The 131,142-nt window shown below is 31.4% G+C and overlaps 12 protein-coding genes across 14 annotated transcripts in view; 4 read left to right on the forward strand and 8 right to left on the reverse strand.

The window, feature by feature from the left end:
• Window positions 1-9,834, forward strand: part of LOC136977069 (uncharacterized short-chain type dehydrogenase/reductase y4vI-like) — a 17,312-nt gene extending 7,478 nt beyond the window's left edge. Inside the window, exons 8-15 of the mRNA XM_067272508.1 lie at window positions 3,027-3,051; window positions 3,265-3,360; window positions 4,064-4,187; window positions 5,635-5,732; window positions 5,810-5,906; window positions 5,985-6,061; window positions 6,958-7,097; window positions 9,708-9,834. Of these exons, the coding sequence (XP_067128609.1) occupies window positions 3,027-3,051; window positions 3,265-3,360; window positions 4,064-4,187; window positions 5,635-5,732; window positions 5,810-5,906; window positions 5,985-6,061; window positions 6,958-7,097; window positions 9,708-9,834 (784 nt within the window). The remainder of the gene's footprint in view (window positions 1-3,026; window positions 3,052-3,264; window positions 3,361-4,063; window positions 4,188-5,634; window positions 5,733-5,809; window positions 5,907-5,984; window positions 6,062-6,957; window positions 7,098-9,707) is intronic.
• Window positions 9,835-19,255: 9,421 nt separating this feature from the next.
• On the forward strand, window positions 19,256-21,709 carry LOC136977083 (hexokinase-4-like). The gene is made up of 12 exons (XM_067272522.1): window positions 19,256-19,363; window positions 19,629-19,791; window positions 19,860-20,002; window positions 20,073-20,148; window positions 20,235-20,374; window positions 20,456-20,555; window positions 20,628-20,707; window positions 20,769-20,881; window positions 20,957-21,112; window positions 21,183-21,319; window positions 21,398-21,531; window positions 21,601-21,709. The coding sequence occupies exons 1-12, from the start codon at window positions 19,304-19,306 to the stop codon at window positions 21,688-21,690; spliced, it is 1,392 nt and encodes a 463-aa protein (XP_067128623.1). The 5' UTR covers window positions 19,256-19,303; the 3' UTR covers window positions 21,691-21,709.
• A 2,054-nt stretch (window positions 21,710-23,763) lies between these two features.
• Window positions 23,764-26,217, reverse strand: LOC136977084 (hexokinase-4-like). Its single transcript, XM_067272524.1, has 12 exons — window positions 26,110-26,217; window positions 25,682-25,844; window positions 25,471-25,613; window positions 25,325-25,400; window positions 25,099-25,238; window positions 24,918-25,017; window positions 24,766-24,845; window positions 24,592-24,704; window positions 24,361-24,516; window positions 24,154-24,290; window positions 23,942-24,075; window positions 23,764-23,872 (listed from the first exon to the last, which is right to left on the reverse strand). Exons 1-12 carry the CDS (start codon window positions 26,167-26,169, stop codon window positions 23,783-23,785), a joined length of 1,392 nt encoding a protein of 463 aa, XP_067128625.1. The 5' UTR covers window positions 26,170-26,217; the 3' UTR covers window positions 23,764-23,782.
• Window positions 26,218-33,301: 7,084 nt separating this feature from the next.
• LOC136977085 (zinc finger protein 182-like) lies at window positions 33,302-37,833 on the reverse strand. The gene is made up of 5 exons (XM_067272525.1): window positions 37,722-37,833; window positions 36,588-36,800; window positions 35,863-36,084; window positions 35,123-35,416; window positions 33,302-33,570 (listed from the first exon to the last, which is right to left on the reverse strand). Exons 1-5 carry the CDS (start codon window positions 37,722-37,724, stop codon window positions 33,481-33,483), a joined length of 822 nt encoding a protein of 273 aa, XP_067128626.1. The 5' UTR covers window positions 37,725-37,833; the 3' UTR covers window positions 33,302-33,480.
• Window positions 37,834-39,289: 1,456 nt separating this feature from the next.
• On the reverse strand, window positions 39,290-48,691 carry LOC136977087 (15-hydroxyprostaglandin dehydrogenase [NAD(+)]-like). Of its 2 annotated transcripts, XM_067272529.1 has the most exons (8): window positions 48,345-48,691; window positions 47,884-48,007; window positions 45,225-45,322; window positions 45,045-45,141; window positions 44,883-44,959; window positions 43,184-43,329; window positions 40,121-40,259; window positions 39,290-39,539 (listed from the first exon to the last, which is right to left on the reverse strand). In XM_067272529.1, the coding sequence occupies exons 1-7, from the start codon at window positions 48,480-48,482 to the stop codon at window positions 40,133-40,135; spliced, it is 807 nt and encodes a 268-aa protein (XP_067128630.1). In that variant the 5' UTR covers window positions 48,483-48,691; the 3' UTR covers window positions 39,290-39,539; window positions 40,121-40,132. The 2 variants fall into 2 exon arrangements, with proteins under 2 accessions (XP_067128630.1, XP_067128629.1); XM_067272528.1 differs by lacking the exons at window positions 39,290-39,539; window positions 40,121-40,259 and adding an exon at window positions 42,052-42,201.
• A 2,517-nt stretch (window positions 48,692-51,208) lies between these two features.
• LOC136977086 (15-hydroxyprostaglandin dehydrogenase [NAD(+)]-like) lies at window positions 51,209-56,442 on the reverse strand. 2 transcript variants are annotated; one of them, XM_067272527.1, is made up of 7 exons: window positions 56,174-56,442; window positions 53,568-53,691; window positions 52,725-52,819; window positions 52,558-52,654; window positions 52,415-52,491; window positions 51,981-52,114; window positions 51,209-51,556 (listed from the first exon to the last, which is right to left on the reverse strand). In XM_067272527.1, exons 1-7 carry the CDS (start codon window positions 56,309-56,311, stop codon window positions 51,424-51,426), a joined length of 798 nt encoding a protein of 265 aa, XP_067128628.1. In that variant the 5' UTR covers window positions 56,312-56,442; the 3' UTR covers window positions 51,209-51,423. The 2 variants fall into 2 exon arrangements, with proteins under 2 accessions (XP_067128628.1, XP_067128627.1); XM_067272526.1 differs by having other exon boundaries at window positions 52,415-52,654.
• Window positions 56,443-70,613: 14,171 nt separating this feature from the next.
• Window positions 70,614-76,011, reverse strand: LOC136977088 (15-hydroxyprostaglandin dehydrogenase [NAD(+)]-like). The gene is made up of 7 exons (XM_067272530.1): window positions 75,811-76,011; window positions 74,984-75,107; window positions 72,963-73,060; window positions 72,789-72,885; window positions 72,633-72,709; window positions 72,202-72,341; window positions 70,614-70,807 (listed from the first exon to the last, which is right to left on the reverse strand). Exons 1-7 carry the CDS (start codon window positions 75,901-75,903, stop codon window positions 70,681-70,683), a joined length of 756 nt encoding a protein of 251 aa, XP_067128631.1. The 5' UTR covers window positions 75,904-76,011; the 3' UTR covers window positions 70,614-70,680.
• A 3,214-nt stretch (window positions 76,012-79,225) lies between these two features.
• On the reverse strand, window positions 79,226-86,471 carry LOC136976997 (15-hydroxyprostaglandin dehydrogenase [NAD(+)]-like). The gene is made up of 7 exons (XM_067272405.1): window positions 86,315-86,471; window positions 84,804-84,927; window positions 83,935-84,032; window positions 83,757-83,853; window positions 83,600-83,673; window positions 79,975-80,108; window positions 79,226-79,473 (listed from the first exon to the last, which is right to left on the reverse strand). The coding sequence occupies exons 1-7, from the start codon at window positions 86,405-86,407 to the stop codon at window positions 79,347-79,349; spliced, it is 747 nt and encodes a 248-aa protein (XP_067128506.1). The 5' UTR covers window positions 86,408-86,471; the 3' UTR covers window positions 79,226-79,346.
• A 7,361-nt stretch (window positions 86,472-93,832) lies between these two features.
• Window positions 93,833-102,248, reverse strand: LOC136976996 (15-hydroxyprostaglandin dehydrogenase [NAD(+)]-like). Its single transcript, XM_067272404.1, has 7 exons — window positions 102,092-102,248; window positions 100,583-100,706; window positions 99,713-99,810; window positions 99,535-99,631; window positions 98,656-98,729; window positions 94,491-94,624; window positions 93,833-93,984 (listed from the first exon to the last, which is right to left on the reverse strand). Exons 1-7 carry the CDS (start codon window positions 102,182-102,184, stop codon window positions 93,858-93,860), a joined length of 747 nt encoding a protein of 248 aa, XP_067128505.1. The 5' UTR covers window positions 102,185-102,248; the 3' UTR covers window positions 93,833-93,857.
• Window positions 102,249-107,456: 5,208 nt separating this feature from the next.
• On the reverse strand, window positions 107,457-120,489 carry LOC136976995 (15-hydroxyprostaglandin dehydrogenase [NAD(+)]-like). The gene is made up of 7 exons (XM_067272403.1): window positions 120,347-120,489; window positions 111,802-111,925; window positions 109,989-110,086; window positions 109,813-109,909; window positions 109,651-109,727; window positions 108,230-108,363; window positions 107,457-107,652 (listed from the first exon to the last, which is right to left on the reverse strand). The coding sequence occupies exons 1-7, from the start codon at window positions 120,437-120,439 to the stop codon at window positions 107,526-107,528; spliced, it is 750 nt and encodes a 249-aa protein (XP_067128504.1). The 5' UTR covers window positions 120,440-120,489; the 3' UTR covers window positions 107,457-107,525.
• A 3,600-nt stretch (window positions 120,490-124,089) lies between these two features.
• On the forward strand, window positions 124,090-125,950 carry LOC136977089 (testis-specific serine/threonine-protein kinase 1-like). The gene is made up of 4 exons (XM_067272531.1): window positions 124,090-124,222; window positions 125,030-125,249; window positions 125,316-125,490; window positions 125,568-125,950. Exons 1-4 carry the CDS (start codon window positions 124,104-124,106, stop codon window positions 125,912-125,914), a joined length of 861 nt encoding a protein of 286 aa, XP_067128632.1. The 5' UTR covers window positions 124,090-124,103; the 3' UTR covers window positions 125,915-125,950.
• Window positions 125,951-128,930: 2,980 nt separating this feature from the next.
• Window positions 128,931-129,911, forward strand: LOC136977070 (ectonucleotide pyrophosphatase/phosphodiesterase family member 5-like). The gene is made up of 3 exons (XM_067272509.1): window positions 128,931-129,231; window positions 129,399-129,841; window positions 129,903-129,911. The coding sequence occupies exons 1-3, from the start codon at window positions 128,931-128,933 to the stop codon at window positions 129,909-129,911; spliced, it is 753 nt and encodes a 250-aa protein (XP_067128610.1).
• The last annotated feature ends 1,231 nt before the right edge of the window (window positions 129,912-131,142 follow it).

The raw sequence follows: 131,142 nt of genomic DNA on the forward strand, positions 1-131,142 counted from the left end.
TGTACTAATAATTTGATTAAATGATTTGGATTCATTAATTTTTAATGGCCTTAAATCTGTAAATTTTAAGGCAATAAATAAATCTTAAAATGCTCTATTAAAGTACTTTTTAATAAACTTACGATTTGACAATGACAATTTGAAAATTGAGATAAAATATGTCAAGAATAATAAAGAAATATTTACAAGTTTTAATGCGTATTTTATATAAAATCACAAAAATCAATCTTTTCCAAACTTCATAACTTTTTCAATAAATCTAAATATATAAAATTACTCGTCTTGACTGACTGAATGACAGAGTGATTTATTCATCTTCGCCCAGAGCAAACCGCTAAAACTAAAGAAGAGATGAAAATTGATAGGCCGTTAGGGAACGTCATGAAAACGCACACTAAACAGGGATTTTTCGAAATTCAGGAGAGTGTTAAGGCTTTACCTCAAGAACGGCTTCTACTGTACTTTTAGATGAGATTTTTTGTTTTCAACTACGTTTAGTCTTCATTGAGTACTTATGGGTAATAAATTGATAACATTTTAGACATTATTATAAATATTTTTATAAATTTCGATTTTTTAACCAAATGTCCGAACCGTTTTAAATTCGAATTTGTTATTACATATTGGTTTGATTATAGAACGATTGTAAACATTCGAGAAAATTGATCAAATTGAAAACAGTTCGTTTGATTTTCTGCAATTCTCTTCATTCTCAGCGGTAGGTGTTATTTAACATTTATCATAGTTGTTATACTGAATTTAAATGGTATTTCCTTGAAAAATTCGCGCGGGCGAAGTCGCGAGTAACAGCTAGTAAATCAATATAAACAGTGGCTTTATAATAAGAATGAAACAATTAAATAATCCATTTGGTGAGCCCTCTATACAGGATATAAATATATATATAACGCATTTAAAACAAATTTTACTATATTATATTAAAAAAAGAGTTATTTATTATAAGAATATCTCAGAATTTTATGAAAAAATACTTTCCGTTCCATAAGAAACAAAAGTTTCTTTGTGTTAACATCAATGATGGGTTACTGCGTAATTTGCTTGATAGAGTGTATTAATAAGTTAAATGTAATGTAGGGTTGTATGAGAGAAGGCAACATAAAAAAACATAAAACACATAGGCGATCTACCAAGCCGTGGCTCCTCCCAGGAAGATTTTTTAGGAAAACTGGCCCCTATTTAGGCATTAGACACGCGAAAAAACCCTGAAAACTCCATGAGGGTAAAGCGAACCCGCGACGAACTAGTAGTAAATGTAATACTCCTATAATAACAACTGTTACATCTGTAAAATAATTAAATTTTATAATTACATACTCAAATATAAAAAGTTATTTTAACATATGAAAGCAGATTAAGGCGCATAGTGTAGTACATTTTATTTAAATATTAAATTTCATTTATTATTTAAAAGAAAAATTAAGCTCAAATGATTTAATGTTTTACATTTATTTATCCATTTTAGCTTCTGAAGAGCCAATCAGAGGTCGACTGGCTACTGAATAGAATTCTATAGAAATGTAAATAAAACGTTCATACTTAGTTTCGTTCAAACTATTTTCAGTTTAATAACTTCTGCGCTTTTTGTCGAAAATTTCTGAAATTTCGCAGTAAAATTTGTGTATTAGGCAGATTGACGCTATTAAATTTTGGAATTTTAAATCTGACTCCATCGTTTTAAATAGTTTATTTTTGAGTAAATTTTGGGTAGTTATAGATCATCGGGTGGAAATATAAAGAGGATCGTGTATTGTATCTCGAATGAGGTCAAACATAATGACGATTTTGCTTGATATTAGCATTTACAAGTTTTTATAAAACCAATTCCTATCCTCAAAATTAAATTTTTTGCCACTTTACTACCCAAGGAAGCCCAGGGTGTAATGTTTACATATTTTTGTTAAAAATTTTTAAAAATTTCCTACGCTAGATTTTGACGATTTTGGGACATAAATACTCAAGAACACTCTCCCATGTGCACAAATGATATTTTGTAAATCCTAATTAATTCTGAGAAAAGATATATTAAAAAAATAAAAGTGTCACTTCTTTGACGCTTAATAACAAAAATGTATTTTGACATTTTTGGGTGCTTTGTTTTGCAACATAAAGACAGACAGTTGCTTGAATTTCCGTCGAACTACGGAAAAGTTATCCGAGTTCTAAAAAAAAGAACTAGATTACGTTTTTAATTCCCACTAGATGATACCTAGTTCTTCAATTGCCTAGTTCTATAATAATGGAAAGCTTCTGGAACAATGCGAACTATGTCATTTTTTTTTAAAGTGTGGACTTTTTGATTTCATTTTTGTACTAAAATACAATCGATTCTGTTTGATTGGGCCACCGGTTAATTGGGGCAGCCGCTTTTTTCGGCAAATCTCAAAGAACGGAAACCAAACTAATAAACTAGTACATAATTTAAACGCTTAAGACGAATTCGAATGCGAGCTCCAATTTATCCAAGACATGCTTAAATGCCAATTTATTTTATTTTATTATTTTTTTATTTATTTTATAGTTTAGATTACTTTATTTATTTACTTTACTTTAGTTTAATTTAATTTCTTTATTACACTGTTCTTTTTTATCTGTACTTTTCGTCATATTTTTTCTTTTTTCAACAATAACTTACTTATAATCTTTCATATGTGACAAGTTACTTCTTAAACTGCTCGCCGGATTAATTACATCGATAAACATCGTCTTAAGTTTCTCGATGTCACCTATCCAGTAACAGTTAAAAGTATAAATAGTTTTTAATAAAATATGATTACAGATGGCTCCACTAAATGTGTCCGGGAAAGTTAATCAACTCCATGCTGAATTTTTTTCTAATTATTTTTATGTTTATGAATTCGAAGTTTCTATTATTCGATAAAGATTTTAAATACTTTTTAATATCTTTATCGAAAAATTCAGATGAAATTTTTATACACATAACCAACTACTGTAAAAATAAACAATAACATTTGTAGATAATATGACATAAAAATTATTATTCCCAGACAGAAAATTAGAAATAAATCGTTGGTAATAAATGGAGGCATTTAAATAAATCAATATCTATATATTCGACCGGTTATTAAACTAATTTATTGTTTGACAGCAATTTTATCATAAAATAGATCGTTTTTATCGTTCGAGTTCTTACCAATCGATAGATAAAAGTTTGATTTTTATACGGTATCTACGAGATGGCAACGTTTCTTTAGACTTTGCAACGGTTTATACAAGAGTTAAAAGAAGATGAACGTAAAAATTGGAAGAGCATTAGTAACAGGTGGTGCACAGGGAATAGGAAGAGCTGTTTGTGAAGCACTGTTAAGCAGGGGATGTAAGGTAAGATTTTTAAAATATTTTAAAACGTATAGACTCATTAAGTTTCCTGTAATGTGGCAAAGATCGTGTAAGATTCCTGTAATGTGGCAAAGATAATAAATATGTAACTATAACGATTGAAATTCGAAAAGTTTGCATAAAAATCGTTATGTTATATTAAGAGATAAATACACCACTGCACTGATAATTTTTATTACATTTAATATGTATAAAATATAAATATTTATAGAAATTATATGAAACAAATTGTAAATATTTTTCTAAGAATATAAATTGCTCTTTATCAAATTCACTAAAAAATTATTAAATAAATAAAAATTTATAGCTGTAAAATTCAAATTTCTTGCATTGTATACTTAAAGATAAAGTTGGATAATTAAATTTTTAAAAAGATGAAATTACTTAAATATAAAGGTTAATTGCGTGGATGGAAGTTCCGATAAAAGAAAAAAAAGAAACAATTTGAATAATCAATTGAGGAATATATTTACAAAATGTTGCTTTATTTTATAAAGATATTTGCTTACAATCGAAATAGAGCAAATTATTTCTGCTACTATGTAAAGATGTCCCCCAAAGAAACAAATCATTAATAAAAACAGATAAAATATAAATAATAGAAAAAAACCAAATGTTTCAAGAATATATTCAAACAAATCAATTGTTTTATGAAAATATTTGATAAAATTGTCTAAATATTTAGGTTTGCTGCGCGGATGTGAATTCTGAAAAAGGTCAACGCACAGTGGAGGAATTGCAAAACAGTTATGGAGAATCAAACTGCATTTTTGTCAAATGTGATGTGTCCTCTTCAGAAGAATTTGAAGGTACTTATTGTATTTTAGAAATTTAAGCGCTTATATCCAATTAATTTATGAATATATCGTTTATATTATAAAATATATTCGTAATAAAACCAATTTTCAAAAAGCATTCTTAATTATAACCGCACAGATGCAAAGAATATATTTTAAAGAAACGTATACTTCAGTATAATTACGAAAACAACTTAATGCAGGAATAAATATGTAAACAAATGTACATTTAATGCAGTCATTTTAAATTAAAAATCGTGGTTTAAAATAATCATCGTAGATTTATACTTCAACAAGGGTTTTGCGCTTTTCTTAAGTATAGTAAAACCTGTATAAATCGGACTAGTAAGAATGAGTTTTTCCAGGTTGGCAGGTCCGTTTTGAGCAAGTTTTTCAACACAGAAATTCGTTACGTTCCTAAGAATTATTCCTGTTTAAGCAGGATTCCGTCTTAAACAGGACTTACTGTCTAAGACGTGTATTAATTCCGCATGAAAATTAGTATAATTTGTAACGATTTTTGAAATATTGAACCTTTTCGACTTTCAAAGGAGTTATTGTAATGCATTTATTTCTCAAAAAACTTATGAATAAATAATAAAATACAATGTAACTTCGATTTAAAGATCTCGATATGCGATTTGATTACAATTAACAAACAGATTGGTTTCATGATTAAACTTGTTTTGTGTTTATCTGTTGTCTTAATTACCATTTTCTTACAATTAAATAAACATGTGTATGATAATTTATGCTCTCTGCTCTTATTTGGTTACAACAACGCAACACGTCATCGATCTGCGGACATCTTTTGTGGGAAACTGGCATTAATTCGTGTCTGGTTTAAATTTTATTAATTTGGACCGATGGCATATAGCAATGCAACATGTAGACGTTCTACCAAAAAGGAGTGCCTTCTGCTAAATCATTTATGGAAAACTGTCCTTTCAGTTACGTATTAAACACGTGAAGAAAATTTGGAAAACTCCCAAAGCCAGTTCATAGGTCAGGCGCGAACCTGTGACGAACTTCCAGTGTTCGGTTGTGTTACGCATACAGGCTCTGGTGGAATCGTTACTTTGCTTAAAGTGTCTTCGTGAAAATAGACAATTAGCGTGGGTTTATTAGTTGTTCTTTGTAAGGAGAAGTTTTAAAACTATTATTTAAAATGCACGAAAATAGTGAATATATTATCTGAAAAAGAGAGCCATACAATAAGACATATTGTAAGTTTATTCAAAAGGCATATACGGTATATCTGTTAAAATCCATCAAGTATCAATTCATCAAGTCCTTTTTTAAAAATCTGTCTTGAAGAAACTTCATGTTACATTCTAGATTAGTGTACTGTAGCAAATAATACACGAATAATTTGATGTTACGACGATAACAATTTTATAAAATTACTAATTTTATGAAACACCTTTCGTTGATTCTCATTAGATTAATTCTATTGCAGAAGCTTACTTGAAAGCCAAACAGTCATTCGGCAATTTAAATATTTTAATAAATAATGCGGGAGTTTCTCAAGGTAATAAAATTGTGGATGTTAATTTGGTAAGTTTGTGCAGTTTCCATTCTTTAAAAGTTCATTTTATTCATTCATTATAAGTTTCACAATCAAAATTTTACAGAACGGTGTGATATATGGCTGCAATATTGCATTAAAGTATATGGGGAAGGATAATGGAGGAGATGGTGGAGCTGTTGTTAATGTTTCTTCTGTAGGAGGTATTTAAAGATTCTGCAACTTTGTTCCGTGCACTTAATTAAATTCAGACACTCATTTTTTAAAAATTTATATATTAGGTCTTCAACCTTTGCCACCAAAACCTGTCTATTCAGCAACCAAAGCTGGTGTAATCATTCTTACAAGATGTTATGGAGTAAGTAAAATGATGGTAAATGCGCGAGTTTAAGTACATATCTAGATAACTTTGTACAAAATAATTGCAATTATCGATGTTTCGCCATGTTAAATTTTCGAAAATGAACTCTGTTATAATTTTTATTGTGTTATGCATTTAATTATGACTGCTCTTTAAGCTCTTCTATCTCTTAAATTATTGTAATAAATAATAAATTAACGAATGAATCGTCGTTAATAGAAAATCTAATCGGTTATTATTACAATATTTCTGATTATAAAATTATATACAGTAGAGCATCGATTATCCGACTTAATTGGGGACTGGGGTTGCTCGTATAACTGAAAAGTCGGATAACCGAAAAGTATGAAAAAATACATTATTAGCAAGGACGACGCCAGCCAATGGGTAAGGGGGGGCAAGATGATGTAAATTGATAGAGGATATGAATTGTATGTAGGTAAAATAGAAACGATTTATAAAGTTTTAATCATTTACTATGTACCGGAAAAGAAATATCTCAAATAAAACATTTTCTTTAACTTACAAGAAGCCTAAGAAAATTATTTTAATTAAAACTTAGCATTTAAATAACTTTTTTGAATTTCTAGGGGAGGGCAACTGCCCCTCTGCCCCTCCTCCTGGCGACGCCCTTGATTATTAGTATAGTGTATTAGGCCTGGTTTAAATACTAGCCTCCCTTTCATGGTCGAGCCAGTGCTGCAAGCTAAAACATGCAAAAATTTAACAAAAATAATAATAAAGTAACCAAGACATAACCAAATATTGTAGCGCCACATCACTAGCGGACATTTGAATTTGCCGATTAGAACGCGATCGGTTAACCGATAAGTCGGTTAATCGGGAGTCGGATAATCGATGCTCTACTGTATTTATATTTTTTACGTCAACAGCTCCATTATCAAAAAAGTGGAATTAAGTTCACCTGTGTATGCCCAGCGCCTGTAAACACTAAAATGTTTCAAAATGATGCTAAAGCCACGAATATCAATAAAGAGTTTATAAGAATATTAGAAAGAAATCCACCAATGGAGTAAGTATTACTTGAAGTGAAATATTAATTATAATTAATTATAAATTTGCAAAATAGAACCCTTTTAAAGAGAATCTTTTAATTCGTTTATTTGTATATTATCCATTTTAGCCATTGTAAATTAAGTAAATTCCATTAAAATCTGCTATATAAATACAGTCAAACCTGTTTTTGTGCGGTCTTTTTCTGTTCGATTTTTATTTGTGCGATTTTTTTTGTGCGGTATATGAAAATTTCAACCAAATTGGAACATAATTGACTCCTGTAAATTTTTTAAAAACTCTATTGGTCGTTTTCTATGACATCAGCAGGTTTTTTCATTTTTTATTCAGTAAAATTTTTTTCTCATACGTTTATTTCGGTCCCCTCTTATTTTGATAGCATAAAAACCATAAATATTATGTTATATTTGAACAGATGCGGTAAGTTAGCTCCCCTCCAGCTTTAGACTGCAGGTGTGAAATTTCACGCCTTGTTAAATGAAATAACACTTCCTGCAGCTATATTAATCAAATAAAATCATTATTTAACGATTATTTTTAACTTTTTAATGTTAGATTCGTATTTAAGTGGAAATAATTAATTAATATAAAAATTAAAATTCTTAGAAAATTTTTTACCCCATTAGGTGTTGCAGAAAAAGGCCCAAGGAGTTAAAAAAGCAATTCCTAGTATTTCGTACGGTTTCGAGTTATTTTCTACGTGAGACTTTTTTTATGCGGTCCCTATTCACCGCATAAAAAAATATTATTTTAATTGTGTTGCGAAAACTATTTTTTATAGCCACTCGTGAAGTTTCGCGCGATTTTTTTTTATGCATTTTCTTTTATGCGGTCCCTATCCCCCGCATAAAAACAGGTTTGCCTTAATGTAACTTATACAGAATGTGTTTTATAAAAACACTCAATTTATGCAAATATAAGAAGAGTCTATGTAGCAATCAGCTTAATAAACAAACTAATGAAACTGACTACATCATTGGTTTGCTCACTTGCTGCTTGTTACTCGTCATCCATAGCCTTTGAATAGTACAGTAGAGCGTCGATAAGTGGAACCAATTGGGGACTGGGGTCCTTCCAGTTAATGATTTGTTCCAGTTTCCGACTTTGTACGAAAAAATACATTAACCTGTCCGATGTTCAAATTTTTCTCCGTTGCGTATCGCTTCCTGGTGAATTTTTCTCCGTTGCGTGTCGCTTCGTGTTGAATTTTCGTCGATTTTAAGCCAAACGAAAATTTCTATAATAATCATCGAGGCTATCGTATCGTTAAAAATTATTTCTGCATTTTGTACAAACAAAATAAATATATTAAAGAATATAAAAAACATGAAAATTATACTTTAGAAGTAAATTTAGTATCAAAAACATTCGATTCAGCACGACACACTCCGACTGAAAATTGTTCCAGTTTCCGGCCATTCCACTTACCGACGTTCCACTTATCGACGCTCTACTGTACTAAAAACACGTAAACAGGTGTAGTGGCTGTATGAATTGACCATACGTTGCTAATTATATTACAGTTCATATGAGCAATTTAATTACTCAATACGATGTAAAACATTAAACTAGAAATAATTTATATAAATTTAGAAATTAAGGTTGATAAGAAAAAATTATGAATGTGTTTACTTAATAATTTCAATAAATTGGGAAATTCAAAGTGAAATATTTTAATAGAAAAGACAGGTATTTCTGTTATTAAAATTGATGTTTATTTGCAAAAAGTTTGTTGTTTCTTATGCATTTTTTATAAAATATTTTAAATATATTTAGAAAATATGGTTAATGTTACCTATGGTTTCAAAATGGCGGCTCGTCTTTGATTCAAGGAAACAAAAGAACGAAAACGATGAGGACGCACGTTCTAACCTAATTTAACCTATTCTAATAATTTGATTGGTAATAATTATGGTAATTTATTAGAATAAGTTAGGTTAGATTAGGTTAAAACGTGCGTTCCCACTGTTTTCTTTCTTCTGTTTCCTTGAATCAGAGACGAACCGCCATTTTAGAACCATATGAAACATTAACCAAAAATATTTATGTAATTGAAAATATTTTTCTCGAGACATCCAAGAAACGTTTAAAAATATCTAAAAGAAAAAATAAACAGTTCAAAGAGTTATAATTTGTAATTCAGAAATTTAAAACACAACCTACAGTATCGAAGAACACAGTTTAAATTTACTAACCACTAAAATAGCAACAGGGTATATGAAATTTGTGTGTACAAGTAGAAGAAAGATTTAGTGTTTTGTATGGCGTTTCGAAACAGATAGGCAAATCAACAAGAAGTTTTTATTAAATGAATTCATTTCATGAAAATCTTAGAAATTACAAATGTAAGATGCGTTGGTACGAATTTCAAATTGTAAATTAATAATTATTGACATCTGTAATGTTGATACAGAAGACGAAGCGTATAAAATGAACTAAGGTTATAATAATAATATCAAAAAGTGATCAAAGTTTATGAATCGCGCAAAAATATTCTTCTTAAAGTGAAATGAACTAATATAATTCTGAATAAAAACTTGAAATTCTTGAAGGATTTTTAATCAATTTTGAGTCGTGTCAAATTAATAATAATGTGATTAATTTTCAGATCAAGTGAAGTGGCTGAAGCAATTATTCAGCTCGTAGAAGAAGGAAATACAGGAGCAGTTATGACTGTTATTAAAGGAGAGGAAAATGAATATGTACAATTTCCAGATAAAATGTACTTAAAATAGTATTAATCTTTGTATAAATGTAAGTCAAAATATTTTCAGTTACAAACGCCAAATTTTTAAAATAATTCAACACGTTTTATTTTTATTTAGTGATTCGAGAGGATTCATTTTTTCTCAGTAATGTTAAATCTTTATAAATTATAAATTTTCAAAATCCTGTTAATTGTTCAAGTTATGACTTGATAATTTGAAAATTAAAGCAAAATTTATTGGTACATGTAATAAAACAATTAATGATTTATTATGTATATTTTGTTAAACTAAATATTTTATTAAAATTAATCTAGTTTTGAAAAATTCGTTACAATTTTTAATATATAAAACGATATAAATAGTTTTCTTTTTAATGAGATTAAACAATTAATTGAATAGACCATATTATGTGCCTGCACAGAAATACAATAAAATCGAGTTCTAGTAAAACAGAAAATAAATAAATAAACCAATAACTATTTATTGTGACATCATCATCATGCCTGGCTGCAATTTTTAATTATATTTTAAATTTATTTCATTCAAAATATATGCTTTCCACTCAAATTAGCCGTGTCTTGCCCCTGTACATTATACTTTTTCGTTAGCATTTGAGTCGTGCCTATCATCCAACTCCTTTCAAGGATAATTTTTGAATTAAAATCAAGTTAAGTAGCTCTTTGCATAAGAAGATTGTATGTAATTAATCGAGGCCTCCTGCTCCTGTGCTTTCCACACCTGGTCTCATCTTTTATCTATCTAACTCCATGCTCGAGAGTAAGAAACAACAGACGGACAGCGAACAGACAGTTGACAGTGAAAATTTATAGGTCTACAAGTTTTTGAAATTGCAGCCCAATAAAACTGTAACCTGTCAACAATGGAAACCGTGCTATTTTGATTTAAACAGATTTTACTGTACAGTGTAAATATATGGCAGTCTTAAAACTTACTCCATATAAATGTATTGGAAATTACATTAGAGTTAATTATTATAAGAGAATATTTCAAAATTTCACGAAAGGACACTTCATGATCCCTGCATAAGAAAACCAACGTACTTTTCAGTGTATAGAAAGAATGGCCTAAGACAGGGGTGGCCAACATACGGCCCGCGATTAATTTTTCAATATTATCTACTTAACTTCCAATAATTGGTCGAATAGATGATTTGCGATACTTCTTCATTTTTAGAAAAAGCTCCATTGTAGAGATTTACAACTTTTGTATTCGTCTCTTATAAATTTACACTATTTGAAGAACGAAAGACCCCACACTCACTGAAACTCATCTGCCATTCCGTCACGTCACTGTTTATGCTGACATGTGAAGCACAGCGCCGCCTGACGACCTTGTTTTTTTTTTTTTTTTTTTGCTTGTACGTTTCTTCGCATTGTAAAATGACATTGCGCATGCGTCAGGAACTTCTGTTCGAACACACCTGACCTGCCGCCCGAGTCAGCGTATCTGTATTTAACACGATTTAATTTTAATATTTTGTTCGGCCCGTGAAAAAACTTCTTTCCAATTCGGCCCGAAGGCAAAAACTGTTGGCCACTCCTGGCCTAAGAAATAGCAGATTTTTCAAGTTCCGAAGGATTTTGCAAACGTTGATTCACAACTTTTTTTGTCGAATAACATTTTTACTATTATGAATTTACAAAGATATTTTTCAACTAATAAATAAAACAATTTAAATGTAGAACAGCAGCATTTACATCTTTAAAACAATCTGATAAGCACTAAGTTTTAGTGTAGAAAAAAAACTGTAAATAATAAAAATTATTTTAACACTCGAAGGACAATTAAGAAACAGTAACGTGTATTAATTTCTATTAAGTAATAAATGAAATTTAACGTTTAAGAAACAAAACTAGGCTTTAAATGATTGAAATTTTATATTTATTTATGCATTTTTTTCTTGTTTCAAAACATCAAAAAGATATCGTAAAGAAATAAAACCTTACGTTTAGACGTTAGTAAGTTATATTGTTATAACCTAGTGTTCAACCTAAAAAAAAAAAATAAAACTTTAATATCTCCTTATATTTAATTTGTTGTGAAACCGTGTTGTATTATTCTAGAAATGTTAAACACGAGATCGTGTTCAACACATCTCCTTATATACTTTATTGGCTTTTTTATGGTGTATTATTTGCAAAGGTTCTGTCAATACTTAAAAGATATTAAACAATCAAAACCTGTCAAAACGATTATCACGTGAGAATATTTTATTTTTGAAGATTTTGGCACGCGTACTTATAAAGGTTACTTTGGACGAGACCATTAATTCTGAAGCTTCTTTGGCTAGAGGCACAGTGTAAAACGTCAACAATTTTTCTGGCGCAATTCGCCTACAAAATTTAAAATGTATTAATATATTTTAAATTATAAATAGCTGTTTACTATAATAACTGCTACCCTAACCTAATTACTACTTTATCGTGGATGAATAAATCTTTGTACCAACCTGTTACGAGGGTCTGATTTTTAAAATATATTTTCTTTAATGCCCAAGAAGCAATTAGTGCCACGAATATTGTCAAAATATCCAAATATAAAAGTAATACATTCAATAAAAATATTTTTCAGCAACTTTATGTAGAAAATCTCTGTCCGAAATGAATTTACTACGCAAGTAGGTTACATAAATTCATAGAAACTTTATAATTCAATAAATTCGTTATATTTTATTTGTAATTTCAAATATTTCTTCGATTTTAATATTTAAAATTATCGAAACAAAATGAAATAAAATACAGAATGTAGAAATGTAACAAATAGTGTTGATAGACAGTGGTATTGTTTGTTAGCGAAAAGAAGACACTACAGAAGACACGTGATAACGTCAAGTGAGAAATAATTAAAATAAAACACATATAAATCGTAAGATTATACACTGTACAAACAAATAAAACAGTGCATAAACTTCAAACGATTCTAAGTAGAGAGATAGATTCACAGATAAATTAGCTGTCTCATACACGAGATATCTACGCAAGAAGCCAAAGGAATGTAGTTTCAAAATTTTTTACTGATATTACTTTAATTTTTCTTACTGCCTGCAATTTATTTTACTTGTTTCTCCCCGTGGACACAAAGCTGCAATAAATAAAAACTAATAAAGAAACGCAACGCCACGCGACACGCCGAAGAAAAATGTTAAATCGAGATTCGTAGCCAGGTTTTTGACGAACGAATAATAACAAAACCAGTAAAATGCGGCAAATAGAGTAATGTTAAGTAGCGTTAGCCAGCCGATTTTTTATATTAGGTTTTTCATTGTGAAATAAGTAATTAACTGATTATGGCGCGCGTGACGCGCGTAGGACGCGACGCGCAACAATACTTATTATCTATTGTTGCGTTAACAATAAATGCTTCTAGTTTTGGCCATTGTCGAAGCGAGTTAAGCTATTTGTCGAAGACTATTCGATGCGATTTAATTTAATGCGAAATATTTGCTTAAATATGAATACAATAGGTAAGTTTACCTTATTCTATTATATATACTGTAATTATAATTATATTCATTAGATGACCGCAGGTAGCTAATATAAATAAAAGTACCCTATTCACCGCAATTATTAACATAACTATTAGAAAATAAATGAAAATATTCTCTTGTAAACTGCGAGGAATATCATTAGTACATTTTTTCATTTCAATGAATTGATTAAAGAAAGAAAAATGATCGACTGCTTTTAATTACATTTAATATTTTTAAGTAAATCTTCAAAATATCTTTTGTTAGTTCGCATTTGATCCGTTCATTTCGTGTAATCTATTTGTAGCTTTACTCATTCAAATTTTTATATAACGCTTGAATTCATCGTGTTTACAATTAACTGAGTGGCTTTTCTTTTATACTTTAGTTTCTGATTCTGAAACTGGTGTTGGTGATACGAACCAACCGTCTCCAATTCATTTCGAGGACATCAGCGCTGAAGATTCAGTTAAAGACACTGATACCGTAACTGTAAAATCTAAGGAACTTGAAAATATCTATAATATTACAGAGAGTGTCGACAATGCAATGTGTGAGGACGACTCAGATGATATGGAATTGTTCTCACTCGTAAGTTTAAATTCAATGAAATTGTTTGAAATCCTTATATCGCTTAAAAGCTGATTATTGTAATGCACAGATGAAAATGTTTATTTTAATTGGTTCTACGTTTTTTAATTATTATATAAATTTAGTTTAGCTTAATAAAGAGAAAACAATTGAAGTTTGTGATGGCAATCGGGTTCATTTTCTATCGCCTCTGTCTTCAATTGAACGTGTAATAAAATCTTAATTAGCATTACGTTCATTTACGATAAAACTCTTAAACATAAATTTAACTTTATTGTTTTAAGTTAACGTAATTTTCAAGAAACATTTCAATATCTTATTTCTCATAATTCTGTTCATCAGGAGGATATTTATGCTCCATTGTCCCCGAGACAAATTTCGGTAATGGAAAATGAAGATTACCGCTCATTAAAAGACGATCTGATGAGTTTACATGTTCTTTCTCATAATTTGGGGATAATTTACGAAGAAGAGGAAGAGGAGTTATCAGAAGACGAAAACCTCGATTACCCAAAGATATTATCAAGACAAAATGTCTTTTCTTCTGATCAGTTACATAAATTGGAACAGGAAAGTTTTGAATCTAATCTGTCAACATTCCCAATGACAGACGACATTGGAGGTGAAAACTGTGTTGAAGTTGCGTGTGATCCATCTGTTATTTCATGGATGACACGAGACGAACAATCCACAGAGATAATAGAATTTGCTGAAGGTAAATAAATAAATAGAATTATTAAATTTTCAAAATAATTTTTTTGAAAATTCGTTAACAAAATACAATCACATTCAGATATTTGTCACTCTGATGTGTTATTAGTACATTGTGAAGTTTAGCATTAATTTTCCATGCATAGTTTTTCAGTCGATTGATGTTTATTATTCTCACAAAAACCCAAAATAAAGAACTAATTTCCGAATATTGTTTTATTAACGGAAATATTTTATATATTCAATGAAAAATGTTTGAAAATGTTCGCGTATCTGGACAGAAACAAATGACAAGTCGCTGCGATAGCTTCTGGTTTTCGACATTACTTATTTAGTGTTAAATAATTAGAATTTATTTAGATATGAACATTCGGCATGCGCAATGGTCAATCGTTATTATTATTCACTCATTTTTTACTAATATGACAGCTTTATCCAGCATAACGTCTTTCGAGTGTTCTGGTCAGGTGGGAAACAAGACACGGCGCCGTTCTTTTCCATTTTTAAATGTTTACTTACAGTGCATATTTGACACGAACTAAATGGAGACATTATTTGATCTTGTATTTAGAATAATAAAGTCATTTTGTGCATACAACCTCGCAGCGTATTACTAATGTTTGGCATATAATTCGCGAAGTATTAATAGAACGGATTTTTTGCACATGAATTCCAACTACTGTATAGTTAAAGCAGACAATCCGTGAAATATATCAGGAAATTACTATACATTTTTATATAAATACCAAGTGAATTATACTTTTGATTTTTTAATCCGGTCACTGAGGACAGAAATCAGTGTTGTAAGTAGTTTTATAGCGGTTATGTTATAATTACACATCTGTACTGCTCTGTGATATTCTTTATAAGTTTCAAATTTTATATAATTCATTAAATCATAATTTTAGAGTTTAAATTGAATAACTCATCGAAGTTTTAATTTTTAGAGGCTAATTACTATTTGAAACACATCAATTATTTATTCTTGTATTAATTTGTGAGAGGAAATGTAATTGAATATTTATAATTCGCTATATTTTTAGTTTTTACTTGTAGTTAATGGTGTATTTATTATACTTTTTGTTAGGAAAGTAGAATTTAAATTATGAAATTATTATTTTTAGAAAACAAGAAAACTGACAAAACACAATTCTTAATTGAATTGGGCGAATCGAAAGATAAGAAAAATGATGATTACGAATGTTCATCTGGAGACCAATTCATTTCAGAATATGAAAAAGAGGTTAGAAAATATTTTATTTTTTTTCTTAGTTTAAATTTATAATATAATTGATTAATTTGTTATCAATACTAGGTGCATATACAGACACTTGGCAACAATGCACCTAGTGGTGATGGCAAATTAATCAAAGAAAAAAAGAGACGGTTTCGGATTATACAACAAATATAATTAATATTTCGTATTAAACTTTCACTCACAATCATATTCTGACGCCAAGACTTACACTTTCTATACGATGGACAAAATAATGTTTCAAATGAGTGAAATAAATTTTTAGTTTTAATGTCAATATTAATACTACAGTTGAATTTTATTTGTAAAATTACAAAGGTTTTAATATTGCTTATTCATTTTACCAAATTCACTGTGAATTTGTTGTTAGAGGTGAACGTGTTAAGGGGAATTACAGATGAAAATTTACCTCCTTTTAATCGGAAATTTTAATTTTCATTTAAATAGACCATTTCTACTCGTGCGATTCGTAAAAATATTAAATTAATACTTCCTTGATTTATGTCATTTATTATTTGTCATCATTTAAAGGTCTTTATTCCGGAAAAAATTTATTTCAAAACGAGCAAAAATTATCGCGACTTATTCACAATGTTGCCATGCCGTTTTTGATCGTATTGGAATTTATTTAATTTAAAAAATATTTTCTCTATTTCAAATTAATAGTGTCTTGACCTTGTACATTATACTTTTAATTGTAATGACGTAATCTTGCCGGTTATCTATGTAACTCCATTGTCAGGAAAATTTTAAATTGAAATCACGTTACTCCCATTTTTGATCGTAAGCTTCTGTATAGTTAATCTGGGCCATCTGTCCCCAAAAGTTGCATATTTGGCCTCGGCTTTTATCTATCTGAAGCCGTTCTCGAGGTCAATGAAGGACAGTCAGACACTTTGACGGACGACAGTGGCTATTTATAGTTCTACAATTTTTTTCAAATTGCATCCCAATTAATCATATTCCCTCATCTTTCATCTATAGATGAAAGATGAGGGAATGGAATATTCTAGAATTTATGCAGTGTTTTTATTTAATATAATGATATTTTAAAGGATGCTGTAGACGCGAACTCGAAAGACAGAGAAACGAAATTCCAGAAATCGATTCCTAAAGGGAAACACAAAACAAGTGGAAGAATGTAATTAAACAATTTCCGAAAAAAAGACTTTTTAACTTTTAGAAATATTTAAGATTAATATTGAAGATCCTTCCAAAATTCGATTTTATTGATTTTACGAGATAATAAATTCATTTTTGTACTCATCGACATAATTACTTCAATCCAAAATTTAAATGCTTTTCATTCCTATAATATTCTAAATTCTTTTCAAGTTTAATCTGTAAAATCTTAGTAAAATAAAGTACAAAATAAAATAAATTATTCCTTGATATTATAAAGTTGTTGTTTATTTGGTTATAATAATGTGACACGTGGGCGATCTGCCAAAGGGGATGTGTGACAATGCGCGAAGCGCCCCTATGCTTCGGCACCACGAGACCGAAGGATCGACATTGCTTCGGCGACGACTGCAATGACTAATTCGTCAGGACTGACACCACTGTGTCTTCTAGGTAGACACAGAAACCTAAGTGGTCGCTAAATTCGTATTTTCTCCGCCTGAGCAGTCGCATTGTAGGCTACCGGATTCGGAATGGAGGCGGAAGTAGAGAACTCGGGAAGGAGTACTCTCCACTATTTATCGCAAAATAAAATATCCATTTATTATACGAAATCAATAATTTACAGGTTGTATAAACGGACCTTACTAAGAAAAATTGGACATAGGTTACAATACGCGGCCCTTAACCACGAGAGAGTGTTTACATTGACTTTGCGAGGATAATTAGTGCGTTTTCTGACGTAGAAGTCCAGGCGACGTTAAGTCCTTTAGAGTTCGTTTATTCGGCGTTCTATACTGTTTCATTAGACTTTATTTCGGTAGATTAGTTCAGTAAGTTAGTTCAGTAGGTTGGTTCGATGCGATGGCGGTTCGACGATCGGCGACACCCACACACGACAAAAGAGAGCTGGAGGACCTCTGCTTCATTCATCGACCCCTCTTATTTATTAGGGGGACTCCCCTGGGTTCTTTCCATAGCCTGTTTTGAATGTTTTACGGTAATTGACCAATAGATAAATTTCTGCCGCAGGTTCCGGGTGACACACACGAGGAAGCTGTGTCATCTCCGAAAGGAAGTGAATCTGCCGAAAAATATGTTCCTCTCTTCTTGGTGTCCGTTTTCACCAAATTTTGTAAAATTATTACATGTACAAAATTAATACATTTATTAAAATTATACAATTAGTTTAGAACTTGTGCAAAATTTACACGGACGGATTAGATCGGGACCGTCACAGATGCATACTGGGAGGACTTTTATGGGAAAACTGGCCCATATTTAAGTGTTACAAACGTGAAGAAAGTCTGGAAAACTCCACGTGGCAAGCCTATTGGCCTGGTGCGAACCCAAGACCAGTGTTCAGCGGTTTTATGCACTCCGCCACTGGTGGGCTCCCGTTAATAGAAATTTGTACCGTATATTCGATCTCTTAAACTTTAAAAGTAGCAAACATGCTGGACGGACATCACTGGCAGTTCTTCGATCACACAGCCGCTCCATTAGGCTTTTTTTCAAATTCTTTCTGCCCTGTGGGCATTAAGAGGGCGTCTTTTAGGAACCCCATGTGAATATTACATGTGCTGTGAATGTAGCATAAATCTGCGTAAACTTTATTTTTTTCTGGGTTTTCACTTATGTAATATAAATAAACGTTCATTTTAATCTATTTTATTACGCAAAATTTATAATTGTACAAAAAAGAACCGAAGAAGTGCAAATAGCCCGAACTGCATTTCTACCACTTTGTACAGAAAAATGTGTGTTAAATAATAAAGTCTATTCTCTTCGCCACATGAGTGTTCCTACATAAGTTCGATACAGTTTTGTGCGTTTTTCCCAATGAACATCGAAAAAACAAGAGACAATCAAGTATTAAGGATATCTAGAATATAATTAGTAGTAACTTTATTCATATTATCTGTTTTTAACAATGTATCCAACGGCAAATATGTTACATTGATTTAGAAATCTCTAAAACGACTTCGTTTCATTTGTACGAATTCGCGATCGTTCTGACGTCATCGAAGTATCTGTTACACACATCACCTAAAAATAGTATTAAAGTTTATAAATTAATTAATTATCGGTAAAAATTTACAGATATAAATAGACGAAAGTCATTAAAAAATGACTAAGAAAATTACCTGCCACTTTATATTCCAAGACCAGATGAATGTATGCAAATTCAGTATGTATCTGCATTAGACGTCGCTAAGGTCTAACGATATAAAAGGATCGGTATTGCTGCGTATCAACCGACAGGTAGTAGAAGTTTTTATTTTACTTCGTAATTCGACTGTTGACCTTTTAGTCGCCACTTGTTCACAATGTTAAAGGTAGAAAAATCACCGTCTTTGACTCTGTCGAATTTAGATAAACAGAATGCGGTGAGTTAATGTAATTATTTGTTATGGCTTATTTCGACGAAACTAATTCGTAACTAACTTTATGATCATTCTTCAGATATTTAGGGTATGAAAAGTTTAAAAACCATACCTTATCAATCTGTTAAGCTACTTATTATATGTAACTCTTGGCTTTATTTTTCTGTCTTAACATTTGAGAACGGATCTAGAAACAGATTATTACATATCATATAATTTTGAAACTACTGTGCTAGATTTTTTTTTCTTTGGTTTGCTGACGTTATAGGTAGAGGAACTCGTAAAGCCGTTAATATTAAGTGACGAGACCATTAAAAGAATTAGGGATGCCTTCGAATCAGAAATGGCTATAGGACTGTCTCTCGATCCTGCCAAGAAGTCGTCTCTTCAGATGGAGAACACTTTCGTGACGGAATTACTCGACGGTACAGGTGAGAGCATTAACGCTAACAATATTCAGAGGAAACCTCCACCCTAATGCCTTTCCCTCTGTACTCAGAGAACGGCGAGTTTCTTGCTTTGGATCTTGGAGGAACGAATTTTCGAGTTCTCTTCATAGAATTGAAATCTGGAAAGCTCGAAAAGGAACTGGTACAATATTATGCAGTACCAGAGAATGTCAGAATAGGAGAAGGCGCAGCTGTGAGTAATCCAGTTAAAAATTATTCCCCTTTTTTCCACCATCAACTTCTCCTCTTTACTTCATTTCCAGTTGTTCGATTTCCTGGCAGACTGTATTCATAATTTCATGACTATCCACAACATGATGCAGAAGAGTCTTCCATTGGGTAAACCTGACAATTTCTTTTAAAATTGAAAAAGGGGGGAAAACTCTGCACTCAAAACAGTAGATTTTTTTCTTCTTAAATTTCAGGTTTCTGTTTCTCATTTCCCGTCACCCAGAACGCTCTGGATAGTGGAACGCTAGTCACTTGGACGAAGAGCTTTAATTGCCCAGATGCTGTTGGCAAGGACGCTGTTCAAATGTTGAACGACGCCATTAGAAGAAAAGGGGTAATAACGCTATATACTTCATTTTATATCTGGAGAATACTCACAAATTATTATTAAAACCTCCTTCGTTCGTATACTCAGGATATGGAGGTCGATGTCGTGGCCATCGTAAACGACACTACGGGAACCCTGGTCAAAGGAACCTTAGTGGATCGTAACTGTGCTATTGGAATGGTTTTAGGTTAGTGAACTAAGCAGTGACTCCTCCAGTGTTGGAATTACTCTTAATAACGTTCCTTCCTTCCCATTTTAGCTACCGGAAGTAACGCTTGCTACTTGGAGAGAGTTGACAGAATAGGAAAGTGGATAGGCGATCGCCCTGGAGTCGAAGAGGTAATTTTTGTTTATTTTCCTACTGCTCGAAAGATTCGCTAATTGTCCTTCGAATGCCCAGGTGGTGGTAGATACGGAATGGGGTGCTTTTGGCGATAACGGTGTCCTGGATTTTGTGAAGACCGAGTACGATCGTGCTGTGAACGAGCATTCTCTGCTCGTTAATTCTTTTACGTGAGTAATTATCAACATCCCTACTACTTTCTAGTTTAATGCATGTAGTGCTACTCTCCCCCTCTTTAATCTTAGGTTTGAGAAGCTGCTATCCGGCAAGTTTCTGGGCGAAGTGGTACGCCAAGTGATGCTGAAGTTAATTAAAGAGCGCTTGTTGTTCAACGGACGTCTTACGGAGGAACTGGAGCAGCTTAACAGTTTCACGACAACGGACGTATCTCATATTGAAGGGTGACCTTTTTTTTCAAAACTAAGCAAGATTTTATTTCTTGTAACTGAGATTTTTCTCTTTTCTTAACAGTGAAAATGGTGACTCCGAAGTCTGCACGATTTTTCGAGAACGCTTCGGATATGACGAGATCTCCAACGACGATATTAGTATAATAAAATACGTCTGCGCTATCGCCAGTCTTCGTGGAGCATGCCTTGTTTCTATATGCAAGCCGCTTTTTATTCTTAGTTGTTTGTTCTTCTTCCCAAACGATCCGGAATTCTCACTTTCTACGTTTTTTGCAGGTTTGTCCAGTTTGATCGAAAGGATGGACAAGCCAAAAGTGACCATTGCCGTAGACGGGTCGCTGTACAAGTACCATCCACGGTACGGACCATCGATGGTAGAGTTTATAACGAAAATGGCTCCGGGGAAGAAGGTATTTATTCATTACACATGTTGAGCGTGCGAAAGTATCCGAAAGTAATACGGAAATGTTTGTTTTCAGTTCGAATTTATTCTCGTTGAGGATGGAAGCGGAAAAGGAGCAGGTCTTGTTGCAGCCGTGGCGATGAGAGTTAGACAGATTAACCTGTAGTATTTAGGTTTCATGTCAACAAACTTCTACGATCTCCTTAGCGGAGTGTCCGAAGAGTGCAATATTTTTAAAATTATGATTGTATGAACACAATCATTTGTTATGAATTTGTTTTTTATGCGTTCTTCGGTCCGATTTTTAAACATCAATTTTTATCTGTTTTTTTTATATACTTGTTTAAACCAGTTCTTTTAATAAAGAGATTAACGAACCTGTTAGTTATTGACTTTTTTCTAAAAATAACGGATTCGAATGAAAGTACGAAAAATTAAGGTAGACATGAAATTCTAAGATTTTATGTAGTATTCAGATATTACATTGAAGGAAGCTAATTCAGCCTGGTACTCGCATGCGGAAACAGAAGACTGAATTCATCGACGTCATTTTGGCATTGTCATCTTTTCGTTGAAGCTGATCGACTACAAAGCGGTAGAAAACTTTGAACTTTCGCCGTCGCGGAACGGAAAAATTTTGCTAAACGGCTTTCTTATTGGTCTATGTGGTCATAAACATCACGTAGACGATAGCGTTTTAACTATGGTGGTCAGCGTAAAATGTAGATTTTTAAGGACACCACACCGAAAAAATACACTGACTGCAATTGGCCAGCGGTTCGGAATTAGTGGCTAATAATGTCAATGTTGTTAGGGAATGACGCCTAGAAAAGATGGATAACTACCGATGTAGTTAAACCCCCAACCATCCATTCGTATATTGCACGCAAGAGCCATACAAGTGGGATTTCTGAATATAAAAATTTTATATTAAAATAAAGTAGGTTCTTTTTAACTTTAAAGAGAACTAGGAACAAACGCTTTGTGTTGTATATTAGGTATTAGGTAATAATCTATTAGGTAGATCGATGGATGTCTTCTTTTAAACAAAACAAACCCCATCTGTCTACCTAATAGATGCACAAAGTTCAGCGATTCCCTGTAAATTGATTTTTCTTTTGTTCGTAAACTTTAAATTAAAGTAATATTAAAATTTGAAGTTTAAAACAAATTTAAACAATCGTAAACTGTAATATGTTTTCAATCAAACACAAAAAACAGATTAAACATAGCGCGATTTTGAAGCGAAATATTGCAATTTAAAAATTATCCAAAAAAAATGCGCCTCATGACGAATTCCACTCAAAACTGTTCTGTAGATCGCCGCCGGGAAAGGTTGGACGAGAATGGATTTTAGACCATCTGACTACTAGCTAAGACTCATGATATCCAATGGGAGATCCTGAAGTTCCTGAGAGAGCTTTGACGAACTAACAACACAAAGCGTTTGTTCCTAGTTCTCTTTAAAGTTAAAAAGAACCTACTTTATTTTAATATAAAATTTTTATATTCAGAAATCCCACTTGTATGGCTCTTGCGTGCAATATACGAATGGATGGTTGGGGGTTTAACTACATCGGTAGTTATCCATCTTTTCTAGGCGTCATTCCCTAACAACATTGACATTATTAGCCACTAATTCCGAACCGCTGGCCAATTGCAGTCAGTGTATTTTTTCGGTGTGGTGTCCTTAAAAATCTACATTTTACGCTGACCACCATAGTTAAAACGCTATCGTCTACGTGATGTTTATGACCACATAGACCAATAAGAAAGCCGTTTAGCAAAATTTTTCCGTTCCGCGACGGCGAAAGTTCAAAGTTTTCTACCGCTTTGTAGTCGATCAGCTTCAACGAAAAGATGACAATGCCAAAATGACGTCGATGAATTCAGTCTTCTGTTTCCGCATGCGAGTACCAGGCTGAATTAGCTTCCTTCAATGTAATATCTGAATACTACATAAAATCTTAGAATTTCATGTCTACCTTAATTTTTCGTACTTTCATTCGAATCCGTTATTTTTAGAAAAAAGTCAATAACTAACAGGTTCGTTAATCTCTTTATTAAAAGAACTGGTTTAAACAAGTATATAAAAAAAACAGATAAAAATTGATGTTTAAAAATCGGACCGAAGAACGCATAAAAAACAAATTCATAACAAATGATTGTGTTCATACAATCATAATTTTAAAAATATTGCACTCTTCGGACACTCCGCTAAGGAGATCGTAGAAGTTTGTTGACATGAAACCTAAATACTACAGGTTAATCTGTCTAACTCTCATCGCCACGGCTGCAACAAGACCTGCTCCTTTTCCGCTTCCATCCTCAACGAGAATAAATTCGAACTGAAAACAAACATTTCCGTATTACTTTCGGATACTTTCGCACGCTCAACATGTGTAATGAATAAATACCTTCTTCCCCGGAGCCATTTTCGTTATAAACTCTACCATCGATGGTCCGTACCGTGGATGGTACTTGTACAGCGACCCGTCTACGGCAATGGTCACTTTTGGCTTGTCCATCCTTTCGATCAAACTGGACAAACCTGCAAAAAACGTAGAAAGTGAGAATTCCGGATCGTTTGGGAAGAAGAACAAACAACTAAGAATAAAAAGCGGCTTGCATATAGAAACAAGGCATGCTCCACGAAGACTGGCGATAGCGCAGACGTATTTTATTATACTAATATCGTCGTTGGAGATCTCGTCATATCCGAAGCGTTCTCGAAAAATCGTGCAGACTTCGGAGTCACCATTTTCACTGTTAAGAAAAGAGAAAAATCTCAGTTACAAGAAATAAAATCTTGCTTAGTTTTGAAAAAAAAGGTCACCCTTCAATATGAGATACGTCCGTTGTCGTGAAACTGTTAAGCTGCTCCAGTTCCTCCGTAAGACGTCCGTTGAACAACAAGCGCTCTTTAATTAACTTCAGCATCACTTGGCGTACCACTTCGCCCAGAAACTTGCCGGATAGCAGCTTCTCAAACCTAAGATTAAAGAGGGGGAGAGTAGCACTACATGCATTAAACTAGAAAGTAGTAGGGATGTTGATAATTACTCACGTAAAAGAATTAACGAGCAGAGAATGCTCGTTCACAGCACGATCGTACTCGGTCTTCACAAAATCCAGGACACCGTTATCGCCAAAAGCACCCCATTCCGTATCTACCACCACCTGGGCATTCGAAGGACAATTAGCGAATCTTTCGAGCAGTAGGAAAATAAACAAAAATTACCTCTTCGACTCCAGGGCGATCGCCTATCCACTTTCCTATTCTGTCAACTCTCTCCAAGTAGCAAGCGTTACTTCCGGTAGCTAAAATGGGAAGGAAGGAACGTTATTAAGAGTAATTCCAACACTGGAGGAGTCACTGCTTAGTTCACTAACCTAAAACCATTCCAATAGCACAGTTACGATCCACTAAGGTTCCTTTGACCAGGGTTCCCGTAGTGTCGTTTACGATGGCCACGACATCGACCTCCATATCCTGAGTATACGAACGAAGGAGGTTTTAATAATAATTTGTGAGTATTCTCCAGATATAAAATGAAGTATATAGCGTTATTACCCCTTTTCTTCTAATGGCGTCGTTCAACATTTGAACAGCGTCCTTGCCAACAGCATCTGGGCAATTAAAGCTCTTCGTCCAAGTGACTAGCGTTCCACTATCCAGAGCGTTCTGGGTGACGGGAAATGAGAAACAGAAACCTGAAATTTAAGAAGAAAAAAATCTACTGTTTTGAGTGCAGAGTTTTCCCCCCTTTTTCAATTTTAAAAGAAATTGTCAGGTTTACCCAATGGAAGACTCTTCTGCATCATGTTGTGGATAGTCATGAAATTATGAATACAGTCTGCCAGGAAATCGAACAACTGGAAATGAAGTAAAGAGGAGAAGTTGATGGTGGAAAAAAGGGGAATAATTTTTAACTGGATTACTCACAGCTGCGCCTTCTCCTATTCTGACATTCTCTGGTACTGCATAATATTTTACCAGTTCCTTTTCGAGCTTTCCAGATTTCAATTCTATGAAGAGAACTCGAAAATTCGTTCCTCCAAGATCCAAAGCAAGAAACTCGCCGTTCTCTGAGTACAGAGGGAAAGGCATTAGGGTGGAGGTTTCCTCTGAATATTGTTAGCGTTAATGCTCTCACCTGTACCGTCGAGTAATTCCGTCACGAAAGTGTTCTCCATCTGAAGAGACGACTTCTTGGCAGGATCGAGAGACAGTCCTATAGCCATTTCTGATTCGAAGGCATCCCTAATTCTTTTAATGGTCTCGTCACTTAATATTAACGGCTTTACGAGTTCCTCTACCTATAACGTCAGCAAACCAAAGAAAAAAAAATCTAGCACAGTAGTTTCAAAATTATATGATATGTAATAATCTGTTTCTAGATCCGTTCTCAAATGTTAAGACAGAAAAATAAAGCCAAGAGTTACATATAATAAGTAGCTTAACAGATTGATAAGGTATGGTTTTTAAACTTTTCATACCCTAAATATCTGAAGAATGATCATAAAGTTAGTTACGAATTAGTTTCGTCGAAATAAGCCATAACAAATAATTACATTAACTCACCGCATTCTGTTTATCTAAATTCGACAGAGTCAAAGACGGTGATTTTTCTACCTTTAACATTGTGAACAAGTGGCGACTAAAAGGTCAACAGTCGAATTACGAAGTAAAATAAAAACTTCTACTACCTGTCGGTTGATACGCAGCAATACCGATCCTTTTATATCGTTAGACCTTAGCGACGTCTAATGCAGATACATACTGAATTTGCATACATTCATCTGGTCTTGGAATATAAAGTGGCAGGTAATTTTCTTAGTCATTTTTTAATGACTTTCGTCTATTTATATCTGTAAATTTTTACCGATAATTAATTAATTTATAAACTTTAATACTATTTTTAGGTGATGTGTGTAACAGATACTTCGATGACGTCAGAACGATCGCGAATTCGTACAAATGAAACGAAGTCGTTTTAGAGATTTCTAAATCAATGTAACATATTTGCCGTTGGATACATTGTTAAAAACAGATAATATGAATAAAGTTACTACTAATTATATTCTAGATATCCTTAATACTTGATTGTCTCTTGTTTTTTCGATGTTCATTGGGAAAAACGCACAAAACTGTATCGAACTTATGTAGGAACACTCATGTGGCGAAGAGAATAGACTTTATTATTTAACACACATTTTTCTGTACAAAGTGGTAGAAATGCAGTTCGGGCTATTTGCACTTCTTCGGTTCTTTTTTGTACAATTATAAATTTTGCGTAATAAAATAGATTAAAATGAACGTTTATTTATATTACATAAGTGAAAACCCAGAAAAAAATAAAGTTTACGCAGATTTATGCTACATTCACAGCACATGTAATATTCACATGGGGTTCCTAAAAGACGCCCTCTTAATGCCCACAGGGCAGAAAGAATTTGAAAAAAAGCCTAATGGAGCGGCTGTGTGATCGAAGAACTGCCAGTGATGTCCGTCCAGCATGTTTGCTACTTTTAAAGTTTAAGAGATCGAATATACGGTACAAATTTCTATTAACGGGAGCCCACCAGTGGCGGAGTGCATAAAACCGCTGAACACTGGTCTTGGGTTCGCACCAGGCCAATAGGCTTGCCACGTGGAGTTTTCCAGACTTTCTTCACGTTTGTAACACTTAAATATGGGCCAGTTTTCCCATAAAAGTCCTCCCAGTATGCATCTGTGACGGTCCCGATCTAATCCGTCCGTGTAAATTTTGCACAAGTTCTAAACTAATTGTATAATTTTAATAAATGTATTAATTTTGTACATGTAATAATTTTACAAAATTTGGTGAAAACGGACACCAAGAAGAGAGGAACATATTTTTCGGCAGATTCACTTCCTTTCGGAGATGACACAGCTTCCTCGTGTGTGTCACCCGGAACCTGCGGCAGAAATTTATCTATTGGTCAATTACCGTAAAACATTCAAAACAGGCTATGGAAAGAACCCAGGGGAGTCCCCCTAATAAATAAGAGGGGTCGATGAATGAAGCAGAGGTCCTCCAGCTCTCTTTTGTCGTGTGTGGGTGTCGCCGATCGTCGAACCGCCATCGCATCGAACCAACCTACTGAACTAACTTACTGAACTAATCTACCGAAATAAAGTCTAATGAAACAGTATAGAACGCCGAATAAACGAACTCTAAAGGACTTAACGTCGCCTGGACTTCTACGTCAGAAAACGCACTAATTATCCTCGCAAAGTCAATGTAAACACTCTCTCGTGGTTAAGGGCCGCGTATTGTAACCTATGTCCAATTTCTCTTAGTAAGGTCCGTTTATACAACCTGTAAATTATTGATTTCGTATAATAAATGGATATTTTATTTTGCGATAAATAGTGGAGAGTACTCCTTCCCGAGTTCTCTACTTCCGCCTCCATTCCGAATCCGGTAGCCTACAATGCGACTGCTCAGGCGGAGAAAATACGAATTTAGCGACCACTTAGGTTTCTGTGTCTACCTAGAAGACACAGTGGTGTCAGTCCTGACGAATTAGTCATTGCAGTCGTCGCCGAAGCAATGTCGATCCTTCGGTCTCGTGGTGCCGAAGCATAGGGGCGCTTCGCGCATTGTCACACATCCCCTTTGGCAGATCGCCCACGTGTCACATTATTATAACCAAATAAACAACAACTTTATAATATCAAGGAATAATTTATTTTATTTTGTACTTTATTTTACTAAGATTTTACAGATTAAACTTGAAAAGAATTTAGAATATTATAGGAATGAAAAGCATTTAAATTTTGGATTGAAGTAATTATGTCGATGAGTACAAAAATGAATTTATTATCTCGTAAAATCAATAAAATCGAATTTTGGAAGGATCTTCAATATTAATCTTAAATATTTCTAAAAGTTAAAAAGTCTTTTTTTCGGAAATTGTTTAATTACATTCTTCCACTTGTTTTGTGTTTCCCTTTAGGAATCGATTTCTGGAATTTCGTTTCTCTGTCTTTCGAGTTCGCGTCTACAGCATCCTTTAAAATATCATTATATTAAATAAAAACACTGCATAAATTCTAGAATATTCCATTCCCTCATCTTTCATCTATAGATGAAAGATGAGGGAATATGATTAATTGGGATGCAATTTGAAAAAAATTGTAGAACTATAAATAGCCACTGTCGTCCGTCAAAGTGTCTGACTGTCCTTCATTGACCTCGAGAACGGCTTCAGATAGATAAAAGCCGAGGCCAAATATGCAACTTTTGGGGACAGATGGCCCAGATTAACTATACAGAAGCTTACGATCAAAAATGGGAGTAACGTGATTTCAATTTAAAATTTTCCTGACAATGGAGTTACATAGATAACCGGCAAGATTACGTCATTACAATTAAAAGTATAATGTACAAGGTCAAGACACTATTAATTTGAAATAGAGAAAATATTTTTTAAATTAAATAAATTCCAATACGATCAAAAACGGCATGGCAACATTGTGAATAAGTCGCGATAATTTTTGCTCGTTTTGAAATAAATTTTTTCCGGAATAAAGACCTTTAAATGATGACAAATAATAAATGACATAAATCAAGGAAGTATTAATTTAATATTTTTACGAATCGCACGAGTAGAAATGGTCTATTTAAATGAAAATTAAAATTTCCGATTAAAAGGAGGTAAATTTTCATCTGTAATTCCCCTTAACACGTTCACCTCTAACAACAAATTCACAGTGAATTTGGTAAAATGAATAAGCAATATTAAAACCTTTGTAATTTTACAAATAAAATTCAACTGTAGTATTAATATTGACATTAAAACTAAAAATTTATTTCACTCATTTGAAACATTATTTTGTCCATCGTATAGAAAGTGTAAGTCTTGGCGTCAGAATATGATTGTGAGTGAAAGTTTAATACGAAATATTAATTATATTTGTTGTATAATCCGAAACCGTCTCTTTTTTTCTTTGATTAATTTGCCATCACCACTAGGTGCATTGTTGCCAAGTGTCTGTATATGCACCTAGTATTGATAACAAATTAATCAATTATATTATAAATTTAAACTAAGAAAAAAAATAAAATATTTTCTAACCTCTTTTTCATATTCTGAAATGAATTGGTCTCCAGATGAACATTCGTAATCATCATTTTTCTTATCTTTCGATTCGCCCAATTCAATTAAGAATTGTGTTTTGTCAGTTTTCTTGTTTTCTAAAAATAATAATTTCATAATTTAAATTCTACTTTCCTAACAAAAAGTATAATAAATACACCATTAACTACAAGTAAAAACTAAAAATATAGCGAATTATAAATATTCAATTACATTTCCTCTCACAAATTAATACAAGAATAAATAATTGATGTGTTTCAAATAGTAATTAGCCTCTAAAAATTAAAACTTCGATGAGTTATTCAATTTAAACTCTAAAATTATGATTTAATGAATTATATAAAATTTGAAACTTATAAAGAATATCACAGAGCAGTACAGATGTGTAATTATAACATAACCGCTATAAAACTACTTACAACACTGATTTCTGTCCTCAGTGACCGGATTAAAAAATCAAAAGTATAATTCACTTGGTATTTATATAAAAATGTATAGTAATTTCCTGATATATTTCACGGATTGTCTGCTTTAACTATACAGTAGTTGGAATTCATGTGCAAAAAATCCGTTCTATTAATACTTCGCGAATTATATGCCAAACATTAGTAATACGCTGCGAGGTTGTATGCACAAAATGACTTTATTATTCTAAATACAAGATCAAATAATGTCTCCATTTAGTTCGTGTCAAATATGCACTGTAAGTAAACATTTAAAAATGGAAAAGAACGGCGCCGTGTCTTGTTTCCCACCTGACCAGAACACTCGAAAGACGTTATGCTGGATAAAGCTGTCATATTAGTAAAAAATGAGTGAATAATAATAACGATTGACCATTGCGCATGCCGAATGTTCATATCTAAATAAATTCTAATTATTTAACACTAAATAAGTAATGTCGAAAACCAGAAGCTATCGCAGCGACTTGTCATTTGTTTCTGTCCAGATACGCGAACATTTTCAAACATTTTTCATTGAATATATAAAATATTTCCGTTAATAAAACAATATTCGGAAATTAGTTCTTTATTTTGGGTTTTTGTGAGAATAATAAACATCAATCGACTGAAAAACTATGCATGGAAAATTAATGCTAAACTTCACAATGTACTAATAACACATCAGAGTGACAAATATCTGAATGTGATTGTATTTTGTTAACGAATTTTCAAAAAAATTATTTTGAAAATTTAATAATTCTATTTATTTATTTACCTTCAGCAAATTCTATTATCTCTGTGGATTGTTCGTCTCGTGTCATCCATGAAATAACAGATGGATCACACGCAACTTCAACACAGTTTTCACCTCCAATGTCGTCTGTCATTGGGAATGTTGACAGATTAGATTCAAAACTTTCCTGTTCCAATTTATGTAACTGATCAGAAGAAAAGACATTTTGTCTTGATAATATCTTTGGGTAATCGAGGTTTTCGTCTTCTGATAACTCCTCTTCCTCTTCTTCGTAAATTATCCCCAAATTATGAGAAAGAACATGTAAACTCATCAGATCGTCTTTTAATGAGCGGTAATCTTCATTTTCCATTACCGAAATTTGTCTCGGGGACAATGGAGCATAAATATCCTCCTGATGAACAGAATTATGAGAAATAAGATATTGAAATGTTTCTTGAAAATTACGTTAACTTAAAACAATAAAGTTAAATTTATGTTTAAGAGTTTTATCGTAAATGAACGTAATGCTAATTAAGATTTTATTACATGACTTTCGTCTATTTATATCTGTAAATTTTTACCGATAATTAATTAATTTATAAACTTTAATACTATTTTTAGGTGATGTGTGTAACAGATACTTCGATGACGTCAGAACGATCGCGAATTCGTACAAATGAAACGAAGTCGTTTTAGAGATTTCTAAATCAATGTAACATATTTGCCGTTGGATACATTGTTAAAAACAGATAATATGAATAAAGTTACTACTAATTATATTCTAGATATCCTTAATACTTGATTGCCTCTTGTTTTTTCGATGTTCATTGGGAAAAACGCACAAAACTGTATCGAACTTATGTAGGAACACTCATGTGGCGAAGAGAATAGACTTTATTATTTAACACACATTTTTCTGTACAAAGTGGTAGAAATGCAGTTCGGGCTATTTGCACTTCTTCGGTTCTTTTTTGTACAATTATAAATTTTGCGTAATAAAATAGATTAAAATGAACGTTTATTTATATTACATAAGTGAAAACCCAGAAAAAAATAAAGTTTACGCAGATTTATGCTACATTCACAGCACATGTAATATTCACATGGGGTTCCTAAAAGACGCCCTCTTAATGCCCACAGGGCAGAAAGAATTTGAAAAAAAGCCTAATGGAGCGGCTGTGTGATCGAAGAACTGCCAGTGATGTCCGTCCAGCATGTTTGCTACTTTTAAAGTTTAAGAGATCGAATATACGGTACAAATTTCTATTAACGGGAGCCCACCAGTGGCGGAGTGCATAAAACCGCTGAACACTGGTCTTGGGTTCGCACCAGGCCAATAGGCTTGCCACGTGGAGTTTTCCAGACTTTCTTCACGTTTGTAACACTTAAATATGGGCCAGTTTTCCCATAAAAGTCCTCCCAGTATGCATCTGTGACGGTCCCGATCTAATCCGTCCGTGTAAATTTTGCACAAGTTCTAAACTAATTGTATAATTTTAATAAATGTATTAATTTTGTACATGTAATAATTTTACAAAATTTGGTGAAAACGGACACCAAGAAGAGAGGAACATATTTTTCGGCAGATTCACTTCCTTTCGGAGATGACACAGCTTCCTCGTGTGTGTCACCCGGAACCTGCGGCAGAAATTTATCTATTGGTCAATTACCGTAAAACATTCAAAACAGGCTATGGAAAGAACCCAGGGGAGTCCCCCTAATAAATAAGAGGGGTCGATGAATGAAGCAGAGGTCCTCCAGCTCTCTTTTGTCGTGTGTGGGTGTCGCCGATCGTCGAACCGCCATCGCATCGAACCAACCTACTGAACTAACTTACTGAACTAATCTACCGAAATAAAGTCTAATGAAACAGTATAGAACGCCGAATAAACGAACTCTAAAGGACTTAACGTCGCCTGGACTTCTACGTCAGAAAACGCACTAATTATCCTCGCAAAGTCAATGTAAACACTCTCTCGTGGTTAAGGGCCGCGTATTGTAACCTATGTCCAATTTCTCTTAGTAAGGTCCGTTTATACAACCTGTAAATTATTGATTTCGTATAATAAATGGATATTTTATTTTGCGATAAATAGTGGAGAGTACTCCTTCCCGAGTTCTCTACTTCCGCCTCCATTCCGAATCCGGTAGCCTACAATGCGACTGCTCAGGCGGAGAAAATACGAATTTAGCGACCACTTAGGTTTCTGTGTCTACCTAGAAGACACAGTGGTGTCAGTCCTGACGAATTAGTCATTGCAGTCGTCGCCGAAGCAATGTCGATCCTTCGGTCTCGTGGTGCCGAAGCATAGGGGCGCTTCGCGCATTGTCACACATCCCCTTTGGCAGATCGCCCACGTGTCACATTATTATAACCAAATAAACAACAACTTTATAATATCAAGGAATAATTTATTTTATTTTGTACTTTATTTTACTAAGATTTTACAGATTAAACTTGAAAAGAATTTAGAATATTATAGGAATGAAAAGCATTTAAATTTTGGATTGAAGTAATTATGTCGATGAGTACAAAAATGAATTTATTATCTCGTAAAATCAATAAAATCGAATTTTGGAAGGATCTTCAATATTAATCTTAAATATTTCTAAAAGTTAAAAAGTCTTTTTTTCGGAAATTGTTTAATTACATTCTTCCACTTGTTTTGTGTTTCCCTTTAGGAATCGATTTCTGGAATTTCGTTTCTCTGTCTTTCGAGTTCGCGTTTACAGCATCCTTTAAAATATCATTATATTAAATAAAAACGCTGCATAAATTCTAGAATATTCCATTCCCTCATCTTTCATCTATAGATGAAAGGTGAGGGAATATGATATAGGCACAAACATGTCCATTTATATATACAGGTATACTTCACCATTCGTCGGTAATTGGTTCCAGGAGAGGCGACGTAAGTCGAATTTTATTGTGTAGTTACGACGTAAGTCTAACTACGGTGGAAAATGCCAATAATGAGCACTTAAAGACCGCTAAATAAGACGACAACACAGAATCACAGATGTTTTTATGTTTTGTTCTCTAAGATTTATGATGATTATATGAACATTTAGTGTAAATGTACATAATTTAATATGATTTTATGTGCTTTTAATGCTTTTTTTAAGTGATATTACGACTTCAATATTTTATTTGTGGCAGACAGATGTAAAGTCGAATAAAATGACTATAACTTGATTTTTATTTTTCCATATACTTTTTTGACAAACGACGTATAATCGAGAACGACGAAACTCGAGGTATACCTGTATATATATATATATATATATATATATATATATATATATATATATATATATAGGCATGTTTGTGCCTATATTTCACTCTGCAGCCAAAACCACACATTGCACATGAATGGTGTTTGTGTGTGATAGTAGCCCCAAGTCTCCCATCGTGCACTATGGTGGTTGCGTCTCGGATAGCTATAAGAGTGAGAGATATGAGGATTGAAAGTGGTTGACTTCGAAAATGTGTCACGCTTCAATGAGAATGTTCCAGTTTTTTCTAGAAAGTTCCCGATCCTACAGGTGAAATTTAGAACACAGTTAGGGTACGTCATGAAAACGCACTCTAAGAAGGGATTTTTCGAAATTTCCCCGCGGGAGGGGAGAGAGAGCATTAACCTGAAGAACGGCTTCTACTGTACTATTTTAGATGAGATTTTTTGTTTTTAATTACGTTTAGTTTTAATTGAGTACTTAGGGGTATTAAATTGATAACATTTCAGACATTATTATAAATATTTTTTAAATACCGTATTTTACGGACTATAAGACGCTATGGACTATAAGATGCACCTGAATTTTGGAGGCAATTTTTCGAAGAAAAAAGTGCGTCTTATAGTCCGTAAAATACGGTATTTCGATTTTTTAACCAAATGTTCGAACCGTTTTAAATTCGAATTTCTATTTGCATATTGGTTGGATTATAGAACGGAGCGGATACTTGTAGCCATTCAAATACATAATTTATTGCGAAATTTAATACACTGGAACTCAGATACTCTACTTTCAAGATTGGTATAGAGAATAAAATGATTAACGTTTACCGTATTTTACGGCATATTTGGATCTTTCGTTCAAAAATAAAGGCTCAAAAATCACCCTGCATCTATATGTGAAGTAGTCTTCAACAGAGTTACAGGTAAACTATGTATTTACTAAATAAAATGGCACTCGGTGCCATTTTATTTAGAGCGTAGGGCAAATATTTAAAAACTGCTCTACACGATAGAAGATTAAGTTAAAATGTGAATGAGTAGAAAGAATACCTCTGATGTTGAAAGATTTCCACCAGAATGTCTTTGACAATGAATACGCCATTCTTGCTTCGATGTGGTTTGAAAGGGGCATTCTTTACATTTTAATGTGTTTTGTCTGCCCTGTCTTTTATCAACATTATCGTGATCATTGCTCTGTTTAATATTCTTATTATACATTTCTTCTACGACCGATTTTAAATCACTATGAATCTTCAAATGTGACTTTAAATTGTTTTCTTCTTCAAATTGTTGTTTACAAAACTTGCATCGAAAAATGTTCGCTTCATCTCCTTCTGTGTTTCTCTTAAAAGATGAAAATAATTATTATTTTCTCTGTATTATTATGATTAATTTTGGAGTGAAACTTTATTATTAAAATAACTACATGAAAATAGTTAGATAGAATAGGACAATTGGACGATCTGCCAAGGGGAGGAGAGATACCACAGGGCTTTCTATTAAGACCCTAGATATAAAAGTAACGGCCTATAAATCACAGTTCTCTGCCTTTATTTTTTCCATATATGAGCAAGTAATTGATGCAGTATAAATAAAATAAATTGTTATAAACTCTATCTGTATTTAATATCAGGTTCATCTGGTCTATTAAATTGAAAAGCAATATAAGAAATTTCTAATACTTTAATGGTCGTTTTCAAGTACTCGTCATAATAATTACATTGAAAATAATGTAAAATGAACATCTTCCTGAAATGATGATGAAAGAAAAGCAAACTTTTATATCTTACCTGAGATGAAGAACTGGTTCCTTCATTATCGATCGGATGTTGTGCTCTCAAGTGATTTTCTAAATCTGTTTTTTCTTTAAACATTTTCTGGCACATATTACACTTATAAGGATATTCTCCACTATGACTTTTCATATGAATTTTTAATTGTTTTATAGAATCAAAGATGTTTTCACATATATTGCATTGAAGTTTCTGCAAATTAATATCTTCCGGAAGGTCCTAATCAAAGATATTAAATTCTGTTACAGTTATATCTTTGTCTAAATACATGATTATAGTCAGAAGATAACTGACTATGTGTACACGTGTACTGCGCAAAAATATTTTTTTTTTTCGTAAGAAATCATTTACAGTAAAACTTCGCTATGTCAAAGTTGCTTAAAATACGAAGAATACTTACGTCATAATTATTGGTGCCGTAAAATTATAATTTACAATATTTTATGCTGCGGCTTTACATATTTTAAATATTTTAAAATTTACCTTTAATTACGACAATAAACTTTTATTAATAAAGATTAATTGATGTAATTGCGTGTAAAAATCTCTGGAAATTTTTTATGCCTATGCTGAGAACAGTACCAGCTAACTAGTATTTAAATATAAGAATGTTTTCTAAGAAAATGGACATCGCAGATTTTTTACATCATTTCGTTTTTTGTGAAACTGTATCAGAATACCATTTTATTGAAATTCGGAGTACGTAATTCATGAGAACGTACCATATTTTGACGATATTCTTTAACTACGTGAGCCCATTTATGTTGCTTCAGATCGTCTTCGTCTGTGCCTTCGAAACCACACAACTGGCATAAGAATGGCTTTGTTTCCATCACGTGTGTCTTCATATGCACTTCCAATACGGATCTGTTTTCAAAAGTTTCGTTGCAAATTTTGCATTTTTCAGTCTTCTCTTTATCACTTGTGGAGATATCCTGAAAATATTTTGTAATTTATTAACGTTTCTTGATATGTTATATATTAAAATTTGAGAAATTTGTCTCATAATTAATATTTTCTGTTTTGTACTTCTGTAATTTCTACGATTTCCATTTTTTAGATCACTTTGAAACGAAAATAAAATTAATATTTCGTTTCAAATGATCTGAAGCGAAATTTGTGAAGCCTAACGTAATTATGTTGTTACGATTTTTAAATTGCTTTGTCTAATCAGAGAGCTCTTCCCGGACGGATGGAAAGTCAAGGCCTCAGACTGTCGCTCTGGGGAACCCAAAATCGAATTGGAGGCCTGAGAATGACCCCTTATTGTCCATAGGACAAAGAGCAAATTGAAATTTGAAAGTTTTTTTTGTATACATCCTACGCAATGCAAATCACTAGTATTAGTCAAAAGCAGTGTTTTTCAACCATTTATGACTTACGGCACATCTGATGAAAATCACTGGCGTGGTGTTGCCTTACAGATAACAAGTACTTTTATCATTTATCTCTGTTTGCTTTGAAAGGGTGACCTTAAGATATTATTTCTTATCTTTATGTGCTTTTTTAACAATTATTGTGAAATAATAAAAGCTAACAGGACAATTAATTATGAAATTAAAGTACTTCAAGTTCTGTCTGAGATAACTTTCGAAGAGAACACGCAATAATCCGACTGATGATTAAGAAAAGAAAAATACGTAAGACCCAAACGTGTGATTTATAACGAAATTACTTCCATTTTTTGAAAGAAAGAATTAATAAAATTCTAATTGAAAACAAGCAGTTTATTTAAGTAAAGTTTAGATTCTATTCATTATAATTTTATAAATATATTAAATAACTGATAGTTAATGAATAAAAATTTGTAATGAGCTAAAAATTTTGCGAAGAAAATGAGCTAAATCAATACTCGCCATTTGGATTTTTGCCTGAAAATGTTTGCAGATTTCAACAAAAAAATGAAGTCTGATTAAGTGTTGCGTTACAATTCATCGTAATAATAGCAATTTTACACTTAAAATAAATAAATTTATGCCCGTTTGTTAAAAATACCGATGCTGAAATAGATTTTAAAATTTTATAGATTCGTATATCACATTTATATTGGAGCAACCTCAATTTTTTTGAAACTTATAGAATACTAGCAGGTAGGCCCGGCGTTTCTCGGGCAAAAGTAACGATAGTGAAGATTAAGATTATTACATTATAGTCACAAAAGAAAAAGAGTAATTTCATCAACAAACTAAATATTTTTAAAGAAAGGTCGAATTTGAAAATCGAATGTTCTAATATGTTCGATTTTCACGACGTGTTCTGATTATATCGTTTGATTTTCATCGAATGTTCTAAAGAAGAAAAGTCGAGAAAAACCGAACTAATCTGTTTAAATTTGAAAATCGAATACGTTCTAACATAGTACTTTTTTTTTTTCCTCCAGCGCCCGTAAATCTTGCACGTCGCTTTCTCTTGTTCTCCATTGTTATTTAACACTTTGGTACTCTTACTCTTTGGTACTCTCACTTAACTCTTTACTTCCATTGTTACTTAACACTTTGGTACTTAAATTTGGTATCGTCTTAACACTTCCATCAACAATGGAAGTGTTAAGACTTTTTTAAACTCTTTCCTCAGACTCCAACATTAGTCCCGCGATGCCTTAACCCGTGTCATAAAGAGCCTTTTTGAAAAACACGCCAAGTGACTCTATATGAACTCGTAACACGCCCGTTAGGTAGTAACTCTCTTCTTGGGCTATTGTTATTCGTTCCTATATTATTTTTATATATGTTTTAATTTATTCGTAACTTCAAAGGCGCCGCCATCAACATGTGAAATATGAAATTTTATTCTGGAATGTTTTAAAATTTTTTTGTTCTATTCGAATGCAACGACGTTTGATTTGTACTTTTTCTCGAGGAATGTCGGTAAAATACGGATGCGTATCAGTCAAAAGACTTTTTTAAACTCTTTCCGCCCTGTGGGCAAAAAGAGGGCCTCTTTTTGCAAGCTCTTTTTTTCTTTTCCTTCCTTGGACAGGGTGTTTATATGGAGTTTATGGCACAATTAGGCACTATACTCCGACGAGCTTGGTTTGATCGCTAGGCGACCGACGAGCCGGCCTTAACGTACGCGAGGGGAGATAGAATGCCTTCCGGGAGGACTTTTATGGTGAGCTGTCCCCGATTTAGGCGTTATCTGCAAAAAGAAAACCCGGAAAACTCCTAGCTGCCAGCCTGTACGACCAGGGCGCAAACCCACTAACTTCCCAGTGTTTAGGGTCTGGTTACCGCCGCTATGAGCGGCAACGGAGTCCACTCGGCCACTGGTGGGCACGTGTAAAAAACTGTCACGCCTGATCGAACTGTAAGAAAAACAAATTTTATTATTATAGTGCAATTTTTCACTGATAAAAAAGAAAAAAATACAAAACGTTAATGTGTTTGATGCTCAAGTTTTATTATTTTACATTTGTAATGCATTTATTTATTTTTTTTCAGTGAAAATGTCAAACTACACTACAGATTAAATAAGCCTATCGGATGCTGTAGTAGTAAAAATGCCATATGCATTATTATTTAATACGTATGTATTGGAATAGTGCCTGCTTTTCCAGTCAGATTCCTCAAAGATTTTCACGAGTGATCTATCTTCAATATATAAGGTTCTGTCTCTCAGCAGCGTTTGTTTATTAAGCACGGCCAAGCCCCTGATGTAAATTCCTGTCTTAATACCTACAAGATCGTTAAAACTATTTAGAGTCTATTGTGATACCATTTCTCATACTAATAAAGTAGCGCGTTACTGCTATTATTAAAAAAATTAAAATACTTTAAATAAACTGACATAAGGAAGTGTATAAACATATCTGATTATGAACTTTCTTATACTGTAGGTCTAAGAATAGCTCTCATAAGGAGAGACATTTCCTAGTATTTGTTTCGAACAGATTTCAATGAAATTAAATTAGTATGCTTATAATAATTTCTAGTTAGGTAAACAGAATGAAGAATTTAATTTGTTTTATCAGAATTAAAATATGAAATTTTATAAGAATAATAAATCTAAATAACTTCAAAAATTCTCTGTTAACGCATTTAGTTTTAGCAGGATTGGTCATAAACTGTAAATTACCTCATACTCCAGAAGTTTTGTGCTTTAATTTATTATATTTTAATTCAAGTTAAACACTTCAAATCCATATACCTATTCTTTTGTAGCATTTTTGGACATTTATTACACTGTACTGACCTTCAGTTTTATATTTTTAACATTATTCAAAAATAATTAATACAATAATACAAAAGAATCTTACATTGTGTTATCATCACTTAATGAATTTTCTGTCTAAAAATTTTATGTACGTATTTTTCTTTCCATTAATGACAGTCATAACTGCACCGTTTCTTTCTTCATTAATAAGCTGAATAATTGCATCAGCCACTTTACTGGATCTGAAAATTAAATGCATTAAATCATTATTAACTATAAATATAAGATGGCCAGACGGCCGGAAACGGATCATCAGCCTATCAATCCGAGAAATCGGGATCGAATCCAGTGAGCAATCCCGAAAATTTATCGGGACCATTCTTCATCATCTGACAATCTCCATTCTGGGCACATTATAGACATGGCCGAATCACGATGAGCAAGGAAAACGGCCCTCTTCGTGCCTACAGAGTCGAGAATGAAAATAAAGCTGTAAATACCAGGAATCATTTATAATGACATCATCACAATGCCGAACTGCACTGTTTAATCATATTTTTAATTTAAAATATATCCTTTCCGCCTAAAATTAGTAGTGGCTTGCCCCCAAACCATTTTTTTAATGATAGACATGCCGGTTAGATACATGACCGGCATTTCTAACCTTTCAGAGGAAAACATTTGAACTTAAATAACATGACTTACGGTTTTGTGTCGGAAGTTCGTATATTGTTAATTTGGGCCTCCTGCCCTAAGCTTTCCATATTTAGTCTCGTCTCGTCTTTTATCTAACTAACTCCGTTTTCGAGATTTGGGAAAGACGGACAAACGGACGTACAACGCTGGTAATTTATAGGTCTACAATTTTATTTTTTCAAATTGCAGCCCAATTACCAGTAATTTAAAAACATTTGAAATTTTAGACTTGGGGAGCAAACCTCATATATTGTTTTTATCAATTAAATTATATTATTGCATTATATTTGGTACTGGTTACGGTCGGCAGACTCAACAGCTGTAACAGAGCAAATTATGGTACTTGTTATGGAATGAATCTGCTGAATGATGAATAATGAGTTGATGCGAGTGGATTATGAAGCTTAAATAACGTTTGTTCGTTTCCAAAAACTTAGATACATTAAACAAGTAAATTGAATTCATTCTTAAAATTATGTCTATATTTTAGTTGATAAATACTCTTTATGGGAGAATTAATAATTAAGTTCACGCTTTTTATATTCATAAATAATATTCACTCATATGGGCACAGCCATCTTTGATCAGTTGTAGTTACCTATAGATAGCTATAACTGTGTCTTCCGAAGTTTTTACACTAAACGCGACGTCAATACACGTAACGTATTTAAAATAGCGTTTCTATAGTGCGTTCAACAGAAAACATTCAACTGTTCCTGAAACTGTTGAGTCCGTCAAATGCAGCCATTGTATTCGTTGCCTGGTAAAACGGCTGTAACGACAGCAAATAAGCTAATGACATAATTCGTTTCATTGAAACGACTGTGCCATTGGTTTGCTTATACAGCTATATTAAAGTCCTTTACGAGACAACGTGTCCATTACTTTTATTTACTGGGTGCTTCAAAAAACGTTAACACTAATATAGAACTTCAACTTGTTATGCCGGATTTGTAGTGGCAGGTTGTCCTCTACGTAATTCTCAATTATGTACAAGAAGTCATGACCGGATTGTGGGGTTCTCAAAAGTATGACCCTGCTGCAGTGACTGAGAATCTTCTCCATACAAGTGTTAACATTTTTCAAGCAATATGTATCCTAACACTTTCTTTTGTTAATTATAAATGATTTAATAAAAGTGTTATCAGCGACTACTTTGAATGGAGATCAAATTTACGCGGTACCGTCAACCGAGATTTACTTTTACCCCATATCTTACACTTTTATGGAAATTTGTTTTATTCAGTCTAAAATTAGCTAACTTGTTTATGTGAGCGACAAAAGATTTCTCTTTTACTTCCATAAACGCTGTTTTCTGTTACCAGGTGTTACTAAGTGTCTATTTTTTATTTTGTTTTTATTGGGTTTCTAGGCATATTATTCAAATCAGATACATTTCTTCGATTTCTCAGACCATTTTTGATGTCATATAAACATTTTTCGGGTGTCTCTTTAGTACAGTCGCAACATTTCAGAAGTTTCAGACACCTGAAACAATAGAGTTTATTACAGGTTGCTAAAATCTGTAATGGTTATTAAAGCATAGTAATGAATATATGATAATTTATGGTTCAAACCTACGTTAGGAGTAACATTAACCATAAACCAATGTTACCCAAAACAACAAAAAGTGTTTGTGTTTACATTCTTTCTAAAATAGCTTTGAATATATATGTAGGCCTAATAATAAAATGAAATTATCACATTATTTTAATAGAAGTATAAGTGTAACAAATTAATACTTACCTTAACAGTACTTTTTTATAGACTTTTTCAGGAATATAAATTTGCCGATAAAAGAAATAAACAGTTTGACACGTCAGATTTTCAACCTCCAGTACTGCCAATTACTAAAAATAAAAATGCTAAATAATTATGTATTGTTAATCCTAGTGTTTTCCTCTATATGCAGGAACAAATTATTTTTAAATGGAAATATTGAAGTTACAAAAATAAACAATTTTTCTCGTTGATGGCACAATAAAAAGTCAAAGTAAATTCGTTTTGGTTTACTTGTTTACGGTAACGTGACAAGTGGGCGATCCGACAAGGTGATACCTCCTGGAGATTATCTATGGGAAACCGGCTTTATTTTGGTGTTAATTACATGAATAAAATCCGAAAATCTTTACGTGACCAACTCGTTGGAGAGGCGCGAACACACGACTAACTACCAGTGTTCAGTTGTTTTATCCATTCGGCCGCTGCTGGGCAAGCAACCCCTGTTGACGGTACTTACTAACACTCAACCCCCGCGTAAAACAACACCTAAAATGTATATACACTTGTTGAAGTATGTTTAATTTTTTTACTGAAATAATTTGATTGTTTATTTCATTATTTATGAAGACATTTTGCACCGACGTCACACTTCGATACAGTATCATATATGGTCATTATAAATATTTAGTTAAAACATTGAATTTATTAAATATTTTTAAAATATTATTTTATCACGAGTAATACTTACTCCATTGGTAGATATTTATCAATGAATTCTTTTATATCTTGATCAATATTCATTGATTTAGTAGCACTTTGATACAGTTTGGTATTTACAGCAGCAGGACATACCACGTTGAATTTAATTCGACTTTTTTCGTAATGAAAATCTTGCTATAAACAAAATTATTTACTTCGTTATCATAAAAAATAAAACAAGTTGTAATAGAAAGTAGTGGAGATAATGAAATTAAAATATTTAGGTAATTCAAATGAAATAATAACGAAAACATAGTGATCATAATTAAAGGGTAGGTGTTGCGAGCTCTCCACAGAAAGAACTATTGGACAAATCTTAACCGGATTTGGTATACGTGCTGTCTGAGAATGCGATTTTCTATTTTCAGAATAAATTTATTTCAAACTGCAGCCGCTAGGTCGAAATTTGGCGCCGGTGTTTTCTTAATATGCATATTACGTACGTTTTCTAACGAATTTCCGATGTAAACCAACTCGCAAAAGGTTCTTCACAATTCTTTAACAGGTGTACAGTCATAGTACTCATTTCGCATGATTGTGTGTTAGTTAAACTTTTCTATCAACAAAACAGCAATACCAGTCTGGCACTTAAGAAATTTCAGACGTTTTGATCAAAATAAATTAAATTTAGTGATTTTATTTTTTTATTACTCGGTCACTGATGAACAATTACAGTGGATAGTAACAGTCCATAGTCCAGCTTCGTGGATTTAATGATGGAATCATGTTACACAAATATTTCTAATACATTGTAGCAGACTGTAATTCGTGTTTCCGATAATTTACTTAATTTTGGAACTTTTTCATTTCGGTCATTAAGTTAAAACAGCCTAATCAGAAAAGCAAAGTGATAAAATACAGTTACAAATGACAGTTTACACACAAAAAGCTACCACCGCTAATACCTAATTACAAGATTTGCTTGTGATCGCGATGTGTGCCTTTTATGCAAATTGATAGCAGAAAGAAGAATACTATTTTAGTAACTTCAGTTTCCAATTGTTGTCATATTTATAAATTAAATTCGCTTAAGATTAAATAATAGAAACATTTTTGAAATATTTAACAAGACAAAAAGATATAAACAATTATAACGTAAGGACCGTCCATAAATTACAGTTTTTCAGAGGGAGTGAGTACAGATAGAGTAAGGTCTCACAAAAGTACATTGTACAGTACACAATGGAGAAGGGGCTAAGTTATTGTCTACTTGGACTATATTTTTACAATTCCTTACTGGTCATGTGAATAAACTAATCAGTTAGAAAATATTTACAGAGGAAATCATTTCACCAATGTCAGAGGTCAGTGAATTATTGTATACGTAATTAAAGGGAAGGGAGTTTGACGAAAATACACCATTGGACGTAACAAGGAGGGAGGGATCAAAAGTGGTTCAAGATTAATACACAATTAATAGACAGTACATAATCAAACGATACAGCCGAATCGGGCTATAATGTGGATAATTAATTATTAAGATACTAAATAATTCGGACTAGAGATAGACGGTTAAGCACTAATCTCGTGCTAAATTTAACCATTATAAATAAATAAATTTAATTTAGAATATTTATTCTGGAAAAAACGCTTCGATTTTATATGCAGACTAATTAATTATAACTTAACAATTTTTTATAATGTATAGGTAGATAGAAGTAGAAATCATATTACGATAATTTACTTACTCCGTAACATCTTGTAAGAGCAATTATACCAGCATTTGTCGCTACATAGATAGGATTATGTGGCATGGCCTGTAGACCTAATATATAAATTAAAAATTATATTTTTTTAATTATTTACGTATCTCTTTACACTGCAAAATAAAATTCGTAAGAAATGAATACCTCCTACAGAAGCGACATTAACAACAGCACCGCCATCTCCTCCATTATTCTTCCCCATATACTTTAACGCAATGTTGCAACCGTATATTACACCATTCTGCAATTTTTTTTAAATAAAAAATTCAAATTGTAATTAATACAATCAAATTTAAAAAGAAAGTGGGAATTGTTTATACTTACCAAATTAGTTTCTACAATTTTGTCTCCTTCAGAAACCCCCGCATTATTTATTAAAATATTTAAATTACCTAAAGATTCTTTGGCCTTCAAGTAGGCTTCTACAATTAAATTAATTAATTAAGAATTGATGATAAATTATTCATAAAAGTTTAATTTTTAAATCTATGAGAATAATCTTCATGGTCTTATTTAGGTTATACGTTTAGTGCAGTTACATAAGTATGGAACTATACTACACTCATATTATTTGAATTTCATTTAAAAGTTATTACTCAAAGTGAGGAAAGTAGATAAATTTCACAAGATTTTTATACGTTGCTTAAATACTACGAGGCGTGTTTTTAAAGTAAGTACCGTTTTAATATAACGCCGCTGGAGCGCTGCAGTCGGCACTTAGTGCATGCGCGCTGTGTACCTACATCTGTTGGGAAGCCACAAACGCCATTACGGAGCCAGTCGACTGTGTTTACTGTTGTTTGTGTGTTACTGAAATGCCGCCGCTCATTGAGAATCCCGCCGACTGCGAAGTGCGTGCCGTTATTCGTTTTCTCAGTGCTAAAGGCTCGAAAGCGGCTGAAATTCATCGCCAAATCAGTGAAGTTTATGGTGAAAGCGTTATGAGTGATGGAATGGCACGAAAATGGGTTAGGGCCTTTAGTAATGGCCGCACAAACATTCACGAGGAGGAATGAAGTGGGCGACCTTCAGTCATTATCGATGATTTGATTGAAAAAGTGGACTGTAGAGTGAAAGAGAACAGACGTGTGAGACTTTAAAAAAACTGCGCCGTGCAGTACAAAACAAAAGGCGGGGCTTACTGAGCAAGGGTGTCATTTTGCTCCACGATAATGCTCGTCCACATACGGCAAATCAAACTCAAGACCTAATCACATCATTTGGCTGGGAACAATTAGACCACCCTCTATACAGTCTCGACCTAGCACCGAGTGACTATAATTTGTTTCTGCATTTGAAGAAGCATCTGGCAGGGCAGCGCCATAACAATCATGACAAAGTCAAAACGACCGTTCTGCAGTGGTTGTCTCATCAGGCGGCAACATTCTTTGAGGATGGAATACAAAAGCTGGTCCCACGATATGATAAGTGTCTCAATATTAATGGGAATTATGTAGAAAAGTAGTGTAAAATATGGGCTTTCACATAAATAAAAATTTTGTTAAAAATGTTTGCTTGTTTTTTTTTATATTTCAAAACGGTACTTACTTTAAAAACACGCCTCGTATGTAGTGTGATTAATCGATCACATGGCATTTCTTCATCTTTTATTTCAGTTGACTACATAGTGTTTAAGCAACAAATAAGAACAACGACACGGTTTCAGATTATCAAAAGATTTTTATATTAACTTATATTTATTAATTATAAAAATCGTCACATGAATCTTATTCTAGATTTCTTCCATCTTATTGTAACCATCGTCGACATCAGCGGTTCTATGTAGAGTATCTTTTATACCAGATCTCTTTGAGAACTAGTATTGTGAGCCCTGCCTCTGGAGATGGTGCACGCATGTAGTTAAATTTTAGATTTTGTTTACTCTTTATGTAATGTTGACCTATGATCGTTATCATGCACATTATAAATTCAGTCAAACACTGGTTCAGCCGATGGTGAAGGACATTTCTGACTGGCACCAGTGAAAAACTCTTGAGGATATAAGGCAAGGTGAAAGCATTGGCCAGTAAAAAATTGGAAAAGAAATTGTTAACGACAAAGTTAAATGTCACGCTATTGTTAATATTGTTAATGTTTAAAAAATCCGGCACTCACTGAGCGTGTATTCCCTTAGCGACGCGATTTGCACAAAGAGACACTATCGAACTGACGATAAGGTTCGTTTCAAATGAAAATGGTAATTTGGAGTAAATCCTATTTTAAATTTCATATTTGTAAAATTGATAAACTTCGATTAATGTCAAGTTTAAACAAAAACCGTACACATCTTAATTAATTGTAATAACACTGACCTCGAAACTGGCGGAATAAATTCGAGCCACAATTAGTACCTCTTCGTTTATGCCTTTTAAATAAGAAAAATACAATTACATAGCATCGCTTGGGCAGACAACTTGCATTTCGGACATAACTAAGAACCTTGTGTAACTTGTGTTATCTGATATTCTTTTGCAACGGAATCATCCATTTCGTTTCAATTACCAGAAGCGAGATACCGTGACTTAGTGAAAGCTATTGTTTTGTTTATAATGTCTGTTAAAACAGGTACAATTAGATACACATGCAATATAATCACTTGTAAACCCAAATATTCGTACTACGTCTCTCTGTATTTTTCGTAATAAACGTAGCGGCTAAACAGAAGTAAATCTTAACACTCCTCTGTCGAGGATCCTTTTCGTCAAAAAATATTTGCTAAGTACAAAACTTGATAGATCTAAATTTACTATTCAAATTTGATTCGTTAATAAATTTTGAATAATTTAAATTTCGACAAATATGTTACTTGTAGTATAAAAGTAACCGCATTGTAAACTTGTTACGAGTAATTATCTTCTTATAACACTAAAAATCATGTTTCCCCGTCTTATTAGATTGCTTAATTTAATAATATTCTTTTAAACTTATTATTCTCATATTTTATTTAGTAAACATTTATTATAAAAAAAATACATAACAATACCTTCAAAATTTTCTGACGAGGAAACATCACATTCGACAAATATGCAATTTGATTCTCCATAAGTTTTCTGCAACTCTTCCACTGTTCGTTGACCTTCTTCTAGATTCACATCCGCGCAACAAACCTAAGCATTTAAATACATTAAAAAAATAAAATAAAATACACAAATTAACAAAGAAAACGCCATTATTTAGAGGTGGCTTTTGTTGGAGGTTCCACTGTATGTATGTATGTATTTATGTATATTATATCCCAAGGTATTATAATTATGTAATTAATAACATTGTTTAAAAGATGGAGAGAAATTGCCACTGTTCAAGGTAAACCTATTAATTTTTTGTGTGTTTATATTCGATCAGCAAACAACTTAATGTATGAGTTTGCTAAATAATTTTAATTTCATATTAAATATCAGCAAGTACACAACGACTAAGAATTATGAACGAAAAAAAAAATTTTACCTTACATCCTCTGCTTAACAGTGCTTCGCAAATAGCTCTTCCTATCCCCTGTGCACCGCCTGTTACTAATGCTCTTCCATTTTCCACATCTACATATTTTTCACTTTTTTCGCAACAAGCTGCTATTATATTAAACATTGTATAGATTAATTAAGGTTTTTCTCTTTTAGACAATACGAATTACGATGAAAATATTATTCTCTGTTAAAGTTCTCTTTAAACAGAATCCACATTAATACAGAACAAGAACAAGAATAAGAGTAAGCGCTTACTAATAACCAGTTTCGGTTCTAACAGGCAAGTTTTTTCACGCAGGTGACCTCGAAAATTCGCTGTTTTTTAAGTATTTACTTTTATCTAACTTACAGAACCAGACCTTAATTATAACAGGAGTGAAGTTTATATAACTTTCTATAGATGTGTTTTATGTATTAATAAGTTAACTACTTCATAATGATTAAAGAAATAAACAAAACTGAACGTAAGAAAGTTCATACTCGTATACAAATGTATTTTTTTGAGAAAATTTCGCATATTTTACGAAATGAGAAGAAAGTTTTATCTTCGCAATTCGTACAGATTATATGCAAATTTATGTAAAGTAGACATTCACATTCAATTTATAAAAATCACGTGTTTGCGTGCTAACTTCAATTTGGTAAATATCCAAATTATAAATTATAGCAATGACAAAAGTAAAAAGGTAGAAGTAGAATATTTCAAAATCATTGCATTGGACTATTGCTATACAAATATCCTTTGTTCATTATAATTAATTTTTATTGATGACGTAAAAATGTACATTATTTAGACAAAACGAATGCGCCGTTTTATCTGCTCATTTTAGTTCAATAATTCGACTCTTTCTCAATCAAAATGTCGATGATTGTGTTACCAGTTTGTTTAGCTTTCGTAAGGTTAGAATAAAATACAATTCACTTCAATTTGTCATCTTAGATTTCCCAATCACAAAAACCTGTAGGAATGATGTCAGGTTAACGTACAACTTTTACTGTATTCTGACAAAATGCATTCACCTTTAATACCTGTGGTGTCATGTCTCGTGTTTATCAATAACTTCAGAAATATTCATTAAAATCGGTGTAATTTATTTTTCTGATTTTGTATTAAATCCTTCTTCGCTAAATTACATTCAAAAGAATTATTGTTATAATTAATATTAATAATTTCAAGTTAATAATTCCTAAGAAAGAAAACAAAAAGGCAATATAACAGGTTTTTATTTTGTAACTTAATAATCTTATATATTTAATAAAATTTATTTTATGAATTGTCTTGTATCGGCTAGTTGAGCGTGACCTTCTAGACTATATCGCCCCGTAGTAAAGTGTGACGTAATTGTCATGTAATAGTAGTTGTATGCTTTTATGACGGTCATTACGCGGGGAATAATGCCTTCCAGGAGGTCTTTTAAGAGTAAATTCCCCCCATTTAGGCGTTACAGACGTGGAGAAAACCAGGAAAACTCCACGTGGCCAGTCCGTCCGGGTGATGCGAGAACCCACAACTCCCAGTATTCAAGAGAACGGAACCGCTTGGCCAATTTTATCCCTTGAATAATAAAAGTAGGTAATGACATCTAATGGAAACATTTGCTTTTGCTTTATGATAATTGTGTTGTTTATAGAGCCACCACATTGGTTACTTAGTTCCTTCTCAATATATGCAGCAAATAGCATTATTTGTATGAAAATATAAATTTAAAAAAGCGGTAATAATTATAAAATATGCATTAAATTTCAGTTGAATTTTTCTTATTGAATATATTCAAGCAATCTTGTATGACTGATGTTCCTGATAAAGGAAAACATCAACTACAAGAAGAAAATAATTTTCTGTAGTCTTCTGAGCAAGTAATCATTACTTATTAAAACATTTATTGTTATTTTATTACAAATCTCACACAGCAGACATCTTCACAAATGATTAATAAATGAATATTTATTACGATAATATTATGTGGTTTTTCTGATAAATATTTTTTTTTATCTGAAAAAGCAATGTTTAATGTCTTAAAACCATTTTTTATTTCGATGAAATGATTATATACCAAAATTTTCATGAGATTTTTACTTAAATCCTTTCAAACTTAAGTCTTCCACATCTGTAAAAAACAAATAAATAAAGAGCAACTGAGAAACTAGCACGTTTTGTATGAAAGGGACTATATCATTGGCTCGCTTACTTAGCTGCTTGCCACCCGTATGCGACCAACATGTTCAGATTTTTCTACTAAAAGATGAAGATAGTGCTTACCATTAATGCATATCTCAGTGATATAACAAACAATTTTAGGAATTTTCGTGGGCGTGTATTCCGAATATGTCAAGCTCCTCTTATCACTCGAAGGCCTGAACGAGCCCACCATCAGTATAATTAAAAATGCTTTACCTGAATTTCGTGTAAGGCAATTATGTGTACAAGTTATGCCACGATCCGGCGAAATCGCGGTAACTACTACAATTTCTTATGAAATTTTCCGTATTCCTGAATAAGGACTATTATATATATTTTTTTATCATAAATAAAAAGTGAGTTATTTATTTTACAATAAAGAATAAAACTTCTTTTGTATCTTTGCAATCAGTCCTTTCAAACGCAGTTGAGAGATGAGTCAATTCCATAGCGGAGTCCGTGGAATTGTCTTATCCCTCAACTGCGTTTGAAAGGACTGATTGCAAAGACATATATTGTATGTATTGTCTACAAAAGAAGTTTTATTCTGTATTGTAAATTAAATCGTTCTGGCTTATTTTTAAAAAGTGAGTTATTTATGTTTGTTGATGATAAAAGTTATTGTGTTTAACGAGAAATATGTAAAATAAACTGTAGAATATTTCGCATGCAAGCGAATTTCATTTTAATTTTAACATTGTCACAATAAACTTAAGTTAAAACTCAATTAAAAGCACTTATAATGACATTTTAGTACATATCATATTTTAATAATTTCATTCTTTTAAAATTAACAAAATAAAAAGGAATCGTGATTATTTTTATGTACGATTTGCTACTTGAAAGCAAAAGTTTATCAATTATGTCTTCAATTTATTCAAAATTAATTCAATTTTAGGTATATTTTTGTCGAAAATTTTACATATTTATTTTTCTCTCCTTTAACAACAGTCATAACTGCTCCTGGTTTTCCTTCTTCCATGAGCTGAATAATTGCCTCTGCCACTTCACTTGGTCTGAAAAGTAATATATATCATCATTGGTAATTCGAATGATCTAAGAGCCTTAATCCTAAGGCTCTCTTATATAATCTGTACAATCCAATTTACTTCAAACTAATGTATACTTTGATGTTACTATTGTCGCAACATCCATTATTATGCTAAGTTTTTGTAATCACTAATAGATTCATTTTAGGAGGTTAAAAGGGTTGGTTCTTTTTTTAAACGTTTTATTAATAATTTTATTAAATTTTCTATGGTAGCTGTATTCTATGTTGATCTAGTAATAGTCTCTTTAATCCGAAAAATTGACGATAGACTGCCTCACAGTTAAGTTGTGAGGCAGAGAGCTTTTCGGATTAAAGAGACTATTACTAGATTAATAATTTTAACTAAAAATTATTTTAAAAAATAATAAAATATGTCAATTAATACTTACTCCAATGGTGGATTATTTTTTTTCATTTCTTCAATTTTTATATCCAATGTTGTATCAATATTTCGATACAGTTCGGTATTTACAGTATTAGGGCATAAACAGGTGAATTTAATTCCACTGTTTTCGTAATTTAACTGTTGACATTAAAATAAAAAATATATAATTTTATTAATTATGTATTAAAAAATAAAAAGATAGCTTCCAGAACTGGTAAGACGTTGACTGTAACTGTACAGGTGCAGGTGGAATGAAGTACAGTGTGGTGTAAGATTTTCTGTTCTTAATAAAACTTAAGCCAATTTTTTTAATATACCCTGTATATCGTCTATCATTAAAGTTTTCCTTGAGAAGATTGAAAATTACAGCTATTTTATTCTAAACTGCTTTAAATACAGTAAATATTCAGATTATCCTATTATAATGATTTTACTTACCCCGTGACATCTCGTAAGAGTAACTACTCCGGCTTTGGTTGCCGCATAAACACCATAAAATGGAAGAATTTGGAGAGCTAGACAATATATCTGAATTAATTTACATACGTTCATTACGTGAGACGAAGTAAATCTGTAAATACCTGCAATGGAACCAACATTAACAACGGAACCACCATTTCCTCCATTATTTTTCCCCATGTATTTTAATGCTATGTTGCAGCCGTTTATTACGCCCTTCTGTAATTTGTTTTCATCAGAGAATTAAAAGTAATAAAATAAGATTTTAAAATAAATCTATCGTACATACTAAGTTAACGTCCACGGCTCTATCATCCGCGACTCCAGCATTATTTATCAAAATATTTAAAGTTCCAAATGAGTGCTTGGCTTTTAAGTATGCATCTGTAATTGAATTATTGTAGTGTGAGACAAATATAATGTAACTGCAATAAAATTATTTTCATTCTACTATTCAATTATACCGGGTGATCTAATTTAAATACTCTTGTTCAGCGCTATATACAGAAATATTTATCAATTCAAATACATCCAGATTTGATATGGTGACTTTTTAAAGCACGCCGAAGACATTTCCATAAAGGAGTTTCACAACATTCATCTCCTCAGGTTTAAGTAAAACCTGAGGTGATGAATGCTGTGTGTTTGTTGACCGTAATGCTTCCTAATGGAGTGTGATATTGTTTTAAGGTTGACAAATTGGTAACATGTCTTCGATAAACCCCACGTTTCTCCACAGTCAACAATTGCACGACTTGCAGCGCCAAAAGTGCCATAACGGTGAGTTTTAGTACTAACTGTTTTTACGGAAATGTCTTCTGCACGTCTTGAAATGTCGCCATGCCATTAAATTGTTAGACATATTTCTCCACAGAGTTCAATAAGGGTACTTTAATTACGATCATCTCGCGTATTTCTATTACTGCATTCAATAATAAGTTGCAGTTGCATTTCGGCAATGACACCTTACTGTAGACATTTGAAACGTACGAGGAAAATGTTTTTTTAAATTTCGTATCTTCTACCGTTATATTCAGGATGATTTTTCAAAAATTAATATCATTACGAATATAACTCTAAGATAATATGCATATGTTAATAATTACAAAAATTTATAAAATACAATAAATACTCTCAAATTCTTCCGAAGACGAAACATCACATTTCGCAAACGTGCAGTTTGATTCTCCATAAGTCTTTTGCAACTCTTCCACAGTTTGTTGGCCTTTTTCGCCATTCACATCTACGCAACAAACCTGAATATTAAAACAATTTTTACTTCAATTTGTTGGGATATTAATTTGCATTATATATCAATTATTCTTTTATATACAATAAAACTTTTGTACAACGACCAGTAACGAAAACATAAAGAATGTCCGTTGTTGGAGGTTTGACTGTATGCTTATACCCCGTATATATATATAGATACTAACTTGAAATTTTCGAAAAATGCTTTATCCCATGCTATATTTTTTCAGAAATGTTTCTAAAATACGTAAGCACATGCACACCTAACATTATTATTTCAACTTTCATTATATCTTATTATATCTCCCATAATTAATAAACTTGTTTAAAAATTGTCAATGTCAGCTCAAGATAAACCTATTGATTGTTTTTCCTCTGATTATAGTCCAGCTATTTTAATTTAGTACATACAGACTAAGAATTATCTATAGGGGAAACCGGGAATTAGTTGTGACAGTTTTTACTTAAAATTTTTTTATGAAAATTCGACTTCGCATAGAAATCTGTAAGTCTGCTGACAGGTTAAGCATTCTCTTAGCTATATATTCCACATTTTTGTACTTTTCTATGAAGTTATTAACATTCTGAAATATTCAGTTTTCTGAAGAGTGCGACTTTGTAACAATGTACCCCTTAGTGGGGCAAGTTGTCACAGAGCCAGGGCAAGTTGTTACATTTACTTTTTTCATACCAGCAAAACAGATTAATCGTCATAAAACTGTCCAACATTGTGAGCATTAAAGCTTGTTGCCCTAGATAAACTCGTGGCCTCGGGAGTTCGAAGGGATAATTTGGGATGCCTTTTTAAGAATCCTGAAAGCCAGTCTTCTGTAGTTCGTTTTGTTTCGTCCCAATTTTTCGGATAGCTAACTTTACAGGCAACACCATATTCGTACGCAAGCATCCTTACATCAGTGGAAGATAAACCATAGTAAATTCTATTTGAATGAACAATATATTCCTCGAGTTTTGATTCTTGTTCATCTGAAAAACCTTGCCTGTGCCTAGTGTACCCAACCAAGTTGACAGATGGTGCAGAATTATCGTTATTTTTCCTCACTCTTTTGATGTAGCGTTGGAGAGTCATAAAATTAATTTTATAAATATCAGCTGCTTTTCTAAGTGATAACTTCTTTTCTTCTACATCCTTTGCTGCAGCTTCGTAGATACTCACGTCTGTAGAACCTCTAGTGGTTTTCCTTTTATGTGTTCGTGGCATTTTCTAAAATATAATAAAAAATATAAGCAAACAAATACATGGGGTAAGTTGTTACAATGTAACAACATGCCCCAATTGTTTTGTAACAACTTGCCCCGATTCCGCCATTTTGACTAAATGGCGAAATACTCTTGAGCATTTCAAGATATTTATGCAATCACAACAAAATATTACACTACCGTATACTGTTAATAAGCATGTTAAACATTGGAAACCTACCACGCAATCCTGTATTCAAAAGTAGATGGGGATCACAATACAAAAAAATTACTTTTAGTTTGGAAAATGATACAAATGAAGATATCACAACTCTAACAGCTCATCCTACCGCCAAATTTCACGTAGCGTTAGAATGACGTAAGTGTCAAATGCCACGTTAATTAATTAGTAAGTGCTGCCTCTAGCGTGTGCTCAGAAAACTTAAAATAACAACTAACCCCGGTCTCCCCTATATATAAAAACGAATGTATGTCTGTCTGTGTGTCTGTGTGTCTGTTTGTCCTTCATGCATTACCACACTATTTATCCGATTGCCATGAAACTTTGGGAAGATGTTTAATACACTCCCGCGAAGGTTTGTGGCATATGTGAAGATCACCATTTCCCCTCTTTCAAAAATATATTTATATATGGATTAAGACTTTTATGTCCAACAGATGGCGCTAACTTCTGACAATCTAAGTTGGCTTTTCTGTGAAGCATTATGCTTTTCTGTGAGAATGGACTAAAGCAGATCATTTTCTACCTATCTATATAAATAAAATATAACGTTTGTTTGTTCCTACCGATTCCTTTGAAATTTTGACACAACGTTGCATTCGAATACGCACGTGTTTTTATATAATATACATGTCGAAATTCCCCCTACTGAGGGGAGATGGACAGGATTAAGGCTTACCGTGAAGAACTCGGCTTCTATTTATACTATTTTACATGCGGTTTTTTGCGTTTTTAATTGCGTTTTAATAGGTTACATCAACAGAATATACACTAAAAAGGGATTTTTCGATATTCCCCAGCGGGGAGAGGGACAGGATTAAGGCTTACTGTGAAGAACTCGGGTTCTATTTATACTATTTTGCATGCGGTTTTTTTGCGTTTTTAATTGCGTTTTAATAGGTTACGTCAAGAGAATGTACACTAAGAACGGATTTTTTGAAATTCCCCCACGGAGGAAGTGTTATACATTTATAATAGATACATTTTGAGCCACAACAACGCGTGGCCAGGTCAGCTAGTAAATAAATAAAATCTAAATAACATCTTACCTTACATCCTCTGCTTAACAATGCTTCACAAACAGCTCTTCCTATCCCCTGTGCACCGCCTGTTACTAATGCTCTTCCATCTTCCACAAATACATTCCTTTGATTGTTTCCAAAACAAGCTACTATTAAATTGAACATTGTGCAGATTAATTAAGGTCGTATAAAACGAATTACGATGGGAAATATATTTTCTGGTAAATTTCTATGTGAAGACAGTAACAAATTTATATTGAATTGATTTTGCCAAGCAGTTTCTGATAACCTGTTTCGGTTCTATGAAGCAAAATTGCCGCGCAGGTGACCTCGAAAATTTGTTTTTTCAGTATTTACAATAGAGTTTAGAACGAGATCTGCATCATAACAGAAAAACATATATGTTATATAAACTTTTACACACGTGTGTTTCCTGTTATAATAAAGAACATGGCAGGGTTATTTGTACAGTACGTACGGGGCATTGATTATATTTTGGTAATTAAACGTTAGGTATAGAGAGATAGATGGAGGTTCGTGTTTTATATCTTTCGTGGAGTCAGACTTAATAAAAGCTGTATTTGTTATTGACATTAACAATTTGTTTTGAAAAATCCTTTCTACCCAAAAAATTTTGTCATTTGTCTTTTTATAATAATTAATAATATAAAAATTATTTTAAAATAAAATATCGTAACCGACACCACACACGACTTTTCATTTTAGGTATTGCCCTACTGTGTTTTAAATGTTTTATTTTTTCAATAAAGAAATTTATAATAATTTAATTACTCTTTTTAGCCTTATTTTTTATTATTTAAATATCATATCCTAGTTATAGTTAAAAATTATTAGGCTTCCTTTCTGGTCCTGTTAACCTTGTTGGTGTGTTTGGAAATTCAGACAAGATCCTTGTCTGTTGTTTGTATATATTAATTATTTAATGAGTCTTTCTACTTTTTAATAGTTAAAAAAATAAATAAAACTAAAAACTAAAAAGTTTATGCTAATATATATTTTTAATGTAATTTTTTTGCGTATTTTATAAATGATAAAAAAACTTTTCTCTTCGAAATTCAAATAAATTACAGTCAAACCTGTTTTTATGCAATGTTTTTTGTGCGATTTTTTATTTGTGCGATTTTTTTAATGCGATTTTTTATTTGTGCGGTATAGTTGGCGACTAGTCTCGTGCGATTTGTCATGTCTCACGTTGACTTATTATAGCTAAATAAACTTATCATAGCATAAATGAACTTATTATAGTAATATTATTGCATAAATATGCGAAAAATGAAATAATTTATTTTTTAAGTCAACAAAACACCACCTGGACAAAAATATGTAAAACAGACGATAGACGAGACGATGCAGTCAAGTGCTGACATCTGTTGTCAATAAATTCTATTTCGTACGGTTTTGAGTTATTTTCTATGTGAGACTTTTGTTTTATGCGGTCCCTATTCACCGCATAAAAAAAATATTTTTTTAATTGTGTTGCGAAAACTATTTTTTATAGCCACTCGTGAAGTTTCGTGCGATTTTTTTTATGCAATTTTTTTATGCGGTCCCTATCCACCGCATAAAAACAGGTTTGACTGTATATGCAAATTTATGTAAAATATACAAATGTAATTTACATATCAAGACTCTGCATTTATAAAAAACACGTAAAGAGATAATAAAAATATCTTCTTGCCATGTCCAATCACCAGGAACAAACTATTCTCCACAGCAGAGGCAACCCTTACAAAGAAATCTTATATTTTTAATTGTGAAGGGATTGTTACCTGTGGACATTTTAGACTGTTTTCGTAATTTGGCAGAGGCGTAGCCTCTAAAGAAAGGTCGTCTTTGCTGTGGAGAATAGTTTGTTCCTGGTGATTGGACGTGGCGTGTAAAGAAGATATTTTTATTATCTGTTTACGTGTTTTTACGTTTAATAAGGTCGAGAGTCATTGCATGCTTCAATGCTATGCAATTATCGTCTTTTACTATAATTAATTTCGATATAAATACAAATATTATGTATGTCATTTTGAAGTTGTTCGTTTATTTGGAATAGAGCACACTTCTCATCAGTTTGATGCCATTTTCCTATTTTTTATAATTGAAAAGTGTACAGTGTCGACAAATTGACGTAAAGGAGTACATAATGTAGGCTCTAGGTGCATTCGTGTTGTCAAAATAATGAACATTACATCATTTTCACATCATTCTTTACTGTACTTTCTATAAAGAGAACATGTGAAAATGATCACAATCGACTAAAGTGTACTGTACATTTTAGACAAAAATGATGCACCACTTTTTTACTCATTTCAATTCATTTCAATGTCCATAATAAAGTGACGAATTGTTTAGCATTCGTACGACGAATATACAATACAATGTTACGTCAATTTGACGTCATTTCACACTTTCCCGTTACAAAGAAAAATGTACGAACGACGTCAAACGCAAAGCGGATCTAAATTTTTCGGTGCCTAGGGCTTATTGCAGTCCAATGCAGCCCGATTTTTACCAAACCTAACCTAACCTAATAACTATTTTTTACCGTACAATAAGTACTCATTGTCGATGAAAAACTATAAAAATTCATGGTGATAATTAAATTTTCGTGGACCCTAGACACTTGGGAGCCCAGGGCTTAAACCCTATTAGCCCCTGTGTAGATCCGCTCCTGCTCAAACGTACGTAAAACTACATAATTCTGATAAAACAGAAACACCTATAATATTTGTAGTGTCTCGTCTCCTTTTTTATCAAACACTACAGAAATATTTAATTCTGTGTAACGGATTTTTCGCTTTTTGCATTAAATATTTGACAGCATTATTATTATTATAAACAATGTTAATAATTCATAATAAAGAAAGCAATTAAATAGGTTTTAAATTTTATTTTAAAAATATTAATTTACATGTCGTTATTCATTGAAGAACTACAGTAGATGGCGACATTTAACGGAAACTTCTAAACAATTATGCGGTGTTTTATTTCTTACAATAGAAATTTTGGCTGTGGTTCAAACTTCTACCCGTAATAGAAATATTCTATATATATTATTATAATTTTCTTATAAATAAATATCGAGTGTTACCCCATATTTATAGTAGTAGGCCTATAGGAGAAATTAGTTAAAACAGATTGCTGGAACGTATCAGGGCCATAAAGTAAAATTATGTATATTATTCAACTACCAGGAGTTGTGTACTTAAATAATATACATGAACATCGAATATTCATGGATTGAATATGAAGAGTGAATTGAATTTAAATAAAGCAAAACTTCTGGACAAAAACGGAAATAATTGCAAATAAATTTTAAAGGGTCATTTACAAATTTTGAAGCATAAAAAAAAATATCAATTGTATGAATGAAATTGACGGTTTACAGTTAAATAATAATAATTGGTCGTCTTTCATATGCATTAAGGGTGAAATATTCTAAATTTCCATCGTCGAAAAAGAGTTTTAGAAATGGTACGTACGTATGATTGAATTATTTTTTGGAAATCTTTAAATGTTGATTTATGTACACTATTCGTTGATATCTATTCCGTGCCATATTGTACATAAATTCTTGTTTTAAAAAAATATGGTTTATTCCTTTTATGAATAATAGAAACATTTTTTCCTCGATAGCATTTTAAACTGAAGACTAACTTTAAGTCCAAAGTGTACATTTTGAACGGAAAAAAGTAAAATAAAGAATATCGCTGTGTCAATCTACCACGTGTGATGTAATTGTACTTTAAATGTAAGAATGTTGCTATTTATATGAAGAAATCAATTACAAGACAATAACTGCAATATCATTTTTCTAGTTATATATTATTTAAAATGCTTTAATTAATATCTTACAGCGTTAAGTGGATGCAAAATTTTAAAAAATAATTTCCCAATTCGTCTGTAAATACACGCGCAATTTTTAATGTTATATATTAAAGTTTCTTAAAAACCTTTTAGCCGCTTATTTTGAGAAAATCTTAAAATCGCCGAACAAATGTCTAATCGAGAATGAATATCATTTTGTCATTATTCTTGACGGCAGATAGAATGAAATTTTTCTGAGAAAAAAACAAACACCCATGTAAAGTAAACGAAACTTTAATTTTATTAATTATGTTTAATTAATTTTGTACTTCATTAGAAGATTAATTTATATCGATTGAACAAATCATAAATTTTAAAAGAGAATAATTAAAGTTTTATAATAAATTTAAAATTAAATTAATTCATTAATTCATCAATTCCCAAATTTAAATTTCTTAATTTCTCGAAATGTCTTCGAGTGTAGATTCATTCATTCGAATCTTTTGGTGGCTTTTATTATCAACCGCGTTAGTTTGGCGGTTTCAAGCAACGAACGACCCAAAATGGCAGTCGGCGAAGAAACTTCAGGAAACTCTGCCAGCAAGTTCGTCTTTCCTAGAAAAAGTAAAAGTATTTTTATCAATGAAAAATAATATTTTTAAATATGTGTGATCAAATATTACACATAATTTCAATTTTAAAACAATAATCAAATTAGTAAAAGGTGTTCAATATAAGTTCTTAATTGGGATGCAATTTGAAAAAATTGTAGAACTATAAATAGCCACTGTCGTCCGTCAACGTGTCTGACTGCCCTTCCTCGATCTCGAGAACGGCGTCAGATAGATAAAAGCCGAGAGAGAGCAGGTATGCAACGGCAGCTGGCCCAGATTAACTATATAAAAGCTTACGGTCTAAACGGAGTAAAGTGCTTTCAATTCAAAATTTTCCCCAGAATGGAGTTACATAGAGGACCGGTATGATTACGTCATTAGAAGGAAAAGGATAGCGTACAGAGGCTAAACACCACTAATTTGAGATCGAGAAAGTATTTTTTAAATTAAATAAATTCCAATACGATCAAAAACGGCATGGCAACATTGTGAATAAGTCGCGATAATTTTTGCTCGTTTTGAAAAAAATTTCTTCCAGAATAAAGACGTATGAATGATAACCAATTATAAATGACATAAATTAAGCAAGTATTCAATTAATATTTTTACGAATCGCACGAGTAGAAATGGTGTATTTAAACGAAAATTTAAAAAATTCCGATTAAAAAGAGGTAAATTGTCATCTGCAATTGCCCTTAACACGTTCACCTCTAATAATAAATTCACAGATAATTTAATAAAATTAAAAAGCAATATTTAAAACATTTGTAATTTTACAAATAAAATTAAAATATTTACAACCTGATCAATTGTATTATTAATGTTTACATTAAAACTAAAAATTTATTTTGCTAATTTGAAACATTATTTCTTCCTTTGTACAGGTATAAAAAGTCTAAATCTTGGTGTCAGAATATGATTGTGAGTGAAGTTTAGGACGAAATATCAATTATATTATAAATCTAAACTAAGGAAAAAATATAAAATACTTTCTAACCTCTTTTTCATATTCTGTGGTGAATTCGTCTGCAGATGAACATTCGTAATCATCATTTTTCCTATCTTTCGATTCGGTCAATTCAATTAAGAATTCTGTTTTGTCTGTTTTCTTGTTTTCTAAAAATAATAATTTCATAATTTAAATTCTACATTCCTAACTAAAAGTATAATAAATACGCCATTAACTGTAAGTAAAAACTAAAAATATAGCGGGTAATAAATTTTCAATTACATTTCCTCTCACAAATTAATACAAGAATAAATAATTGATGTGTTTCAAACAGTAATTAGCCTCTAAAAATTAAAACTGCGATGAGTTATTCAATTTAAACTATACAATTATGATTTATTGCAATTATATAAAACCTGAAACTTATAAAGAATGTCACAGAGCAGTACAGATGTGTAATTATAACATAACCGCTATAAAACTACTTAGAACACTGATTTCTGTTCACAGCGACCGGATTAAAGAATCAAAAGTATAAATCACTTGGTATTAATATAAATATGTAATTTCCTGATATATTTCACGGATTGTCTGCTTTCAACCATAGTTTGAATTCAGATGCAGAAAATCCGTTCTATTAATACTTTGCGAATTATATGCCAGACATTAGTAATACGCTGCTGAGTTGTATGCACAAAGTTACTTTATTATTCTGAATACAAGATGAAATAATGTCTCCATTTAGTTCGTGTCAAATATGCACTGTAAGTAAACATTTAAAAATGAAAATTGAACGGCGCCGTGTCTTGTTTCCCACCTGACCAGAACACTCGAAAGACGTTATGCTGGAAAAAGCTGTCATATAACAAAAAAATAAGTGAATAAGAATAACGATTGACCATGGTGCATGCTGAATGTTCATATCTAAATAAATTCTAATTATTTAACACTAAATAAGTAATGTCGAAAACCAGAAGCTATCACAGTGACTTGTCAATTGTTTCTGTCCAGATACGTGAACATTTTGAAACATTTTTCACTCAATATATGAAATATTTTCATAAATAAAACAATATTCGGATATCAGTTCTTTATATTGGATTTTTATGACATAAACATCAAACCACTGAAAAACTATGCATGGAAAATTAATACTAAACTTCACAATGTACTAATAACACATCAGAGTGACAAATATCTGAATATAATTGTATTTTTTTTAACAATATTTCAATAAATTACTTTGAAAATTTAATAATTTTATTTGTAACATTACCTTCATCAAATTCTGTTATCACTGTTGATAGTTCTTCGAGCGTCATCGATGAAATAACAGACGGATCACAGTTTTCATCTTCAATATCGTCTGTCATGGAAGTTGTTGACAGATTAAATTCAAATCTTTCCTCTTCCAATTCATTTAAGTGATGAGAGGAAGAGGCGTTTTCTCCCGATAATGTCGTTGGGTAATCGAGGTTTTCGTCTTCGGATACTTCGTCTTCCTCCTCTTCGTAGATTATCCCCAAATTATGAGAAAGAACATGTAAACTCATCAGATCGTCTTTTAATGAGCGGTAATTTTCAGTTTCCATTGCCGAAATTTGTCTCGGGGACAATGGAGCATAAATATCCTCCTGGTGAACAGAATTATGAGAAATAAGATATTGAAATGTTTCTTGAAAATTACGTTAACTTAAAACAATAAAGATAAATTTATGTTTAAGAGTTTTATCATAAATGAACGTAATGCTAATTAAGATTTTATTACACGTTCAATTGAAGACAGAGGCAATAGAAAATGAACCCGATTGCCATCACAAACTTCAATTGTTTTCTCTTTATTAAGCAAGACTAAATTTATGTAATAATATAAAACATGTAGAGCAAATTTAAATAAACATTTACATCTGTGCATTACCAATAATCAGCTTTTAAGCGATGTAAGGATTAATAAGTTAGTTTCAAACAATTTAATTGAATTTAAACTTACGAGTGAGAACAATTCCGTTTCATCTGAGTCGTCCTCACACATTATATTTTCGATTGTCTTCGTAATATTAGAGATCTTTTCTTGTTCAGTATTTTTGTCTGATTCTTCTCTGCTGATGTCATTGAAATTAATTGGGGACTGTTGATTCGTATCACGAACACCAGTTTCAGAATCAAAAGCTAAAGTATAAAAGAAAAGCCATTCAGTTAATTGTTAACACAGTGAATTCAAGTGTTATATAAAAATTTGAATGAGTAAAGCTACAAATAGATTACACGAAATGAACGGATCAAATGCAAACTGACAAGAAATGTATCGAAGATTTACTTAAAAATATTGCAGTTACGTTTAATAATTTTACATTTGAATTTATTTCATATGAAATGTTCAGAAATACAATAAGTTTATGTTTACAAATTTGTTGAAAATTCATCAAGACATAAAAGCATAAATGATTTTACGGTAATTAATGTCTCGAGTGCAAATTATCAAACACATAAAGTCAACTTAAGCTATAATATTACTTTATTATTGTGTGTTGACGTGAAATGTCTGCACGTTTACTAATGCATAATGAAAAACGCTTGAGTATTGATAGAATTTAAAGAAAAAAATCTATATGAAAGGTGCTATATATATTGAATTTAAATTTTTAGTTTAAAAATTATTTTGCTTTTAAACAAAACGTTTCGTTTACATATTAACATGAACGATGCGATTGCTCGTTGCTTTGTTCTTAGTCTCTCTCTTTATCACATTGGATTTTAATCTTTATTTATACGCTTTAAGTATTTGTATTTAAATTTCTTTATGTATATTTTGTCTCGGCTGCTGTACAAGACCGGACCTCAGGGGTAAAGCCTCTGCTTTTTTTTCCCTGTAGTGGCATAGCTGTTCATTTACAGTAGATATGCAAACATTTTTGTTTTTAATGTTTTTATAACAAGTAATTTGTCAAAGTTTTAACACGGGCATTCGGAAAATTTTATTATGTAGCAAATTTTCTTCTTTATCAGACGCCCTCGGTCCGAATCAGTACGTTAAATCAAAATTTTACTGTATTATATTTCACTAAATGAACGAACCGATGTAAATAACCAAAACTGTGAACAGCGAAAATATAATGTGTGATTTGGGTCCAAAGCTCTGGCTGCTTTTACCATTTCTCTATACTTGTTTTTTCTATTGATGGCTACTGTGTATTGCTTTTACTTTTTATCTATATTTATGTATTGATAATATATAAATAAATTAGCTCGGCTGCCTTAGCTGTAGAGATACAGCCTCGGCTTTCTTTTCATTCAGTTATTTGAATTACAGCTGTTCATACAGGTGTATTATATATTTAGTATGTTATGATTATTATAATATATTTAACGGAATTTACCATTAGCATGTGGATCTGATACAGCTTGAGAAGATTCAAATGACGAAAGCATGTCGGGTTCCGTATTTGTCACTTCTTCCCGGTTCTTATTTTCCGGTTCCGGGTTACTTTCAACACATTTGATTGCCCCGGATGTAACGACATTTCTGCTACAGAATATTCCGATTGGTGTGTTTGCATCTCATATGGAGGAAATTCTTCGAGAGGTTCACTTCCGTCCATTTCTGTTTGTGCCTGATGCTGAGATGCCTGCAAGCCGTAATCCACGACTCCGGATGGCGGTCCATAAATACCATCTTCAGTTGGAACTCGATAAGCAAGCATTGTGGGGGCTTGCTGATGTGGAAGATGTTGAACGCATAGTCCGTACCCTTGTGGCAGGACATACTAAAAAATTAAACATAGAATTGATTAGTTATAAAAATATCAAATATTGAACTTATTTTTAATTTCTAATTGAAGCAATCTAACACCACTTGTATAATTTATTTTCAATTAATTGAATATTAATTTTTTGCTGTACAAAAGAATAAGAAGTGATAATATCTACTGAAAGTATTATTATCAGAATTATAATATTTCTAGTTTCACGCTTAGAGAATTTCTTATAATTTGTTTCTTGTCAAGTAATAAATAAATATTTGTCTGAATATCTTTTACTAACACAATTATTTTTGGATTGTTTTTCTTATTTGCACCAAAATGTCCTGAAAATTTTCAAGTTTGTTATAGAGCATTAAAGTCAAGCAGTTTGACTTTAATGATAAAATTTTTTCTTCGGAAACATTTATATTTTGTTACTCGAGTGTTTATTTAGTGTCTGATTTAATTAATACAAATAACAAAGAAGGAAGAAGCTTTTAGTTTTAAATCTCGGACCTCAAAACACCGAGTATTGAAATTCTTGTAAATATTAACGAGTCACTCAGTAAAATAAGAGACACGAAACACTGTAATCTTGATAGTAAAGTTTTAACACTATTTTTAACAGAATCATAAGTTTTAATTAATTTTAAGATTCTGTATCTGGCAAATACTTTGTCTTATGTTTATTCTTTGTCTTTTGTTGCATGAATTTTTAAGTGTTTATTCCAGGATTAATTAAGAATTCCTATTGACATGATATTGTAATTGCTAAATCATAGAACTTTCTGCACACATCCTAAATATTTCTGCATTCGGTTGTTGTGTGAATAATGTTTACAGTATTTCAAAATTTCTCTTTTCACTTACCTGATAATCATACGTTACGTAGAAACCATCTTCGTACGGGAAAATAGTTTCGATACAAAAACATCCAATATCTGTAAACAATAATTTTATAATTATTAAATGTAATTAATGGCAGTCGGTCATTTTCTTTTTTTAATCAATTCATTGAAATGAAAAATGTATTAATGATATTCATCGCAGTTTACAAGAGAATATTTTCATTTATTTTCTAATAGTTATGTTAATAATTGCGGTGAATAGGGTACTTTTATTTATATTAGCTACCTGCGGTCATCTAATGAATATAATTATAATTACAGTATATATAATAGAATAAGGTAAACTTACCTATTGTATTCATATTTAAGCAAATATTTCGCATTAAATTAAATCGCATCGAATAGTCTTCGACAAATAGCTTAACTCGCTTCGACAATGGCCAAAACTAGAAGCATTTATTGTTAACGCAACAATAGATAATAAGTATTGTTGCGCGTCGCGTCCTACGCGCGTCACGCGCGCCATAATCAGTTAATTACTTATTTCACAATGAAAAACCTAATATAAAAAATCGGCTGGCTAACGCTACTTAACATTACTCTATTTGCCGCATTTTACTGGTTTTGTTATTATTCGTTCGTCAAAAACCTGGCTACGAATCTCGATTTAACATTTTTCTTCGGCGTGTCGCGTGGCGTTGCGTTTCTTTATTAGTTTTTATTTATTGCAGCTTTGTGTCCACGGGGAGAAACAAGTAAAATAAATTGCAGGCAGTAAGAAAAATTAAAGTAATATCGGTAAAAAATTTTGAAACTACATTCCTTTGGCTTCTTGCGTAGATATCTCGTGTATGAGGCAGCTAATTTATCTGTGAATCTATCTCTCTACTTAGAATCGTTTGAAGTTTATGCACTGTTTTATTTGTTTGTACAGTGTATAATCTACTTACGATTTATATGTGTTTTATTTTAATTATTTCTCACTTGACGTTATCACGTGTCTTCTGTAGTGTCTTCTTTTCGCTAACAAACAATACCACTGTCTATCAACACTATTCGTTACATTTCTACATTCTGTATTTTATTTCATTTTGTTTCGATAATTTTAAATATTAAAATCGAAGAAATATTTGAAATTACAAATAAAATATAACGAATTTATTGAATTATAAAGTTTCTATGAATTTATGTAACCTACTTGCGTAGTAAATTCATTTCGGACAGAGATTTTCTACATAAAGTTGCTGAAAAATATTTTTATTGAATGTATTACTTTTATATTTGGATATTTTGACAATATTCGTGGCACTAATTGCTTCTTGGGCATTAAAGAAAATATATTTTAAAAATCAGACCCTCGTAACAGGTTGGTACAAAGATTTATTCATCCACGATAAAGTAGTAATTAGGTTAGGGTAGCAGTTATTATAGTAAACAGCTATTTATAATTTAAAATATATTAATACATTTTAAATTTTGTAGGCGAATTGCGCCAGAAAATTTGTTGACGTTTTACACTGTGCCTCTAGCCAAAGAAGCTTCAGAATTAATGGTCTCGTCCAAAGTAACCTTTATAAGTACGCGTGCCAAAATCTTCAAAAATAAAATATTCTCACGTGATAATCGTTTTGACAGGTTTTGATTGTTTAATATCTTTTAAGTATTGACAGAACCTTTGCAAATAATACACCATAAAAAGCCAATAAAGTATATAAGAAGATGTGTTGAACACGATCTCGTGTTTAACACTTCTAGAATAATACAACACGGTTTCACAACAAATTAAATATAAGGAGATATTAAAGTTTAATTTTTTTTTTTAGGTTGAACACTAGGTTATAACAATATAACTTACTAACGTCTAAACATAAGGTTTTATTTCTTTACGATATCTTTTTGATGTTTTGAAACAAGAAAAAAATGCATAAATAAATATAAAATTTCAATCATTTAAAGCCTAGTTTTGTTTCTTAAACGTTAAATTTCATTTATTACTTAATAGAAATTAATAGACGTTTCTGCTTCTTAATTATTTTTCGAGTGTTAAAATAATTTTTATTATTTACAGTTTTTTTTCTACACTAAAACTTAGTGCTTATCAGATTGTTTTAAAGATGTAAATGCTGCTGTTCTACATTTAAATTGTTTTATTTATTAGTTGAAAAATATCTTCGTAAATTCATAATAGTAAAAATGTTATTCGACGGAAAAAGTTGTGAATCAACATTTGCAAAATCCTTCGGAACTTGAAAAATCTGCTATTTCTTAGGCCAGGAGTGGCCAACAGTTTTTGCCTTCATGCCGAATTGGAAAGAAGTTTTTTCACGGGCCGAACGAAATATTAAAATTAAATCGTGTTAAATACAGATACGCTGACTCGGGCGGCAGGTCAGGTGTGTTCGAACAGAAGTTCCTGACGCATGCGCAATGTCATTTTACAATGCGAAGAAACGTACAAGCAAAAAAAGAAAAAAAATCGACAAGCAGGCGGCGCTGTGCGTCACATGTCAGCATAAACAGTGACATGACGGAATGGCAGATGAGTTTCAGTGAGTGTGGGGTCTTTCGTTCTTCAAATAGTATAAATTTATAACAGACGAATACAAAAGTTGTAAATCTCTACAATGGAGCTTTTTTTAAAAATGAAGAAGTATCGCAAATCATCTATTCGACCAATTATTGGAAGTTAAGTAGATAATATTGAAAAATTAATCGCGGTCCGCATAAACCCTTTACGCGGGTCGTATGTTGGCCACCCTGTCTTAGGCCATTCTTTCTATACACTGAAAAGTACGTTGGTTTTCTTATGCAGGGATCATGAAGTGTCTTTTCGTGAAATTTTGAAATATTCTCTTATAATAATTATCTCGGGTGTACTATAGATTACACCTATGGAATTTCAGGACTTTGATTATATATTTGAACTCAGGGGACCGAGACGAGTTCAACGGTACCCTATTTTTGGACCGGAGACGAAAAATAAAAAAGTTATCATACTTTTTAAGTTATCATACTTTTTTAATGCTCTCATGAAGACGGCACCATAGTTGCTAGTACTGCCATCTTTCAGTAAAGTCTGCAAATCATGACGCCAGACTACGGTCATCTCCAGGAAGGTTAAACACGCGATACAAGAGCGGAGAGAGCGACGCGACTTCCAATCATCGCGCGATCGCCATTTCGGTTAATATTACTTATGGCAGCGAACATAGCGACCGTTCCCACTGTTCGTGCTCCCGACTGACCTCCCGTAGGGGAGCCGCCGGCAGGCCGCCATGTGCTAAACGTCACTAGTTATTGATTCACGGTAGTTCTTGAACAAAGTAAAAAAAGGGGGAAACGTCCACTAAAGGCAATTTTAACGGCAAGCGACGCGACTCCCGATCGCGATAACGAGGCCGACTTACCGGAGAGAGCGATGTGACTCCCTATCATCACGCGATCGCTGGAAAAAAGTATGATAACTTTTTTATTTTTCGTCTCCGGTCCAAAAGTAGGGTATCGTTGAACTCGTCTCGGTCTCCTGAGTTCAGAAATATACTCAAAGTCCCGAAATTCCATAGGTGGTAATCTATAGTATCTCCATTATCTCTAATGTAATTTCCAATATATTTATATGGAGTAAGTTTTAAGACTGCCATATATTTACACTGTACAGTAAAAATCTGTTTAAATCAAAATAGTACGGTTTCCATTGTTGAAAGGTTACAGTTTTATTCGGCTGTAATTTCAAAAACTTGTAGACCTATAAATTTTCACTGTCAACTGTCTGTTCGTTGTCCGTCTGTTTTTTCTTACTCTCGAGAATAGAGTTAGATAGATAAAAGATGAGACCAGGTGTGGAAAGCACAGGAGCAGGAGGCCTCGATTAATTACATACAATCTTCTTATGCAAAGAGCTACTTAACTTGATTTTAATTCAAAAATTATCCTTGAAAGGAGTTGGATGATAGGCACGACTCAAATGCTAACGAAAAAGTATAATGTACAGGGGCAAGACACGGCTAATTTGAGTGGAGAGCATATATTTTGAATGAAATAAATTTAAAATATAATTAAAAATTGCAGCCAGGCATGATGATGATGTCACAATAAATAGTTATTGGTTTATTTATTTATTTTCTGTCTTACTAGAACTCGATTTTATTGTATTTCTGTGCAGGCACATAATATGGTCTATTCAATTAATTGTTTAATCTCATTAAAAAGAAAACTATTTATATCGTTTTATATATTAAAAATTGTAACGAATTTTTCAAAACTAGATTAATTTTAATAAAATATTTAGTTTAACAAAATATACATAATAAATCATTAATTGTTTTATTACATGCACCAATAAATTTTGCTTTAATTTTCAAATTATCAAGTCATAACTTGAACAATTAACAGGATTTTATAATTTTATGTATTGATTTAATTTATAATTTATACAAATTTAACATTACTGAGAATAAATGAATCCTTTCGAATCACTAAGTGAAAATAAAACGTGTTCAATTATTTTAAAAATTTGGCGTTTGTAACTGAAAATATTTTGACTTACATTTATACAAAATTAATACTATTTTAAGTACATTTTATCTGGAAATTGTACATATTCATTTTCCTCTCCTTTAATAACAGTCATAACTGCTCCTGTATTTCCTTCTTCTATGAGCTGAATAATTGCTTCAGCCACTTCACTTGATCTGAAAATTAATCACATTATTATTAATTTGACACGACTCAAAATTGATTAAAAATCCTTCAAGAATTTCAAGTTTTTATTCAGAATTCTATTAGCATTCACTTTAAGATCACTTTAAGAAGAATATTTTTGCGCAATTCATAAACTTTGATCAATTTTTGATATTATTATTATAGCCTTAGTTCATTTTATACGCTTCGTCTTCTGTATCAACATTACAGATGTCAATAATTATTAATTTACAATTTGAAATTCGTACCAACGGATCTTACTTTTGTAATTTCTAAGATTTTTATGAAACGAATTCATTTAATAAAAACTTCTTGTTGATTTGATTTGCCTATCTGTTTCGAAACGCCATACAAAACACTAAATCTTTCTTCTACTTGTACACACAAATTTCATATACCCTGTTGCTATTTTAGTGGTTAGTAAATTTAAACTGTGTTCTTCGATACTGTAGGTTGTGTTTTAAATTTCTGAATTACAAATTATAACTCTTTGAACTGTTTATTTTTTCTTTTAGATATTTTTAAACGTTTCTTGGATGTCTCGAGAAAAATATTTTCAATTACATAAATATTTTCGGTTAATGTTTCATATGGTTCCAAAATGGCGGTTCGTCTCTGATTCAAGGAAACAGAAGAAAGAAAACAGTGGGAACGCACGTTTTAACCTAATCTAACCTAACCTATTCTAATAAATTACCATAATTATTACCAACCAAATTATTAGAATAGGTTAAATTAGGTTAGAGCGTGCATCCTCACCGTTTTCGTTCTTTTGTTTCCTTGAATCAAAGACGAGCCGCCATTTTGGAACCATAGGTAACATTAACCATATTTTCTAAATATATTTAAAATATTTTATAAAAATGCATGAGATACAACAAACTTTTTGCAAATAAACATCAATTTTAATAACAGAAATACCTGTCTTTTCTATTAAAATATTTCACTTTGAATTTTTCAATTTATTGAAATTATTAAGTAAACATGTTCAGAATTTTTTCTTATCAACCTTAATTTCTAAATTTATATAAATTATTTCTAGTTTAATATTTTACATCGCATTGAGTAATTAAATTTCTCTTATGAACTGTAATATAATTAGCAAGTGAGCAAACCAATGACGTAGTCAGTTTCATTAGTTTGTTTATTAAGCTGATTGCTACATAGACTCTTCTTATATTTGCATAAATTGAGTGTTTTTATAAAACACATTCTGTATAAGTTACATTATTTATATAGCAGTTTTTAATGGAATTTACTTAATTTATAATGGCTAAAATGGATAATATACAAATATACGAATTAAAAGATTCGCTTTAAAAGGGTTCTATTTTGCAAATTTATAATTAATTATAATTAAAATTTCACTTCAAGTAATACTTACTCCATTGGTGGATTTCTTTCTAATATTCTTATAAACTCTTTATTGATATTCGTGGCTTTAGCATCATTTTGAAACATTTCGGTGTTTACAGGCGCTGGGCATACACAGGTGAACTTAATTCCACTTTTTGCATAATGGAGCTGTTGACGTAAAATATAAATATATAACTTTATAATCAGAAATATTGTAATAATAGCCGATTAGATTTTCTATTAACGACGATTCATTCGTTAATTTATTATTTATTACAATAATTTAAGAGATAGAAGAGCTTAAAGAGCAGTCATAATTAAATGCATAACACAATAAAAATTATAACAGAGTTCATTTTCGAAAATTTAACATGACGAAACATCGATAATTGCAATTATTTTGTAGAAAGTTATCTAGATATGTACTTAAACTCGCGTATTTATCATCATTTTACTTACTCCATAACATCTTGTAAGAATGATTACACCAGCTTTGGTTGCTGAATAGATAGGTTTTGGTGGCAAAGGTTGAAGACCTAATATATAAATTTTTAAAAAAATGAGTGTCTGAATTTAATTAAGTGCACGGAACAAAGTTACAGAATCTTTAAATACCTCCTACAGAAGAAACATTAACAACAGCTCCACCATCTCCTCCATTATCCTTCCCCATATACTTTAATGCAATATTGCAGCCATATATCACACCGTTCTGTAAAATTTTGATTGTGAAACTTATAATGAATGAATAAAATGAACTTTTAAAGAATGGAAACTGCACAAACTTACCAAATTAACATCCACAATTTTATTACCTTGAGAAACTCCCGCATTATTTATTAAAATATTTAAATTGCCGAATGACTGTTTGGCTTTCAAGTAAGCTTCTGCAATAGAATTAATCTAATGAGAATCAACGAAAGGTGTTTCATAAAATTAGTAATTTTATAAAATTGTTTTCGTCGTAATATAAAATTATTCGTGTATTATTTGCTACAGTACACTAATCTAAAATGTAACATGAAGTTTCTTCAAGACAGATTTTTAAAAAAGGACTTGATGAATTGGTACTTGATGGATTTTAACAGATATACCGTATATGCCTTTTGAATAAACTTACAATATGTCTTATTGTATGGCTCTCTTTTTCAGATAATATATTCACTATTTTCGTGCATTTTAAATTATAGTTTTAAAATTTCTCCTTATAAAGAACAACTAAGAAACCCACGCTAATTGTCTATTTTCACGAAGACACTTTAAGCAAAGTAACAATTCCACCAGTGCCTGTATGCGTAACACAACCGAACACTGGAAGTTGGTCACAAATTCGCGCCTGACCTATAAACTGGCTTTGGGAGTTTTCCGAATTTTCTTCACGTGTACTGGGAGGAAAGTTTTCTATAAATGACCTGGCAGAAGGCACTTTTCCTTGGTAGGTAGTCTACATGTTTCGTTGGTCTATGCCTTCAGTCCAAATTAATAAAATTTAAACCAGACGCGAATTACACAACAATTGTGAAGTTTTTCGGGTTTTCTTCACGTTTGTGTCATCTAAATAGGGGGCCAGTTTCCCACAAAAGATCTCCGCAGATCGGTGACGTATTGCGTTGTTATAACCAAATAAAAGCAGTGAACATAAATTATCATACATATATTTATTTAATTGTAAGAAAATGATAATTAAGACACCAGATAAACACAAAACAAGTTTAATCATGAAACCAATCTGTTTGTTAATTGTAATCAAATCGCATATCGAGATCTTCAAATCGAAGTTACACTGTATTTTACCATTTACAGTAGAGCGTCGATAAGTGGAACCAATTGCGGACTGGGGTCCTTCCAGTTAATGATTTGTTCCAGTTTCCGACTTTGTACGAAAAAATACATTAACCTGTCCGATGTTCAAATTTTTCTCCGTTGCGTATCGCTTCCTGTTGAATTTTTCTCCGTTGCGTGTCGCTTCGTGTTGAATTTTCGTCGATTTTAAGCCTAACGAAAATTTTTATAATAATCATCGAGGCTATCGTATCGTTAAAAATTATTTATTCATTTTGTACAAACAAAATAAATATATTAAAGAATATAAAAAAAACATGAAAATTATACTTTAGAAGTAAATTTAGTATCAAAAACATTCGATTCAGCACGACACAGTCCGACTGAAAATCGTTCCACTTTCCGGCCATTCCACTTACCGACGTTCCACTTATCGACGCTCTACTGTATTCATAAGTTTTTTGAGAAGTAAATGCATTACAATAATTCCTTTGAAAGTCGACAAAGGTTCAATATTTCAAAAATCGTTACAAATTATACTAATTTTCATGCGGAATTAATACACGTCTTAGACAGTAAATCCTGTTTAAGACGGAATCCTGCTTAAACAGGAATAATTCTTAGGAACGTAACGAATTTCTGTGTTGAAAAACCTGCTCAAAACGGACCTGCCAACCTGGAAAAACTCATTCTTACTAGTCCGATTTATACAGGTTTTACTATACTTAAGAAAAGCGCAAACCCTTGTTGAAGTATAAATCAACGATGATTATTTTAAACCAGGATTTTTAATTTAAAATGACTGCATTAAATGTACATTTGTTTACATATTTATTCCTGCATTAAGTTGTTTTCGTAATTATACTGAAGTATACGTTTCTTTAAAATATATTCTTTGCTTCTGTGCGGTTATAATTAAGAATACTTTTTGAAAATTGGTTTTATTACGAATATATTTTATAATATAAACGATATATTCATAAATTAATTGGATATAAGCGCTTAAATTTCTAAAATACAATAAATACCTTCAAATTCTTCTGAAGAGGACACATCACATTTGACAAAAATGCAGTTTGATTCTCCATAACTGTTTTGCAATTCCTCCACTGTGCGTTGACCTTTTTCAGAATTCACATCCGCGCAGCAAACCTAAATATTTAGACAATTTTATCAAATATTTTCATAAAACAATTGATTTGTTTGAATATATTCTTGAAACATTTGGTTTTTTTCTATTATTTATATTTTATCTGTTTTTATTAATGATTTGTTTCTTTGGGAGACATCTTTACATAGTAGCAGAAATAATTTGCTCTATTTCGATTGTAAGCAAATATCTTTATAAAATAAAGCAACATTTTGTAAATATATTCCTCAATTGATTATTCAAATTGTTTCTTTTTTTTCTTTTATCGGAACTTCCATCCACGCAATTAACCTTTATATTTAAGTAATTTCATCTTTTTTAAAATTTAATTATCCAACTTTATCTTTAAGTATACAATGCAAGAAATTTGAATTTTACAGCTATAAATTTTTATTTATTTAATAATTTTTTAGTGAATTTGATAAAGAGCAATTTATATTCTTAGAAAAATATTTACAATTTGTTTCTTATAATTTCTATATTTATTTATATTTTATACATATTAAATGTAATAAAAATTATCAGTGCAGTGGAGTATTTATCTCTTAATATAACATAACGATTTTTATGCAAACTTTTCGAATTTCAATCGTTATAGTTACATATTTATTATCTTTGCCACATTACAGGAATCTTACACGATCTTTGCCACATTACAGGAAACTTAATGAGTCTATACGTTTTAAAATATTTTAAAAATCTTACCTTACATCCCCTGCTTAACAGTGCTTCACAAACAGCTCTTCCTATTCCCTGTGCACCACCTGTTACTAATGCTCTTCCAATTTTTACGTTCATCTTCTTTTAACACTCGTATAAACCGTTACAAAGTCTAAAGAAACGTTGCCATCTCGTAGATACCGTATAAAAATCAAACTTTTATCTATCGATTGGTAAGAACTCGAACGATAAAAACGATCTATTTTATGATAAAATTGCTGTCAAACAATAAATTAGTTTAATAACCGGTCAAGTATATAGATATTGAGTTATTTAAATGCCTCCATTTATTACCAACGATTTATTTCTAATTTTCTGTCTGAGAATAATAATTTCTATCACATATTATCTACAAATGTTATTGTTTATTTTTACAGTAGTTGGTTATGTGTATAAAAATTTCATCTGAATTTTTGAAAAGTATTTAATTTCCTTATCGAATAATAGAAACTTCGAATTCATAAACAAAAATAATTAGAGAAAAATTCAGCATGGAGTTGATTAACTTTCCCGGACACATTTAGTGGATCCATCTGTAATCATATTTTATTAAAAACTATTTATACTTTTAATTGTTACTGGATAGCTGACATCGAGAAACTTGAGACGATGTTTATCGATGTAATTAATCCGGCGAGTAGTTTAAGAAGTAACGTGTCACGTATGAAAGATTATAAGTAATTTATTGTTGAAAAAAGAAAAAATATGACGAAAAGTACAGATAAAAAAGAACAGTGTAATAAAGAAATTAAATTAAACTAAAGTAAAGTAAATAAATAAAGTAGGCGGCCGGATGGCCGAGCGGTCAAGGTTAGCAGCCTGCCGCCCTGGGGGACCCGGGATCGAATCCGGTCGGGTCGAAAAACCCCCAGAAATTTTTCGGGGGGTGGTCTGTCCGAATATGTCGATCCCCCGTCTCTTACCACCCGGCCGCCCCATTGTGGGCCTGGCCGAACCCATAATGGGCTTGCTATAAGAGGCCCTCTTAGTGCCCACTGGGCGGAAAGAGTTAAAAAAATAATAAATAAATAAATAAAGTAATCAAACTATAAAATGAGTTAAAAAATAATAAGATAAAATCAATTGGCATTTAAGCATGTCTTGGATAAATTGGAGCTCGCATTCGGGTTCGTCTTAAGCGTTTAAATTATGTATTAGTTTATTAGTTTGGTTTACGTTCTTTGAGATTTGCCGAAAAAAACGGCTGCCCCAATTAACCGGTGGCCCAATTAAACAGAATCGATTGTATTTTAGTACAAAAATAAAATCAAAAAGTCTACACCTTAAAAAAAATGACATAGTCCGCATTGTTCCAGAAGCTTTCCATTATGATAGATCAAGGCAATTGAAGAACTAGGTATCGTCTAGTGGGAATTAAAAACGTAATCTAGTTCCTTTTTTTAGAACTCGGATAACTTTTCCGTAGTTCGACGGAAATTCAAGCAACTGTCTGTCTTTATGTTGCAAAACACAGCACCCAAAAATGTCAAAATACATTTTTGTTATTAAGCGTCAAAGAAGTAACACTTTTATTATTTTTAATATATCTTCTCTCAGAATTAATTATGTTTTACAAATTGTTATTTGTGCACATGGCGGCGTGTTCTTGAGTATTTATGCACCAAAATCGTGAAAATCTAACGTGAGAAATTTTTTTAAAATTTCGGACAAAAATATGTAAACATTACACCCTGAGCTTCCTTGGGCAATAAAGTTGCAAAAAAATTAATTTTAAAGATAGGAATTGCTTTTATAAAAACTTGTAAATGCTAATATCAAGCAAAATTGGCATTATGTCCGACCTCACTCGAGATACGATACACGATCCCCTTTATATTTCCACCCTATAATCTATAACTACCCAAAATTTACTCAAAAATAAACTATTTAAAACGATGGAGTCAGATTTAAAATTCCAAAATTTAATAGCGTCAATCTGCCTAATACACAAATTTTACTGCGAAATTTCAGAAATTTTCGACAAAAAGCGCAGAAGTTATTAAACTGAAAATAGTTTGAACGAAACTAAGTATGAACGTTTTATTTACATTTCTATAGAATTCTATTCAGTAGCCAGTCGACCTCTGATTGGCTCTTCAAAAGCTAAAATGGATAAATAAATGTAAAACACTAAATCATTTGAGCTTAATTTTTCTCTTTAAATAATAAATGAAATTTAATATTTAAATAAAATGTACTACACTATGCGTCTTAATCTGCTTTCATATGTTAAAATAACTTTTTATATTTGAGTATGTAATTATAAAATTTAATCATTTTACAGATGTAACAGTTGTTATTATAGGAGTATTATATTTACTACTAGTTCGTCGCGGATTCGCTTTACCCTCATGGAGTTTTCCGGGTTTTCTCGCGTGTCTGATGCCTAAGTAGGGGCCAGTTTTCCTAAAAAATCTTCCTGGGAGGAGCCACCGCTTGGTAGATCGCCCATGTGTTTTATGTTGTTTTTATGTTGCCTTCTCTCATACAACCCTACATTACATTTAACTTATTAATATACTCTATTAAGCAAATTACTCAGTTACCCATCATTGATGCTAATACAAAGAAACTTTTGTTTCTTATGGAACGGAAAGTATTTTTTCATAAAATTCTGAGATATTCTTATAATAAATAACTCTTTTTTTAATATATTATAGTAAAATTTGTTTTAAATGCGTTATATATGTATTTATATCCTGTATAGAGAGAGGACTCACAGGATGGATTATTTAATTGTTTCATTCTTATTATAAAGCCACTGTTTATATTGATTTACTAGCTGTTACTCGCGACTTCGCCTGTTTTCGAACTGTTTTCAATTTGATCAATTTTCTCGAATGTTTACAATCGTTCTATAATCAAACCAATATGCAATAACAAATTCGAATTTAAAATGGTTCGGACATTTGGTTAAAATCAAAATATATAAAACTATTTTATCAATGTCTGAAATGTTATCAATTTATTACACATAAGTACTCAATGAAGACTAAACGTAGTTGAAGACAAAAAATCTAATCTAAAATAATACAGTAGAAGCCGTTCTTCAGGTTAAGCCTTAATCTCTCCCTCTCCCCCCTCCCGCGGGGAATTTCGAAAAATCCCTTCTTAGTGTGCGTTTTCATGACGTACCCTGTGTACCAAATTTTACCTCTTTCTTTAGGTTTAGCGGTTTGCTCTGGGCGAAGATGAATAAATCACTCAGTCAGTCAGTCGAGACAAGTAATTTTATATATTTAGATTTATTGAAAAAGTTATGAATTTTGGAAAAGATTGATTTTTGTGATTTTATATAAAATACGCATTAAAACTTGTAAATATTTCTTTAATACTCTTGACGTATTTTATCTCAATTTTCAAATTGTCATTGTCAAAGCATAAGTTTATTAAAAAGTACTTTAATAGAGCATTTTAAGATTTATTTATTGCCTTACAATTTACAGATTTAAGGCCATTGAAAATTAATGAATCCAAATCAAAATGTACTAATCACGATTAAAATTTCTGCAAAATTAATACTATTTTATGTACATTTTATCTGTAAATTTCACGTATTCATTTTTCTCTCCGTTAATAACAGTCATAACTGCTCCTGGTTTTCCTTCTTCGATGAGCTGAATGATTGCTTCTGCCACTTCACTTGGTCTGAAAATTAATTATATCATTATTAATTAGAATAAGGACTTAAAATTTTCTGGGTATTTGTGAATCTCAGACAATTCTACTCTTAACTTAATAATAAAACTGTCATTGACAATTTTGGAAGTTTTCTTATTCGAGAAGCTTGCAGCTTCTTAAATGAAACCTTTACTTATCCATAATTTTTATGTAGAATGCACAATGTAAGTGATGGAGTGTCAAGTGTTGAAGAAATTAATTGAATTGAAATAACGTGACTTCCGGTGCAAACTGAAAATTCCTGAATAGTTAATGGGGGCCTCCTGCCCCTACGGTTTACACATCTCTCGGAGTTCATCTATCTAACTACGTTCACAAGAGTAAGGAAAGAAAAACGACGGAAAGTCGAACAGACGACAATGAGAAGTTATAGATCTATAATTTTTTTTAAATTGCAGCTTAATTATTTTACTTTATATGTTTATTATTAATTGTATTATTTTTTTAAATATCACGATTAATACTTACTCTATTGCAGGATTTTTTTTGAGAAATTCTCTCATCTCTTCCCCTTCTGATTTTAGGACATTTTGCAACATTTCGGTGTTTATAGTACTAGGGCATACACAGGTGAATTTAACTCCACTTTTTTCGTAATTTAACTATTGATGTAAGATATAAATATATAATTTTCTTATACCTAAAAACAATTTTTATTATATTGTCAAATACTAAGTCAATTGAAAATAATACAGTTTATTGAAAGTAATAGTTGCTGTTACCGACCGAAACTGAAGCCAAATTTTATACAATCATCTCATATGTTACATATGAGATGATGATAAATATCCCAACATTCGAAAGAATATTATAAAGTATAATTAAATGTAAATGTAACAGTCAAAACCCGCTTTTAGTTAGAACGCGTTTTAACTAGTTAAAACTAGTTTATACTAGATGTCTTTGTTAAAACCCGTTTTGTTTTGTTAAAACTAGTTTTAACTTAAATTCATTTTTGACCAGCAGTAAATTCTAGACAAAACGGGTTTTAACAAAGACATCCAGTATCAACTAGTTAAAACGCATCCTAACTAAAAAATGGTCTTGACTGCAACGTATAGAGTGATTCGGGGTAAGATGGAAATGCGAGGAAGATGCTTACTTTTTGATATTTTCAAACGGTGACGTCAGATATTGTCATGTGTTTGTATGATGAATCGTTGGGCCAATATTGAGTGCGGAAAGCTGTAGTTGGCTACCGTTACCTCATTTTCTACATCCGAGAAGAATAAAAGCAAGATAAGAACGAAGTTTTTGTTGTGAAATGTTTCTGGAATCATTTTAAAACTAAAAGTTACAATAGAATTTATTAAATATTGCGTAAAACAATTAACGTGTGATGTAGTTAAGGTTCTAAAGTTTCCATTGCGAGTTACCTCCGATCCCGATCGGACATGCTAGAACACGTGACTCCGCTAGGCATCTTACCCCGACAAATGGAAAAGATGCCATATTTTCCATGGGGTAATATGCTTATTTTTTGTTAATTGAATTCCAATATGCCTATTTTTAATAAATTTTTGTTTTCTCGTTTTATTGCAGGATATGCGTAGAAATTATATAAGTACTTCTCAAAAAGGTTTTTGGACTGAAAAAAGGTTTCAGCTAGCTATAGAGCACGTTAGAACGGGCGGAAACTTAACAATACTTATACTGTGCTGTTATACTTACTATGAAGTACTTTGTACTACATATGCAATAAATTAAATTTGGTTAAGATATTCAAAAATTAATTTTATGCAATTATATTTGTTATCTTACCCTAATGGCATTTGGCATCTCACCCGGATACTTGGAGTGAGATGACTAAAATACCAGACAGTAAACAAGTCGTCATTGCAAACACAATATACAGTTATTTTTCATATACTCCAAAGTTTTCTTTGAAAAACATGCTCAAGAATATGATATTTTCGTTAGAGGCCTCCAAAACCCAAATTATCTCTATAATTTCCTTTATAAGCAAAATGTTAGGCATCTTCCCCGAATCACTACATATAACTTTATTTATTTTTCCCAAAACATATTTATGTAGCTAAAACTAGTTTTATCTAAAATCAAAACATGTACAGCAGTAAATTAACTAGACTAAACCCGTTTTGTCTAGAAAAAACTAGAATTTACTGCCAGTCAAAAATGAATTTGAGTTAAAACTAGTTTTAACTAGAAAAAACGAATTTTAACAAAGACATCCAGTATAAACTAGTTTCAACTAGTTAAAACGCGTTCTAACTAAAAACGGGTTTTGACTGTAACATAAACATTAATAAATAATCAATAAATACAAAGACCAGGACAATAACAAAATATAAAAATTTTCAAATTATAAGAAACAAATTGTCTTCACAATCTGTTCTTTACAGTGTATCCGACACACAACAGTCGCATGTAGTCACAGCACTTTTTATTTTTTTTTTTTAGTCTTTCAAGGAAAGACTAAAAAATGAAAAGTGTTCACTCCTCCTTTTGTCTCCACTGTGGGCACTAAAGGGGCCATTTTAATCACACTTATCATGAGTTTGGCCAGATTTACAAGGCGAGATTTGGCTCTACAGTTCCTTTAATATACATATTCCATAAACATATTCCATATTCCTATCCTATTAACATATCCATAAGTTTTCTATCGAATTTTGTAAGTTTAGAAACAAAGTGTGATTATTTTATTTAAATTGCAGCAGTGGAATGTGGAATATATGAAAGATATGGTTCTATCACCCTCCATCTCCAGGTTGCGAAACCTGAATTTGCTGCAGTTTGAACAATGGTATGCCACTGACCTGCTTAGAAGTCACAGGGATTCCGATCCAATAATCGTGTCTACAAGTATTAGCAGAACATATCGTTGACCAGATTCACAATTTTCTTCAAAAGAATATAGACCAATAATAAAGGAAGCTGTGAAAACGCAAAAACCGTTACCTTTGGTAAGTATAATGGAGTTTGATGGTGAACGTGTGGACTTTCGTCGGACCAAATTTTTTGCGACTCCATTATACCCAATTTGTTAGAAAACGTATGTAAACGTATAGCATTAAAGGAAGCGTTAAAAAACGTGCGCACATTAATGGGACGGCAGCGTCAAATTTTGCTCTATCATTAAATTTATAAGTAAAAGTTTTCCTTCAAAAATCGAAATCATATACTCGTGATAATATGTATGCGAAATTCGGTTGAGATTATCCCAATAAGTCTTTGTATACAGAGTTACTAAAGCTACATTTTAATTATGATTGTCCTGTTTCTATTAAATTTTTGTGGTATCAAGCATTAATTAATCTTTCAAGTTTATTAATTTTATAATTTACTTTACAGATTAAAATTTCAGAATGTAAGAAGCGTTTCATTTTGACATTATTTTATTCTCACGTTTTGTCGAAAAATAATAATGCCTTTAGTGGTCGAGTGGATAACTCAGCTGAACACAGGTAGTCCGCAGATTTCCTCTCGAACTGCAGGCTGGCTGCGTGGAGTTTCCCGGGTTTTCATCTAAAAAAACCCTAAATAGAAGCCAGTTTCCTGTAGGAAAATCTTCTAGGGGAATCTTTCCATAGAAACATTTTTCTTGGCATTTTCGCCCGTGTATTACGATTCGATCATTCTAACCCCATCCAAAAAGGTACATTCGTTACCAGTCTTAAAACTTTGATGCAGTAATACAGCATCAATTTAAATAGATCATATTATAAATATATTATTTTGTATTTCATAATTATCATAAATCTAAATTGAAATTTAAATAATTTTGATGTTGCATCCAAAATTTAACAGTGCCCACCAGAGATCAAGTGGAATAAATCTGAATAATAGAATCCAATGGTCTGGAGACATGGAGATTTCTGTGTTTTCTTCACATAAATAACACCTAAGTAGGGGCCAGTTTTCCTTATAAAGTGTTTCCAGGAAACATTCCTCTCAACACATTCTATACGTATTGCGCCATTTTTATTTTTGCCATAAAACCAAACAGCAACAAAGTTTCGAATTATAAAAAAAAAAAAAAAAATGTGAAAACGTTGATAATTATGAGTATTTTGTTCTAAACTGTTTTAAATAGATAAGCATATTATCACATTAGGACGACTTTACTTACTCCGAGACATCTTGTAAACATAACTACACCGGCTTTACTTGCTGAATAGATAGATAGTGTAAAGGGTTCGAGGCCTGATATAAGTAAAAAAATATATATGAATTAATTTACAGTACACGTTTATTGCTCAAAATGAAAATACAGAATTTTTAAATACCTGCCACAGAACCGACATTAACAACAACGCCCCCATTTCCTCCATTATTCTTCCCCATGTATTTTGATGCAATGTTGCAACCGTATATCACACCATTCTACAATAATTTTTAATTATAAAATTCATCTCGTAACTACTCAGAATGAAATTTTAAAGAATGAAAAGTGTTCGGACTTACCAAATTAATATCTACAGCCTTATTTTCTTGAGAAACTCCTGCATTATTTACTAAAATATTTAAATCCCCAATTGTCTGTTTGGCTTTCAAGTAAGCTTCTGTAATTGAAGTAATTTAGTGAGAAATAACGGCTGTGTCGTAAAATTGACAGTTTAAAACAAGTTGTTTTTGTTATAATTTAAAATTATACGAGTACTATTTGTGTCAGCATACTAATCTTGAATAAAACATCAATTTTTTTTCAATCCGTGAGAAATATGATATATTTATGTGAGAATCGAACAAAACAGAAAAATATCTATCAACGAGCTGCGTAACTTTCTCGGCCGTTATAAGATTTTATTTTTAAATTAACATTTTAATTATTTATTATAAAAAAGGTTTTGTTATAACATGGAGACGTGCGAAAATCCCAGAAAGTAAAATTTGACACGATTCCAATACTATAAAAGCTAGGATACGTCGACTTTCTGACTTGAGAGAGTATTAACTAACGCTCTTGATCTTGATATCTTATGACAACTTTCCCTCGAGTCTTTGTCAACTCTGAGTGAAAACCACAGTTAAATATAACTCAATATTTATTTGAGGACAGAATTTCTGGAAAAATATTTATTAGAATTTATTAATATACTGTATTAAATATTTATTTCTTCGGATGTCTATTACCACAATCATCGATAAGTTATATTTCGACAATTATACTGAGATGTAGAGTTTCGTTACGTTTCTTTAAATTTTATTTTTTCTATTGTTTATTCAAGATTAGTTTTCAAAATATATTATAAGAAAGATATTTTAAAATATAAACGATATATTCATAAATTAATTAGATTTGAGCGCTTAAATTTCTAAAATACAATAAATACCTTCAAATTCTTCTGAAGAGGACACGTCACATTTGACAAAAATACAGTTTGATTCTCCATAACTCTTTTGCAACTCCTCCACTGTGCGTTGACCTTTTTCAGAATTCACATCCGCGCAGCAAACCTAAATATTTAGATAATTTTAATCAAATATTTTTATAAAACAATTGATTTATTTGAATATATTCTTGAAACATTTCGTTTTTATTTTCTTACTTTCCCCGGCTCTGTTATATATAAGTTAGAAAGTATGGCGGTCAGTGAGAAAATGACCGCACAAGATTTTTACATATTTAGACTCGGTGGATCTTGAAATGTCTACAAATGCAAAAAAATTTGGAGATTTTTTTATGTATATGGATGTGTGGCTGGGTTGGGACCACAATTTTTTCACTTCATTTGAAGATCAATAACTTTGGTGATTAAATGTCGAAGGGATGAAGAGATAATCGGGGTCGAATGTCATATTTCCAGTAGGGTCGGATTAAATGACGAGTTTATTCGTTATTGAGCCTATCAATTCCCCCTGTCGTCCGTCTGTCGTCTCTGTTAACCTCGAGAAAGGAGTTAGATAGATGAAATCCGTGACCAAATATGGAAAGCGTAGGAGCAAGACGTTTCGATTAACGTATACGAACTTTCGGTCTGGACCGTTACGTTACGTTATTTTAAATCAAATAATTTTATCCTGTAGGGAGTTAGATGACGACATGACTGTTGCTAACAGAAAAAAAATATGATGCTCAGGGGATTGCTAACAGGAAAAGTATGATGCTCAGGGGATTGCTAACAGGAAAAGTATTATGTACAGAAGGAAGACTCTATTCATATAAGGTGGAGAGTATATATTTTAAATTAAATAAATTACAAAAACATGATTAAAAATTGCTTCCTGACACTATGACGATGTCACAATAAATAATTTCTCGTTATCATTTAAAATTTTTTTATGAAACCCATATATAAAGTTTATTAATAAAATATCGTAACAGTTGGCGCTACTAAATGACACCGGGAAAGCTAAGCAACTCCTTGCTGGAATTTTGTTTGTTCTTTATATTTTATCTGTTTTTGCACAGGATTTGTATGTTTTTGGACGGACATGTTTGAATAGTAGCAAGAATGATCTGTTGTATTTCGATAATAATTAAATAAGGTGAAGCATTATTTTATATTTAACATTTAAAGACATGGCTCCAATTCATGCAAAATTTTTTTCTTTCTTTTTTCATCGGAACTCCCCCATATAACAAACATGTATATTTAAATAACTTCATTCTGTTTAAAATTTCATTATTTAACTTTATCTTGAAATATGTTATATAACGAAAGAAATTTAAATTTTATAGCCTAAAAAATTTCTAGAATTTTATTTGGTATGAAAATCATGACGACTGGCAAACTATAAGAAAATAAATAAGCCTATACGATTAAATCTTGAATATTTAAAACAGATAATTTTGAAAGCGATAATTTTACAGAAATTTCTAAAAATATTTGAAAAATCTTACCTTACATTCTCTGCTTAACAATGCTTCACAAACAGCTCTTCCTAGTCCCTGTGCACCGCCTGTTACTAATGCCCTTCCACTTTTCACGTTCATCTTCTTTGATCTTTTTCCTTACAAACCGTTCCAAAGTCAAGCGAAACTTCGGCATCTCATAAGTAGAAAGATAAAACTTTAGAACTAGATAAGAACTGGAACGACAAAAATTATCTCTGTTTATGATAAAATTGCTTTCAGACAATGAGTTATCGTTCAAGTTCAAGGGGCGTATAGTTTCAAAAACGGCCAATTTTTTTCTGAATCTGAAATGTAATGGCTTTGGATGTTGCCAATTTTAAAACTAACTTTCAGTTTTCATCGCCCTTTCTCTCTTCTTCTTTCAGCTTTGTGGCTACGTAGAAATTTACAGCTATCATCATTCTAAAGAACAGACAAATACATAAGATCGCTTGCTTAGATAATTTTTTACAAGATGGACGTAGACGTTACTGAAATTATACGTGTCGTATAGAGTATAAGATATTGCATTGACTTACTTAGTATTTTCTCTTTCGAAATAATATTTTTTCTGGCTTATTATGTCCAAATGTTATTGTTTACAATTCCAGTAAATTATTTTTGTATGTGAAAATTGCATCTGAATTTAAAATCTGAAAGTAAATTCTCTATCGAAAGCGAGAAACGTCGACTTCGTAAAATAAAATTTAGATAAGATTTTTGCTATATTTTAAATAAAACGTTTCAGGATTTAAGAAGTATTTTTTTAACTAAGGTAAGATAGGAAATTCATGTAAATTTACTTAAAAAGAATTAAGTTTGAGTGCTCTTAATCTCTAATTGAAATCAACTTGTTATTTTCATATTTGAGTATGTAATTATAAAATTTAATTATTTCACAGATTTAACAGTTGTTATTGTAGGAGTATTATATTTACTACTAGTTCGTCGCGGATTCGCTTTACTTTTATGGAGTTTTCCGGGTTTTTTCGCGTGTCTGAGGCCTAAATAGGGGCCAGTTTTCTTAAAAAATCTTCCTGGGAGGAGCCACCGCTTGGTAGATCGCCCATGTGTTTTATGTTGTTTTTATGTTGCTTTCTCTCATACAACCCTACGATACATTTAACTTATTAATACACTCTATCTAGCAAATTACTCAGTTACCCATTATTGATGCTAATCCAAAGAAATTTTTGTTTCTTATGGAACGGAAAGTATTTTTTCATAAAATTCTGAGATATTCTTATAATAAATAACTTTTTTAATATAATATAGTAAAATTTGTTTTAAATGCGTTATGTATATATATTTATATCCTGTATAGAGAGAGGACTCACAGAATGGATTGTTTAATTGTTTCATTCTTATTATAAAGCCATTGTTTATATTGATTTACTAGTTGTTACTCGCGACTTCGCCCGCGCGAATTTTTCAAGGAAATACCATTTAAATTCAGTATAACAACTATGAGAATTGTTAAATAATGGCGGGGTCGCTCCGTTCGTCATGGCGACTGGTGAGATTTTGATTGCACCTTGTTTCGTAGGAAAATATTTTACCCATTTCACTTTTTCTGTTTATGTCTCAACAATGTTTAGTTTAAAATTTACTCAATTACTACTACTAATGTCCGGTATCGAGCCGAACCCAGGTTTTCTTCAAAAAACTCCAACGAAAAGAGGTAGACCACCAGCAAACCGAACTACGCAATCTTCTTTTAATACGAAATCAACTGAAAGTGAAAGCAACTTGATTACCGAGTATACTCAACCACGAAGAGTGGAATCGACTGCTCAGGTAAGTGGAAACTCTACTTTGAGTTTTTCATGTGCAACTTTAAATATGGAACTATCGGACACTACAACTGCACTTCCTTGGACGAAGCTAGTCGATTTGATTACTTCTAGTAACGAAAAAATAGAAAATCAATTTTCTTTAATCCGTAAACAAATTATTACTATCCATAATGAGATTAGTGAATTTTCTAGTCAACTTCAGACTATTAGAGATAGAAATGATAATTTTGAATCTGAAATTACAAAATTAAGAAAAGAGAATGAGTTGCTCCAGTGATTGATGCACTGCATAATAAATTAAATAATAATAATTTAATAATATATGATTATTCGAAAACATTTGCTGACGGGAATGAAGAGGACATATTGAATTTCTTGAATCATTCACTAAATATTCCATGCAAAATGGAAAAAGAAATTAAATCAATTCACAATATTTCTAACTCAAAAATTAATATCTTATGCTTGACTTTAAAATCTGAACAATTGCGAAATCAAATTATGATCACCTTCAATAAACGAAAACAAAATAAATCATTGGGACCATGGCAAAATTTAAACATGTCTGTAGATTTGGTTGTTAATTTTCGTAAGAGAAGAAAAGCTTTATTACCTTACTACATTGATTTAAAAAAACAAAATACACAGGTTAAATTACGAGACGATTTTCTCCTAATCAAACAGAAAATAGTAACTTATAGTTTTTGAATAAATCAACTGCTATATGCAGAGAATTTTTTAGACTATACGACTTGAATAATTCCGATAATCATCAACCTTCGATAATACTTAATAATGAAACTGATTATAATAAAAATCAAGAAAAATCATACCTAAACATAATAAATCGGAACTGTAATGGCTTATTAAAAAAAATTGATAGTATTGGATTTAGATATTTATTACATAATACTGATATAATGGGACTAACGGAAACCTGGTTTACTTCGTCACATGAAGGATTAAAAAATAAATACATTGATAAATACATACTGATATATCAACCGTGGCACATAAACCAGTTGGCCCTGGTCGTCCGTACGATGGTTTAAGCTTACTCATTAAGAAAAATATAGGGGTAATTAAAAATATACAGAAATTTGATAACTGTATAGCAGTCTCAATCCAAATTACCAATCCAGACTTACATTTTTTGGTAAACAGATTGATAGCCATTATACTAGTTTATATCCCTCCAGATCAGCTTCAGATTTTAAATGACGTCTTTAAATTCATCGAACAATGGAAAATCATTACTCCTTATGTTATAATTATAGGCGATTTAAATGCGAGAATTGCAGAAAAAATGGATATGGAATATAAGGGACCCAATTTATTAATCCAAAACACTCGTAAATCAAAAGATAAAAAATATAACAAAACAGGACTTCAACTACTAGAATATATGGATCAATTACAACTTTATATACTGAATGGTAGAATTAAAAATGATTATCCGTCTGAATTTACTTGTCTGACTAACACTGGCTGTTCAATAATAGATTTAATGATATGTTCAGAATTAATTACAGATTTATGTACACAGATTCAAGTATTAAATTATGACCTCTCTGACCATTTTCTCATAACAATGTCCATTCAAATTTCAAAAAGTCAACTATATAAGATTGAACCAATATCATATCAAATAACCAACTATAACTATCAACATTACCAACTTTCAATTAGTAACAGAATTAAATATTTATTGAACCATGCTCCAACGGAGGGAATAGAAAAATATTTACAATTTGAACTAGTATTAAAAGAATTTATACAAATACGTAATTCAAAATATAATATATCACATAAATTTGAAAAAACGATTTAGAATAAATTATTCTGATGAATCCTTTAATCGTTATAAACAACTTAAAACATCATATTTCAATCTTCTAAAAGTAAAAAAATCAAACTATTTTAAAAACCTACAACAACGTATCCTAGCAGACAAGAATAATCTACTTTTCTGGTCAACACTTCAAAAATTGCGGAAAACTCGTCCAGAACGTCAACCAGATATAGACTTTTCAACATGGTTTCAATATTTCAATAGATTTCCGATTAATGAAAATATATCAAACAACTACCAAAGAACCCTAACGAATAAATTTTTTGATCCACCCATTACCTATTAATACCTTAATTCCCGAGTTTTCCCCGTTAAAATTTAAATTAATGATTAAGAATAATTAAAAATAATTAAAAAATAATAAAAACGAAAAAAAAACGAAAGAAATGTGTTAATTTTGAAGAAAAAGCTTCAAAGTACAATTTCCTTTTTCTGGCCTATCCGCGAAATCTGACACTGATAAGTCATTGTTTACACAGCTGGATGACCTTGAGAACAGCTGGTGTCGTCTTTCGCGGGACATTCTCATGAAACTCTCGGGAGGAGAAGGGTAAAAAGTAGGGTGAATACTAGATGGTGGTATATTTCTAAATATTTTTTTTTAATTACGATTTTAATTGATATTTCCGACCCCCCCGACTTAATTAAACGTAATTATAAAAAAATCTATTAATTAAAAAAATTAAAAAACTATTGGATGTTGTTTTTGACATCAGAAAATAGCTTTAAATAACTTTACCGAAGTAAAATCGACGCACTAGAAGTTTAGAAGGATGAATGAAGTTCCATAAAAAAATCCCACAAAAAACAATTAAGCGTTAATTACGGTCATTAAAGGTTAATTAAAATCGCAATAAAATTTTTTCGCGCGGGTAAAAATTTTTCAAAAAATTTGGAGACTTAGAAAACATTCCAAAGATCAAAAAATTTTTTTTCGGGTCCCAAAGTACCGTTTTTTTGTAACGCTATAAAATTTTGCCCGAGTTATCTCGGGTTTGGACGTCTATGCACGTCAATGGTCGTTAAACTGGAATACTCCATTGGGAAATTAAAACTAAAATCATCGCCGGGACCAGATTTAATTACTAATAAATTCATCAAACTCTTACCGCCGTCAGGAAAGCAACTATTACTTGAACTTTTTAATTATTTTTACGATTCCTCAACTTACCCGTCATCATGGAATTCCGCCAATCTACTTATGATCTACGAAAAAAAAGGGAAATAGAATAGCACCAGAGAATTATCGACCCATCGCACTTTTATCGACTATAAGAAAATGTTTCACATCCTTATTAGCAACACGTATTCAAAAATGGACTATAAACCAAAATCTAAATTCGAAATTTCAATTTGCTTTCATCAAATCTAAAGGAACCGAATCGGCTATATTCTTGTTAACTACTCTAATTCAAATATACTTAAAAAAAAAAAAAAACGAAGGAAAATTTTTGCCGCATTCATCGATATTACTAAGGCCTTTGATTCTACACACGTACCCTCTTTGGTTAAAAAACTAAAAATACTGGGGGCAGGTAATAAATTTGCAACTACTATTATGAATCTTTTTTCCTCATATAAAATCAATATTATTTACGGAAATCAGCGATATCCTGAAATTACTATAAATCGAGGAATTCTACAAGGTGAGCCACTGTCTCCTTATCTGTTTAATTTTTATATTAACGATATCGATAAGCTATTTTTAAATGATTCAGAAGGCATTTATCTATATGGAAGAACATTTCATTACATTCTATACGCAGACGACCTGGTTCTATTGGCCCCAACCAAAGTTACTTTACAACATAAGCTTAATAAAATCAATGACTATCTGAATTCCATATCCTTGTCAATTACGTTGCTAAATCAAAAATAATTATTTTCAGAAACAATATCAAACTTGCAAATCTAGAGAAATCTTTTTATATAAATGATCAACCTTTAGAACTGGTCAACAATATAAAATACTTGGGTACGATTTTCAACTCGAACGGTAAATTTCAGACTCACTTGAAATATCTCAATATAAAAATCAATCAACTAATTAATAATACTCTCTATTTAAGTGCTAGTTTAAAAATTACGAATTTAAAACTTCATATGAGACTGTTTAACTCAATAATAATGCCAGCTATTTTATATGCCAGTCCAATTTAGGCCATAGATATATTCTATGACTTGGAAAAATTTCACATCATATTTTTACGTAAACTATTTAAACTCGAACGTACTGTCCCAGGATATGCAATACGTGCAGAAATCAACAGATGTCAACTTTTCCCCTTCTTTATGAAAAGACTAATGAAATTCTATTACCGATTATTGAACACAACAGATGATAATATTAAATTTTTACTTCATATTATGAATACTCAAATGAATAACGACAATATCAACAAAATGACATGGAGCTGTAAGTTTAATAAAGTTTTGCAGTCCTTTGGAGTATCTATTGGCCTATTTGACAACTATACTGACAATTGGAAATATGCCTATACTATGATGATAGACTCAGCATTTTCTCATTCGAAAATTGGTGATCAAAACGCAATACTTAATTCAACATACCACCCTTGGTATTTTCATATTCTAAGCCTACCTGCTCAATCAAACATTATCACAATGGATACAACTTTAAATATTAAACGTTTATTACTTCAACTGAGACCCAACCATCACTCCTTAATTGTAAACAATTCATATATTGACTTTTCAAGATCATGTTATTGGTATAATTCTAATTCTTTTTCTGCACTTCACCTTCTCAGAGATAGTTCTGTTTTGAAAAATTATCAACAAAAATTCCAAACATGAGTCCTATTTTGTACAAATAATGAACTAAATTATAGATCCACACTGGGCAATCTAACAAAAACGAATATGTACAAAATTGTTAATTTCTTTACTCATATTATTAACGAATTGAATGTCCATTGTACGAAATGATTATATGTTTATATTGTCTATTTGTCAATATTCATGCAACTAACTTAATGTTTGTACTTAATGTTTTTTCTCTCGTACATTAACCGATTCCCCCCTGTAACAAGGTCTCCTTACTATGAATAAAGATTATTATAATTGTTAAATAACATCTACTGCTAAGAATGATGAGAATTGCAGAAAATCAAACGAACTGTTTTCAATTTGATCAATTTTCTCGAATGTTTACAATCGTTCTATAATCAAACCAATATGCAATGACAAATTCGAATTTAAAACGGTTCGGACATTTGGTTAAAAATCGAAAATATTTATAACGGTATAAAAATATTTATAACAGTATAAAAATATTTATAAAAATAAAAAAATATTTATAACAATGTCTGAAATGTTATCAATTTATTACACAAAAGTACTCAATGAAGACTAAACGTAGTTGAAAACAAAAAATCTTATCTAAAATTGTACAGTAGAAGCCGTTCTTCAGGTTAAGCCTTAATGCTCTCCCTCTACCCCATCCCGCGGGAAATTTCGAAAAATCCCTTCTTAGTGTGCGTTTTCATGACGTACCCTGTGTATCAAATTTCACCTCTTTCTTTAGTTTTAGCGATTTGCTCTGGACGAAGATGAATAAATCACTCAGTCAGTCAGTCGAGACAAGTAATTTTATATATTTAGATTTATTGAAAAAGTTATGAATTTTGGAAAAGATTGATTTTTGTGATTTTATATAAAATACGCATTAAAACTTGTAAATATTTCTTTAATACTCTTGACGTATTTTATCTCAATTTTCAAATTGTCATTGTCAAACCATAAGTTTATTAGAAAGTACTTTAATAGAGCATTTTAAGATTTATTTATTGCCTTAAAATTTACAGATTTAAGGCCATTGAAAATTAATGAATCCAATCAAAATGTACTAATAACGATTGAAATTTCTGCAAAATTAATACTATTTTATATACATTTTATCTGTAAATTTCACGTATTCATTTTTCTCTCCGTTAATAACAGTCATAACTGCTCCTGGTTTTCCTTCTTCGATGAGCTGAATGATTGCTTCTGCCACTTCACTTGGTCTGAAAATTAATTATATCATTATTAATTAGAATAAGGACTTAAAATTTTCTGGGTATTTGTGAATCTCAGACAATTCTACTCTTAACTTAATAATAAAAACTGTCATTGACAATCTTGGAAATGTTTTCTTATTCGAGAAGCTCGCAGCTTCTTAAATGAAATCTTTACTTATCCATAATTCTTATGTAGAATGCAGAATGTAAGTGATGGAGTGTCAAGTGTTGAGGAAATTAATTGAATTGAAATAACGTGACTTCCGGAGCAAACTGGAAATTCCTGAACAGTTAATGGGGCCTCCTGCCCCTACGGTTTACACATCTGCTTTCGGAGTTCATCTATCTAACCTCGCTCACAAGAGTAAGAAAAGAAAAACTACGGAAAGTCGAACAGACGACAATGAGAAGTTATAGATCTATAATTTTTTTTTAATTGCAGCTCAATGATTTTACTTTATATGTTTATTATTAATTGTATTATTTCTTTAAATATCACGATTAATACTTACTCTATTGCAGGATTTCTTTTGAGAAATTCTCTCATCTCTTCCCCTTCTGATTTTACGACATTCTGCAACATTTCGGTGTTTATAGCTCGAGGGCATACACAGGTGAATTTAACTCCACTTTTTTCGTAATTTAACTATTGATGTAAGATATAAATATATAATTTTCTTATACCTAAAAACAATTTTTATTATATTGTCAAATATTAAGTCAATTGAAAATAATACAGTTTATTGAAAGTAATAGTTGCTGTTACCGACCAAAACTGAAGCCAAATTTTATACAATCATCTCATATGTTACATATGAGATGATGATAAATATCCCAACATTCGAAAGAATATTATAAAGTAAAATTAAATGTAAATGTAACAGTCAAAACCCGCTTTTAGTTAGAACGCGTTTTAACTAGTTGAAACTAGTTTATACTGGATGTCTTTGTTAAAACTAGTTTTAATCAAATTCATTTTTGACTAGCAGTAAATTCTAGTTTTAACTATACAAAACGGGTTTTAACAAAGACATCCAGTATCAACTAGTTTCAACTAGTTAAAACGCATCCTAACTGAAAAATGGCCTTGACTGCAACGTATAGAGTGATTCGGGGTAAGATGGAAATGCGAGGAAGATGCTTACTTTTTGATATTTTCAAACGGTGACGTCAGATATTGTCATGTGTTTGTATGATGAATCGTTGGGCCAATATTGAGTGCGGAAAGCTGTAGTTGGCTACCGTTACCTCATTTTCTACATCCGAGAAGAATAAAAGCAAGATAAGAACGAAGTTTTTGTTGTGAAATGTTTCTAGAATCATTTTAAAACTAAAAGTTACAATAGAATTTATTAAAAATTGCGTAAAACAATTAACGTGTGATGTAGTTAAGGTTTTAAAGTTTCCATTGCGAGTTACCTCCGATCCCGATCGGACATGCTAGAACACGTGACTCCACTAGGCATCTTACCCCGACAAATGAGAAAGATGCCACATTTTTCTTGGGGTAACATGCGTATTTTTTGTTAATTGAATTCCAATATGCCTATTTTTAATAAATTTTTGTTTTCTCGTTTATTGCAGGATATGCATAGAAATTATATAAGTACTTCTCAAAAAGGTTTTGGACTGAAAAAAGCTTTCAGCTAGCTATAGAGCACGTTAGAACGGGCGGAAACTTAACAATACTTATACTGTGCTGTTATAATTACTAAGAACTACTTTGTACTACATATGCAATAAATTAAATTTGGTTAAGATATTCAAAAATTAATTTTATGCAATTATATTTGTTATCTTACCCTAATGGCATTTGGCATCTCACCCGGATACTTGGAGTGAGATGACAAAAAATACAAGACAGTAAACAAGTCGTCATTGCAAACACAATACAGTCAAACCTGTTTTTATGCGGGGGATAGGAACCGCATTAAAAAAAACGCATTAAAAGAAATCTCACGAAACTTCACGAATGGCTGTAAATAATAGTTTTCGCAACACAATTAAAAAATATTTTTTTTATGCGGTCAACAGGGACCGCATAAAAAAAGTCTCACATAGAAAATAACTCAAAACCGTACGAAATAGAATTTATTGACAACAGATGTCAGCACTTGACTGCATCGTCTGGTCTATCGTCTGTTTTACATATTTTTGTCCAGGTAATGTTTTGTTGACTTAAAAAGTAAATTATTTCATTTTTCGCATATTCATGCAATAATATTACTATAATAAGTGCATTTATGCTATAATAAGTTTATTTAGCTATAATAAGTCAACGTAAGACATGACGAATCGCACGAGACTAGTCGCCAACTATACCGCACAAATTAAAAATTCGCATTAAAAAAATCGCACAAATAAAAATCGCACATAAAAAGAGCGCATAAAAACAGGTTTGACTGTATACAGTTATTTTTCATATACTCCAAAGTTTTCTATGAAAAACATGCTCAAGAATATGATATTTTCGTTAGAGGCCTCCAAAACCCAAATTATCGCTATAATTTCCTTCATATGCAAAATGTTAGGCATCTTCCCCGAATCACTATACATAACTTTATTTATTTTTTCCCAAACATATTTATGTAGCTAAAATTAGTTTTAACTAATATTAAAAGTTAAAACTAGTTTTATCTAAAATCAAAACAAGTACAACAGTAAATTAACTAGACAAAACCCGTTTTGTCTAGTTAAAACTAAAATTTACTGCTAGTCAAAAATGCATTTGAGTTAAAACTAGTTTTAACTAGACAAAACGGGTTTTAACAAAGACATCCAGTATAAACTAGTTTCAACTAGTTAAAACGCGTTCTAACTAAAAACGGGTTTTGACTGTAACATAAACATTAATAAATAATCAATAAATACAAAGACCAGGACAATAACAAAATATAAAAATATTTGCAAATTATAAGAAACAAATTGTCTTCACAATCTATTCTTTACAGTGTATCCGACACACAACAGTCGCATATAGTCACAGCACTTTCCATTTTTTTTTTTTTTTTTTTTTTTTTTTTTTTAAATCTTTCCTTCACAAAAAAGAAAGACTAAAAAAATGGAAACTGTTCTGTCCAACAGTGTTGTCTCCACTGTAGGCACTAAAGCGGCCATTTTAATCACACTTGTCATTAATTTGACCAGATTTACAAGGCGAGACTTGTCTCTACAGTTCCTGTAATATGCATATTCCATAAGTTTTCTAAAGAATTTTGTAAATTTAGAAATAAAGTGTGATTATTTTATTTAAATTGCAGCAGTGGAATATAGAATATATGAAAGATATGGTTCTATCACCCTCCATCTCCAGGTTGCAAAACCTGAATTTGCTGCAATTTGAACAATGGTATGCAACTGACCTGCTTAGAAGTCACAGGGATTCCGATCCAATAATCGTGTCTAGAAGTATTAGCAGAACATACCGTTGATCAGATTCACAATTTTCTTCAAAAGAATATAGACCAATAATAAAGGAAGCTGTGAAAACGCAAACACCGTTACCTTTGGTAAGTATAATGGAGTTTGATGGTGAACGTGTGGACTTTCGTCGGACCAAATGTTTTGCGACTCCATTATACCCAATTTGTTAGAAAACGTATGTAAACGTATAGCATTAAAGGAAGCGTTAAAAAACGTACGCACATTAATGGGACGGCAGCGTCAAATTTTGCTCTATCATTAAATTTAGAAGTAAAATTTTTCCTTCAAAAATCGAAATCATATACTCGTGATAATATGTATGCGAAAGTCGGTTGAGATTATCCCAATAAGTCTTTGTATAGAGAGTTACTAAAACTACATTTTAATTATGATTGTCCTGTTTCTATTAAATTTTTATGGTATCGAGCATTAATTTATCTTTCGAGTTTATTAATTTTATAATTTACTTTACAGATTAAAATTTCAGAATGTAAGAAGCGTTTCATTTTGACATTTTTTTATTCTCGCGTTTTGTCGAAAAAGAATAATGCCTTTAGTGGTCGAGTGGATAACTCAGCTGAACACAGGTAGTCCGCAGATTTCCTCTCGAACTGCAGGCTGGCTGCGTGGAGTTTCTCGGGTTTTCATCTAAAAAAAACTTTAAATAGAAGCCAGTTTCCTGTAGGAAAATCTTGTAGGGGAATCTTCCTATAGAAACATTTTTTTTGGCATTATCGCCCGTGTATTGCGATTCGATCATTCTTACCCCATCCAGAAAGGTACATTCGTTACCAGTCTTAAAACTTTGATGCAGTAATACAGCATCAATTTAAATAGATCATACTATAAATATATTATTTTGTATTTCATAATTATCATAAATCTAAATTGAAATTTAAATAATTTTGATGTTGCATCCAAAATTTAACAGTGCCCACCAGAGATCAAGTGGAATAAATCTGAATAATAGAATCCAATGGTCTGGAGACATGGAGATTTCTGTGTTTTCTTCACATAAATAACACCGAAGTAGGGGCCAGTTTTCCTTATAAAGTGTTTCCAGGAAACATTCCTCTCAACACATCCTATACGTATTGCGCCATTTTTATTTTTGCCATAAAACCAAACAGCAACAAAGTTTCAAAATATTAAAAAAAAAAAAAAATTGATGAAAACGTTGATAATTATGAGTATTTTGTTCTAAACTGTTTTAAATAGATAAACATATTATCAGATTAGGACGACTTTACTTACTCCGAGACATCTTGTAAACATAACTACACCGGCTTTACTTGCTGAATAGATAGATAGTGTACAGGGTCTGAGACCTGATATAAGTAAAAAAATACAGTCAAACTTGTTTTTGTGCGGTCTTTTTCTGTGCGATTTTTATTTGTGCGATTTGTTTCGTGCGATTTTTTTGTGCAGTATATGAAAATTTCAATCAAATTGGAACATAATTGACTCTTGTAAAATTTTTAAAAACTCTATTGGTTGTTTTCTATGACATCAGCAGGTTTTTTCATTTTTTATTTAGTGAAATTTTTTTCTCTTACGTTTATTTCGGTCCCCTCTTATTTTAATAGCATAAAAACCATAAATATTATGTTATATTTGAACAGATGCAGTAAGTTAGCTCCCCTCCAGCTTTAGACTGCAGGTGTGAAATTTCATGCCTTGTTAAATGAAATAACACTTCCTGCAGCTATATTTATCAAATAAAATCATTATTTAACGATTATTTTTAACTTTTTAATGTTAGATTCGTGTTTAAGTGGAAATAATTAATTAATATAAAAATTAAAATTCTTAGAGGTTTTTTTCCCCCATTAGGTGTTGCAGAAAAAGGCACAAGGAGTTAAAAAAGCAATTCCTAGTTATTTCGTACGGTTTCGAGTTATTTTCTACGTGAGGCTTTTTTTATGCGGTCCCTATTCACCGCATAAAAAATATTTTTTTAATTGTTGCGAAAACTTCTTTATAGCCATTCGTGAAGTTTCGCGCGATTTTTTTTAATGCATTTTCTTTTATGCGGTCCCTATCCCCCGCACAAAAACAGGTTTGACTGTATATATGAATTAATTTACAGTACAAGTTTATTGCACGAAATGAAAATACAGAATTTTTAAATACCTGCCGCAGAACCGACATTAACAACAACGCCCCCATTTCCTCCATTATTCTTCCCCATGTATTTTGATGCAATGTTGCAACCGTATATCACACCATTCTACAATAATTTTTAATTATAAAATTCATCTCGTAACTACTCAGAATGAAATTTTAAAGAATGAAAAGTGTTCAAACTTACCAAATTAATATCTACAGCCTTATTTTCTTGAGAAACTCCTGCATTATTTACTAAAATATTTAAATCTCCTATTGTCTGTTTGGCTTTCAAGTAAGCTTCTGTAATTGAAGTAATTTAGTGAGAAATAACGGCTGTGTCGTAAAATTGACAGTTTAAAACAAGTTGTTTTTGTTATAATTTAAAATTATACGAGTACTATTTGTGTCAGCATACTAATCTTGAATAAAACATCAATTTTTTTTTCAATCCGTGAGAAATATGATATATTTATGTGAGAATCGAACAAAACAGAAAAATATCTATCAACGAGCTGCGTAACTTTCTCGGCCGTTATAAGATTTTATTTTTAAATTAACATTTTTATTATTTATTATAAAAAAGGTTTTGTTATAACATGGAGACGTGCGAAAATCCCAGAAAGTAAAATTTGACACGATTCCAATACTATAAAAGCTAGGATACGTCGACTTTCTGACTTGAGAGAGTATTAACTAACGCTCTTGATCTTGATATCTTATGACAACTTTCCCTCGAGTCTTTGTCAACTCTGAGTGAAAACCACAGTTAAATATAACTCAATATTTATTTGAGGACAGAATTTCTGGAAAAATATTTATTAGAATTTATTAATATACTGTATTAAATATTTATTTCTTCGGATGTCTATTACCACAATCATCGATAAGTTATATTTCGACAATTATACTGAGATGTAGAGTTTCGTTACGTTTCTTTAAATTTCATTTTTTCTATTGTTTATTCAAGATTAGTTTTCAAAATATATTATAAGAAAGATATTTTAAAATATAAACGATATATTCATAAATTAATTAGATTTGAGCGCTTAAATTTCTAAAATACAATAAATACCTTCAAATTCTTCTGAAGAGGACACGTCACATTTGACAAAAATACAGTTTGATTCTCCATAACTCTTTTGCAACTCCTCCACTGTGCGTTGACCTTTTTCAGAATTCACATCCGCGCAGCAAACCTAAATATTTAGACAATTTTATCAAATATTTTTATAAAACAATTGATTTATTTGAATATATTCTTGAAACATTTCGTTTTTATTTTCTTACTTTCCCCGGCTCTGTTATATATAAGTTAGAAAGTATGGCGGTCAGTGAGAAAATGACCGCACAAGATTTTTACATTTTTAGACTCGGTGGATCTTGAAATGTCTACAAATGCAAAAAAATTTGGAGATTTTTCTATGTATATGGATGTGTGGCTGGGTTGGGACCACAATTTTTTCACTTCATTTGAAGATCAATAACTTTGGTGATTAAATGTCGAAGGGATAAAGAGATAAACGGGGTCGTATGTCATAACTCCAGTAGGGTCAAACTAAATGACGAGTTTATTCGTTATTGAGCCTATGAATTCCCCCTGTCGTACGTATGTCTATCTCTTCTAATCTCGAGAAAGGAGTTAGATATATGAAATCCGAGACCAAATATGGAAAGCGTAGGAGCAAGACGTTTCGATTAACGTATACGAACTTTCGGTCTGGACCACAAGTCACGTTATTTTAAATCAAATAATTTGCCCTGTAGGGAGTTAGATGACGGCATGACTGTTGCTAACAGGAAAAATATGATGCTCAAAGGATTGCTAACAGGAAAAGTATTATGTACAGAAGGAAGACACTATTCATATAAGGTGGAGAGTATATATTTTAAATTAAATAAATTACAAAAACACGATTAAAAAATTGCATCCCGGAATTGTGACGATGTCACAATAAATAATTTCTCGTTATCATTTAGAATTTTTTATAAAACCATCCCTACCCTCAAAATAAAGAGTTTTGTCATTTATCGTAGTTAAAAACATAAAAAGTTTATTAATAAAATATCGTAACAATTGGCGCTACTAAATGACACCGGGAAAGCTAAGCAACTCCTTGCTGGAATTTTGTTTCTTCTTTATATTTTATCTGTTTTTGCACAGGATTTGTATGTTTTTGGACGGACATGTTTGAATAGTAGCAAGAATGATCTGTTGTATTTCGATAATAATTAAATAAGGTAAAGCATTATTTTATATTTATCATTTAAAAACATAGTTGCAATTCATGTAAATTTTTTTCCATCGGAACTCCCCTCTATAACAAACATGTATATTTAAATAACTTCATTCTCTTTAAAATTTCATTACTAACTTTATCTTGAAATATGTTATATAACGAAAGAAATTTAAATTTTATAGCCTAAAAAATTTCTAGAATTTTATTTGGTATGAAAATCATGACGACTGGCAAACTATAAGAAAATAAATAAGCCTATACGATTAAATCTTGAATATTTAAAACAGATAATTTTGAAAGCGATAATTTTACAGAAATTTCTAAAAATATTTGAAAAATCTTACCTTACATCCTCTGCTTAACAATGCTTCACAAACAGCTCTTCCTAGTCCCTGTGCACCGCCTGTTACTAATGCCCTTCCACTTTTCACGTTCATCTTCTTTGATCTTTTTCCTTACAAACCGTTCCAAAGTCAAGCGAAACTTCGGCATCTCATAAGTAGAAAGATAAAACTTTAGAACTAGATAAGAACTGGAACGACAAAAATTATCTTTGTTTATGATAAAATTGCTTTCAGACAATGAGTTATCGTTCAAGTTCAAGGGGCAAAACGGCCCCTTGAACTTGAGTTCAAGGCACAAAAGCGTTCCAAAAACGGCAAATTTTTTTCTGAATCTGAAATGTAATGGCTTTGGATGTTGCCTATTTTAAAACTAACTTTTAGTTTTCATCGCCCTTTCTCTCCCTTCTTTCTGCTTTGTGGCTACGTAGAAATATATAGCAATCATTATTCTAAAGAACAGACAAATACGTAAGATCGCTTGCTTAGATAATTTTTTACAAGATGGACGTAGACGTTACTGAAATTATACGTGTCTTATAGAGCAGGGGTGGCCAACTTTTGTGTACATAAGATCTACTTTTTATCTTAAAAATGTGTCGCGATCGACTTGTGGTAGGCATAGAGTAAGTGGCGAGGGGGGGTGTGAAATACATACTATGTTTATACACTGTGCTTCAGTACGAGGTGCACTCCCGCGAACACTCCATAAAGAAAATAAATTTCCAGACCCAACTTTTGATATTTGCAGTTACGAGTTCATTCCATACAGGCGTCACCTAAAAAAATTGATTTTTTGACACTTTCAAGATAGATTTTTATTAACTTAAAATATAATTTAATTTTTTTTATCAATTACAATGTATAAATTGTAGTACTATTAATTTGTAAACTTGAAAAACTTGTTATAAAACTGCACAGTACGGCTGATAATTTGATTATAAAATTTTACTTTCGCGATTTTTTTTGGGCGAGGAAAATTTATCATGGAAGAATGATATAAGATTTTTAGACTTCTTTTTTGCTAATCTATCAAAAGCTCGCGGGAGTGCTTTTTGTACTAGAACACCCTGTATATCTACCTACGTAAAAAACAACGTAATTATTTAACGGGCCAAAAAACTCACGTCCAGGGGAATTAAAACAACATGAGTAATTATTAACAATATTTATTAATTCAAATTAGCTACTGATGAAGACAGATTTAGAATTTATTTTATTCCGTTACATTAATGGGAAGACTGAGTTTGCACGTCTCTTACCAAGAAAACATAATTAGGTGTATATCCTGACAAAGATAATAATAATTCTTCAGTATGGGACTCAGTCAGGACAGAATGTTTAGTCTTCGTTAACTTTAAGTATGAAAATGCCAATTCACACAGGTATGTAGTTCCGAAACAGGAATAAATGTATTTGCTACATTTGGTGATACTGGGATATTTTTTTCAATTGACGTATTTCCAAAAATCCAAAAATATAGAGGCCTGTTGCCAAAAACGCTCACTTATCGAGTAAATAGATAGGTAAAAAAAGCCATAATTTAATTTAAAACATAAAGAACTTACATTTTAAACAAATGAAAAATTGAAACTCAACGTTGTCACCGTGGATAAATAATATTGATTAATAATAATAATATTGTTAATACTAAAGAAAAGAAGCTACCGCATGACAGTATCAAATATTCAAGCTAAATGGCTGTGTTTTCTACGAGTCCAGTCATAACTGCATGCATATTGTTGCTTTTGCGCGTTACGTTTACAAGTTGCGTTCAGTTACAAGTGTAACACATTAAGTCAAAGACATCGCGAGCGATCGACCAAAATTGGCATCGCGATCGACCGGTCGATCGCGATCGACTTGTTGGCCACCCCTGGTATAGAGTATAAGATATTTCATTGACTTATTTAGTATTTTGTCTTTCGAAATAATATTTTTTCTGGCTTATTATATCCAAATGTTATTGTTTACAATTCCAGTAAATTATTTTTGTATGTGAAAATTCCATCTGAATTTAAAATCTGAAAGTAAATTCTCTATCGATAGCGAGAAACGTCGACTTCGTAAAATAAAATTTAGATAAGATTTTTGTTATATTTTAAATAAGACGTTTCAGGATTTAAGAAGTATTTTTTTTTTTAACTAAGGTAAGATAGGAAATTTATGTAAATTTACTTAAAAAGAATTAAGTTTGAGTGCTCTTAATCCCTAATTGAAATTAACTTGTTATTTTCATAGAATCAAAATTACTATATAAAGAATAATAAATTGAATGTTTATCTATTTCCATATGTTTTGAAAGGATTGTTATTGATAAATATAAGATTTTCTAGGCTAGCAACATATAAAATCGGCATGGGTGACAGATATTTGCTATCAATGTAGCAGTCACGAATTACGATATATTTCTTAATGTTGTTGTTTTAATAGCTTTATCAAATATTTTCTCGATGTAAATAAAAAAGTGCATTTTTAATATTATTCTGCTGACATGGTTTATTGATATTTAAAATTTTATGCAGTAACATGCAATAAGTCATACGAACTAGGGTTTCTCAAACGGGATTCCGGGATCCCGGGATTCCGGTTGTTTTTTTAACCCGGGAAATTTTCCGGAAAATTTTTCTTATCCTGGGAAATCCTCGCAAATTTCTTAAAAGTTCACTTTTTTCTTATTTTGTGTTAAGGTTAAACAATTTTGCAAATAGAAAGTATAATTAACTCATAAACTGTCAGAATACATTTGTATTTATTAATTTTAAACCTATTTATTAGTTTTTTTTAATTTTTGCTTGCTATGGCACGTCACAAATGGTCAATACGCAATACGCAATACGCCACAATACGCAGCTTATTTGTGGCGGGACTCTCAAAATTCTTTACCAGTAATATCTGGAATAATTGTGCTTACGCTGTCTTAATTTTTAACTATGCCCAGTAGCTTCAATGACTGCGTAACGCCAAGTTGTGCAAATTGGGCAAGGATACAAACGAGTACGAAGTCAGCGAGTATGAAGTTTTTCTTCATAATCTGATTATTAAAGACAAACGAACTGTCGAATTATTGGGCTATGATGTTTCTATCAAAGTAGTCGAGGTACACAAATCAAGAATACTAAGGAACAAGAAGAAGTACTACAATCTCAAAAACGAACTAGAAAACTTTCAGGATACAGGTGAAAAACACATAATAATTGTTTTCTCTTAAATGCATTAAACACGATTCCAATCACTTCAATTGAATCGGAAAAGGCATTCTCGGTAGCAAGACTTTTTATTACTAAAATAAGAATTAGATTGAGTGATCGGAGTATTGACCATCTTTGCTTTTTAAAATCTTATAAAAATTTACAATATTTTGTATTATATTTTATTTAAAAATTCAAAAATTACCTTCTAAGTTAGAAGTTTGATCTAAATTCATTTTTCTTTAAATTGTCAACTCAATTCAAAGTCATTTTTTGTTGTAATATGCAGTTTCCAGCAAACTTTAATAAATTTTTTCTATTTGTGAAAAATTTTACGTAATTCAAAGGTAATTTTTAATATATATCTTACACAGCATTATTAATATCATTTTGGAGGTTGCAGAACGTATTAAATTACTTTAAAAAACGAAAAATAATTATATCATTTGATTTCATGATATTTTGTATATCTTAAAAATAATTAATTTTGTCCCGGGGTTTCCCGGGATCCCGGGGAACAGTTCACTTTTATCCCGAAATCCCGGGACAAGCAAAAGATCGGGAAATCAGAAACCCTAATACAAACGTTCACTTTAAGAATTTTTACATTTTGAATTCTAAATAACGTCTCTCCTCTTTCACGTTATCACATTTACAGTATTTCTATTGTCTTAATCACACCAACAAACGATATAACTTACATGTCTAAACGTGTTTTGTTTTTCAAAATTTCTTACGAATCATCTGTATTGCGTTTAGATTGCAGAAATTTTTTTTGAACAGTTCACTCTGAAGCACTCTTCTTTTTCCTTTTTTTACGTCCATCTTCTTAAGTGGCTTATCTACGTACGTTCCATGACAATTATTAAGTTTCCTCCACATGACTTACTGCATCTTTTTTTTCAAATATTTGTCTCAATGATCTTACATATTTTGCATTGTAGCAACCGATTTTCGTCCACTCCCTGGTTTTCTTTTCCACTTTCTAGATACTTCACATTTCTTCAAAATATTACATGCAGTTGATTTACCTTCGCCTAAAAATGCTTTTTCGCATTTGTTTTGAGTGATTGGATCTATTTTCGTACATTTGTACAACATGCTCTCTTACAATGTCCGCTTTTAAAGCCATTTTTCGGAATTGACTGACGAAAATGTTCGAAAAATTCGTGTGCTGTTGTGGTGAACGTCACCCTTCACACCTTAACTGTCCTGAAAACGGAGCAAAGAACCCCAAGTGGTATGAGTCATCACTTCCTGGAGCAAGTTCGAACTCACCCAATGAGTTCGAACTTGTTCCGGATAGATGTGTAGCATATACGTGAGAAGACAATAAACTCAGTTTTGATACGATCTTGTCTCATTCGCTTGACGCAATGACGAAAAGTATAAGTAATAGTAGTAAAGAAAAGCACTACACTGTAATTTATCATGTGTAATGACGTGATTTTTGACGCGAAGATTTCAAAATTATGTTTTCGAGTTCAAATGTCATAATGATTAAAACTTAAGGGATGAGACAGAAAATCCGTACTGAGTTTAGTCCAGATTTTTTATCTCACCTCTTATTGATCTTTTACTGATGCTATACAAAGTTGTTTATTATATACGGCGAATAATATTATTCTTTCAAAAATTCTGAAGAGAAAATTCTTACAATAATTAGCTTTTCTTAAATGTAACTTTAAATAGGTTTAAATAAAAATCATACAGTAAAACCTGTGTAAACATGATTCGCGCGATACGAATTTTTCCGTTTCGGCAATTTATGTTTTACTCGGATTCCGTTTTAGACAGGTTTTACTGTCTAACTTTTGCAAGTTCATAACATGGATTATTCAATGAAAACATTCATCTATATTAAGAAGAGGGTATTTATGGTGATTTGCATATTGAAAAACTTAACGAATTTTCGAATATGAAGGCTAATATTAGTGGCATATTTAGTTAAAGTATAAATAATAAATTGTTTTATATATCTGCCAATAAATTTTGCATTAATTTCTAAATTTTTATAGTCAAAATTTTAAAAATTAATTAAAAAAAATACTTTTATACAGGATTCCGAGATTTATTTATTAATTTAATACATAATTTATACAGACTTGACGTTATTAAAAATTAATTAATCTTTTCGAATCATTAAAAGACGAAATTAAAAGTAACAGGAACGGGATTATTTTCGTAATTTGGCATTTACATGTCAGAAGTCTTTAATTATGACTTACATTTATGTAAAATTAATACTATTTTATATATATTTTATTTGGAAATTGTACATATTCATTTTCCTCTCCTTTAACAATAGTCATAACTGCTCCTGGTTTTCCTTCTTCGATGAGCTGAATAATTGCTTCAGCCACTTCACTTGGTCTGAAAATTAATTATATCATTACTATATCGGATAAATACAAAAATGAAATTCTCCGAGAATGTCAATGTCTATACAGAATTTTTCTCTCAACATTGTATTATATTTAAACTGTTTTGTAATTGTTATAGGCCGTATTCGAGGTATACATCACGGCTTATAGCTGATGTCATATGTTAATTTATTCGATTGGGAAATAACGTTTACAAATAACTAAATTGCATTTTTCAATGCATCATAATAAAAGATAAATGTCTCTTATGATCTGTATATATAATTAGCAATGTATGGTCAATTCACGTAACTACTAAATTTGTACACATTTTTCAATATTATTAATATAATATATTTGAATATTTTAAAATATGTTCTGAACGAATTATAATTACATAATTCCTTTAACAGTTTAAAATGACATTTACGTAATCTACAAGAGCTGTAGAGTGAAACTAAAATAATGTACAAAATTATAAATTAAAAAGTTTATTTTAAGTTGATGTAACAGATAATGATTTTCTTTTATATATATATATTATTAATTTTATTATTTCTTTAATTTTCACGAGGATTAATACTTACTCTACTGTGGGATTCCTTTTGACAAATTCTCTTATTTCTTTACGCCCTGATGTAACGCCTTTTTGCGTCATTTCGGTGTTTACTATACCAGGACATACACACTCGAATTTAACTCCACTTTTTTCGTAATTTAACTGTTGATGTAAAATATAAATATATACTTTTGTTAAATTTGAAAAAATTATCTTTGATACAGTCAAATAAGAAATTCTTTCAATTCGGTATTTTATAACATATTAAGAAACGGGAAGCACATTTTATTAAAAAATAATATACGAAATGATGATAAATATCCCTAAATACGAAAGAAAACGAAAAAAAAAATTAAATATAAATATTGTTAATTTATGTAGGTGTTCCTGCATTACATTAACCATGGTTGAGTCAAATACTGAGTGATTTTAAATGACAACTAGCTAAATACGCAAAGCAATGTCATACTTTCTGCATTTCTTCCTCCATTTTACATTCTTTTTCGCCTATGTACACTAATATGGCATTTTTAGTAAAGATATTGCGCACATAATTTATTCACTAAAAATTCTACGAAAATGGAAACTTTCTGAAAATGATTGGGAATATTCAGGGTATGATATTAGCAATTATCACAATTAAAGATTAATATTCAGAGCTCGCAGTAACGAAATTACTGCAGAAATCTCAACTAACTTGGTATACATACTGTTCTCAGTATGTGTTTTCGGTTTTAGGAAAACACATTTTACTTTAAAATTCATCCGCAGGAACGCAATTTGGTGCTGCAGTTAGTAAACGTTAATTTATCTTTCAAGTTTTGATTTTATAATTTACCTCATTAAAATTTTAAATTATAAGTAATATTTTATTTTGAATTTTTCTATTATCAAGTTTATTTCTAAACATCACGCCTAACAATGGCAGAGTACCGAGCACTGGTAGTATTAGCGGGTTAGCTCTCGAACCTCTTGCAGTTTCGGAAGTCTTCTTCACGTCTATAACACCTAAAAAGGGGTCTGTTTGCAGGGAGGACGTCTTATGGCTATGATACGTCATCCCGGAAGGCATTTTTCTTGGCACATTGCTAATATGATGTGTTGCCTTATTCCCATCACTTTAACCCAGTCCAAAAATATCGTTCTTTGTAAGTTTTAAGACAACAACGATTTATATAACTGACACTATACTTTCTTTTTTTTTGTTGATTCATAAACTCCATAAGGTTTAGATACACGGACACTTGGCAATGTTTATCAAAGAGTTTATTTCAGTCGGTATACTTTCTATATTTTCCAATCATTATAATCTTATACTGAAATTTAAATGATTTAGTTCAGTTCCCTTCAAATTTAATAAGATAAACGATATGAAACATTGATAATTACTGCTATTTTATTTGAAATTTTTCTAAATAAATACATTATCACATTATGATGACTACTTACTCCATGGCATCTTGTAAGAGCAATTACTCCTGCTTTGACTGCTGAATAGACAGAACTAAATGGCATGGGTTGGAGACCTACGATATAAGTATGAAACTATATTTGAATTATTGTGCTGTACATAAGTTCACGGCGTGAAAATAAATTGCAAAAATTATATACCTAACACAGAACCGACATTAACAACAGCACCACCGTCACCTCCATTATTCTTCCCCATGTATTTTAATGCAATGTTGCAACCGTATATCACACCATTCTGCAATATTTTTTAATTATAAGTTCATCTCGTAACCACCGAAATGAAGTTTTAAACAATAAAAAGTGTTCACACTTACCAAATTAATATCCACAATTTTATGTCCTTCAGAAACTCCCGCGTTATTTATTAAAATATTTAAATTTCCAATTGTCTGTTTGGCTTTCAAGTAAGCTTCTGTAAGTGAATTAATATAATGATAATTAACGATAAATGTAATATAAAGTTGAATGTATATTATTTGCCACAATAAATGTAACATCAGTTTTCTTTCAGATAAAGAAAACATAAAAAGATGAACTAAATTTGTGTTCTTATTTTTCTCGTATTTCGCAGCTATTGCTAATCAGACTCAACAGAAAATCTTCTAAGGCTTGTATTTTAGTTTGTCATAGTAAGTAATATTAAATATTCTTATTATCATGTTCAATACTCCTGTTCAAACTGGATACCACTTTTGTTGCTTCAATTCTTCTAAAAAGATAAGTTGTGTCTTGTATATATGAATTTACAAAGTACGTTGTAAGATCTAAATGTTCAGAGGAATTGGCGTATCGTTCCCTCTTGAAAAGTTTAAAACAACAACTCACAAGCACCTTCAAACTAATCCCCTTGGGAGATGATAAACTTTTTCCATCGCTCGCGCAGCTTCTGAATACATTGCTTTACGCCATCTTTTGCAACTACTCGTAATGACTCCTGAGATGCTACTTTTAACTCATTTGATGACTTAAAACTTCGTCCATGCAGATGTTGTTTTATCAGTAGAAAGAAATAAAACTTGCAATGAGTTACGTCGGATAAATAGGCGAGATTTGGAAGCACATTACTACCATTTCTGGACAGAAATTATGACCATTACAGACCGATGGAAAGGCGGTTGTCATAGAGACAAAAAATTCATAATTTATAAATTATGACATACACTTGATGTAAAATACGTTAGTAGAAAGAAGAGAAACGACTTTTTTTAAATTCCAGGTCAAGTTGAAGCGGTAACTGCCAAGTCGTAGGTTTTTCTCAAAATGGCGCCGAGACGGCAGCAAAATGCGCTCTGTGTCATCAAATTGTCCAAAACTGTCTGTGTTTCACTGTATAACAACTCTTTCTAGCTCATTTTAACAAACCTGCACCAGTGAACAAGAATGGCACTAAATGGTACGAACAGTTCAGCAGAACGAGTGTTTTTAGGTAGGAACAGGTCAGGACATCCACAGCCAAGTGATGAAACAGTGGAGCGTGTTAGAACTACTGTATATTTGTCTGGAGACCTTCAGTTCAATTAGAAGTGAAAGAGCCGAAGTGGAAATTCCAAAATCAACTGCTTGGTGCATTGTAATGCAAATAATTGAAGAATAAGCTGACGCTTTCTCATTTTGGGTCACCGCCATTTTGAGTAAAACTCGCCTCCTGGCAGTTATAAGTAATTCACGCAAATATGGAACAAAAAATTTTTGTTTCTTGTTTCTGTGAATACTAACACATTTCCTGCTATTGTAGCTGACGTAATTTGTGCATATGAATTTTCTAAATGTTATACAGATTTAAGAGATATTCTGTGTTTTACGCAAAATCCATATACTTGAGCAAAACCATAGTTAAGGATTGTATTCGGACATAAATTTATGTAAAAAGTTATATATTTCTTCACTAATCTATTGTCAGATTCAACAGTAAGTTATGTTTCAGTAATGTAGTTTCTGCACGAAACGTAACGATTTGTTACATTTGAAGGAATTCTTTCTTTGATTTCTTTCTTCTAGTGCTTTATTCAAGAGTAGTTTTTGAAAATTTATATTTTTACAAATATAATTTTAATATTATATGCCTGTGTTAATAATATCTTCATTAATTACTTCGATTTAATTACTGCAATTTGTAAAATACAATACCTTCAAACTCTTCCGAAGACGAAACATCACATTTGACAAATATGCAGTTTGATTCTCCATAAGTCTTCTGAAATTCGTTGACCGTTTGCTGACTTTTTTCGGAATTCACGTCCACAAAGCAAACCTAAAGATTTAAATGGATTATTATCATATAGTTTTATAAATGATTTAGTTTGTTTAAATATGATATAGCAGTTTGAAGGAATAAGATACAGAAGTACACTTACATACCTTTTTCAGTTGTGTTTTATTATGCATAGTGAATAGGGTTTATGGATAAGGATATTCGCCTTGCTGTTCTAAACACTTTATTGAAGCATTTTAAAATTTATATTTTACTGACTTCGTAACAAACTTTAGAAGTTAAAGTTATCAGGAATTCTCAAAACACTTCTTTTCTGAAGTTTTTAGAAAATTCTTGAAAACATCAAAATTTAATTTAAGTAAATATAAAGTATAAAACCATGGCCGACGGTAATACATTTAATTGTATAAATAAATATATAAAAACAACGTTTAACGAATAAACGGAAGCAGAGTAATTTTGTTAACGTTGTTTTTATATATTTATTTATACAATTAAATGTATTACCGTCGGCCATGTTTTTATACTTTATATTTACTTAAATTGTAATTTATGTGAAAATGGCGATAGCACCAGAGGACGTTCTTTACCTGTTTTGCATTTTATTGCGGAGGCAGTAGCCTCTAAAGAAAGGTCGCTACCGTGTTTGTGAAATTGGACTGTCAACTGGAGCGAACGACGGACGAGTAAACGGAAGCAGAGTAATTTTGTTAAATGTTGTTTTTATATATTTCTTTATACAATCAAAATTTAACTTAAGTAATTCTTCCATTGCACTCTTGAATTGTGAAACATTTGGATTTTTTCTTTATATTTTATCTAATTTTTATGGATGATTTGTATGTCCCCCAATCCAGTCCTTCTATTCTGCATGGAAATCAGTTTTCCTGGTTTACTTCGATAAAAAATACAAACATACTATTATTTTATATTTAATATCTAAGAACATTGTCTACATGATTATTGAAGCATTTTGTATTTTTGGAATTCATATCCACGCAACAAATATGTATACAAAAATAATTTCTTCGTCTTTCAAGCTTTCTTAATTATTCAACTTTATTTTCAAAATAATGTATAATGCAAGAAATTTGAATTTTTTATATATTCCTTGATGTGTAATTTAAATAACAACGTCATCGATGATTTGTATCGTCTCGCGAGGCGATCTCGGGGCCACTAACGGAGATACTATAGATTACCACCTATGGAATTTCGGGTCTTTGGGTATATATCTGAGACGAGTTAAACAATACCCTACTTTTGGACCGGAGACGAAAAATAATAAAGTTGTCATACTTTTTTCCAGCGATCGCGCGATGATAGGCAGTCGCGTCGCTCTCTCCGCTAAGTTGACCTCGCTATCGCGATCGGGAGTCGCGTCGCTTGCCGTTAAAATTGCCTTTAGTAGACGTTTCTCCCCCTTTTTTTACTTTGTTCAAGAACTACCGTGAATCAATAACTAGTGACGTTTAGCACATGGCGGCCTGCCGGCGGTTTCCCTCCGGGAGGTCAGTCGGGAGCACGAACGGTGGGAACGGCACCATGTTCGCTGCCATAAGTAACATTAACCGAAATGGCGATCGCGCAATGATCGAAAGTCGCGTCGCTCTCTCCGCTCTCGTATCGCGTGTTTAACCCTCCGGGAGATGACCGCAGTACTAGCAACGCGATCATCTCCCGCGTTAACGAAAGTCGCAGTCCGACGTCATGGTTTGCAGACTTTACCGCAAGATGGCAGTACTAGCAACTATGGTGCCGTCTTCATGAGAGCATTAAAAAAGTATAACAACTTAAAAAGTATGATAACTTTTTTATTTTTCGTCTCCGGTCCAAAAATAGGGTACCATTGAACTCGTCTCGGTCCTCTGAGTTCAATTGTATAATCAAAGTCCTGAAATTCCATAGGTGGTAATCTATAGTACACCCCCACTAACTAACGATTTTAACATTGGAAGTAGGGTTTCTTAAACGGGATCCGGAGATCCCGGTTGTTTTTTAACCCGGGAAATTTTTCTCAGCCTGGGAAATCCTGCAAATTTCTTAAAAGTTTACTTTTTTCTTCTTTTGAGTTAAGGTTGAAAAAATTTTTCAAATAGAAAGTACTGAAAATTCTTTACTTGTCAGAACCTGTAATATCTGGAATTGTGCTTATGCTGTTTTAATTTTTAACCATGCCCAGTAGCTTCAATAACTGCATTATGCTAGGTTATGCATATTGGGCAAAGGTACAAATGAGTATGTAGTATGCAAGTATGAAGTTTTCTTCGTAAACCTGATTATTAAAGCCAAACGAATTGCCGAATTATCTGGCTATAAGCTCGATGCCGCTATTAAAGCGGCCGAGGTAGACAAATCAAGAATACTAGACGGCAAAAGAAGTACTACAATCTCGAAAACGAATTAAAAATCTTCCACGGTACAGTTGAAAAAAACACATAATGTCTATCTTCTCTTAAATGCCTAAGTTCATTTTTATTCTTCTAATTTTGAACTCATTCAGCTTTAGTTCTGCAACTATAATTTTTGTTCTATGTGTGGAAATTTTCTAATAAAGAATTTTTCCACGCGTTTTTCTCGTTTCCGTTTAGGAAAAAAAATTTTTAAACAGTTACGTCTTGTAAAGAAAAAATCGTTCTTTATTGTCACATAATTTTTTTATATATGAATTTTTTTCGCGATAATTTTTTGCTAAAAATTTTTTTTTCAAATTTATATTAAATTCTTTTTTGATTTTTTATCCGATACGATTTTTTCAAAACTTTTGAATTTATTTTCAATTTTATAAAATTTTTTAAAGTTTTAGGCATTTAAGTAATGACGATTTTTTCCAACCTGCGAATCAAATTCAAGAAAATGTAATTGACAGTTAACGAATTTCATCCACAACAATAGAAGACGTAAAGGTTGTTATGACTACAACTGGCGGCCTTTCCCCCCAGACTGAAATGTGGGTGAAGGTCGTCTCGTGTTCTACTTTCTGTAGAAGTGACGTAATCATTGTAAATAAAAGAAAATTTCAGTATATCTTTTATTTAAAATTTTAAAATTCCTTGTTCAAATTTACGCCGAAATATTAAAGCGAATTAAAATATTAGCATTTTGTAAATAAACTTACTTGACATATAATAAATTTAAATAAATTAATCTTTAAGAAACAACAAAACAATAAAAAAATGTAGAAATATTTTTATATTCATCTTCACATTTATAACATATGTTATCGTCATTGACCGATATTTAATTTTAAAAACAATTTTCATCATTGGCATGCATCAGAAATGAAAGCATAACTTCCCTAAAACACTTCACTGAGTGGGTTCGCTTCACTCTGAAAAAGCTGACAGTTTTATCTCAGAAATCCAATGTGTGACCTACTTTCTCGAACATAGTAAAACAAACTAAGTTACAGTACAACAATACACATAAACACAAATAAATTAGTAGCCCAATAATACATACTTTCATGTAAATCCATATGTTATATCCAAAAGTCAGTTTTCCCAAATTGTCGAAAAATAAATTATTTTCAACTTTTCTTTCTGAATTTAGAAGTAATTCACAGTAAACTTTATGCCTTAAAATATCCATTGCAATCAACGCAAAATGTATGAATCCACGTAATAAAAAATTATCGCAGTGAACTTCGAATAAACGAGAAACACAGAATTATCGAACCGCACTTTACGAAATCTGGCGCGAACTGTCGTATACAATAAACAAAACGAAAATGCTCTTGTCCAATGTCATCACGTGACAAAAAGTTTCTAAATAAACGCTAAAAGTTTTAAAGAATTCTTTCACAAAAACCGATGAATTTAATTAATACACAATAACTAAATCTGCTTAATAAAGGTTAATAATTTTCCATTATAATTATGCAAATTAGATATAAAAAAGATCATCGCGCAAATTCTCCCGCGAACCATGGATGACTCTTACGTCATCTGGATTGAAGTTTCCTGCAAAATACTGAAAATTTTTATATAATTATTTTACTAATCCAGCCAAATTTAAATAATATAAAATGTCTAGATCTGTTTAATAAAGATTAGTAATGTACTATCATTAATATGGAAATTAGATATGACAAAGATCACTGTGGAAAAATTCCCGCCAAGATAAAAATAGCTTTCGGTCACGTGATCACCAAGAAATACGCCTTAAATTTAATGTTTGTGTACAAATTAATATATTTTAACTAATGTCATCGTTTAAAATTTGATGTTTCTGTAAAAATTAGTAAATTGTAACAAATTTCATCAAAGACAACAGAATAATTTTCAGCTTATAAAAACTCTACAATAAATGATTATTTCTTCGAAAGACGTCGATATGCACGAATAAATAATAAATATACAATAATGCTTTTATCCATTTTAAGTGGATATTGTAAACATTAAGCTATTTAATTTGTTTGGCTTTTATAATTTAGTTTCCGAATATTTTACTGTGAAATTCCATTTAGTAAACAGAAACAAAGACAAGCTATTAGTTATAAACAGGACAATAGAATAATTTTTACGTAAATTGAGTGAAAATACAGAAAAAAACGAATTATATCAAAGATGGGGACAAACAAGCTTACATCCCCAGAACAGAGCTTATAATTTGTTGTCAATTTCAGCCTGTTCCTACTTCGACTGTTTTTTGTTGGTAAAAAGTTAATGTTTTAAGATGTTCTTAGTGAAGAAACATAAAAGTATCGAAATATAATATTCACACACACAAAAATATTCATGTATGTTGACATTAGAAATTTAAAATCAATTATAGAATGTCCTGGATAGAGATATCGTGTGATTGTTTCTTCTGTCTTATTTTGTTTTTCTACGTGAAAATAAGATATCTTTTATAACTATTGATAATATAAACATTTTGTTTCTTTATATATTACTTCAATTACAGCTGCAAACTTTAACACATGGAGCATGTGAGAAAGTATTATTGTATAGATTATTATATTTTTATGAATACAACTGAGACTCGTGACAATATATATTAACCTACTTTAAGTGTCAATATTTTATTTAGAATCATTTTAAACGTTATTATTACATCAAATTATGAAATGGAATGTTCCAAGTATAGGATTAAGAGGGAGGAGAAAGAAGCCATGCGTGGGGAAAAAATGAGTTTTTATCTAAATTATAATAAAATTTACTTATATTTACGAGAAATATCGATAATTTTCTTCTGGAGAAATGTATCTTGATAAAATTAATTATCTATATGAATGAAACTTTCAATAATACATTAGTTACAATGGCTGACATTCCTTTCTTACCCTTTCTGTAGTATGTCTTGTGTATTAAACATAGTTTCCTAGATTATAGCATAATAATGTGTATAAAAACGGAAAATTCTGTTAATTTGTAAACGCAGATAACTATCACATAACAAGCATACTGTAACCTCTGTATATTTAAAGTCAGGTATTCGCGATTGAATGTTTCTAAATAAGCCTGTTTAATCCGTAATTTATTTGACAGAAAGAAATTGTTTATGGCCGTATTTCATTTATATAATGTTTTTCTCGTGATATTATTTCTAATATCGGAAAACATTTCTAATATGGACATACATCAATATTTTTAATTCTGAATATTATATTTCGATACTTTTATCTTTATTCACTAACAACAAAGTACTTTTATTTTAAAAAAATAAGTGTTTACCAACAGAAAACAGTCAAAGTAGGAACAGGCTGAAATTGACAACAAATTATAAGCTCTGTTCTGGGGATGTAAGCTTGTTTGTCCCCATCTTTGATATAATTCGTTTTTTTCTGTATTTTCACTCAATTTACGTAAAAATTATTCTATTGTCCTGTTTATAACTAATAGCTTGTCTTTGTTTCTGTTTACTAAATGGAATTTCACAGTAAAATATTCGGAAACTAAATTATAAAAGCCAAACAAATTAAATAGCTTAATGTTTACAATATCCACTTAAAATGGATAAAAGCATTATTGTATATTTATTATTTATTCGTGCATATCGACGTCTTTCGAAGAAATAATCATTTATTGTAGAGTTTTTATAAGCTGAAAATTATTCTGTTGTCTTTGATGAAATTTGTTACAATTTACTAATTTTTACAGAAACATTAAATTTTAAACGATGACATTAGTTAAAATATATTAATTTGTACACAAACATTAAATTTAAGGCGTATTTCTTGGTGATCACGTGACCGAAAGCTATTTTTATCTTGGCGGGAATTTTTCCACAGTGATCTTTGTCATATCTAATTTCCATATTAATGATAGTACATTACTAATCTTTATTAAACAGATCTAGACATTTTATATTATTTAAATTTGGCTGGATTAGTAAAATAATTATATAAAAATTTTCAGTATTTTGCAGGAAACTTCAATCCAGATGACGTAAGAGTCATCCATGGTTCGCGGGAGAATTTGCGCGATGATCTTTTTTATATCTAATTTGCATAATTATAATGGAAAATTATTAACCTTTATTAAGCAGATTTAGTTATTGTGTATTAATTAAATTCATCGGTTTTTGTGAAAGAATTCTTTAAAACTTTTAGCGTTTATTTAGAAACTTTTTGTCACGTGATGACATTGGACAAGAGCATTTTCGTTTTGTTTATTGTATACGACAGTTCGCGCCAGATTTCGTAAAGTGCGGTTCGATAATTCTGTGTTTCTCGTTTATTCGAAGTTCACTGCGATAATTTTTTATTACGTGGATTCATACATTTTGCGTTGATTGCAATGGATATTTTAAGGCATAAAGTTTACTGTGAATTACTTCTAAATTCAGAAAGAAAAGTTGAAAATAATTTATTTTTCGACAATTTGGGAGAACTGATCTTTGTTTGGATGTAAATGAAGGCATGTAAATTTATTTGTGCATATAATTATCTAGTTCTAATTTCGAAACATTTATGGCATTTAGTGTTTATAAGCGTGTTATTTAGACATGTCTACTAATTTAGTGCTAAAACGTAGAACTACGTCAAAGAAGAATACAAACTTTAATTAGCAAGTAGTATCTTTATTAGAAAACTTATTTGTTGGTAGATTTTTTTACATTTAAAGTGTAATTAGATGAAACTAAATGGATGTGAACATAGAAAGTTGAATATGGCAAGAGTAATAGATAAAACTATTATTACATATTACTCGATCAGAAAAATTTACACTTGAAGAATTTTGTTTTGATAATTATTGCCTAGGGTTTATGTCGAAAATATTTTTCAGTTATATTTGTAATTACAGTTAATTCGAATAGTAATGGCGCTTAAATATTTATAGAATTAATTGAAGTTTTCGAGTTTTGTTTTGAGGAAACTGAGGAAGGCAAGAGTATCTACAGTTGTATAATGAACTGAATTTAAGTAAATTAGGTGACTTTGTATGTTTCGATGTAGTTTTTTATAATATTACGATATACGAACTTTCGATTTTGTAAATTGTATTATACTAAAAAATAAAGTTTTTCGTTATTCTCCTACTTAATGATGTATTTATAATGTTTCTGAACTAAATAATACTTATTAAATTGAAATCCGAGCTTTACAAAGTACTATGAATATTAGAGAAGACCGTTTTACTATAAACTACTACGCTTTTACTACAGCTTACTCCAATGTTGATTCTACGAAAAGTAGGTCAGACAAGGACCGTTAGACTAATGACGTAGGCTGTTTACTTTTTCCGGTCGCATCGGTGCACTCCCGATAGCGTCATTTACAGAAGTCACACCTACTTTTTTCTGACGCGAGCCAATTAGGAATATTAATTTTTTTAACCAATCAGATGACGGCGGGAGATTTAAATTCGATTTATGTCGATAGATGGCCGTCTAAAATTTCATATTTATTTTAATTTTCTTTCTTTTATTGTAAATTCTCGAGAACTAAAGGATATTCCAAAACAAAGTTGGAGAACCCAACTACTCGTGAAAATTCTACGACTTCACGAAATGGTCCAGGTATTTTATAAGAATTTTTGAACGGCTATTTCCGTCCTTCACCACTGCCACTCGATCGCCTTGGACGGCTATTTCCGTCCAGTTAAGAAAAACAAAATGTTAATTTTAAATGCCTAGTTCATTTTTTCTCTTCTAATTTTTAACTCAATTCAAAGCATTTAGTTCTAGCAAACTTTAATAATTTTTTTTCTATTTGTGTAAATTTCTACGTAATTCAAAGGTAATTTTTAATATATATCTTACACAGCATTATTAATATGATTTTAGAGGTTGCAGAACGTATTAAATCACTTTCAAAAATGAAAAATAATTATATCATTTAATTTCAAAATATTTTGTATCTCTTAAAAATAATTAATTTTATCCCAATTAATATTGAAGATATGGAACAGAAGCATAGTATAAAATACAGATCATAAATTTGAAATATTCGAAACATATAATTTTCGAAATGATACTTTTAAATAAATTTTTCAATATATTTAAAAATCTTACCTTACATCCCCTGCTTAATAATGCTTCACAAACAGCTCTTCCAATTCCCTGCGCACCGCCTGTTACTAATGCTCTTCCACTTCCCACATCCATCTTCTTTGATCTCTTTCCTTACAAACCGTTACAAAGTCTAAGGAAACCTCGACATCTCATAAGCATAGAGAAAAAACTTTTTATCTGCTAATTATGAAGAACTAGAACGACAAAAATTATCTTTGTTTATGATAAAATTGCGTTTAGATAATGAGTTATCGTTCAAGTTCAAGGGGCGTATAGTTTGAAAAACGGCCAATTACACTTTTTTCTGAATCTGAAATTTAATGGCTTTGAATGTGTTAGATTTTGAAACTAACCTCCAATTTTCATCCCCTTTTTTATCCCTTCTTCCTCCTTTCTGACCAGTTTAAAAATTTATAACAATCATCATTGAAAACGATAAAGGAATAACATAAGATCGGTTGCTTAGATATTTTTTTTTACAAGATGGTCATCGACGTTGCTGAAATTATACGTCTCACGTATAGATTAAGATATTGCATTGAATTATTTGCAATTTTTCTCTTCCGAAATAATACTTTTTCTGTCTTATCACAGTGTTTGCGCACGACACACTTTACGTTATATTTATCTGACGTTATAATTATAAACACATAACGTTAAGATGGCTGTTGGGCATCCAAACCGTTATGTTGTACAAATATAATAAATATTTGAAATTTTCTATAACCTTTTATCAGTCATATATTACAGCATATAAATCTTAGGGAGTTTATTTAAAAATCAGCTATTTTCTAATGTACTTAAAAATAAATTTGCTTGCGCTAAATCCCTAATTGGGATCAACTTGTTATTTTTATAAAATCAAAATTACTATATAAAGAATAATAAATTAAATATTTATCTATTTCCATATGTTTTGAAAGGACTTTTATTATTGAATATAACATTTTTTATGCTAACAACATAAAATCGCATGGTTGACAGATATTTGCTATCATTGTAGCAGTTACGAATTACGAGAAGTTTCTTTAGATTGTTGCTTTAATAGCTTTATCAAGTGACTAAGAGCAAATATTCTCTCGATGTAAATAGAAAAGTGCATTTTTAATATTATTCTGCTGACATGGTTTATTAATATTTATAAATTTATGTAGTAACATGCAATATGTCATATAATAAATTAATAATGAACGTTCACTTTAAGAATTTTTTTATGTTGAATTCTAAACAAAATACGTTTCTGCTCTTCCACACCAAGAATCAACAGAACTTACTGATGTCCAAACAATATAACTTACATGTTTAACATGTAACCATGGAAATATTTTGTTTCCGAAATTTCTTACGAGCCACTTGAATTTCGTTCGGATTTCAGAAATTTTTCAGCAGTGTACTCTAAAGCCCTCTTCTTTTTCTTCTTCCTTTTTTTATACCCATCTTATTAAGGGTCTTACCTACATATGTTCGATAACAATTGAACTTTTTAGCTTCCTCCTCCTGGGTAACTGTATCTTTGTTGTCAAACGTTTGTCACAATGTTCTTCGCATTTTCCTCTTTTTAGATATTTCCTACATCATCAAAATATTACATGCAATTGAGTTTTATAGCCTTCGGCTAAAAACCTCTCCGCCGCCAATTTTTTTGAATCCTTGGCTTTATTTTCGTACATTTCTACTACGTAATCTCTTACTATGTTCCTTTTGAAGCCATTTTTCCGAACTGACTCATAAATGTTCGACAAGATTACGTACTGTAACTGGGCGTGTGTAATGACGTAATTTTAGGCGACAAGATTTTAAAATTATCTTTTTAATTTCACAAGTTATGATACTTTTGTAACATTCAAAGGGGGTTAAAAAGAAATAATTAGAAATAATAATAAACAATTAAGAAATTGCGGAAACGGAGAGGAAAGGGTCAAACGGAGAAAGGATGACGAAGTGGAAGAAACCCACACACATCCTATTTCTCGCGATTTCTTAGCAGATACGACCGATTAAATGTCTCTCCGATTTAAACAATTATCACTCAGGTTGTACCTAATATCGGACCTTAGTCGCTACCGGCAATTAATTTAGTATGTTTGACTGTTGTTATATGAAGTAAAAAGAGTAACAATACCGGATAGAAAAAGGTAATAAATTTGTCGAAACGTTCGATTCCCGACAATTAACGTAAACAACACCCGGCCCTAAATCGAACTTAGACCACATGGCATCAGAATTCCTCCCAATAGTTCCCCGGCAAATGCGTATAAAAAGGGGTCGCACCCGAGCCTCGGCGCGATGGTTCAAAGGAAACCCCAGGCCGACGACTCCGTTCGGACCTTCCTTCGATCACCTTGCGGAAAGGACTGCTCGAGACTTGATCGTCGCGGATAAAGAGGTATTTGCCTAGATTATATATAAACTCTCTCTCTCTGCCCGAATATTTTATAAGTTAGACTAATATTAACTCTCGATATGAAAATCTAATCCGGTCGCACCGCGGAACCCGCAAAAAAGTGTCGACGCGACCGCATTAATCAATGTCGCGCTAATAGAGATAATTATTAATCGTTTAACCTACATTGTATATTCCATTTTTGTACTCTCTTTGTATAATTTTATTTGTTTATTAAATATGTTGTTTTATGTTTAATGCGTGTCATCCTTGAGTACAGCCGACACCTTATCACGACCAGGGCCGGATTTACATAAGGGCATTTGGGGCCTGTGCCCAGGGCCCCCCACAAAATAGGTAATAGAAAACTAAAACTTTTCTATTACCGCGACAGCCTAATGTGGCCTAATCATGAGGGCAACAAGCAGAGAAAACCAAACCCGAGAAAAAGTCTATGAAACATCGGAAAATTTGGGGAAAAAATTTCACATAGGTATTTTTCAGTTAAATTAAAATAATTAGTTTTACACAATAAAATATATGTATGTTTACAATAACCTTATTTTAAAATGAAATTTACAACTTCCTAGTTGAAATCTAATTGAAAGTACAGTATTTTGTGTAAATTTTCTAAATCATCAAATTTGCCTACTCTTAAAGGGGGGATCCCCACCGAATTTGTGCCCAGGGCCCCTGGATTGGTAAATCCGGCCCTGATCACGACTTCGCTAACCCTCCCACTTGATTTATCGCCATCCATTGACACGGTGACGGAACTCGCCATCCCGTTACCGGTAAGCGGGGCCGAGCTCGCAGCTCTACACAACTGCTCCTGGTTTTCTTTCTTCGGTGGGCTGAATAGTTGCTTCAGCCACTCCAGTTGGTCTGAAAATTAATTATATCATTATTAATTCGGATAAATTTGAAATTAGAATTCTCCGAAAACTCCGACGTCTATAAAGAATTTTACTCTCAATTTAAATATAAAAGAAGAGATATTTAACAATTTTAGAAATATTTTCTTACTCGATGAATTTTGTATGTAAATGTAATATTGAAGATTAAATATGAATATTGATAACTTAATCTTAGTGATTTTCTGTCTGTTATGCAGGACGGAGAATGTGAATGATGACGACTTGAAAACTTTGCGCTTGGAAAGAATAACCTGTTCATTTAATTACATATAAAAAGCATTTTAAAATTAACAGGATGTTATTTTTAGATATTACACACACACTGGAAATTTTGTCCCTTAAATCGCGGTTTTACTGTATAAAATTGAACATTCTTATCTAATTTGATTATAAATTTAAATTATTATGAAAACAATAGTCCAACAATAAAATGAATAATTAAAAATCCGAAAAAGTAATGCCATTAAGTGATCCACATCGCCATTCCATTTCCATTTCCAGTGCTACTGGTTTTCTAAAGAAAAACGGATATAGATTGGGCAGCATCATTGGCGAAGGATCATATTGTAAAGTTAGGTAAGAAAATACAGTATTATTTTCTACGTTTTTGAAACTTTCAACTGCCTAAAATATTAATATAAATAATATATAATTCATAAAATTAGAATAATTATAAAATTACTTACCTCAGAGACTCACTGAGTAGATAAATCTTGTGGTTGTGTTCAAGGAGTCGTGGATTCGGCTTCACCGATGGGCTAGCTATGTTGTATTTATTTGGGTGTTCTTCACGTTTCCAACACCTAAATAGAGGCAAGTCTCTTATAGAAAGTCTTCCCGGGAGGTACACTCCTTTAGCAGTATATCGTGTTTTGTCATTCCATCAATCCAGTCGAAATTATACACAGCATACAAATAGAGTATCTTTATAAAACTGTATTGAGCCTCGAATAAAATCTTGTAACGATAGCATTTGATTATGGATTTACGCCCGTAGGAAAACTGAAATTATTTCTCTTGTAACTATATATAATTTATACATATCTCCAACGTATAATTTCCCTCTTCATCTCTAGTATAATTATAGTTCATATTATTCGTACAATTAATTCGGTACAGATTAAATCCGATATTTTTAAATGATTGAAAGTGATTTCAGCGCTATAAACCAAGGGATAAAGTGCAAAATATTTTATGTTTGAACGAAAATATCAACGCATTTTATAGTGTAAGATGAAAATATTTAAAGTAAAAATAAACTTTGAACTAAAAATAAATAAAGATATGTGCTATAACTGAGAAAATAACAAAAGATATAAAGAATATGTAAATAACATTAATTATATGTTGGTGTTAAGTAATAATTAAATCGTTGAATTTTAGACAAGCAGAATATAATGGAGAAAAACTAGCGATTAAAATTATTTCTAGGATCAAAAATTCAAATGAATATATAAAGAAGTTCTTACCTAGAGAATTAAAAATTTTATGTAAAATCAATCATCCGAATATCATTGAAATTAAGCGTATCATCGACTTCGGTACATATGTCTATATCTGTATGGAAATGGCAGAAAAGGGAAATCTATTCGATTGTATAGAGGTAATTTCTTCATTATTTCCTCTCATTTTACATTACCCTTCAGTAATTATTTATTAATTCCTGTAGAAACACAATTTCCTCTCCGAAAATCGAGCCAGAAAATACTTTTATCACTTAGTACAGGCTGTCAATTATTTACACGAAAACCATATCAGTCATCGAGACTTAAAATGCGAAAATGTGCTCATCACCAGTAACGACATAGTTAAATTAACCGATTTTAGCTTTTCTCGTGTGTGCAGTATGCTAAATTCTTTGTTTTTTTGGATTAAACAAATTAATATTAATTCTTATTTTAAGAATTTATTTTTTTTGCAGTTGATGAAAAAACAGGTAAAAAAATCCTCAGCGAGACATACTATGGTAGTACAGCGTATACAGCACCAGAAGTATTATTGGGTATTCCTTACGATCCAATGATGATCGATGTATGGAGCATGGGATGCATATTATTCATTATGATAACTGGAATGATGCCGTACAATGATTCAAACCCACGAAAAATGATTCAATATCAGCTAGAACGGAGATATCCTATTCCTTCTTCATTGAATAAACAAATAAGCTCGCAATGCAATAAACTGATTTTCCAACTCTTGGAACCTGATGTTATGAAGAGAACGACAGTAGAAAACGTGGTAAAAAGTCCTTGGTTTCAACAATAAAAATGTAAATTGAAATCTCCTCTTCGGCAACGATGATTCAATGAGACTAAACGAGAATAAGACCTATTTTTACATACATTTTTCTAACATTGTCGAAATAACTTTCTTGATATATTTTCATAATAAATATTGAACTTCCTACCAACGTTGAAAAATGGATTGAAGAGACAAGGGTGTGTTTTGCAATTTTTTTCTAATAGTAACATTCCCAACTTAATAATTTTTTCTTGCGGTACTACAACTACTTCTTTATCAATGTAGAATTAGCTACTGCGCTTTTACGTGTATATTTAGTAAATACACGTAAAACGCATTGTAATGCTGCTCAGCACTATATTTTTCGGCACGAGAGCTCACCAATGGCCGAGTGGATAAACTACCGAACACTGGTAGTTGGTCACGGGTTGCGTCCTCCCGTGCTTTTCAGATTTTCTTTACGTGTTTAACACCTAAATAGGGGCCAGTTTTCCTAGAAGACATTTCTTCTTGGCAGATTGCCCGAGTGCTACGCCCTCAATTCAATGCGCGGCATTCCTGAAGTGCCTTTGTGGCACCTTAGTGTGCTGCAGTATCCGGTTGAAAACCACTGGGATAAGGCAACACAACACATAAGGCGATCTGCCAAGGAAGGGATGCCTCTCGGAAGAGTTCCTACGAAAATCTGGTCCCTGTTTATGTATTAGGTACCCGAAAATATTCAGAAAACTCCACAGCCCGGTGGTGAGAAGTTTCATAGGCAGCCGGTAAGCATTAATGTTGAGCTATACTTACAGTGACCATACCTCACAGTTTGTCCGGGACAGTCTCGGATTTTTCGTTTTTAATTCCCAAAAATGGAATAAAATTTTAAGCAGAACCATTTTATAGATCGTCTAATGCAATACGATTTATTAGTCAATGTATATCGTATAAGACTCTCGAATCTTTACCAGCAAATACTATTGTTCAATCTGACGTTGAAGGCTGTTTAAATTGCCAACATCAGTCTACAATATAAAGATCAGTTTAAGAATTTAGTACAATTTATTTATTTTAGAATGCTTATGGATGTTAGGTTTAATATATTATCATAAATTTAGCAAATTTTGTTTTGAATTTTTAATAATCAATTCTATGAACACTTTCATGATTATGAATCGAAATAGTCTTCAAATATTTGATGCAAGTCTCTGATTCTGTTATCCATTATTTGTTTGGGATGTGCAGCAGCGAAGAAACATCCGGGGAAAATTCGTTCGTAAATTTTTGTATCTTTTGAAATTTCACGATTACATTCACCAAAATATTGATGAAAGTGAGGGCAAGTGAAACTATATTCAGAAGATGCCGGCGCTTCACCCGGATCTATTAATGTATTAATCTCCACAACGGTTTTCTTCGCGTTTTTTGGCAAATTAATCTCTCTCGTTTTTTCTTCCGGTTGAATTTTGATAGATTCCATTGATACCTTCTTTTTCTTTGATTTCTTATTCTTAGATGATTTCCTTTTCTTGGATCCTCTCGATTTCTTTTTTCTCGATTTTTTTGATTTCTTAGACTTTTTTTCCTTCTTTGATTTTTCTAACTCTTTCCCGGGGGTGTTTGTTTTGATGATAAGTTTATTTTCTTTTTCCGGTTTTTTCAGATAAATTATTTGAGGGTAGATGACAGGTGGAGGTGGAGGAGGTTCTGGTCTTACATTTACTGACAATTGTTCGGCATTAATCATAGCACCTTCTTTATATCCATTTTCCAATCTCTTTAATCTTTCCAACTCTCTCCTCCTCCTCCTCCTCCTTCTTTGCCTCCTTCTCCTCCTCCTCTGTCTCCTGCGTCTTAATCTTTCCAATCCTTGTCCAACTTCTAAAACAGGATCCATATTTATTCCCGATTGAAATAAGTGAGTTTGCATCCCTGCTTCCAATTTCTGGCTTTTATCTAATGATTCTGATCCAGAACTTTGATCCGAAGTAGACGTCTCTTCAATAGATGAAAATTCAGAAGAACTCGTTGAAGTACATGATGTTTCATCGTCTGAATCTATAAACTTATTTTCTGATAATTCTGTTTTATTATAATATGGCACGATTCGATTTTCAATAACTTCTACTGATGATAAAGTATTATTTGATGATTCTTTATCAAAAAATCCTTTTATTATTTGACAGGAAGATCCCTTTCCATTTTTTGAATGTAGTGTTAGTGCATTTGTCGAGGAAGTAGCCAAATCAACATCTTGTTTTAGTAATTGTTCCTTCAGTACTTCTTTTATTGCTTCATCAAGTTCTGGATGAACGAAATCGAATTTCTGGCTTTTCATTACGTGATCGATTATGTAGCTCTTAACATATTTTAATATTTCTTCTGATTGCTTCGACATGATGGCAAGAAAATGTCAGTAAATTTTGCTGTAGAAATAATTAAAAATTAGATAAGAAAAATGAGGACACGGAGTTTCTTATTTCAGCAATTTTTCTTTTTTTCCTATTCATTTATTTGATAAACAAAAATGTATTGAAATTTATTCACCTGCAAAACATATTCTATTAAGTAGGGCTCATTTTTGCATTATTCCAGAATCATACAATTGTTCATGTAAAATAACAATTGTAAAAAGTAACAATGATTTTTATAATTTGATGCAATCATGGAGAACTTTTATAATTCCTTTTGACAAACGTTAAAATATAGTTATAGAAAGTGATGTTCAAAGATATCTCACGGCAAAAATACTTATTGGTGATATTTAAAATTTACTAAAAGAATTTATTCTTTCCGGACTGTAAATTTTCGGGATTTTTTGTACCGAAAATTTTAGTCCCGACTTCAGAGAAATTTTCTGAACAGTTAATGAACTAATTTATTTTTGTTTTCTGTAATATTATAACTTATATAATTTTTGTATTAGTTTACTACATTAATAAACTGAATAAGCAAAATTATGATTGTTAATTAATTGTCATGTAATTATAAAATAGATAAATTTAGGAATAGATATCTTTAGAATTAATTTATATAAATAGTTTTTTATTGTTAAATGCGTGGAATGTTAACCAAGTCGCTGCTGCTGAATAAATATTATGTAGATGTACTGCTACATTCTAGCGCAGGAAGTAATATGTTGCTCACATATTTCATTTTTCTTGTAATATCTGCATTTTGCTCGGCGAAACAAAAAGTTTTGTTGTTAGCCATTTCTAATATTCGCCTCGATTATGTGCAGAAATTCAACCTTACAACTTTCGATTTCTTGGCAGAGAATGGAGTACACGCTAAATGGGGGATGAAGCCATCCTTCTTTACAAAACCTCTGCCCAACTTATATACAATTGCTACAGGTGAGTGCCTGAATATTTTGTTTATAAGTTAAATTACGTATAAATTTTGATACTTTAAAGATTAAATTATAGGTATTAGGCACATGAGGCATTTTCAATAGCAAACGTTACGTAAACTATTCCAGAATTTACTTTGCTAGTAAAATTATTTTCTGTAATTAATATAGGTCTTTATCCAGAAAATCACGGAATTATTTCGGATTCTATGTGGGATCCAGAATTCAACAAAACTTTCTTGTACCAGTATACTTCGGGGAAAGATCCAAAATGGTGGGAGGAAGGAGAACCCATTTGGGTTACTGCCAAAAAACAAGGAAAGAAAGTTAACGTGTATAATTGGCCCGGATCTAATATTAAAATTCATGGAATTTATCCCGATAGTTTCTTATCGCAAAGCTGGACTACTCCTTTTAAAGACGAGATCGATACAATAGTGGAGTGGTTAGGAGACGAGGAAGCTGATCTCGTATTGATGCACATGAACGGCTTATATCGATATCCTTACTTAGCGGTTGCAGAAAGGAAGGCTAAACTAATTGACGAAGCTTTATCGTATCTATTTTACCGTTTAACCACGGATTTTCTTTTAAACGAAATCAACGTTATTATAGTAAGTGATAAAGGATCTGTAAATATATCGACCAGTTCCGATCATGTAATCAAACTTTCAGATTACGTGAATGTAAGCGACGTTATTTATACAGGAAGAACCGACGGAGGATCAGCAGGTTTGTGGCCAAAACGAAATCAAACGGAAAAAATTTATCGCGAATTATTGAAAGCTTATCCAAAATTAATAGTATACAAGAAAGAACACATTCCGGAAAAGTTTCATATAAAGAAACACAAAAGATGTCCTCCATTACTCGTTGTAGCCGATGAAAGATATTATATAAAATCGGTAAGTATCGTCTCATTTCTTAAAAGTTTTCTTAAAAAACGTATTGAATAATTTATATTCTTCTTTCAGTTTTACCAATATTATAGTCACTTCACGCAGTTTATTATTTCCGACGGATATAGTCCAGATGTAATGGATCTTCGCGCGATATTTTATGCTGTTGGACCATACTTCAAACAGAATTATGTCATAAACAATTTAGATTCTGTTAATATCTATTCTATTATCTGTCATATTTTAGATATTAAACCATCCGCTCATAACGGAAGTTGGAAAGATGTGTCGCATATATTAACAAGTCCCAAGAAAATTGAATATGCAAGTGGAGTGGCATCCATAAAATTTTCTGTAATAATTATATTCGTGAATGTGATTTGTTTAACTCTGAATTTGTTTTAAATCGTAGAAAATTAAAAGAATACACATCTTCAATGTAGGACTTATAAATTTCAATTTTATATCTGTATGCATTGATATACTTTATATATCGCTATATTTGTACTTTGGAGTTTTAGATGTTGCTAGTTTCCAATTAAAGTTCTGTAATAAATTATTAATGCTTAAAATAAGTTGTTTTCGTCATTTAAAACTTATACATTTATTGCAACGAAAATAAATTAAACAGTGCAAGACCAATATTGGACAACAGAGTTTGAGTGTTCGGAGCATATAGGTTGATTGCCCAAACAATATACTTTTCGTGTTTTTCGGTAGGTTTTGGTTGATCGGCATACATAACAAGTGTAATCTTTAGACGTTCGTTTGTGTTATTGCTAATTGGAACAAACGTCAGAGGTTTTCATTCTTCATGTATCTGGTACCAAAATATTGGCCGTTCTTCAATGGAGAGCATTGCCAGTTTCTTGCACAGATAGCCGATGGACTTTCCACAAGAAGGTCCCCCGGCTATCTTTGTACTTTCCGAATTGTTCTCTAAATCAGTGTTCTGCAACCTTTTTCTACTTGCGGCACATCCATGACTCAACACGGCACACCAAAATGTTATTAAG

The sequence above is a fragment of the Centruroides vittatus genome, unplaced genomic scaffold, assembly GCF_030686945.1.
Source record: "Centruroides vittatus isolate TY-2023 unplaced genomic scaffold, ASM3068694v2 contig_439, whole genome shotgun sequence".
Lineage (NCBI taxonomy): Eukaryota > Metazoa > Arthropoda > Arachnida > Scorpiones > Buthidae > Centruroides > Centruroides vittatus.

What these genes read in the sequence shown, in the direction of transcription:
- LOC136977083 (XM_067272522.1), top strand. Translation starts at nt 19,304, where the DNA reads ATGTTAAAGGTAGAAAAATCACCGTCTTTGACTCTGTCGAATTTAGAT. An exon ending in ACGCCATTAGAAGAAAAGGG is followed by an intron (nt 20,375 to 20,455) that starts GTAATAACGCTA and finishes TCGTATACTCAG; the next exon opens with GATATGGAGGTCGATGTCGT. An exon ending in AGCATGCCTTGTTTCTATAT is followed by an intron (nt 21,320 to 21,397) that starts GCAAGCCGCTTT and finishes CGTTTTTTGCAG; the next exon opens with GTTTGTCCAGTTTGATCGAA.
- LOC136977084 (XM_067272524.1), bottom strand. Translation starts at nt 26,169, where the DNA reads ATGTTAAAGGTAGAAAAATCACCGTCTTTGACTCTGTCGAATTTAGAT. An exon ending in GCAGAAGAGTCTTCCATTGG is followed by an intron (nt 25,239 to 25,324) that starts GTAAACCTGACA and finishes CTTAAATTTCAG; the next exon opens with GTTTCTGTTTCTCATTTCCC. An exon ending in AAATGGCTCCGGGGAAGAAG is followed by an intron (nt 23,873 to 23,941) that starts GTATTTATTCAT and finishes GTTTGTTTTCAG; the next exon opens with TTCGAATTTATTCTCGTTGA.
- LOC136977085 (XM_067272525.1), bottom strand. An exon ending in GAACCAGTTCTTCATCTCAG is followed by an intron (nt 35,417 to 35,862) that starts GTAAGATATAAA and finishes TCATCTTTTAAG; the next exon opens with AGAAACACAGAAGGAGATGA. An exon ending in GAAATCTTTCAACATCAGAG is followed by an intron (nt 33,571 to 35,122) that starts GTATTCTTTCTA and finishes GATATTTTAAAG; the next exon opens with GATGCTGTAAACGCGAACTC.
- LOC136977087 (XM_067272528.1), bottom strand. Translation starts at nt 48,482, where the DNA reads ATGTTTAATATAATAGCAGCTTGTTGCGAAAAAAGTGAAAAATATGTA. An exon ending in CTCGTCAGAAAATTTTGAAG is followed by an intron (nt 45,323 to 47,883) that starts GTATTGTTATGT and finishes ATTTAATTGTAG; the next exon opens with AAGCCTACTTGAAGGCCAAA. An exon ending in TAATGTCGCTTCTGTAGGAG is followed by an intron (nt 44,960 to 45,044) that starts GTATTCATTTCT and finishes TTTATATATTAG; the next exon opens with GTCTACAGGCCATGCCACAT.
- LOC136977086 (XM_067272526.1), bottom strand. Translation starts at nt 56,311, where the DNA reads ATGTTCAATTTAATAGTAGCTTGTTTTGGAAACAATCAAAGGAATGTA. An exon ending in TGTTAAGCAGAGGATGTAAG is followed by an intron (nt 53,692 to 56,173) that starts GTAAGATGTTAT and finishes TTTAATATTCAG; the next exon opens with GTTTGTTGCGTAGATGTGAA. An exon ending in CTCTTACGAGATGTCACGGG is followed by an intron (nt 52,115 to 52,414) that starts GTAAGTAAAATC and finishes TAATGTCAACAG; the next exon opens with TTAAATTACGAAAACAGTGG.
- LOC136977088 (XM_067272530.1), bottom strand. Translation starts at nt 75,903, where the DNA reads ATGAACGTAAAAATTGGAAGAGCATTAGTAACAGGTGGTGCACAGGGA. An exon ending in CTCTTCAGAAGAATTTGAAG is followed by an intron (nt 73,061 to 74,983) that starts GTATTTATTGTA and finishes ATTCTATTGCAG; the next exon opens with AAGCTTACTTGAAAGCCAAA. An exon ending in TTCTTACAAGATGTTATGGA is followed by an intron (nt 72,342 to 72,632) that starts GTAAGTAAAATG and finishes TTACGTCAACAG; the next exon opens with CTCCATTATGCAAAAAGTGG.
- LOC136976997 (XM_067272405.1), bottom strand. Translation starts at nt 86,407, where the DNA reads ATGAACGTGAAAAGTGGAAGGGCATTAGTAACAGGCGGTGCACAGGGA. An exon ending in AGGCTGTAGATATTAATTTG is followed by an intron (nt 83,854 to 83,934) that starts GTAAGTCCGAAC and finishes AAATTATTGTAG; the next exon opens with AATGGTGTGATATACGGTTG. An exon ending in TGTTTACAAGATGTCTCGGA is followed by an intron (nt 80,109 to 83,599) that starts GTAAGTAAAGTC and finishes TTACATCAATAG; the next exon opens with TTAAATTACGAAAAAAGTGG.
- LOC136976996 (XM_067272404.1), bottom strand. Translation starts at nt 102,184, where the DNA reads ATGAACGTGAAAAGTGGAAGGGCATTAGTAACAGGCGGTGCACAGGGA. An exon ending in TGTTAAGCAGAGGATGTAAG is followed by an intron (nt 100,707 to 102,091) that starts GTAAGATTTTTC and finishes CTAAATATTTAG; the next exon opens with GTTTGCTGCGCGGATGTGAA. An exon ending in AGGCTGTAGATATTAATTTG is followed by an intron (nt 99,632 to 99,712) that starts GTAAGTTTGAAC and finishes AAATTATTGTAG; the next exon opens with AATGGTGTGATATACGGTTG.
- LOC136976995 (XM_067272403.1), bottom strand. Translation starts at nt 120,439, where the DNA reads ATGGATGTGGGAAGTGGAAGAGCATTAGTAACAGGCGGTGCGCAGGGA. An exon ending in TATTAAGCAGGGGATGTAAG is followed by an intron (nt 111,926 to 120,346) that starts GTAAGATTTTTA and finishes TTAAATCTTTAG; the next exon opens with GTTTGCTTTGTGGACGTGAA. An exon ending in TAATGTCGGTTCTGTGTTAG is followed by an intron (nt 109,728 to 109,812) that starts GTATATAATTTT and finishes CTTATATCGTAG; the next exon opens with GTCTCCAACCCATGCCATTT.
- LOC136977089 (XM_067272531.1), top strand. Translation starts at nt 124,104, where the DNA reads ATGCCATTAAGTGATCCACATCGCCATTCCATTTCCATTTCCAGTGCT. An exon ending in ATCTATTCGATTGTATAGAG is followed by an intron (nt 125,250 to 125,315) that starts GTAATTTCTTCA and finishes TAATTCCTGTAG; the next exon opens with AAACACAATTTCCTCTCCGA. An exon ending in TAGCTTTTCTCGTGTGTGCA is followed by an intron (nt 125,491 to 125,567) that starts GTATGCTAAATT and finishes TTTTTTTTGCAG; the next exon opens with TTGATGAAAAAACAGGTAAA.
- LOC136977070 (XM_067272509.1), top strand. Translation starts at nt 128,931, where the DNA reads ATGCGTGGAATGTTAACCAAGTCGCTGCTGCTGAATAAATATTATGTA. An exon ending in CTTATATACAATTGCTACAG is followed by an intron (nt 129,232 to 129,398) that starts GTGAGTGCCTGA and finishes TAATTAATATAG; the next exon opens with GTCTTTATCCAGAAAATCAC.